Source organism: Lonchura striata, chromosome Z (assembly GCF_050655825.1).
Source record: "Lonchura striata isolate lonStrDom1 chromosome Z, ASM5065582v1, whole genome shotgun sequence".
Taxonomy (NCBI): Eukaryota; Metazoa; Chordata; class Aves; order Passeriformes; family Estrildidae; genus Lonchura; species Lonchura striata.
This window is the reverse complement of record NC_140740.1, coordinates 24,899,297-25,021,192: the sequence shown is the minus strand read 5'-3', so window position 1 is coordinate 25,021,192 and position 121,896 is coordinate 24,899,297. Positions and strand designations below refer to the sequence as shown.

The window sequence follows — 121,896 nt, the reverse complement described above, 5'->3', positions numbered from 1 at the left end:
ATGCTTTTAAAAGTGTTGGTGAACAACCTTTCTGTACTTGCTGTTGTTTCTTAATGGAAAGTTTCTGAAGCTGTTCCAAAGTCCTCTTTGGTTTGCCTGCCAGTGAAAGCCTCAACCGATCTTTGCTCTCTATTCCATTTTGTTTTGTTAAATTTAGTTCTGTTTCTTGATTAGGTGCAAGTGCTGAACAAGTTTTTCCTGGACAATGTGTGTTCACAAACATGTGCTTGTTGCAAGTTGAAACAAGCTACTGGATGTTTATTATCCCCTTTGTGGGCAAAGAAAATTAATAAATCAATGAAATAGGTGAAAACAATTTCAAAGGCAATATATACTGTGAAATCCTTCTCTGAGGCCTGATATAGTAATGAACAAATATATAGTTTTTTAAAGATATACGAAGCCTGTGGCTGCAGGATAGTTTTAAAACAGATAGATAATCATTGTTCAAGAAAATCAGCACTCTAATTCTGTCGTGGACCCAGAAAAGCACTCAAGTTGATGCTCAGTTTTAAGCTGATGTTAGGACACTGAGAATGTGTTTATTTTAGTTTTAGGGAGGACAGCTGTGTTTATTTCTTTTTTGCCTTAATATTGGGCAAAAGTGCCTTGAGCACTGGGATAGATGTTTTTGTTAACCCCCTAAATAAATCTAAACAATAATATACATTAATTAATTAATATATATAAACAATTAATACATAATAATTACGTATTAATTTGGCCAAAACCTTTTTCTCTTTTATCTTAGTAATCTCAGGAGCCATTCTTTCCTGCTTGCCATTGTTCCATGTATACTGTGATGAAATGTGTATTTCTTAACTACTCAATGAAAGCAAAATGCTTTTATGAAGTCTCTGCTTAAATTTGTAATGCTTTGCCTATTAATTTCCTGGCCTCTCAGTGCTTGCTTTTGGTAACAGCTGGCATTGCATTGCATAAAAAGCATGGCTCTAGCTCTATCTGCACCCAGAAGCAGTGCCTAAAAAGGGAAGCAAGGATCCGCCCTCCTTCAGCCCACACAACAAAAGTTGCTCATGAAGACTGCTGATAGTTTCTGAAACCAAGGGCCTGCTTTTGCTTTTCTGTTCTCTGCTCTGCTGTGTGCTGTAGCCCAGTGGAACTCAGTTGTCCTGTTCAGCTTCCAGGCCCTATTACACCATCAGACTAAGACTTGTTATCATCCAAATATCTTCTAAGGGCTGCCCACTGCCCCCTGCTCTTCCTTGCAGTCAAAGAAATGTTCCTCTGTGGTCAGAGATTGTGCTGGGATACTCAGAGGTCTGGGCCAGGTCCCATTTACTGTTGGACTGGATGATTTGAAGGGTGTTTTCCTGCCTAAATAAATCTATGGTTCTGTGATCAGTACTGCCAACATACTCAACTGTTCTTGACTGTCACTTTGTCCTGAGATAGATGTTTCTCACCCATTTTTAAATTAGAAGCACTCAGGTCAGGTCAGTGATTAAAGAAGTATATTGCATACATGTCTATATTTTGATCAAACATTTCTTTTGTGACTAGCAGATAACTTTCAGGTTTTCTACATATGCATGTGTCAGAGCTATTAAAGTAAATAAAAATACCTAAACTAGTGTAACAATAAGAAGAATTGGGTTATAAGTTTGCTTTCTACTGGACAAAGAAGGAAAAGCCCTCCAGAGCTAAATTTTCTGAGACAAGAGTCTCTAAATGTGATTTAGCAGCAGTACATAACTAGATTACATGAATGTTGGAAAAAATGCAATGTACCAGTGCTTAAAGGGCTTATGGGAAAACCACTTTTGATGTCCATATTCACCATCAACAGGTCTTAAGGACAGATATCATCCCTTGCTAGTGCTGAATGCAGCCAGTTTATTCCAGCTAAAGAACTGGCCCCAAAGCACCATTGATTCACTCAACTTTAAGAGAGGTTTACTTGTATTCATCAGGATCAAGAAGAGCTGGAACAGGGTGAGAAACAAGCCAGATCCTACACCTACTGACAGATGTTCCAGCAACCTCCTCACCTCTCTGCCTACAGAAGCCTATGGAAGAGGATAATGTAGCTCCTAAGTCTTAATTCTAGCCATTTAACCATGTCATCAGCTCTTAGGGGAGCTACTTCAAGTGTAGTCATATGAGCCCCAGAAATACATCGTTACCATGGTTTAGTGGCCAACAAGAACAGTAAAGGTACAGGAATTTCAGTCAGGAAACCCTTAGAGTAAAGCTGCTGTTATATTCCTCCTGACATTAATGGTGACCTCAGTAATTCAAGCAAAATTAAGCAGTGGCAGATCAAAGTCCTGCTGCTGTCTCCACTCTCTGAGCTCACCATTCAGATGCAGAGCTATTCTCAAATAAAAGCCAGATGTTGAACTGGCTCAATTTCCTGAATATCTGAGATGTCACTTTGAGACTGGTCCCAGTCCTGAAATTGAACCACCCTTTACAGTGAGATATCAAGACAAATAAAATAAAAAGGCACAGAGCAGTACTGATGGTGATGAGGACAGGTTATCTCTTAGAAAGTAGTCCTCTCACAAAGAAGGGGTAAAATTTCTGCAGGGAAAGTTGTTGTTTGTTCCTGTGCTGCATTACATCATCCTCTTTTAAACCAAGCAATCTGCAGAGCAGACACAGACAATGCTTCTCATGGCAAATAACACTAAACACTTGCAGGGTAAAATATACTGCTCCTGGTTGGAGGCAAATGGGGCAAAGACAGCCTTGATCCTAATTCTGGCAAGGGTGAATTTCTTGTATATTCTTCTGAGAATTAAAACTTGAAAAAAGTTAATAAAACCTGGAAAAAATCAAACCACCAATAAAAAAGAGGGTTTTTTTAAACTTTCTTTTGAAAGTATATTTCTGAAAATACAGCTTCATTTCGATTTGTAAGTTTAGATTTTCTGAAGATTTTTCTCTTTGCAGTTTTTATCCAGAAAGACTGGACTTCATTTTTTCTTTTGAAGTTTGAACTTTCCAGTAAAAGAACCTATCCAGCTTTTAATTCTGGAAATTCTGTTGTGATTTTGGCAGAAGAAGCTTCCATTCCTTTACAGTTTAGTGTGTGAATATCATGGAAGTCAGCACTCCTGAGTTATAACTTTGTGTCTCTAGAGAAACCATTAAAAAAACCTGATAAAATATGATTAAATCCATTTTGTCAGCTAATCTTCTGATTCTGCATCACTGCTTTATACAGACAAAACCACTCCAGCCCATATGAAATCAGCTGGTTTAAGCTGCAGAAAAGATATGTTGCCAGATCAAACACTTGATTTTAACACTGTCCTGCTAACACTCCCTCCTTGCATTGTTTTGGTGAGAGCTCAGCTTGAGACATCCACAATAGTTTTTGTCTAATAAAGAGCTGCTATCAAAATTTTAAAAATCAAGATTTGTCTTATATTTTCCAAATATGCAAACATTGTTTGGGATATATAGCTTTAAGTGTGGGCAGCAATTTAAATTTACTAACTGCCCGTCTTGACTACCCCAGAAAATGGTTTTATGTGGTTAAGACCCAGCCATTGGATTTCACTGTTAATTTGTTTGGTTGCTTTGGAGTCAGCGGAATGAATGGATGTACTCCTTATGTGAGAAAATGTACCTTTCACAGTTTGTTTATTCCTTGTGTCTGGCTCTCCTTATGAGATTCTCCTGTGAAGCCTGAATTTGAATTTCTAGCTTCACATTCATTTCTCTGGAAACTGACTGAGCAATAGAGGAGACTTAAGAAGGGGTGGCAAAGCCTTGTACACAGCCCCATCCAGTTGCAGGATTAATAGCAGAGAAAATGACAATTGCTCTGTCAAGAAAGTGCTTGTTTATAAATATTCCTTCTTTCCAGCATGAAAGTACTTTCATGCATGAAAGTAATTTTAAAATTGCTTCTTTTCAAATTTAATTATGTTTAAATCTATGAGATCATTAAAAATTACTGCAGTTCTGTTGGTCTTCAATTCTTTAAAATTTAAATTCTTTATGAGATCTGGAAGAAACCCAGCTCCAAACTACAATAGTAAATATTAAAAGCTATCAAAACAGAAATCATATGTCATTGGTTTTCATTGTGCTAATGGCTTCTCATGGAGCCAGAATTTGCCCACACTCTATTTTAAAGACAGACAGATGCAAAAAGTATGGAAAGAAAACTCTGTGTCCTTTCCTGGAGGGGAGAATAATATGACAGTAGAAAAACCAGAATACCCTCATGCCTTTTTTGATACTCTCCTTTTCTAAAAAAGTCTATTTTTTCCCCATTTCACTGCATCACTATGCTCCCAGCCCCCACCTGTCTCCTAACAGGCAAGGATTGGCCATGCCCAGGTGAAGGTGACATCTCTTAGGGTTCCAGCCTGTGCCCTAGAAATTTTTGACTGGAAGAGTTTTTCCTGTAATGCTAAAGGCCAAATACTCCCTCCCATTCCTCATTTGCCCACAAAATCCTCAAGGGCCAAAGGACAAGGTAATTCCTTCAAGCTTTGGAATTGTGATTCAACCTACCTGCAAATGCACCAAGAGCAGGGAGGACTGGGGACCTGCCTTATTACTGGAGAAAGTGATTTCCTCACTTTCTTCAAATGAGGAATATATTTAACTTTAAAAAAAGGACTTATTTTTATAACTCATTTTTTCACATGTACACTTTTTCAAAGCAAGTAATATATTCCAGAATACAAAAGAAACTGTACAGTATTGCAGTTTTTCATTTAGAATTATTTTAACAGAAGGAGCATCTGAATATGATAATAATAAAATCTTGCTATACAGCCACATAATATGCCAAGTGTTGAACATACAGTTGACTCAAAGCAGTAGTAGAAACATTTAAGTTACTCCTCAAAACTTTTGAATTGTCAGGGAATTACATAGATAATTGTAATTTTGCTGTGCTTATGAGCTTTTGCCTCACTAATAACAAAAATGCATATTTTCATTGCTGTAATGACAACTGGGTTAATGAAGTGTTGTGAAAAATACTGGGAATGGTATCACTGTGCAACACCATTCAAAAGTGAAGTGTGGTATCAGTACAGAACCACCACAGTGATTCTGTCTCTGAAGTGCTTTTCCCTCAGAATAAAAAGGCAAACAAGGGTCCAATTTTAGTTTAATTTATTTAAATTTAATACTATTGAATTATTTTTCCTTTCTTTTTCTCCATATTTAATACTTTTCAGCACAGACTCATAAGAGAAAGAATGATGAACAAGAATCCTGATCTCCAAAGGCCTCGTGGCATTTTCCAGAACCAGTTTGGGCTAGGACAACTCAGCAAACTCCCACACTGATCCCAAGTCCGTTCTGCCTGGGAGGATCAGCACTGGTATATATAATGCCCCCAGCACAGCACAGCAATATGAGAGGAGGAAACTCTTGACCTGCAGATACTTTTAGCCTCTGCTAAGGATTGTGATGTCTGCAGCAGCAGCAGGAGTCACTTTGAGCTTCACTTGCATCATCACTTTTTCTGTGGCCTACTTCCTGATCCTTCAGGAAAAAAATGAAAATAATTAAAAAGAAATAAGAATTTCAATGGGCAACTCACCAAAGGCTGACCTCCAAAAGCCCTGTGGCACACAGTGGGAATTCCTACTTATGTCAATGCACAAAATTGAGAACATACCTGAATGCAGTACAGAACTCTCAGGGAGAATGTTTCTTCGGTATCTGTATGTTTCTCTGAAACCAAATTCAAATGCTTCAAAACAAGATAACAATCTTCTGCTAATAGAGGTATTGTAAAGTTAAAAATATCATCAGGGAACCTCACACAAAATCTAGCCCTTCTTCTTTCTTTTCCTGTGCTTCATGCTCTGTGAAGATATATGTATTACGAAGCATTTGGACTTGTTTGATTTCAGAGTATAAGTCAGAAATTAACTAGCATTGAGTCTTTGAAAAGGTCCTTGTTGAAAAGCAGCAGCATTAATTCAGAATAAGAAAGCCTCACAGTAAGTTTTGTAGCTTAAACCCAAACCGGCTTCCCATATCAAGAAATATACAGATAATGAACAAGGGAAACATTTGCCCTGACAATTCTGTGCTGCATTGAGGTATGTTATTGATTTTGTGCATTGACATAAGTAAGGATTCCCACTGTGTGAATACTTGGGCTTGTGACTTTAATCTGCAGCACACATGTGTGATGATTTAATGGGCCTCCTGTTTAGTTTATAGCCCATCTACTCACTCAGAAGCAGAAAGTAATGATCACAACCCAGGACAGTTGCAAAGCATATGTGGAAGATTTTTCAGCCCTAAGGCTCTAATCTCTGCTGTTAATCACCACTGCCATGTGGTAAGGCTGTTACCATCCCTGACTCTGAAGCATAATTCACAAACTCCTTACACATGGTTTATGAGGCAAACCTCTACAAAGCTGTGCTGCTTTGTTCTGCAGGCAAGAAGATGCATCAACCTTTACTTCCCCTCTTTTCTTGCTGTGCCCAAGAGAAAATTGTCAATGTTCATTTATGAAATAGTAATTGAATTCTTCTTCTGGTGATTAAAGAAATTAACAGATGTTGACAAGTACATCTTAAATGAAGACAAAATGCTGACCAAACCAGAGTCAGGTGGAGGGACCAGTGTTACCTCCTGATGCAAACTACAGACTCCAGATGAATCCCAGATACTTGCTGGAATATGCACAAAGTGCACTGTTTTTATTATCACTGTGTGGTTATCTCAGCGGTATGTCCAATAGAAAATGATGAAACTTGCTTTTAAGCTATTTATCAGATGAAGAAACAAACCAAAAAGCTTAGGAGTTTAGAAGGTGTCTTAACTGACAAATGAGAATTTTAATAGGAATTACATTGAAAATTCTATGAGTTTTAGAATAATTCTTTTTGAAGAGGCCCTTTGTTTATTTTATTTACTTTTTTTTTTGTTTCTGTTCATTCTCTGTCGTCTTTCTAACTAGGATCTAGCATCTCATTACAAGAAGAGTATGACAACTGTGAGGAGGAATCAAAGCTATTATTTCTGAGGTGCACTAAATTTTAATGTGAAATGGTCACTTTGAGGAAAATTCAATTCTATATCAGTTAAAAATAGTTGCTTCTCTAAGTTTGCCAGGAAACAAATGTGTTTAAATTTAAAATATTACTACGGTTGATGACTAATTTTTGTCCTGCTAAAATATGGCTTTTATGGAATTGCAGCCTACAGAACCTGGGCACATTCTTGTGAACAAGTCAAATTAATTGTGGGAGCTGTAAACAGGAAAACAGGAATTTTGACAATACAAAGCAATACAAGGTTCCTCCTTGTTATGACTGGAAGAGATCTGTTGATTTACTAGCAGGGAATGTGTTCTGTAAATTTCACAGTTATTTTTACTAATCAGAGAAAACAGACACATTTTTTTCATTTTTATTATTATTTTAATTTTTTTTAATTACTACTCTACACAGATCTCCACCCATATCTTGAAAATCTGCTGCAATACTTAAGCTGGAGCACACACTTAGGCACCAGGAATGTATTTTGGAGAGCAAAGCTTTTATAGAGGAAAGGCTGACATACTCCAAACTATTCAGAGCAAATGCAATGGAATAAGGAAAAGAGAAAACATGCAAAGAACAAAATGTATTCTTACAAGAAACTCCACATGAAACTGCATCCCAGTTAATACTGGGTAATACCAAGAAAAAGAAATATAGCTTATTATTTTCTTGCCCACTGATACTTTAAAGTTAAATGTCACTCCAATGTTTGGGGTTTTTGCACAGATACCCTTTAGCAGAATGATCATCTTAGGGTTTATTTTCCATGACCAGTATGCCTGGAATTTGATTCTTTCTTCCTGTTGTGCGATTTACAGTCAAGCTGCAGATTTTAGCCCAGTTCATCTTCCAAGATTTCTGGGGCAAACCTTACCAATGAGAAGACTGGAATACTTTCTGCTTATGTTTTATGTTATTTCATCTTCAGCTTCAAGGTGCTCACTCATCAGGTAGAAAACTACAAAACTGCAGCAGTGTCCATTTAGAGCTTGACTCAGATTTTTAAATAAAAAATTTATTAAGAAGTAAGTGTGCAAATGTTTGTTGGTAGCAAGAATTTAATAATACTCAGAATCAAGGATTCAACCAGAAAAATATTTAAAACTCCAGCCTTCTGTTCATTGGCTGGTTCAAGTCATCAAGACTGTATTAAAAAGAAGGACAAAAATTCAAATGTTTGTAGATTTATTTACTTCATCCTCTAGCATTCACATACTTAGCCTGAGGAAGACAGTAAGAGCTACAATTCTGTTAGAATTTTAAACCAGTATTTAGAAAATAATCATTCTCTATGTTTGCATCTTGTGTTTTGGGATATTTTAGTTAATTTCTACAGAGATAATCAATTAAATATTTAGTTTGAGGAATACATTTTGCATGTGCTAGTTCTCCCCAGGGGGATAGTGCTATTTATATTTCTACATTCTTTCACTTCTATGAAAGGAGTGAGCTAAATACAGCAAGGGAGAAGCATGTTCCAGGCATTGTGGGTCTTAGCAAATTCTCAGCTTCCAAATCACAGCAAACCCTTGGGAATGCAACTGCCCGAGTTAAAGTCAGCCTTACATGGATGATTTTGAAAGCAGATTATGGGTAAATAGCCAACTACAGCTGCGGGAGAAAGAAATCTCCAGGAGTTTATAGGACAACTGAGTCTTGGCTGGAGAAAAGTAACGTAAGAGTGTTCTGCCTCGCTGTGAGGATGGGACTAGGCCTGCTGGCAAAGTCACCACTTGCTGATCCCTTCTTCATGCCTGTGCTGTGTCCAGCTGGAGACCCACCTGTGCAGGATTTTGGTTTTCCGTCACTGGCAGGTAACCAAGCCCACAGGATGTGACACAAACAACCAAACTTGGACAATGCTGCCACGGCAGTGGGAAAGGAAGTCAGAAGATAATGGATTAGCAATTCCAAGGAGAGGTTACTCCCATTAGTCATGGAAACTATTTTCCATAGCATTCAGGGCCATTAATAACATTATTAATTACACGAATTAACAGCCTTCCATGGTAATATGAATTATAATTAGTATGAACATTTCGCTAATTAAAACTTGAGTTAACCCCAGTATCAGCTAATTAAATTAGAACCATAATCAGTTTACTTTAGAGACAAACATACAAAGCTATTTCTGCCCATCTGACCTTGCATCCCCTCCTCCCCAACTCCCCCCTGCCCCTGAGTCTGTCACTAACCATGACTCTCCATGGTGCCATTTCATAGCAGCCCTGTGCAAAGATTTCTTGCGTTTACAAGTTGTTCTCAGATGATTGGCCTGCTTAGCTGTGCAATCAGTTTCTTGCTGGGAATACAGGGTATGGCATGAGGTGATTTTTCTGGTAAAGAGGGATATCTTCAGAAGTAACAAGGTAAGCAAACAAGAAATGCCTTCTGTTGTCAGAGATACATTAACAATTCTGGTTTTGTGTTGAGTTACTTTTTGTCACTGTTGTTGTTTTTATAAATTGGAATAGTGGTGTTAGCCAAAGGTGTGTATTTACAGCCACAATCAAACCATGCTATTGGTGAACTTTGTAGAATTGTTTGGTACTGAGGCCTCCTTTTGTTCATCAAGCCAATGGGCACAGTTTCTTTTCTCTCAACACTTTTCCACCTTTGTGTTTTTCTTCCTTTCACTGCTATCCTCTAGGAGCAGTATTCAGAAGCATCAAGGGAAAATAATTCATGTTGTATTCCCATCCTGGTTCTGACACTTACAGGATTCTATCTCACTACTAATTTCATCATACTTGAATCAAGACAGTAGTGACAAACACATTGATAAAATGTATGAGTGTGCACAAAAGTGTTATTTTCAATTTCTCTTTTCTCAACACTTTAGAAATAACCACAGAATAATAATTGCCCTTTCTGTTGAATTATATTTTTTAAACATTAAAAAATTGCAGAATATTTGGATATGCTTATTACACAGAAGCAAAAGGAGCATTTTGAGACTCACATCATTAATATTATTTTTTAATAATCACAATCAGTCAGCTTTTACAGCTGTTGGTTCAGAGAATTAATAGCTGTTGGCTTAGGTGTCACTAATAAAACAATCAAATTGTCCCTTTTTATTTACTTGAGGTCAGTAAAAGAGTACAAGTGTAGTCTCTAAAACATTACAGCTATACTGCATTTCAGAAGAGTATTGGAAGTGGAAAAGCCTCATATTTTTCAAAGACAGATACTTTTTACTTATCCAAAAGAAAGTAATTTCTCCCATTTTTTAAAAGAAAAATCAATCTATGTTCTATTCTCTCATGATCTGACCTGTTCTACTGAGCTATAGTGCTTGAAATGAAGTGCACAGTGAGTAAAGGTATGAGGAAAAAGAACATGTTGTTCCAGGAGCTCTGAAGTGAGGAAGATTTTAATCTTAGAAGCCATTTAGATGCCACGGATATAGTTACCATAACACTGAGACAGTGTCAGGTGTAATAAGTGCTTCTCCTAGGTGATCAGGAAAACACTTATCTCTTTTCCATCATGCCAAGAAAGCACAATTAAATCATAGACATGCCTGGGCAGATCCCTGTGTGTACAGTCATGGTCTGTAAGCACAAACAACTGCCCAAGCACAAAGTTTTCTATTGAAACCAAAGCCTTGAAGAGGAGCAAGGACATGGGACTGCTGCAATATATTACTGGGGGAACTGCATGGAGGGCATGCTGTCCTTGAGGAACAGAGCACTTCTGTGTCTGAGCATTACTCCTTTGTGAGTTTCACCCAAGTTTTGATCATATTAATGTCACCATCAGTTTGTTTAAGGAGATTTTTCATGGGATGCATTGAAGTAAAAGCCTCATGTCACACTGGGTGTACCTGAGCAATAACTGGCCTGAAGGTGTGGTGCTCTAGGCTGTCTCTCCCCTACTGACTTTGAGAAAAAATATTTAGAGATCATTATCAATGTTTGTCAGTAAAATTGCTCTGATTTCACATTGTACCAACACATCATGACTTGAAAAAAAACAGCCTCGAAAGGATTTTTGTGTGCAGTTTCCTTTGCTTTCTGAGTTGGATAAACAGTTCAATGTATGTGCACCGGGTTATTAATATCCTCTTTGTCTCCCTTTGCCCATTTATGCTAAAAGCAGTGGAATTTAGACCTCTCACACAAAATGGAAATGTCTCTGGGTGGGAACTGACAGATCTGAGTATGACTGTTCTGCCATTTTGAGCATATCTCACACTGTTCACCCTGATGACAAACAAGGGTTTTCAAGCAATTACGCTTGCTTCTGTCCATTGCCCAATTTAACAGCCATAAATGTCAAGAAGAAGAACTCCTATTATTTCACTGATCTCAGCACCCCAACCCTTCTCTTGTAAACACCTACTCCCTCAAGTGTTTTTAATTCTGAGTTAAGAATTCCTTACAGAGTGTTAAATGCAAGGACTTAGGCAACCTTAACTTTGGACAGCATAAAATTTGGGTTATGATTGTGAAAATGGGCATGTAAGTCAGGAAATCAGATATATTTATCCTTTATAATGATGCTTTTCACTAGCTCTATAAAGCTGGCAGAACCTTCCCTTAAATGCTAAAAGGGAATTAGAAGTAAGTATTACTCAAAACAATGAACTGTTTCAAAGCAAAGCTGAATTCCTTGAGGTTAAGCAGAAGTAAAACTGGCAATAGGAACAGAGTTGAGAGGTTTAGATACACTTGTTGTTTTGGCTGGTGTCCAATTATTAAAAAACACTGTTCCTGAAACTTGGCAATTAGTGATGGTAGAAGTAATTCCACAAAGAGATGATGGGATTTAGACAAATAGCGAGGAAGTGGGGAGGAGTAGGGGAAAGTTTTGAGCTAAACAACCTGCAGACAGACTTCCTTCAGTATACAGGTATTTATTTTTTTGCAAGGATGAAGTAAAAAGTAAAGAACTCATTCACTTTGATTTTCTTCTAAGAGCATATCCAAAAGTTGTACAGCTGTTTTAAATGTTCATGATGGTGAAACACCCCATTTGAGACAGCCATAATTCTACCTCAAAGAAAAAAGTCATTTCACAAAATCTCATGTAGTGACCAGACTGAAGAGTTACAGCACAAGTCACGTTACTGTTTTAAGTTGCAGAAGAGGGGTTGAGTGTCATCCTTAGTTCAGTGCAATGTGTCCCCTCGTGGGCAGGGAAAGCTGGGAAGCAGAGGGAGGGTGGTCATCAGAGGAACAAATAACCTGCAGGGAAACTATTTGAGGATTCTTACAGTTTTCCAGCCCAGGAAACCTGTCAACACAGTATTGAAGTATGCAATCACTTTGCTGGCCACTCCAGCAGCACCACTCCTGGGTACCATATTGTAAGATATACTATTAAAAGGAAAAATGAGAACCTGCTTCTCTCTCAGGCATCAGTTTGGCTGTCACACATCTAAGTTGGCCTTTATGGAGCAAAAAAATGACTGCTGCAAAGACAGATGTCTGCAGGCATTAGCATAAAGGTAAGTTTCACACCAAAGTCAGCAATCTCTGTTCTCTTTTGCATCTCTTGTTCATATGTTCAGTAAAATTACAAAATGTGGAAAAGACCTTGGAGGACTAGGCCATCTGTCCTTTCTTAAGACACAGCCTCCCAGATTCAGCTGAATTTATACTGTTGGGTAGGTGAGACTGGAGGACTGCTTGGATCAACTTCTCTAAAAGCTGTCAAAACACACCTCTGTTCAGGCAATAGAAGGAACTAAATAGAAGCTCAATAGAACTCAGGAGGAAGTAAAGGGAAAATATGGACCTTTTCAGGTATTTCCATATTTCTTTTCCCATCATGGACTCCTTTGTTTCTCTAGGTATGAGTATTTGCCCAGTTTTTAGTTCAGTTGTACCTTATATTAATATATTTTTCTTCCTGCCTGAGGAAAATTGTTATTATAATTAGCATAATAATAACATTTAATAAATTTAATAATAATTTACTATTTTATTATCTTAATAATAAATTATTTAATAATAAATTATATAAATTATATAAAATATATATAATAAATTTTATATATATATATATATATATATATATTTTTTTTTTTTTTTTTTTTTAATGTGTAAGACACATCAAAGAGAATGACCTTGAGCAGGGTGTGCTGTCTTAGAAACCATAGTTTGCAACTGCTGGTCTGCTGGAACTCAGGGTCCTCCACAGGACCGGACTGTCTTTTTTACCTCTAAACGTATATATCTGGATACCAGCATATAGCTGAAGATATCCAGAGACAGCTAACTTTACTGGGCAAATGAAAAGCCACATGGATATTGAGTACTGGAAGCTGAAACAAATCAGTGAAGGAAAGAGGAACATTACATTTGTTCAGTTTTTAAAATATGTGTGCCTAGTTTAGGCTTGTCTCTTCTGTGATGTAATCTTATGTCTTTCCTACATCTCATCTACTCAGATTTTAAATTCCATGAGAGGCTGTAACACAGTAGTGCAGGAGAGCCTGGACTACATCAGACTGAGGGTCCATCTACTCTGCTGTCATTCAGTGGGGGACTAAGTGAGAGTGAAAATAAATACAGGAGCAAAGGTCATTTAGAGCAGCAGCCTCCCAGGCAACATCTACTTTCAGCTCAAGTCAAATGCAAACTCTCTGCTTGTGGTAAATCCTCTGCTTCCATGAACCATGAACAATCTGCCCTTAAAACCCCACCAGCTTTCAAAAGCCATGTTCTTCAAATTTCTGTGCACATCTCACAACTTCATATTTTGAGGGAAGCTCACAGATACCCTGGTGAGGCTTCTTTCATAGCAGAAGTGTGTGCCAAACATGACCTGTCTCCTCTGAGCCAGTCTGCCTGGGAAACATCCATTCATTAGTTATAGCCTGAAACTGTGCCTTCCAAAGATAAGGAAGCATCCTGACATTGTCACAAAGCATGAAAGGGGAGATACTTTGATGCTTTTAATTCCACCTAGGCCAGTGATGTGTCATGTCTTCTACTCCAAATGTGTCCCATGGAGAGAAAAGATGGGAAGAGCAAATTCCGCAGACTGTAACAGAATGGGTGTAAAAACCTCCTTGGTATCCTGGTCTTTGGACTTTAGGGACCTTTTTCATACAGGTGGAGGATCTGGACTCAACAAGCTTAGTAGCAAAATAGTGGAATCTACACAGGGAATTCTCTCCTATTGAATAACACTTTCAGAAAGAAAAAAAGCAAAACTGGATGCTCTGGATGGCTGTTGTCATGGTTGACACATGCAGACTCTTTTTGTAGAGAATCAAAATTTTTTCCCCAGGAGGGTACTAGTTTTCATAGCTAAGGGAGGAGGAAGGTGTTGTATATATGATGCAGCATATTCTGTTAAGGCTTTGGGGAGCAGGGAAAGGCTGGCTATGTGCTCAAGAAGGGTCTTACACCTAAAAAGGCACAGAAAATGGGAGAAAATATATAAATGTGACCCTATTCAAAGGCATAGCTACTGTTTGCCATGTGCTTCCAGAAAGGAAAGAGTGAAATTGCAGGAAGGAAGAGAAAGCAGGTCTCCAGTTACTTTTGTGGAAATTGTTTTAACTTTTTATGTTCTTGGCAGTAGCCTGTCACATGTCAGATCTCATCACTGAATTCCTTCAATGATGTTCTTCTCATGGTCTTAGACCAAACTACACCAGACTTCTGTGTTAATTTAGGCTGTAGGCTCCCAGTGCTGTCAGTGTAATGGCTTTCACTGGCACTGACTTAAATTTAAAATATCACACTTTTGATTTACACACAATTTTATATGTCTATATAGGTTGAAGAAGTCCTTATGTTAAATAGAATGCTGTATAAATTGTCTCTATTTGAGCTATTATGAAGCTAGTCCCATTTTATGACTTCAAATACTTTCCACATTATCACATATTTTGGACTGCAAACCCACAGGAAATTAGTAATTATTTTTAACAGTTGAAGTTTCCCTTTTATTTTTTTTTTTTTTTTGAGGGTTAGGGGGAAGTATGAGAGGGGAGGGGGGGAAAGATAAAATATATACATTCCCTCCCCCAACCCCTTGAATTATATATAGAAAGTTTTTACATTGTCCAGGAACATAGAGGCAAAAAAAGAGTTTAAAAGAGTTAAAACTGCTATTGTGAACTCAGCACTTATATACTAAATTATCTGACAGAAATATTAACATCTGGAAAGAAATATGTCTCTTTTTTGTTGTTAGTCCCTTTGAAAGAAGTCATTACATTATTTATCTTTCTAAAGATTTAATATAGTTCAAAAATGAATCAACACATGATGGAGAAATTACTTAGGTTCAACATCTTATGCTGCATGGAAATTTGGACTACATGATCATAAAAGCTCTTTCTGAAATTCAAAATTTATAAATAGCTACCTGCTTCTAGTGATTTCTTAGGATTGAAATTTGGCTTGTTGGATATGTGTGTCAGCATCAGAGTAGATGGCCTATTCAGGCAGACACATACATATCTGGCACTGGTTGAATGTTGGCTCAACATTTTTTAGGGTCAAAAAGAGCGTAAAATAATGGTTTTGGTCTGCTTGAGGTTCTGCACAAGTTAAATGCCAGTTACATAAATCTGTACTACTAGACATTAAATCTGTCATCCTGTGAAGTGTATTCTATAGTAATAGTTGTAAAATTACACACACTATAATCACAATATAGTATTGGGTATGGTGTGGCATGGCATGGCATGGCATGGCATGGCATGGCATGGCATGGCATGGCATGGCATGGCATGGCATGGTATGGTATGGTATGGTATGGTATGGCATGGCATGGCATGGCATGGCATGGTATGGTATGGTATGGTATGGTATGGTATGGTATGGTATGGTATGGTATGGTATGGTATGGTATGGGTAGAAAAGCATGACTAGAAAAATGCTGAGTATATACATATATTTTCTATTAAAGACATTATAACAGTCTTCTCTTCAAAGCCCAGCAGTTAATTATGGTTATAGTGTCTTAAGTATTCTGGGATTACACACCACTCTGGAGAGGAAGAGAGCTTTAGGTGACTTCGCTTGTTTTGCTTTCTCTTTTCTGGCGGTGGAGAAAGGATGAAGCTGATTTGTTTAAATGCTGTAGAGATAACCAAGCTATGACTAAATTTCAGAGCCATTTGCCAAGCTCTGCTTTTGAAACAATGCAAACAAGACTGACTGCAAATTAATTCTATTTATGTTTTATCACAGAGAAAAAACATTCTTAGTAAGAGAGGAATCAAGACTGAAATAATACTTCTGGTCTTTTAGAAAACAGCAAATATTTTATCTCTTCTCCATAGGAAAAATATAGTCATTTTGAAATGAAAGAAAACTTTAGAAAGAGATGTACAAATGTTTGTGGCTTTGCAAGTGAAGAAAAACCTTCAATTCTTTTCATATGTGTATTTTCCTGAAAGTGAAAGCCCACTTTCTGTAGGACTGATGTCACCTACACCTCTCATGACTCATACTTCTGCAAATACAGAGGTTAGTACAATTTTCCCGTTGATATGTAGATCCATATTGAAGTTCTGGCTTGAAAGTCCCTTCTTAGTAATAAACCACAACTGTTCTTAACACTTGTGGTTGAAACACACCTAAACTTAGAAGAGCTCAGATACCCAGAGCAGGAGATTATAAAGTTTGCAGTGCACCAGAGAGTGAAACTGACTATTAGAGACTTATGGTGGAGCATAGGAAAAATCAGAAGAAAAAGTTTTGCTTCCAGAAATTGCAGAGAGCTGGAAATTCACTGGCATTTAGGATTGCCTTAAACTTAATACCTCCACCACACTTTTCCTGTCTTTCTTTTAAGTTTCAGAGGATACAATATTCCTCAGGTTTGGAGACATTTTGCTCTCTGTGTTGATACTCAAGAAAAATTTAAAATCAATCCCAGAGGCCATTTGTAGCAGGTTCCCTGAATAAAGAGACAGAAGCAAAGATGAACTGGGCTAAAAATTGAAGTTTGTGCCTCCTCTTCCTTTTTATGCAAAACGGAAAAAAATAATAGCTGATTGCTGACAGCAATTTCACCTCTGAAATGCACTTGGATTTTATATCATTTTAGGAGTGGGATTGATGGTTAAAATTAATTACCTTGCTGATTGGAGAGGAGGAATTTCTCCAGAGCTCTGGATTAATGGGTCCCCTCTGTGCACAGTGACAGAGCCAAGCCTGAGTTTTCCCACTGAAGCTGGGCTGTGTTTGGTCTGATGGGAAGCACTTGTGTCTTGCAGGCTGCTAGACACACCAGAGGTACAGGGCTGGAGTAGTGGCAATTAGGAAAGACGGCTGCTCCTCTTGGGAAATGTTTCGCTGAATGAAAATGTACTGTTCAGCCTGCAGACATTTCTCTGATTTAGAGCTTCACCTATTATATTAGGATGGAGGTCCTGGCAGAGATCTCATGTCCTGGCTCTCTTTAGGTGCACATTTCCTGGCACAGACTAAGGATATGATGATTTCAACTCAATGTCTTCTCAGACTGTGATTTTTCTTACTCTTAGTGTCACAGATACTGCATTCCTTGGCCCTAATCAGTTATAAAACCTGTGACCCAAGATAACGGAGAAGGGAATTTATCTCCAAACTCTTCTGTTACATACCTATATTTTGCTACAGGTTGTTGTGAATGTTTTTAGTGGCTTTGGTTCTTGGGAAGTTATTTTTAAAATACATACCAAGCATGTAACGTGTTCTCAAATAAAACCTTCAAGCATATTCTATAGACCTGAAAATTACTCTGGAAAGCAACTGTGACCTGCTACATGGAAATTACTGCTTTTAGCTCTGCCTTGAAAATGGATTCATTGAGAAACAAGATAGAATGTCAGTGTCTGTGTGTGCAGGCACTCCAAGACTCCCCTGGTTTCTCTTTACCCCCAGGTTCTGAGATAAGTGCTTGTGTGAACACAGAACTGCTTTCCCATATTTCTGGCTTTTTAGGTAATGCAGCATCATGATCTGTGCATGCAGACCAGCAAGACACCATAAAGTTAAAGGAGCACCTTGCTCTGCACATTGATCAGACTTCTGGGTTGCAAGAGAGTTTCTCACATCAAGCCATTTCAAATACACTGAGAACAACTTCAGAGGAATCTTCTCTTTGGGTTCTCTCAAAATGCTCTACAATTAGGCCTGATCCTGACCCTCACTTTGATAAGGTGCCATGCAGGTCCAACTGTCAAGCTGTGATGGTAGTTTATCATCTAATGGTAAATTTCTAGACATTTATAGCAGCCATGGAGAAGGAAAAGTGAATATGTTGCCTAAATGAGACAACGATTAGTGTACTGACAGGCTTTCGAACCAGTCCCAAAATGCATTTGATCTTAAACAAAATAATCTCCTTTATAAATCAATACATACCTCATTAGAACAAAATGAACAATTGCACAAATGACTTGCATTTAATTGAAATAAGTGGGTGAAGGAAATTAACAGTGTGCTGAAGAACTATTGGATTACTTAATGTCATTAATCCCTTCTTTTAGAAAAGGAGCTTTGAAAACCAAATTTGGGGAAAAAATTTACAGTGTTAGGTTTACTCACTGTTCATACCAATATAAAATGTCAGGTTGATTTGCCATTATTGTTAAATAAGACAGGCCCAGAATTCCTGGCAGAAGTGATACATAGAGGGGTTATATGGAAAGATTTCTTTTTGTCTGTGGGAAGAGCAGGCATCATGACACATGCACAAAAAGGCAGATGCCAAGCAAACTGTGAGTTTAAATCTGCATTGTGGGCTATTCCCAGCCTTAGCAGTGGAATTGCCCACATTGCATCTATTTAAGATTTTACTTTTGCCTTGGTGGGTAATGGTAGTTCAAGTGTTATTGTTGACATAATACAGATGTCTGTACACTCACAGGACACTCGTGTTTTACTTCTGGAAGTATGAAATCCAGTTTTAAGCTGAACACTACTGGGAAATTCTGATGCAAGTGCACTTTAAAATATTTTAGCATCAGTGGACTGCAAAGTTACTAGTAAAAGAGTTAGTGGGACAATGTCAAGCAAGGAATTGCATTTTAAAAGCTTTTTCTTTAAGTTTTCCTTTATCCCACAGTAGATAATCCACCATAAAACAAATACTGATGTGTCTGACAAACAGTTATAAGTATATTAAATATATTTACTTAGAGAGCGTCTATCAATTTAATTATTATTTTTAGAAAACTTTTTCTCTAAATCAGCTCACAAAAATTGCTCATTTTCACTTCCTCTCAGTGGTACAGGTTATATAAGCTTTGTGAGCAGGAGGCTTTTGAGTTTTCTGTCTGATAACCTTAACTGAAATGTACCTCATAAAAACATGATCCTTCAGCAGATATGCCTCTCTTTTAATGGCTTGTTTTACATCCCAAACTCATGAATTGGCCTTGCAGTTGTGCAGTTGTTTACATCCACGTGGACATGTGCAATGTATTGATTAACAGGAATAGCTCATTCTGGCACTCTCCAACTCTCCGTGTTGATGCAGATACCATATTCTTGAAGTCTTAGCAAGGTTAAAATGGTGTATAATTAGAAAATTGAAATTAAAAGTGTATGTTTACAGTTGGAATCAATGATCTTAAAACTCTTTTGCAACCTAAATGATTCTATGGTTCTGTGAATCTATATTCCACAAACTGGGAAAGGGTTTGGTGCTGTATTCCCAGCCCAATCCCACTCTTTTACCTCACTTCCCACCCACACCATACTGCATATGCCAGAGGAGTTGACAGCACAAGCTGTTTGTGGCCATCCTGGTACAGATGCAGTGAAAGTTGAAGTCACTTCCCTGCTACTGATTCATAACCACAGAGCCACTTCCTGTCACTTGCCTATCACTCCCCACTCCATGTATCAGGGTGGACATTTAATCTTAGTTTCAGGGAATGATAACCCATCTTGCAATAGTTGTACTGGATATGTATCTAATATAAGGAGATGGAGTAAGAGCCACCTAGGAAAACAATTGAGAGCTTTCGTGGATGGAGCAGATTCAATGTGTGCTACCTGATTTCAGGCAAGCTACCTTGGTAAATGAGGTTGAAAATCAGGGAAGTCAGGGTTGTCCACACAGGTTACCACCCATGCACCCTCCTCTTCAACACTGCCATGTATACTCCTTAACAGATGTGGTTTGCAGACCCCTTTGAACTAGACAAGGGGTCATTAATCCCAAATAAAGACAGTAAATGGAAACTCTGGCTATGCAACTGGAAGGGGTTTACAGACACATGTGGAGTATACCTGACTTGAGGGAAAAATGCAAAGAAAGGTAAAGCAAATCATGGCAGGTGAAAGTACTACTCTTCCAGATTTAATATTAACATGGGACAGTGAGTTTCTTGAATTTATTTAACTTATTATCTCAAATTCACACCTTACCTGAATTGCATCTCTTACTATTATATTGCAAGATAAAAATTTTACTTTAGATATTAAGAGGTTGTTCTATTCTTTTAAATTATTTGTGTGTTGTGCTCATGAAATACCAAGAATTGCAGATTGATAGGTAGTTGAATCTTTTGCTTTTAAATATATAAATGTTTAATTCTATTAATTCTTTTAAAATTAAAACAGTAATATTTCAAAATATTTTTCTTTTAATTTGTATTTATTTTTAATTTTTAAAATAATTTGTAGACATTTTAAGAATTTGGAATTTGTGAAGTTTTTTGGAATTTGTGAGGTTTTAAGAGCCTTCATAATTAAAAAGTAAGATTTTTGATGCTTTCATTAAAAAAACTGAAACTGAAATAATTATTGTTTATAATACACAATGTCAATAACAACTGTATTTTTCCATAAGCATTCATCTTAATTAAAAAGGGTGTGATGTTATTCTGAAATTTGTTATTTAAAAGAAAAATATAACAGGTGTGATTATTACAATACCAGATCAAAGATTCAGAAGCCTAAAATATCACAGTATGGTCCTAGGAGATGCAACATTACAATATTGAATTAGTAAGCCAATTGTTAGACAAAGTCTTTGACTGCTGATAATTTCCTTCATATTGTATTACATTTAGGATATAATTTTTCATCATCTGAGGTATTAAAATGCAGGCTCTCAGCAGCAGAGTGAAAAAAATGTATATATTTTTCCTGAAGTAGATGAAGTCTAAATCAGGAAGTCTCTTCATGCAAATTAATATTTTACAAACTCTTGGGGTTTTTGCCCTCTATGTATCCAACACCATATCTCATGCACTCTAACAGGTGTAGACAAAATTTGCACAATTACAATCTGGTGAGTTTGCATTCTTGTTAAAAAGAATGCTTACTCAAAGCAGACTTCTTATTGGACTGCTGCTTCCTTGGAGAGTTCTAAAAGAAATATAAGTTTCCCAGGCCAGACTGAGTCAGGCATTGATTACACCAAGTAATTTGCAAAAAACACTGTAGTTGAAAGGCAGTCAGAATGTGAAGCAACCTTCACAAGAATGACGCTAATTTAAAATTGGAAAAAAAATTGAAAACTAAATTTTTTGATCAGTGACTAGCTCAAGAAGAACCTGAAACAGGTTCCATTGTGTCATGAAATTTGTATCACTAACAATGTAAGTATAAGAAGATCTTTAAGTAAAACTTATTTCTTGTTTGTCAGGCAAAAAGGTTCTTAGAGTATTGCTGTTATTTTTTCTGCCATTCACCACTTCCAAAATATCAGGAATCACAGCCCTGTTTTTATTTTACTAGAAGACTGATAGAAAAATGTGCTACGTATATTTATTCCTAGCACTGCATTTAAATAAGAAAGGACAGAGGGATTAATTTTTTTTTTTTTTTTTTTTTTTTTTTTTTTTTGGAGACTATCTGGTGAATAGGGAATGGCTTTTAATATATCCAGAAATCAATTAAGCAGATGAGCTAAAAGTGTCTTTCTCTCTTGAGTGTTTTAGACTCTGACTTCCAGTATTTCTCCCACTCCCCATTCAGCAGAAACGACACCCTTAGAGCCTTGAAAATTCTGCCTTCCACAGGAGGGTCAATGGTCAAAACATTTTACTAGTACAGCTATAGTGGTAAAGACTGAGTTTGTGTACTGATGTGATTTGGGTAGCAAACCCTATCTAGTAAGGCAGGATTATAGTGACACAGGACACTTCTGAGACCCAGAGAGTTCCATACTAACACACGGAGATTGACAGTGCTCTACCATACCTAAAACTGGTATCTTTTTGGGGCTAAGCTCAAACTTTATGCCACCGACAAAACACAAAGCCAATGCAGATGAAGTGGCCTCTTCCTAGAAGAGTTCCATCTAGCTGTAAGTCACTTTTTAGTCCAGAAATTCTAGCAGTGACTCACTTACAAGACATTAGATGAACTTTACCATACAGCAGGCATATAGGTTCAAACAGAATATTAGAAGATATTTAGGGCTATACCATGCAGAAATATCAAAATCAGAAGAAAATTCAGGGGGAACCAAAAGTTTGTATAGCTTAACCCATGTTTGCAGACAAAGGTCTAACTTACAACTTTGCCATCTCTGAAAATGTTCTTAATTCAGTGCATGCTGCTGTTAAGATTTTAAAGGCATTACAAAGTTACGCAGTCTAGCTAAATTTTCAACAAACTAAGTCAATCAACCTACAGGGTTTAATTTCTGTGTATTAATGAGCAAAATTACCAGAAACATTGAGAGACCCTTCTGTGAGTTTTTGAGTCATGACTGTGTGGTACTTTGACACGTCCCTGCAAAACTGGCCTGCATAACAAGGCTTTACCGGAAAAAAAGTAGGAAAAGTTTCCTACACCCTCCTACACACAAGAAGGCCCATATAGAAAGGGCTTCAAAGAGAAAAGGATGTAAGCAGAATTGGATGGCAGGGTACCAATTTGGGCAGCAATGGTCAGCCACTGTAAAGCTGCTCCAGATCTCTGTGTTCTGTTCTGTGCATTAGAAAAGGTGTAAAGAGGGAATATGCATGCCTTTTCACACACACATATATGCTTCTTCACCTCCAGAAATATTAGGTAGTGAATGCTTCTGCAATATTTAATTCTGAGGAAAAATTATCAGTTAAAAGATAACTTGTCAATGATTGACCTCCTCCCATGTGAGACTGGGAACCAGTCATGTTTCCTCATGCTTTTGGAAGATTTAGATATTGACTACCCTTGCTAGGCCAGCAAAGAGTACAGACCCTCAATCTTCAGCAATGTTATCTAGCCCAATACAACCTAAAGAACTTTTTCCACAACAACTGTGTATCTGCTTTTAACACACTTTCAGCCTCTGAAAAATACTGGATGAATAGTAACCATATGAAAATGAAAATAAGTGCCATGAGCAGCCAAAAAGAGAGGAAAAACTGTGAACGATGCAGATTCACTGGGTGTTCTGGAACAGTCAATGTATAACAAAACCAGCCTTGGCTGTCTCATCAATATCTCACTGCAAATTAAAAGCTTATTTTGCTGTACTTGCTGAAAAATTCTCTTCTCACTTTACCATGTGCAAGGCATTTGTACACAGTAAACATTTTTCTGAGGTAGTTCTCATTTGTCAGTAACAAATCTCTGTGCAAATATTTTTCCCTCTGGAAAGCAGGGCTGGAACTGTAGCTGTTTCCTTTTTTTCCAAGACACACACTCAAAAATATGCTAGAAATTCAATGCTGTGTCAGACGACTTTTAAGGTTTTACCAGCTCTTTCCATTTCCATGCAATAATACATTAAATAATTTCTTTCAAGATAGGATCAAATGTGGTTAAAAGCTAAAATTCTGTGTTTAAATCAACCCTGACCTCCTTCTCTTTTTGTCTTCTAATAGTCTACCAAATTCTTCTGACAGTCATACATTTAAAGAACCATTTGTCATCAGTATAAAGCAACATAGCCATGAATTTGTACCTCTTTCGTCTTCTCTCTTAAAGGAGACAAGGGAATATACTGATACTGACAAGAATATGTGTGCAATGTAAGACAAGGGGGGAAAGCTTGTTATCTGTATAAGACAATTAAGAAGAATTCTCTTCAACAGATTGAAAGTCCTTAAGTCATCTGAGGGTGCCAATGCTGTGTAGCATATTGTTTCCCTAACTTTTAAAAAATCAGTGTGTTTTCATTTTTCATAAGTCTATAAAAAGTTTTTTATTGCTTTTTAAGGGTTTCTCCTTATTATTTTTTTCTCAAACCATGCTAAGCAGGAAATATTTAAGCTTTTGTGGAAAAATTCCTAGAAATCTCAGACATATTTGTCAAAGAGATATTGCTTTTTATTGAAGAAAGTGGCAATTACAATATTTAACAATCTCCTTTTGCCCCATATTCTCTTGTTACACTGAAAGTAAATAGAGAGCAGCATCAAAAAAACCCAAAGAAAACTGTTAAAAATTGCAATTTAAACCCCTTATTCTTCATTGCTTAACTCTTGCCCTCATGCTTTCAATAAATTACCACTTAAATAAAGAAAGAACACAAACCCAGACCCTTCCTTGATCCTTTCTCATAGCTATGATAGAAAAAGGATGGAAGGTACAATTGGACATGTAGTTTTAAACTACATGTTTAAAATGCAGCAGGCATCCTGGAGAAAAGAGACCAAATGATACACATTCCAAGGGAACTGTTGAGTGTATCCAGCAGATAGCTGACTCTTAATGCAATGAGTGGTAGATACTTGAAATCAAAACTTTCAGTTTTAAGATAAAATCTTCATGTTATCAAGCTTTCTGGTAAAGAGTTGCATGTATTCATGACAGCAGAAGTGGCAAAGATTTCTACATAATGTAGAAATGTTTTGTTGGATTTAAGTAGGGTGTTCAGATCTTTCAGCTGAAAAATGAAAATGGAAAGTTTTATTGGGATAAAACCAGATGGTTTTAGACCTTGAGTGCATGAAATTTGAGGCCTAAAATAACCATTTTCCATTACACCTTCCTTACATGCAGGGCAGCTATTTCAGGCTCTAGAGCCTGATTGATAAACGAAATTAAATTCAGAGGTAACTGAGAGAAAAATAACTGACCTTCATTTCTGCTTCTACAGATAATTTAGTGACTGCTGTGAAAATAATGCCCCTGATAGGTGCAATAGTTTTGCTAGATGTAGTGTTGTTAAATCACATGTAAAATTCAGAAAAGCAAGTGTTCTTGAAGCAGTGTCTCTGCTCCTTGTTATTATCCATATGGCAAGCCAGAGGCTCATTTACAAAAGAATCAGAAATACAACATTTTTAAAAAGAATCAGAAATATACTTGAGAGTGTAGAATAATGTGCTATTAAAAGCTAATAGACAAAACCTTTATGTGGCAGAACTGGTCAAAACCAGCACTGATGCTGCAATTAGTTATTAAAATTATTTTGTCATGCCGTCTTATATCTACTTTAAACTCAAGAAGCCACTTCAAGGACCCACACATCTCCAAAGGAAAATATCCCAGTCCCGTCTCTCTTCTCTCTGCATGGAAAATGTGAGACTACTGAGAGGAAAAACCTCAAAAATGTATCCCAGTCATCATACAGATTCTCTCTGTAACTTACCCTGGCTACAAAAATATGCTTCTTGGGGACTGCAGTGGGAAAATCCCACAATTAATCTTCCCTCTCCCTTCTATAAATTTCTGTCCTCTGTCTCTGATGGGAGGAAGGCTGAGCCTTCATCTTGGTCAGGAGGAAAAAGTGGTTTCATCAAACTAAGGTAGACTCAACATTCCCTTCATGTTCTTCCACAGCTGAACAAGGCAGCTCCCACATAAACTGAGGCTAGCCTCCATTCTCAAAGTGCATGCTAGAAAGGGTTTGAGCTTTTGATTTTTAATTTTTTTTTCAGGGGAACAGCACTTTATCAACTTAAAAATATATTCTTCACCACTTGCATGTTTAACCATCAAAAGTACATCAAATATGCCTGTATACAAAGTCAAAGTTATTTCCTAGAGATAATTTTATTGTATTATTCAAAGTGATATTTATCATATTTAATAGGGAAGGAAAAAGAAAAAAGATAAAAAGGAGAAAAGGGAGTAAAGAGAGAGGATCAAAGCTGGGCAAATATCCCTTGGAATAACATTTAAGCAATACATAATAAAATTGCTCCTCTGGCCTCCTTTACAATATAAGCATTTAAATCTTGATATTTTCACTTGGGACAAGAAATCTTTCCAACCAGTTCTAGGTGGAAGATCTTGAAGAAGGACTGTAAGCCCTGGCGTAGAGCAAATCACAGTAAAGACTCTTTATAAAAACAGATAAGCATGACACCCTTCAGAATACTCAAAAATTATGGAAAGGTAGGCACACCTTTGAACACTCTGATGAGGAGAATAGAAAGATTATGCAGATGCAAAATGGGAACTAGAGACCTTGTGGAAGCTTTAAGGCAAAGCACTTCAGAGCTTATCTCAAAAAAAGAATAGTTCATGTACTCTTTCAAGCCCATGAGAGAATGAAGGCTGCATTCATCGTCAAATGCAGAGGTCTCCCCTGGAAGCACCATACACACATCCAGCTCCCTGCCTTACTCACCCTGGCCCAAGAGCAAAGCACAACTCCGAGCTCTGGAAAGACATTACCATATGCTATTACTCTTACAGCATTACCATTCGTGTCTGCCTGAGCACAGTTTTTTAGTCTCTTTCTCTTCTTGATGATACTTGGGAAGCACAAAAGTCCTTTTGCAGAAGAATTTGAGTCCTTTGAGATACATTACTGTCATGTCCTCTGTATGCCAAGACAGAAAGCCCATTAAATGAGGTATAAGTGAAGCAGTAATCATCAGGAAAAGGGAGGACTGAGTGAAAACAGAGAAACCATAATTTACGAAGTTAATTTATCCCAAAATACTTTCCATATGCTTATACTTAAGTAGAGATTTACAGCATTGTGTGCAGTCCGTTATTTAAGTGCTGACCCTGAAAACAAGTAACATAATTTCCTTAAAAACGACTCCTGCCTTATATTGGCCTATTTCTGTTCTTTCCCCGCCACTTTTAAGCCATTGAATTCCTCCCCCACCTTGGCCTTCCACTCCAGCTGCCTAATGATAGGGACAGTCTGGAAGAATAGCACAGCTGCAGTAGCTGCAGAGGCACATGTTCTGGGAAAAGGCCAGACAGGTATGCTGGGAGGCTGCAGCCCTGCTCCAGGGTGCTGTATGTTGGTAAACACAGGGCTGACACAGGAGAGAGGCTTATCTGGAGCAGTTAACTGAGAAGCAAACATTACTATATATCATCTCTCAAAGCAGTGATTGCTACCTCAGCTGGGTGCTCATACCAAGCTCTCACCTTATCTCACAAAAACTGCACCAAGTTTGCTTGGTGTGTGGGGTTTTTCTGGAGAAAAGAAATTCTTACACCAGCATGCAAAACCCCTAGAGATCTGTTGTGTAGCAAGGAGATGACACTGTTAATCCCACTGGAACACATGTGGTATATTAAATTTTTAGGGGTGATGTTAGTGTTTGGTGTGAAAACTAGAACTGATGGGTGAAAATAGATCATGCTACACCAGTGATGAAAAAAGTGGCTGGGGACACCAGGGTAACCTACTCCTCACATGCAAAGTTGTCTCCTGCTAGTCCAATGCCTTTGTCCCATGCCCTCTCTCACTTTGGATCACAGTTTCACAGCGTTTCTCCTTCATGAATTTTAGCAGGTTTAATCAGTCTCAGACAACACTCTAGCAGCTTTCAGGATCTTAGAACCTTGCAAAAGTCAGCTGTCCAGAATACTGGCAAATAGTAGATGCATTGAATGTCCCCTGATTACAATCACAGTAACTAAGATGTAGAATCAGTCTCCAGAGGCCAGAAAGGAGACAGAGCATTTATCAGATCTTCCTGGGCTTCATGAAACTTTCTAAAAAGGCTGCAGAACAAGAAGCACTTGAAGCATAGGTCAGGTTCAAGAACAGGGCTCTGCTTCATAATTCTGCTGTTGGCAACAGTTCTATGGACAAACAGCAGGTGTATAAGAAATATGGAATAAGCCCCTTGAGGGCTTGACTTCTAAAACAGAAGCTACCAAGACCATGGTTCTCCACAAGCCTGAGTATTTCTGTGGTGAATGTTAAGAGACGCTTACTGCTTCAGCTTTGCTAAACTCGTGGTCACAGTGACACCCAGTGGATATTATTTCCATAGCTAGATTGTATATGCTGTGCTATAGGCTTTTCTCTCTTCCATGTCCTGCTCTGCCTCACGTTTCCAGAGGCTGTCACAGCAGCCAGCAGCAGAAGGAGACCCCTCATCCCTCAAAATAAATGTTTCTCTGTAAGTTCACAAGTTGGAAATGTTGCACAACTCCTCCCATCTGTGTCAGAAAAAGCTATGTGGAGTGGAGTTCCCAGGCTTCTTCTTTTCTTTGAATTCTTCTTTTTTATTTCAACCTTCTTTCTGAAGGATGTGAGGACCGAATGTAAAGGGATGCCTCAGCACTGCTCCAAGCAGAAAGGGAGTGCTTTCTTTGAAACTGTAACAAAATTCCTGGCCCAGGCGTAGGATGTGGGTACCTACACCAGGCTCAAGCACTTCAGATCAGCAGCAGAAGCAGCCAGGGAGAAGGCACTGCACTGTGTGTGCACTGTGTGCAAGTGACTGCATGCAGGAATAGTGCCAGTGCAGCATCCTCCAGGAAGCTTTTAAGCTCTGTTCAGTATATCAGCCCTAAACTATGTAGCATATAACCTTTCACTTTTTGCAAGGATTTGTGTCTTGCTCATCTTTAGCCCTGTAAGCTGTGCTCTGTGTATGCTTTCATCAGCCTTCTGTGATGTGCATATCACCTGCTGCCTCTCCTAGTCAAGAAAGAGAGAGTAAAGGTCACAACTTTCCAGCCTATGACTGGGGAGAGAAGCTGATGTGGAGAAAAGAAAACCAGTGCTTTCAGGAGAGGTTTCTCACTCACCTCATTCATCCTTCAGGAATAAACTCTGAGGGCTGGGAGGGCTTACAGTTCACTGTAACTGAAGCTGGAGGGAGCATCAATCCACCTGTGGACTCTGCCCCCAGCCTTGGACTGTCTTTGATTCTCCTGCTCCTTCCTTTTGTCTTTGGGCACTCCAAAAGTATTGTTTGAGCAAGATGCTGCATTTCTTGTGGGATCCAAAATCATCTAATGGGATTTTCATCCCCATTTACTTGCTTTTCCTGCTCACCTCCCTCTATGACTGCAATACTGGAGTGTCAGCAGAGATGGAATTTGAGAGCAGTCCCTGTGCAGTCCCACCACATGAGGTGTGGTGGGAACATCCTGTCACAATGGAGGCGACATTCAGTATCCAACACTGAATTCTCTGGGGCCCAATGTGTGTAGGGCACCATAAGGAGCTTTGTTGACATTTGCAGCAGGGAAAAAAGTATTCCAGTAGCCTTTGCTGTCCAAAAGAGGCTTTGATCTGTCTGGGACAGGAGCTCACAGCATCCACCTGTGCTGCTAAGGCATTGTGGCTGGTAATGCAGTCAAGTAGTGTCCCTCTCAATAAGCCTGATGCAAGCATGTCATTAGCACTCTAAACTGCAATGAATAGACTGTAATGGTGTCTTCCAGGTCCTGTAATGTTTGAAATTTATTATTTTAATTTGGATTGTCACGGAAGCATAGCCTTATAGTAATGAACAAAAGTTCAAACAAAAGTTTAAACAAGATTTGAACAGAAATCAGGCCCACTGTTAATGAGTTCTACTATCAGAGTGGTCATGTATGGTATTCAGGGATTCATGCACTTACTTTAGTGCAAGCCAGTACATCCCTGAACCAAAAAGAAACTATACTAAAATATTCATGTGACTGAGAACCTCTCAATGCAGTGTTAAATACAGCTTTTCAAAGTATAAAGCCTGCAAGAGATTTTACAATGAACTACAGTATTAAGAATGATGCTGATTAACATTAATTAATATCTAGAGCCAATTTACAGAAAAATATTATTTAATCCTCATAATAACAGTCATTAGGTCAATGATTAACATTACTTCGTTGCAGTCCACATTTTCATAATTATTTTTGCAGTAATTCCCTGGAGAGAAATTGCAAGGCTGTTTCTCTGATTAAATGCTGCAAAACCTGTAAAATCACCTTTCTCATCCAGATGACTTGAGACAAACAAATTTGGGCCAGCTACACAGAGAGTCTGAATAACTCCAGCCAGACAGTCTTCCCAGACTAGCAGAAGTTGATGTGATGGACTGTCTCAACTCCTCAGTGTCCTCCTGACACTAACACCCACTACCTCCAGAGAGACACTTTCAGTGGTCCGCCCATGTCCCCTCCCAAGCCTCTTCCAAGATATTCTGGCAGAAAGACACTCCCTCACTGAGTCCTGTCTATGTGGGGAGCATGCAGAGCAAAAAGAGGTGCCCATATCTTTTGGTCTGGAGCACTTCACATCAGTTGACCATACTGTGCTTTCAGTAACTACCTTTATTTATACAGTGCTTTATAATATTTTATTTCCCCATTTTTGAATGAATGCCAATATAACTGATAGAAAGTTATACAGAAAAGTTAAAGATTCTAAATGTAAACAATTGCAGAACACAGCAAATAAGACAACCCTTCTAAAGGTGTTCAAACCTTGACATCCCAACTTCTCAGAGCTCATGGAAGGACACCAGAGCCATGGCACAAATGTGCTCAGTCAAAGCCTCGGGTGCTCTGTGTATCCTTCTGCTGAGTCATGATGAACTCTATTCTTACTTTTTCTTTGCCCTTTTCAAACTGCTTCAAAAAGTCTATTTTCGAACTACTATGCCACACATAAAAAACACAGTTTGTCTTTCAAACACAGTTTGAAGGATGACAGCCAGAAAGCTCATAAATGAAAGCTGTGATATAGGAACAGATATGTAAATGCATGTGTTTAAACATATATTGTTTACATATATATTCATCATGATCACAAAAGGACACATATATGTATATTTGCTTGTTTCTGTTCATTTAAATGATAACCAATACCTTATAATCTGTAATTCATTTACAGGAATTTCCCATAGTAGCTCTGTTTGTCTGTTTGGATAATGATTTATTCTACAGGCATGTCAAACAATCTTTGGCTGTTTCCCACACATTTAAAGGCTGATTTTAATGGATTACATACCTCCTAGGGTTTTGTGCTGCAAGATGTGCTGGGCTACTCTTTGGAAAGGTTAGAGGGGTGAGACAGGTGGCTGCCCAAGAATTTTGTGATGCTTTGACAGTTTGGTGTGGACAGTAATTACACCATCAAAGAAACCTTCTGAGTGCATCATAAAAGCTTAGAAGCAAGAACAACCCTTTGTGTCATTTCCAAATAAAATTGACTCCTATCTGAGTCTCTGATTGAACTGCTTTCATCTGAACACTCAGGAAGACCTTATATTGCAATATCAGTGTTTAAGCACAGACTTTCCTCAGGAAAGGGAGCAGCAGGATGGTCTCTTTGATGTTACCAAGTTATGGCTTGCAAGGAGGTTTAGCAGCAACATACAGTGCAGACAAGAAGGGGCTGGCAGCACTGGGAAGAACAGTGGGATGGATGGATGGATGGATGGATGGATGGATGGATGGATGGATGGATGGATGGATGGATGGATGGGTGGATCCTCCTGCTTTGCTGCAATCCTCTCTCCTCCTTGCTGTCCAAATTTTGTGTACATTTGCTCTCTTCCCTCCACACTGCACTGCCTGTTCCTACCATCTCTGCCTCTGAAAGGATCCATGGTGAGGCACCAGCAAGAGAATTGCTGTGGGAGCTGTGGAGAATTGGAATGCTCCTTACTGCTCTGTTGGTTGCATCCTTGCCAAAAGTGCCTGTTGTGACGCCACTGAAACAGGCTGTGGGAAGAGAGGGGTAGAAGCAGGGTGAGCAGAGGGTACAGCACAGCATGTGCCTAGAGGGGAGATGAGTGAACAGCCCCTAAATATTGGTAAGTGCAGTGATGGGGATTGTACGAAGGAGATTTCTGTGAGATTTCTTTTGAAAACCTGAATGCCCAGCTCCCTTACCTGTCCTTAACTACTGTGGCTACTGTAGCACCTGTGGCTACCAGGAAAAGAACTGAAGGTCAAAGGCTGCACTTTGTCCCTCCACTCTGCTTCACATCAGGCCTATGGTTTCCAGAAATTCAGACCAGTGCAGCTTGAGATGAAATGTGTAGAAAAGATTTTTTCAACTGGATGTAGAACTGAGGGAAGGCAGTTTATATCCCTTCTCTGATAGGAAAGGGGAAATAAAGGCTCAAGCATTGCTTCATAAGCAACATTATGGAAGATGATGCTAGACCTCTGCAAACTGCTCCATGTGTCTCATTCAGGACAAAAGGGAGAGTCTCAGGACACCACAAGTAATCTAGGACCTTTATAATTTGCATTTAAATCTATGTCCACCTTATGACAGACAAGGTATGGACATGGGCAGAGGGAAAAAGCAATGGCAAAATCTTGGAGTGGAAAACTTGGCATTTTCCATCTATTTTAGGAGGCTGCATTCTGAGATGGAGCCAAGGGTTTATAGACACAGACATTGTGCGTTTTCCCCACTGACATTATCAGGCCTTTAAGGAGATAGTTTCTAAAAGTTACCATAGAACCAAAATATTTTAGATTGAAATAGATTTTAGCAGTACTGGATACATCAATGAGAGGCATTAACACAACTTAGAGAAATAAGGTGCCTGTGATGGGTTGAGTATTACAAAAAACTGGTCCTTTGCTACTTTCCACAGAATTTTCCAGACTCTTCTGGCTCTGTTAGGCAGCTCCTCTGCACTGAGCATGACAGAAGTATGCTCAAAGACCCTCCAGCCCCATGCTTGTACAAAGTAAATTCTGACCATAATTTCAGTAATACAAAGTACATTCCATGTGTAAGTAATCACTCATATACAGGACATCTTCATGAAATTCTGTAGTGTTCCCAGATTATAATTCTCAGGTACAGTTTTCTTTAACACTTCTCTACCTCCACAACTGGTACAGTTCAGGAGAGTCATCCTCCTATGTCCTGTAGCATGGCATAAATCATACCAACACAGAGCTCCTCCTTCCACTTTTCCATCTGCAAAGCATTTGTGTCTGCATTACCGTCATCTGAAGACCTTTCTCAGCTACATACATATTAAGCAAATTACATGTTTATGGCATGTACATTACTTGTGATGGGTCTGTCCTTGTCTTAAAATGCATATTGGCTGTTCCAGCTGCCACAGCTCCTGTGCTTCTAACGCTGCCTCTTTGCAAAATACCAGAATAGACCATGTGATCTCAAAACTCAAATAAAACACAAAATCTCTGGCTGTGATCAGCAAAGCATGGATGCACAGGCTTGGATTTAAAAGGGAGTACATGCTTAAGAGTTTTCTTGAATAAAGATGAACTTTGACTGTGCAATTTACTATAATCTCTGAAATTCAGTGTCTGCCTAGAAATCAGTGAGGATAAATGTTAAGAAGCACTTTACATTCAAAGGCAGTTTTGTTTGTAGCAAACAATGCAGGCTGTATTTTCCCTGCCTCCTCTTTTTTATTTTATTTTTTTTAATGATAGTATGGTGTAAAATCTTCCTTAAAAAAAAAAAATTAAATTCAAATCTTAAGAAATATCTCCCAGTGAAACACTGGACATTTGACAACTGACTTTATTTCCAGGCACTGTTTTGGGGCACTGCTTAATCAACTGAGCACATTGTTGTGTGGATAGACTCATTGAAGTGACTTGGATGGCACCCTACAGTGAAGAGAGACGAGACTGAATGTTTAGTGAAGCACTGAGGTCCTGAAGCAGTTTTCAAGCAAAGAGACCTAAAGAAAAGAGGAAAACTGACCCAATAATGCACCATGAGAATGTGGGAAAAAATCAACAGTAACATTGTATTATTGCAAACAGAAATACTGTATCTTACTCTTAGTAAAATCTAGACACAGATCTTGCCTACATTTCACAAGAAAGAACTGTGTGCATTAACACAATTTGGAAAAGTCTAATCTTAGAACTGTATCTAGTTCTAGTTCTAATCTAGAACTTTATCTACAGAACTGCATCTAGTCCTGAGGAACAGTGGCTGCTTCCATTTGTTCAAATGATGGGAAGAATTTAACTTCTGCCCTCAACAGGGATCTGAAGGCATCTGTGTCATCCTGCTGTGAGAGAAATAAAGTGAATTTGATCCATTTCAGTTTTATATAAGTCAAAAAGCAATGGGCAGCTTGGTACCAGTGACTGAATGTGACTGGCTTTATTTGCTATGTCTTTAGGAATCTGTGGGAGGGGGTGGGTTCTGTCCTTCAGCTCCACACATACACAGATTGCTTATTACTTGACATATTTTGGTGCCTTTTATGAAGGAAAAGGGTGGAAAGTAGATCAGAATTGGATGCTTCAAACACATACCCATCCTTTCTAAGTAAATTGGAAATAATTTATTTTCTGTCTTGCAATGGATATGGATGCAGTGGGATACACAAGGCCTCATGCAAGACATTTCATGGTGACGATAAAAATGAATAAAAATAGATGCTGAAAAACATGTCCCTGGTTACCAACAGAAGCCCCTTCCTTGCTGGAAAGTTTGCTCAATCATGAGGTTTCCCAACAACATATAAATCTTTGGCACCCTCAAAAGATGTTTCTGTCAACTGACAGCAGAGCTGGGCTTTTCATTTGGAGTAGCTGAGCCTCAGCTGGTGCAGGAAAGACCAGGGACTGTCCTCTGCCTTTGGGCTGGTGGTGTCCAAGGTTCAGTGCTGGCCACACAGCAGCTCTGCTCCTGTTGGTGCTGACATGAGACACTAATGGCACAGCACCATTTTTTTCCCACCACCACCTTGTGATGTGGATTGCTTGATTGCTAGGAGTGACATCAGTAGTTCTATTGACTTCAGGGAGGCAACCATAGGATAAATCTCCTACAGCACACTATCATGAGGTACAAAACAAAGCTTTCTTCTTGATTGACATCAGCAAGCATGGGAAAGTGCTGAGCACTGGTGAAATGCTTGCAAGAAAGTAAGGATTTTCACCCAAATGGCTTTTAATCAGAGAGATTTATTCTCATTGAAACAGCTGACACAGAAAAAAGGGAATTGTTTTTCACATAAAATACCATTTCAACATTTTATCAAAAATATCAATAAAAGTTTTTTAAACTCTGTTTTTGTCAAACATAGGTTATGCTATGAGCAGATGAGCTCAGGAAGCTACAGAGAGACAAATGAGGGCAAATATCCTGGTATTATTTGCTGCTGCACATAAGACTAAACAGATTTCCATGCCTTGTGGTCAGAGCAAGTTTTTCCTCTCCAACAGTGGGACCAAGGGAGACAGAAGAAAAGAATGAAGTAAGAGGAGGAGAAATCTGCACACATGACAAATATTGCTCTCAGTGAATGCTGCAATATCATTCTTACTCAATGTATCTCTCAGTGCAAGTGGCAGAGTTAAAAAACAAGCTCTGTTGACACAATGGAACCAGTAGTGCTAAAAAAAAATAAGTGGTGGTCCCCAGCCAGGAAAGGAAATGGCTGTTAAAAACAGCCTGTGAAAATTAATAATTTTTTTACATCTGAAGAAGTTTCATCCTTTTGCTTCATTTTACTTTGCTTTTTGTCAAGTTCTTGCTTCTATTTACTTCTTCCCAAAGAAAAGGGGGACCGGAAAAATAAGAAGGGACTCTTGGAGGAAATTGCTGTTCCTGTGTTCTCTGATTTTGTTTCTTTGAAGTGCAAAAATGATAGAGAAATAGAAATTACATTAGTTTTGAAAAATCAAACCTAAAAATAGGGAAAATTAATTAAAAAATTTTAAAGAGCTAAAATGCAATGCAAATGTAGATGAAAACTAAATTTAAATGCCTTTTCTTTCTGGAATGTCTGGTAGAAAAATTTAAGACCATTTCAAAAAGGAACTTTTGTTGCAATACATTTTCTTGAGAAATGTGTTTGATTTTCAGTCTGCTGGAAGGGGCAAGTTTTCCCTACCTGAACTGCCAGGATAAGATTTAAGTAAATTCTTCAGAAGCAGTATAGTTGATGCAGAAATCATTACTGACTAAAAATGGGGGGCCATTTCTGTAGACACATTTTTGAAAAAAGAGGCTGGATACCTTTGCTCATGGTGCAGTAATGCCATTTCAACTTACTGCATAGTCTATTTAAGTACTACTTCTTCTGGATCTCCTTTCCATTTAAACACAGACTATTCAGTGACAGGCTCATACATTTTCATTCTTTGGTCTTGCCAAAGTGAGATGCCTGTCCACCAGCCCTGGCCTTCAAACTTTCACATGAGGATGTTTGCTACAGCTCATTGCCTCTCCACAACTCCTTGTTGAGCCTAACTAGTGCATGGCTGAACTTTGATGCTCCCACTAGAATGACAAAAACTGCAAGTCTCAAGCTTATCTCATTCAGAAACATGGTTTTAATTTCACCTTATACTTAGCTTTTTTGTCCCACATGATTATGAGACACTCTTACCACATGTATGCAGAAAGGAGACTTGAATGAATTAAAGTTCCGCTAATGTCAGCAGCCATGATTTGCACTGTGCAAAGACAAATGCCAAGACTGTTATTTTGCTTATGTCCATCCAATGAGTTAGTAAAAGACTGGAGGGAAAGGGCAAACTACCTGGCCTTCCTTGTTTCACTGCTTTTTCTGCAAGCTGTGCTACGGGGAGTCCGGCTGCTAACAGAGTCAGCATCTGTCTGAGTGCAGCCTTGGAGCTGGATTGCCACTGCCTATGCCTCTCATTAAGTCTAAATGTCTCCTAGCCCTGCTCTGCCTTACCCCTTGCTCTTCAGAGACTTTTAAATTGTGGCTGAACTTGCTTCCTCTTTGATCTCCATTATTGGCTTCTGACAGTAAGAATATCTGCAGAAAAAAAAAAAAATGCAGTGGATTAGGCTAGAATTTTCTGTATTGGTGTTTAAACTCTGCTTATAATGTTGCATTAACTTCTCTTTCCCAGGCCATCTACATGCATTGTCAATCACTGAATCAATAAAACATCTCTTATTTTGACTTCTCTTTTATAGCTTTCAGAATTCCTAAGAGGAGTTAAGTTGCTGCAGTCACTCATTAACCTCTTTCTGACCTACTTATCCTCTCTTCTGCATAAGTAGATTTGCTTCCCCAATTCTTTTCACTTACGTGTCTTCAAATCTCTCTTCTTTAAGCTTTTCTCTGATCTGTAGCCCATTTTGTGACATCCTACCACAACTGGCTGTAAGAACTGGACACAACATTTCAATGGAGAATCACCAGTATGTGAATAGAGAATATACAATCTCTCCCCTCTTGATTCTTCCGGCTACTGCCCAAACTTGTCAAAATCAGACAAGCCCCTGTGACCTCAATATTGCCTACACTTAGCTGACCACATCTCAAACTGTATCACACTGCTAATAAAGTTTCTTCAGTATGAGTAACTCTTGTTCTTTACATGCAGGTGTATAGGAGGAGGCAATAAATCTCTGTATTTTGGTGTCTTGTTGCTGTTATTTGTATGTGGAGGATTTCTTGGTTATCTTATCCATTCCTTGAGTTAGTTACAAAAAGTATCTTACATCACATAGTTTCTATTTTAATATTATGCTATAGCTTAAAAACTGTATTTACTATAGTACTTAAAAGAGATTAATACAGCATTGTTGCAGAGGATAGATAGATATGATTGTTATCTTAGCTAGCCAAATGTCACTTCTACCCTCAGATGAATCCTGGAGTGAAATGGACTGTTCCATCCCACCCCGCAAGAGATTGTGGTTCATCCCGCACCTCTGTACCTGCCCCTAAAACAGAGTCTGTAACCCCATTGGCCCATGCCTTGTCCCAGCCCACCTAGGAGCCCCTGATAAGGGGGCTCTGAGCGGCCATGCGGCCTCTTGGACTTCCTCCCGCTCTTGGATTTCCTCCCCTCTAGGACTCCCTCCCTGCCTGGGGCTTCCCCTCTCCTAAACCCTCCGTTTCTCTCTCCCCTCCCCTGTCCTCCTAAGCCCGGCCACATGCTACGCCTGAGAGCACGAGGCTTGGGCATCCCTGAATTCTCCAATAAACCTCTTCCCCCAAGAGCAAGCTTCAGAGATCTCTGCCTCCCTACACCCCCACCGTGCAGAGGAGGAATACTCATCCCACACAGCATAACTTTACAACACAACACATATAGTATTAATTTTAATGTTTGCAAAAAGCCAATCATATAATATGCATCTATAACAATCCCCCCTCTTATTCTTTATATGCAGGTGTATAGGAGGAGGCAATAAATCTCTGTATTTTGGTGTCTTGTTGCTATTATTTGTATGTGGAGGATTTCTTGGTTATCTTATCCATTCCTTGAGTTAGTTACAAAAAGTATCTTACATCACATAATTTCTATTTTAATATTATGCTATAGCTTAAAAACTGTATTTACTATAGTACTTAAAAGAGATTAATACAGCATAACTTTACAACACAACACATATAGTATTAATTTTAATGTTTGCAAAAAGCCAATCATATAATATGCATCTATAACAATCCCCCCTCTTATTCTTTATAATTCATTTGGCTCGAGCAATATTTCTTGTCTACTTGCATTCTCTGGACTCTGCTGATAATCAAATAAAACAGGGAATTAAACAAGAAAGAAATATCAAAACAGTTGTAATACATAAAAGGAAGAATCCTAATTTCTTCTACCATCTTATCCCCAATACATTACTTTACTAGCTAGTTTTTAACATTGTTTTCCAATTTTGGACTGGTACCTGGGTTATTTTTCTGATTTGCTTTTTCTAGGATGACATCCCTTTTGTAATTTATTTTTAACTATCTGCTATATTAAACTTTCCAAAAACACACCCTTCTTTAGCCAATAAATAGTCTAAAGCCAACCTGTTCTGATACACTACAGTATTTGTTTGGCTTTGCTGACTTGATATTAATTCTAATGCTCAGCTTTGTTTGTTACTATCTTTATATCTGCTTGAAATCTTATAATATGATTCAGTATATAATTTGGAGCTAATACAGAGTTAGATTGCTGTGCCGGTTTTACATTTTTGTTTACTAATTGCTTTTTTACCAAATCTTGGACTATATCTTTAAATGTAAAACAAATGTAAAACAAATCCATCTCTCTCTTTTTGGATATTCAATTCCTTGTTTATTACTACTTTTTCTTAAGTTTCTTGTAATCTAATATTTTCCCCCATTTTGTCTGCAGGTACTTAATTTGGATAGGTTATAACAGTGACTGTTGACATGGATGTGTATAATAAAAAAGGAACTTTGGTCTCTTTCCATGCAATGCTTTTGGTAGCATTTGTGACATGATCTTGCCAGTATCCCAAAAGGGAAAAGATAACAAATGAGTGGAAGAAAAAGGAATTTTAGAGATCTGGTTTGACTTATAGCCTCACTTTTCCTGCCTATGGGGTTGCAACCCATTGCAGGTGTATATGGTCTTCTTGGTGGTGAGTACAGTGGTCAGCCTAGGTTTGCACTGTTTTTCCCTTGTCACTTCTTTTTTACTAATTTATAGGTAAATAATTTTTAGCACTCTTTAACTGTGGTTTCTTACCATTCTTTAGGTATTGCTCATTCAGCAGACAATAATAATTTCCATCCATAAAAAAAATTATCACTTCAGGTGTTTTGAGTTACATCTGGATAGGGGATAGATTTAGTACTCAACACTTCTTGCAACGAAAGCACAGATTTTTGTGAACTACAATACTATTTACTCTCACAATTTAAACATTTACTTATAACTCAGCTAGCATGCCCAGTCCTGGGATGAATCAAACAGAATATACAGTATGGCACTGATGGAAATTGTAATTCCCGCTCTTCTCTGTACAAGTTACAGGCTAAGGCCAGAATATGAGAACTTTTTGACCAAAACAGTCCTGATCTTCTCGTTTGAAGTGGCAGTATTCCTCCCAAGGAGAGTATCAGAGGCATCTTAGAACTTGTCTAGGTGGTATTTGAAACAACTGATATAAACTTCGTACGTTTCTTAGATCATTTGGGCCTCCTTAGTTCATTACTACTCATTCCCTGTTTAAGAATTAATTTGGTATCACTCAGTTTAGATGTGATAGTCTATTCCTCAGTTTCTTTCACAAATTCTTTTATTTTGCTGTCATGAATTCACCCCTGGTTCGGATTGTTGTTTCAGTAGTACTTGAAAATGACGTCTTAATAGAACAGGGACACGAGAAATACAGTACTGTATCAGCATTCACTATCAGCATTCTCTAAAACTTTCTGGGTTTAGCAAAAAGCTTTTTTCTACAGTTGCTTCTTCTTGTATACAGCTGTGCTAACAGCTGTAGAAGCAAATGCTCTTTTTTGTGAGCTACGATTAGTTAAACAAGACAGGCCAGGCTGATTTTAACACGAGATGAATCACATCTATTGCTTTCTATCTTTTGGGCAACATTTAACGATTTTAGCATTACAGACTCATTCCTTAGAACAAAAGCCTCCTCTTCTTGACAGCAAGAAAACAGAAAGAAAAAAGAAATCTTATTCTTTTTAAAAACTAAACAACTTTGTGAGGTTTGGAGAGCCAGCGAGAGATTAAGGTTATCTCTCCCTTGATCTTATCTCTATCATTGGCCCCTCTCTCCCTCTTTTCACAGTAGTGCTCTTAACGCTATCTCTTGCCTTTCCCTTGCTGCTGTTCCACCCCCTCCCATTGGAAATAACCAATAGCAAAAATAACCAATCTCTTCATCCTCCTCTTTTTGGTTTTTATCTTCCATAGCCTTTCTCCTATGTTTTGAGGATACATCAGGAGAGGGCTGTCTTTTAACTGAATTTCTTGTGTTTCAGTAAGGTGGATCTTCTTCAGGAAGAGAGTTTTCTTCAACAGCACGAGCTGTCCTTATCAAGGGAGCAGGACCCAGGCAGGGACGAGAAGAAGGGAGTGAGGGGAGGGACTCCTGCCCAGCCTTGGTCCTCTAAGGCCGGGCGCAGGCGAGGTCTGCTGCCGAAGGAGGGGGATCTTTCACTGGAAACTAAACTGGATCGTGGATAGCCCGCACATAGCTATGGTCCTTCCCATACACTTCTAGCTCACAGTAAGTACCTCTGCCAAACTACTGCTGCCTCAGTGCCCATCAGCTGCACACCGGAAGAAATGAAAACAGAAACCACCGTGCTCAATTCTGAAACTGATTTCCCAAACAAATATCAAAGTCGGCTGGAGAGACAGTGAGTGAAGAATTTTCCAAGATAAAATGCAAAATAAAAGCGGTGAATACAATCTGAAGCATGGACAGACAACTCTTCAACAAATTAAAGTTGAAAAGTGGTATGTTTATTAGAGTACTGGGCAGAAACAGAGTAATTTACAAAGGCATGTGCACTCCCTGAGAGATTCCAGAACCCCCCTTTTCTCCTAAAAAATGAGAAATCACTACAGAATGATTCACACATCTGAAATGGGTCTTTTTATAAGATTTGTCAAATGAACAGTGCAGATACAGGGAAGTACACTCCAGATAGGCCTGCACTAACATTTCAGATTAGAAACTTTATACATTTTTTCTCTGCACCCAAGCATTTCTGTTGGCTATGTAGCAGAAGCCAGTACAAGATCTATGTGATGAGCATGCCCTTCTATCTTTGAGAAATCACAGTGAAAATATAAATGAGATCAATTACTCAGGACAGAACTTATTTCCACTGCACCATGTGTAGCCCATGAAAATGGGTGGCACAATCAGCTCTGTGAGGCAGACTATGTGATCATAAATGGCAAATTTTTAATCTCTGGAATTTAATAAGGTTAGGTTTTGGATTAAATTTTCTTCTGATCCTGCAGCATGGTGTCCTAGGTGATAGTTTAATTGCATGTTATTTGACTGATCTGATGCTGACAGAAAACTATTCCGTCAGCTATTAGAGGAGTTCGGGTCCACAGTAATATCTTGCTAGGCTCCAATGCAGTTAGGATTTCCTTTCTTCTCATTCCTGAGGAAACTGATAACTATAAGTTCATTTGAATTCATCTCTACAAAGTCACTGAAGTCTGCTATACATAGGAACTGGCTAAATAAACTCAGCTATCAGCACATATTGATGGCATGACACAAGACTAGCAATCCTTGGGCAGTTTTCCATCACACATACCAGAAGAAAAGTTTATGTTTGGTACATTGTCCAAGTGCAAAATGATGTAAAAGTTTAGGAAAATAAGTTTTTGATATAAAAATGGAAGCTCTGCTGATGTGTGGTATATGATATATTAGTGATGACATCAGGTGTCATATGTACAGAATCCTTATTTCAGACAGGAACAAAATGTACATTACAGCACTATGACAAAAAAGATCTTTTCTGACCTGAACAATTATTTGATATCCAAAAATATTTATCTAAAATCGCCATTAAAAGTTAAACCCCACAATTATTTTTTTAAATTATCTTAAAAATTATTTTAAGAAGTAAAATATAGATTTGCCCAAATAAAGAAAAACTAATTCTGAACATTTCCCTTCAAGTGAATATTTATTAGCTTTTGTTATAGATGTGTTTCATAGTATTGATAACATTTTTAAATGAAAAAAAAAGCATTTCACTTGAATGCTGAGGAAGACACTTCAACATCTTCAAATTCTGATTGCTATTCACAAACAGAAAGTGTAGTAAAATGAACTGTTTCTTATGAAATTTGTGGCTTCAATGAATTAAGTATGATTTCTGAATAGCTAAAATCAATGACAGAACCAAGGCCCTTGGGCTTTTTGGGAGCTGGACACCATTAGCACAGTGGACAAGGACAGCTCCTAGGCAAGAAGATATTCTGCTCTTTACATGTAGGAACTAAGTCCCACATCAAGGATAGGGATAACCACTGAATAACCACCATGAGAAGAAACACCTTTTGATAAAATTACTCTTCTTGTCACATACATTTTGTGACTACAGCCCTTGGAAACTGGCACAACTGGCAGAGGCACAGTGCTAAGCAGGGCCTGCAGGGCTTGCCCGGGTATTGCTAGTGCCATCAACTCTGGCACTGAAAACATTGAAATAGCAAAGGGAGATCCAGGGCTGCCCCAGTCCTGCCCTGCCAAGTGCTGCAGGAGGAGCTAAAAGTAGTGATGCTCCTTTCTGTGAATTTATTGCCTTCCCTTTTGCTCTGCTGTAAAGAGTCCTCCATGAATAGTAAAAAAATAGGTTAGAAACCATTGTAAAATAGCTGATAATTGTTAACCATGTATTGTTTGGTTATTGTAAAAGAGGTTGAAAGGATAGTTATAAGAAATATGGTACTCAATGTACCATAATACACCTAAGAAAAGTGCACAACCCTGCCCCAAGCGAAAGGAGCCAGCAGAGACAGAACTATGATGGGCCAATCAAGCGCCTTAAACCTTCATGCAAATAAATGATTCAAACAGAAACCAATCCAAAGGAACAAAAAACAGGATAAAAAGGGGGCATCTGACTCAGTGAAGCCGTGTCACAACGTCAGGGACATCTCTGCTCAAGAAGACCCAGTGCCGGTGCTGCAGCATCTTCAACAGTAACACTCCTGCTTGACCCACAGGCCCCCTTGCTTTAGGCCTTTCTTTTTTATAATAAATGCTGAAATCACTTTTAGTACCAGGAGTGTGGTCCCATTTTTAACATGGATGAAAAGTCATCTCCCTGTGTCTCCCTTACCACACCTCCAATCTGGGTGAATGCACCAGAGAAGTGGTGACCCACATGCACAAACTTGCCTGATTGATAATCTTGGGTTCTGGTGATTTGAGTTAGATATTTCTTCTTATGAATTGAGAATAGAAGGAGTAGGTAAGATCAAAACAGTTTGCACAATCTATCTGGTTACACATCTGTCTGAAATTAAGCTAGGAAGGTATGCTGAGTTCAGCTCCAGCCTCTAAAAATACCTTGCACTTTAATATATTTTGCCTTTGGTCTTTTTCCAACCCTGCAACATCCAGCCCAAGCCAGAGAGCAGATCACAGCAGGTAAAAAGAAATGGCTGGGGATTTTTCTTGCTTCTTGTCATTTTTGTACCTGGACAGTGATAAATACACATATTTGCAAGTGGGCACATGTTTCTTTTCTTAAGGTGACACATGTTTCTGCAGGAACTTTCTTTTTTTACCCCTTTCCTTCCCAGAATAAGAATTCAAAAACTCAGATCCCAGCTTTAAAATTAAAACAAGACATCTGTTTTTCCCTTCTATGCTTTCCCATGTGATTCCTTGAGGATTTTTTGTTCTCATGTAAGCTCAGTATCAGGGAAAGGTTCTTTACCCAGAATGTGGTTGGGCACTGAAAACAGACTGCCCAGGGAAGTGGTCGTGGCACCAAGCCTGACAGAGCTCAAGAAGTATTTGGACAATGCTCTCAAGCACATGATATAATTCTTGGGGTTGTCCTGTTCCCAGCCAGGAGTTGGGCTGTGATGATCACAGTGAGTTGCTTCCAAATCAGGAAGTTCTATGACTTTATGAGTCTGTGAAACAGAGTACTTTGGAAAATACAATGCAACCCTTCCTCCTCCTCTTTTGTGTGTGATTGGACCCAATTCTCATTCTTCAAATTCAGTCTTCAGGAAACAGGGACTGGTTGCCCTCTACTCCTGCTTCTGCATTCTCTGCATGTTTCACTCTAATTGATACATGACATTGGTAAGAGTTCTTTATTCTCACAGGCTGAAAAAAAGTAAGAATTTAGAAACATGAGATAAAAAAATACCTTTAAACTAGGAGTGGAAATGTTTGGAAGATTTCTTTTCTGAATGCAAAAATAAAAATTAATGTGAAAATAATGAATTCCCTTCCAAAAGAGGAAAATCATGAAAACTTTTCCATTTGTTCTCAAGAGTATTGCATTTGTGCATGAGTTACTTTCCTTTCTGTTTAAAGCAAATATTACTATTTTCTTCACCATAATCATCATGCATCTGGCCCTTCACATGACACAGGGGATCTACAACTTCCTACAGTTCTAGGCTAGGCTTTGAGTGATGTGTTTTTAATCTAAAGTTGGGATTGCATCAACCTGCTCCTGGTTGTTCATGTTGTTACACTCTTGTTTAAACCCAGAAGAGCAAAAACTGCTCTCAAAACAATAGAGCTACCATCAAAACAGACAGTAGTCCTGCTTACATTTCACTGAAAGTAAGACATTTCCTACAGCTCTGGGGAGTGTCACACCACAGTGGTTTTCCCAAATTAGCAACAAGACATGCTATTATGGAAAGAACACCTGACACTTTAAAAGGTAAACTTGAAAAACAAAAGAGAGGAATGTGTGATGAGACCTCACAGAGCATGGTAGCTAAAGCCATCTAGACACTAAATAATTTGAGAGTATTAGAAAAGTCCCAGAACCCAGTAATTTTAAATAACTTTCTATCACTACAATCATTTGGTGATGATCAGTTGCCCAAATCCAAATAATGGTGTGAGACCTTATCACCAATAGGTGGGGAGGCCCATGGAATCTCAGCTGGGGATGTGGGCTGTGTTTCCAAGGACACTGGAACACATTGGGTACCTGCCAGGTGTGTCTGTCCTGCCCTGTGTCCTGCCCAGGACCACAAGCAGCATCCCCTGATACCTCCTCAACAGATGTAGTGGAGCCATGCGTGGAATATGATTGAAACAATTTGTTCATCTACCTCATGGAAATCTGGGACTCTTGAAGTGACATTTCACATAAAGGCTTCATTTGTTTACAGTGTTTCATCTGTTAAGTTGGTATTTTCTCACTGTTCTAAAGTTGGATGTTTCAAGTATAATTTCAGTTTAGAGTTAAGATGTAACTTGTAACTGTTTACAAATAGATTTTCTAGTAGTTGGTGGGTTTTTTTCTAAGGCTTCTAAGGGTAAAGAGGTTTCTTGTTTACAGAGTTAAGTTGTAACTTGTAACTATAAGTAGTTAACCTGTACCAGGTTAGCCTGAAGGATTGTGATATCGCCTAACATCTCCTGGAAGTGAGTGCTAAAATTTCAAGTGGTACATGGAACCCATCTCTGGCTGGTGATGCTAGGTTTGTCAAATTAAGTAAAAGGCCTCATTCAAATAGACTCATGTTGTCTGTGTCATCTTGCCTGCAAAGGGCCCTTGCAGGTAGGATAATGGAGAACATCTCTGCATTTTTTAATAAAGGGAAGAAAGGTGAATTCTCACAGAACAGCTAGTCTGTAGCTGAACAAGATACATCTGGTCATAGCAAATCAAATTTGTCTGACCTGGCTCATTCCAGAAAAGAGGTAAAAAAGACCTCAGCCAATTCAGTGCAAGTTTAGATGCAGATAAACCACTAGCCAGAGAGCTGGGTGGAGAGGGGTCCAATCCAATCAGCTATCTAACCCAGGAGATTCAAATGCCCTATAAAAAGAGCAGCTATATTAAACTCATTGCTGTTTAGGGAGGACTCTCGGTTTTGTGTCATGTGTCTGTCTCCAAGCCACGACCCCACGTAACACCTAAATTCATTAGCATTTATACTGCTCAAAAAAAAAAAAAAAAAAAAAACTCAAAAATTCTTGAATATGATCTAAGAAACAAATGATTTTTCTATTTGCAGCTCTTTGAAGGTATTATCTTCATTTGCAAATGAAGCATACTATAAGTTAATTTCTCCAGTCCTATGTCATTACACATGCTACTGTCAGGGTAATCTAGTGTTTATTTCCATATATGAAGTTTCAGACATACAAGTAAAGATGATGTAGGTGCCTTGTGGAGTTTGTCAAAAAGCATAGACATCAAATCTCAGAACTTAGACATCTCCTGTCAAAACCTGGAGAATGGGAGCGGAGGGGCAGTGGGGGGAAGCGGTGCAGAGATACCGGGGAGATTTGGGCTGGGGAAAGGGGCTGGGCACAGATCCTAGCTCTCACTGTGTCGCCATCTGAAGGAAGAAAGGCTGTGATCACTGTGGGGAGAATTCACCACCACTGTAAGGCTCTGTCTCTTGCTGCCTTCTACTGAGGACAGACAGACCTGCAGCTTGGGAAAAGGAGTTTCGCTGCCACCACCATAACCTAGCAGTGAACCTTTCATCTGCTGCTGGACCCTGCACCCCACCTCCTCTGCCAGGACATCCCACAGGTTCCAGCTATTTGCTGTTGTTATAAATGGATAATGAGATGACTGGCTCTTGCAATTAAGGGATAACTGTTGTGTGAATATTAAGAAAAGCTTTAGTGATGTATAGTTATGCTATTGTAGTTTAGATGTCCTCTGTTCTCCCCATAGTTCCCTTTCCCCTCTCTGTATTGTTGCCATCAGACAGCCTGGGTTGTCTAGGACAGGTAAAAGGAAGGTGTGCACATGTGCCCCTTCCATGGGGCAGTTGGGAATGGAAAAGCTTGTTGCTTATGGGATTTGGCATGGCAACACCTGACCTCCACTGATAAACAGCAAAGAAGAGCTGACTGACAGACTTTGGGAGGGGTCAGGGTTGGCTGATGCCACCCCCAGGGGTATAAAAGACTGAACATCCATCTTGAATATGTGTAGGAATGTGCCCCCTGTTGACAGAGTCAGCAAGTTACCCTTTGTCCCCTTAAAAAGGAAAAAAGCCCAGAAGTTTCTTTCCTCAATTTGGTTAAAAGACACCTCATAGGACTTTAGAGACCTCACCTCAAATTTAAGAACAGCTTATTGGACAGGAGCCAAAAAGTCCTGCCTAAGCAATTCCCTAGAAAAAGAAGAGAACAAAAGAAGTAAATTGCTTTTGTGAAGTGGTTTAACAGAAGCAAGAACCTCTTGCCCTGATTCAGCTTTTCTCTGTGAAGAGCTTTTTTCTTTTTTGCCTTTTATTAAAACTTTTGGTTTCCAACACTGTTACAGGAGCCATCCTGCTTCTTTTATGCCACCTGAAGTAGTTGAGCTATCAAAGATATAATGCTTATCTCTGAGAGCTTATAAGACCAGGTTCAAAAAGAGAAAAAGCATTAAAGATGAATCCACCACGTGGTACCCACATGGGCAGTTCCCAGTGCTGTAAATTTTTCTTTATGTAGTCCTTTTGTTGTATTTTTGTTAAGGTTTAATAAACCTTTTAAATTTTCAAAGTGAATATACCATGGAGTTTCAAGATATTCTCATCCACTGTCCTGGGATTTCTACTCATCCCTGCCATTCCAGCCTGCTGCTTCCAAGAGTCCTGCTAGGGGTACCAGGATTGGCTGCCCCAGGGGTTTTTAAAGCCCAGAACTGCAGCAGAGGGGAAAGCACCGCAGCCAAAAAGGCTCTGACTGGGCTCCTGGTTCTGATTGTTTTTAATGCTGTAGTTGTTGTTGTTTGTTTGCTTTATTATATATACTAATAAAGAGCTATTACTCCTATTCCCTTACCTGTGCTTGAGAGCCCCTTAATTTCAAAATTCTAATAATTCAGAGGGAGGGGATTTTCATTCTCCATTCCAAGGGAGGCTTTTCTGCCTTCCGTAGAAGACACCTGTCTTGTAAACCAAGATAGTAATATATCAATAGTAGATGTTTTGGAAGTTTTATTCCCTGAACTGCACCTGAAAAAAGGTGCAGCTTCTGGGTAAAAATAACTTGCATGGCTTATTTTCCACCATTAAAAACCTGATCTACCATCTTTATGCATATCAAGAGACACTTATTCTAGAATCTTTTATTTGATCTCCACTGCTAAGAAAGGTTTTGTACTGAGAACTGAGGGGGGTAATTATTTCACAGAAGTCAGCTTTTCTTCAGATTCTGAAAAAGTGTTTGTGTCTGAAATGCTTAAATTAAAAGACCATTAACTATCAGCTAATGGTGTCTACAAACTTCAAATTCCCATTAGTATTTAGTTACTCTTTTTTATCTTTCTGTTACCTGTTTCTGCCTTGCTGATTAGCATAGCATGAGAAAAAGGTGTGGAAATCTTTAATGAAACATGTTAGTTACTAATTTGCTACACTGACAGGGTAGACAGTAATTCTGCCTCCAATAATATAATTGTATCAAATAAAATGAATAATCATATTTGAGGAAGATAGACTGTTTTCAGAATAAAGGTAAATTATAGATTAAATTGAAATGAGTACCCTGTAAACAGACCTGCATATATGAAGGAACACTCCATTGCCCACATGGATGCAGAGCAGCATGGATCTGGAGGTCACTGTAAACATGCAGCTCATGATGGGTCAGCTGGTCCAACCTTCCCGCTCAAGCAGGACCATCCCAGAGCTCATGGGTCTGGATTGTGTCTTGAATATCTCCAGTGAGGGAGACTCCACAACCTCTCTGGGCAATCTGCGCCAGTGCTTGGTCACAGGCACAGTAAAGTTCTTCCCCACACTCAGGTAGAACTTCCTGTGTTCCAGTTTCCTGTGTTCCAGGTCAAATAGGGGATACAAAAGCTTTCAGGGTTTCCTAAATAGATTCCAAATAGGTAAGTGTGTCTTTCAGCATAGTCAGAACATCATTTACATGTAACACAACACTCGTAACAATTTCTCCCTAACAGTCTTTGATGGGTACAGCTGTGGTAGACCACAGCTTATATATCTCCAGTTCATGTGACTTACCTGTGTCCAGACATAATTCTTCATTGTGTAGATCTACACATAGATATTTTAATTCTTATCTCTTGTTTCTACCACTGCATTCTTCTATGGGAGTTATTTCTGCAGCGATTCGAGAGGAAATCAATGAAGTGCACCTTTAGTTCCAGGAAGCAGGTCTCAAACTCCTGCATTCTTGAATTCTGCTTATATATATATGTGTGTGTGTGTCTACAAATATGTGTCTATATATAAGAGATATGTACACCTATAACTTTTTTCCCCCTTCAAATCATGTAAATGTCAAGCAGCTTGAAAAAAAGACAACTTTAAAACTTGGAATTATCCACAAAACAGCTATATAGATAGTCTAAACCTTACAGCATATTAAATATGAGCTAATGATTCCTAAACAATAAATTATGTAATCAATATAGGCTGTATTGTCCAAATCATCCATGAAATATTGTCTGATTATATAAAATGTAATTTATGGCTTGATTTGATTAGTTTACTTTCAGAATAATTTATGAAATAGTGAATGGTTGATGGATAATAAAATTCCCTGGAATGGTTTAATCTTCAAAATTCAAGTGGCTGTTGTTACTTTTAATTTAGAACAGACTGATGTGTTTCAAATCTTTATCTCAATACATGATGCCTAGAATCCATTACTCATGTATATATTTGCAATCCTAAATTGATTCCTTCATGTGATTCTGGATATTTTCCTTAAATTTACTCTTTCAAAAATACTTTGGTTCTTCAAAACGTAGTATACATGTTATTTAATAAAATATATTAATGTAGTGGCAGCTACAACAAGAGGTCAACTTTTTGGGTGAGTTCAGACAATGTCTTCAACTAATATTTTAAATTAAATTTTTCATTATTAAATAATGTGTTGAATTAACTTGAATAATTAGAGGTATTCTCCTAACAGAATCAATGGTTCTTCTGTAAAAATGCTTATCTTGCTGAAGGAGTAAGTACAAAATAGGTTTTAAAAAACAATAAATGACACTGCCTCCACCCTTCAAACCATGCTAAGTCAAGGACAGGAATACAGGGATAAATTACAGCTTTTCTCCTTTAAAAACAAAGAAACAAAAAAAAAAATTAAAAATCCCGCATATATATATATATATTTTCCTTCAGTGCATAAAGAAGGAACTTAATAATGTAGGACATCAATGTTTTGGCACAGAACAACTTTTGAACTGATTTCTCATAGGCAACAAAACTGCCATTTAACTGCAATATTGCTTTTCAGTCTTAGCCACAGTTACTGTCATAATATGTCAGACAAATTAGGAGAGTAAAATGGTTCAGAATTTAATGGAAGTCAAATTACTGTTATTTTTTTCTTTGAGAATATTTTATGAAAGGTCACTGACTTTTCACACTACCTTAAGTCTAATTTTCAACATATATTTTTCAAAATTAAAATAATCTTGACCTCTCCAGATAGCCACGTTAAAACCTCATCTGCACACGTCACAATACTGTCACCATTTGCTGAATAATTTTCAAATCATTGAGATTTGCAGCTTCATTAAAGATATGTTGATATTTTTACCCTAGTTCTTAGTGGCAGAAGAGAGAAGCTGTAGTGTGTAAATTTAATGCTTCATAGGAATTCCTGCACAAGAGGAAAATGGTAAATCTGGCTTGCTCTGAAAATTATTTTTCCATAAAAATCCCAAAAAAACAAGTAAATACATTTTAAAATCTGTCTTGATGTTTCATACAAGCAGAGTTTCATGAGTTTCAGGATTTTCAAGGCAAATAAAAACTGCACATGAATAGATAGGTAATTCCTACAGTCCACATTCTATAAATTTCATACATCTGCTAATTTTAAAGATTTGCATACCTCGACTGTACACTGTATGCAAACATATTTCTGTCTCAAAAACCATGTGTTGCTGTTCACTACCGACTCCAGGCGGGCGCCGGCAGGACACAGTGGGAGGGGGAGAGAGGCGGCGCCACTTTTTCCCCTTCGGCTCTGCGAGGCTCAGTTCTAGCACGGGAACAGACGAAATGGCGACACGGGGCTCGGGTGCAAACACGTGTTTATTGTGGGAGCGTGTTCCCGAGACCCCGGGACACCGACCAAGGGTCGGTTATGCCCCGTGCTGGGGGTGGGGGGAACCTGAGCTGCGGTCAATGGGACGGGAGGCAGGGGAGAGGGGCAGGGAAACACCGGGGACAGCGATGGAAAAGATGGGGGGGACAGGGACCGGACCACGTGGTGAGGGGGAAGGCAGGGGGATGCAGGAATGAGACAAGGTACTGTGGGAGGGAGGGGGAACGCACGGGAAGGGGCGAGGGGGAATGGGGGGAAGAAGGGAAAATTATAAACTCCCGCAACCATGGATAAATATATTGTAATCCCTCTCATGAACAATTTGGTTTCACCAGGAACCTTTCATTTATACGGGAGGAAATTTCACTTGTTGTATAAGTTAATACAATAGATTACTGATAACCCTATTGCAAGTATAGCAAAACCTAAACATAAAACTGGTTTACATTTTCTTCAAATGGTGGGTGACTTTCAATGCATATAAGAAAGTATAATTCAGAGTTTCATTATGCCATGATAAATTTTCATCAAACATTTGTAATCTAGACAGAAATTTCACTACTGACAGAAACTCCCATTTAAACATGTTCCACTAAAAACACTTAATACAAGTAATAGAAAGAATAGAAAGGATTACATAAATAGTGTTTGCAGTGCCCCAACACAAACCATCATTTCCACTACTTTATTGTATATATTGATTCTACTGCTCCACTTTATCACAGCCTCATAATTCTAAAACTGAGACCACTCAAGAAGCGAAAAATTATAACCAGTGTACATAATACTTTTCTTAATCACGCACATATATTGAGGCATAATATATAAAGCATTTAAAACTTCTAAAATAAGCTAAGAATACATATGATAAATAGCTGCATTTCAATAGAATTCTGAAAAATAATTAAAAAACTAATTAGACCATGATTATTACCCTTTGTGTCTAGCTGATTAAAAATGCTCTTTTAATTAAGAAACCTGAATTAAAAATACTTTTGAAGTGTTGTTACTGAAGGATTTTCTAGTAGACTGACAAGGACTTATTCAGAAAGTAGACTTGAATGAGAATTAATGCAATATTCAATATATGCATACAATACTAAGAGTTAGTACTTTATAAGCAAAAACACAAATTCAAGAATCTTCAAAAATATCTGTAGAACACTAATTTGGTCTTCATTTAATTCTCAGACCAGTGTTTTTGAGTTATAGGTCTCCTTCATGACTGATATAAAATATTACACAGAGGGGTTTTGATAACAGGTTTTTTGTCCTTTAATAGTTAACACAAACTAGTAGAAGCTTCTCATTGTAGAATCAAATACTTTAGAATATTAATGATCTCTTTTACATGGTCTTTATATGGTATTTTTTTTACTTCACATGTTTTCATTTGGCTTTGCAAAACTTCTTTGAAATAAAGGCTTTATATGCTTATTTTCAAATGACAATCTGAGACACAGAGATAAAGGTGAAAAGTGCTAAATTATTCAGCATATCCCTTCAGAGATGTAGGACTTGAAAAAAAAGCTGAAAGTAAAGTTATTGCTCATCAGTTTTTAAAATCTGGTTCAAGGTCTCATATCACACACTTAAAAAACTAGCACTATGTAACCACAGACAACCACAGAAAAAATTAATTCTCTTCACACAGCAGGTGCAAGAGGAAAACATATAGAATATGATCCTCAAAAGTATTTTTTATCTTTTTGAGATTTGTGAATAATAGATTATTTTTCAGAGCTCAATAAGAAAAATTTGAAAAATGTTTTTATTGATTAAACCAAAATTACTTTCCTATTTGGAAATAGGAAGAGAACTGATTTGCTGTAGTAAAGGCACCTTGGTATTTCAATACTTTTAAGTAAAAATAAATACTGCCAGTATGAAAATGAGTTAGAAAATATCTTGACAAAATGCCTTGGCAAAATGGTTGCTGTTCTCTCTCCTTCCAAAACCATTAATGCTTTTGCAGGTTTATTTTAAATAAACACTTGTTATTCCATAATGGGGAGATCATTCATTCTTATGTTAATCAGACATTCTCTGAACACCTTTTAAGTTTTTTCAATAATTAAAGAAAATGCATTATTCATCTCCTGAGCATCCAGTCTATGGAACAACTGAGACAAGGTCTTACAAAAAATAAATTCTTTAGTTCAAGGTTCTTTAATTCTCATGTATTGAAGTTGCAAGGCAAGATCCCCTTGTCATTTCCTGATTTTTGATACTTGGTCAAATTTTTATGTATGTATGCACAACTCATGCATGGGATTTTAAAATGGAAACTGATTTACAGTAATGATAGGAAACAAAGAAAATTAGGTGTAAATATTTTTGTTTCTTGTTTCAAGATTGTTGAAAAGGGGCAGCTTAGAACTGTCTCCTGGCCTGCTTAATTCTAGCTGTCCATTCATTCTCACAACCACATTCTATCTCAGCTTCTTTGCTTGGCCAGTTCTTCACTTAAAAATGTCCAACCTGCTTCTCTACTTCCTGTCTGTTTTATTCAGTTATAGTCCCAGTCACCATCAGCCTCACACAGCAAACCTATTTCAATAATTTTTCTTAACTAGTTGTACTCCAGTATTCTTCAATTACCAGTTCCCTGTTACATGTGCTTTTTAAGCTTCTTGTTCAACTGGTAAAGATTAATTATATTGAAATTTAACAGCCAAAGCCTAAGGTGCATCATAGTTTTTCTGTTCTCAAAGCCTTATTTCAAAAGCCTGTATTTCAAAGCCTTACAAATTTGACAGATTTACAGAAACTTCCACAAAAGTGTCAAAATGTGGCCGACACAAAGGACACACATTTCAAAGTAGAAAATTCCTTTTTTCTTTTTTTTTTTCCTTTTTCTTTTTTTCTTTTTTTCTTTTTTTCTTTTTTTCTTTTTTTCTTTTTTTCTTTTTTTCTTTTTTTCTTTTTTTTCCCTTTTTTATGGGAGGGGGGCAAACCTCTTGCTTATAATTTTGTTTTCAGAAATAACTTTATTAATAGGATTTAGTCTACATATTCAAGGCTGTAGTGACTACATTGATTGTACACATGTAATTTAAATTTACCATACTGCCTTTTCTTTAATACTCAGCATTTAACATTGAATTTATCCTCTTGTTAAGCTGTGTTTACATACACTGAATAAAAAAATTCTCACCTCTAATGATTAAAGTCTGGCAACATTTCATCAAGAGTAATCAGGGTTTTGTATTATGTCAGTTACATATATGATTAGCAATGCAAAGAATTCAATGTGCAATAAAGAAGATGTTAAAAGTTAAGGATATTCAAAGTAAATTCTAGATTCTAATGTACTTTCATCCTGCAGAATTCTAATTCATCTAGTGAAAACTGCAAATTCTCAGTATGCCCACTAATAATTAAAACTCAAGGAAGTAGAGCAGAAAATACATTATATGCAATAGAAGACATCAAAATCCCATGGGACTGAACCCCAGAGTTATAATACTGATATGAATCTAAGTGAAAAGTAAGAGTTTTGTTACAATAAAATATTTTTAGAAGTATTATAACTGCTAAAACAAAAAATATACCATTAAAATAAAATTCTCAAAATTCACGTCACTTCTCTAAAGTGAAGAACCTAGTATTTAGTAAAGAATTATTATCAAAAAAGGTGCAAATATAAGTGCTTCTAAGATTGTATAATGAAGTATATATGTGGTGAAAGTATGTGCATATAAAAATCAGTTACTTGAGTGAAAGTTATTTAGCAGTAAATGGAACAGGGAAGTCAGATTAAATTGAAGAATTTGACATCTGGTCTCCTAGGAAACAATAAAAGAGCAAGGAGCTCATAGCTACTTTTATTTACCTCTTTCCTCTTCTCCCACACTCCAAAAATCTTAAATCTTTGTGCATTTTTAAAAAATAGTAATAAATAAGAACGATTCAGTTATGTCTATCTGTAAAAGAGAAGAGACAGCATGGGGAGAAATTTGCCAAAGAAATTTCATTTCAGGGAGAAAGAAAAACATCTTGGTGAAAAATTCCACCCAAGTTCAGTGGAAAGAGAAGATGTGTTCATGGGTTGGCATAATCAATATATACTAATGAAATAATTTAAAAAGTAAAATTCATTAAGATTCTCAGAATGTGTCATCCAGCTGGGGTCTAGAGAGCCAATGCAACTCCTACAGAAGTCAACAGATGCCTTTGGGTTCACATAGATGAGGTATCTGAAGCCATGCAGCTATCAGGTATTAGGATTGGGAAATCCTAAAAGCTCAAGCATTTTAAAAATAAATGGATTATACATAAAATAGAATATCAAGTAATATCAAAGCTCAGTGGTAAGGACCTAGCTTCTAATTTTGAAAACAGTGTGAAAACTGTAAACTGAACACATGGAACAAATAAAACCACTTTTATAACTCCACTGCTGTGAGTTTGAAAAAAAAATTATTGTAATTATTTATTTATTGTAATATTATGTATTGTAACTCATAATTTAGTTTAACTCTCAATCTATGTGGAGAAAGAGAACTGTTAATAAGACAGAACCCTTATTTTTTTGTATTTCTATTAAACAGGAAAGGAGGACACAGAATAACAAGAGGTCATCAAGTAGATTGCATGTAGATTTGACAGGTTATTTTTGAGAATACCTAAATTGAAAATGGGGAGTAACTTTAAAACTAGTCTGTCTTTCTACCAATAGTTTTCTGTGCAGACTTGAAGTGTAACATAAACATATATTACAGGTGGCTTCTGCAAAATCATTGCCACAAATTATAAACCTTGCAACCCTTGATTTTCAGGGTGATATTCCAGAGGAATGAAGATTCTTTTTGAGCTCAAACATGAAACCCATAGTCTTGATTTGAGAAGCCTTCCACTAGAGGACTGTGCATGATGCACAATGTTACATACCAGAATGTAAAATTCCCCTCAGGGAGGTACCTGGTCATTAAACCTAAACCTTAACATACATTGACCCATTGGACTTTGTGTTTAATGGACTCTCCCTCACTCCTGCTGGATCAAGAATGTGACCATTGCTTTAACCAATGGACACCAAAATTGAAAAAAATCAAGTCTCGCTCCTGAATTCACAGATTCACAGGTGGTGACACATTTCTACCCTCATCCTTCCTTCCTTCCTTCCTTCCTTCCTTCCTTCCTTCCTTCCTTCCTTCCTTCCTTCCTTCCTTCCTTCCTTCCTTCCTTCCTTCCTTCCTTCCTTCCTTCCTTCCTTCCTTCCTTCCTTCCTTCCTTCCTTCCTTCCTTCCTTCCTTCCTTCCTTCCTTCCTTCCTTCCTTCCTTCCTTCCTTCCTTCCTTCCTTCCTTCCTTCCTTCCTCCCTCCCTCCCTCCCTCCCTCCCTCCCTCCCTCCCTCCCTCCCTCCCTCCCTCCCTCCCTCTTTCACTCTCACTCTTTCTCTCCCTCCTTCCCTCCCTCCCTCCCTGATCCCCCGCCTTGACTTGTCTACTGCTTTTCTCTTGGCCTTGCTGTGCATGGACTTTTCCTCTTAAGACACCCATTGTGTTGCCTATCCCTTCCTTACATTGCCTTGTCATTCCTACTCAACCTTCAGTTTCCTTTTGCTTTCCTGACCATTTGCTTTCTTGACCCACCCATGCTTTCCCTTTGCCCTTCCTGTCACTCCAGTTCCTTGCATTGACTTGCTCACCCATCCCCCACATGACTTCCCTTTCTATTTGTCCATGTCCAACCTTTAATTTCCTTCTCCTTCTAGAACTCTCATTGTCTTGCTTTGCCCCTGAACCCCTTCCTTGCCTTGCTTTATCCTGCTCACTCTTCCCCTACCTGGAATTCAGCACCACTCTTCTCCTAGAATTTCTTCAACTTGCCTTGCCCTCCCTGCTCCTCCTAGGGCTCTCAAGGCATTTACAAACCTCCAGTGTTTCAGGAGCATGTGAGAGGATGCCCGGAAGAGGTGACATCCAAGCACACCTATGTGTCCCAGAAGCTTTGTTCTGGCACCTATCCTTACTTGTCTTGAATTTTGCCTGCAAAATTGATGTTTCACCCTTGGGCTTCAGGACCAGAATGACAGTTCTGCATACAAAGGAAAGCAGGTAGCTGAAATGTTTTAGGTGTAGATTAAAGATGACCCATGCAAGAGCAAGGCTGGACAGAGCAGTCCTGGCCACTTTTTTGTATCAGCAGTCCTTGAATGTACCTGCCACTTGCCTTGCCTCGGCAACCCAACAGTTTCCTTGCCATGCTCTGCTGATCCTCAATTGCTCTGCATTCCCTTGCATGACCATGCCCCACCCTTGACCTGCTTACTTCTTTCCTCTAGGGCCTTGCCTTGCCAGGCCTACACCTTGTTTGCATTTCCTTGTTTTTCCTGTCCCTTCCTTTACTTAGCCTTACTTCTGCACACCTTGCATTGCCCTGCTGTCCAGTCTTGTAGCCTTCCTTCTTCCCTCCACTGCCTTGCAGTGACTTGCTTACCCATAGTGTGCCTGACTTCCCTTCCATTTGTCTGTGTCCAACTTTCATTTCTCCTTCTAGGACTCTCATTGCCTTGCCTACCTCTCCCTTTTCTTTCCTTACAAACCACCAGTTGTCTTGCTTTACCTTTAACCTCTCTCTTCCCTTGCATTACTTTGCCTCACCTCTCCCCCACCTAGAATTCAACACCCCTTTTCTCCTGGCATTTCCCAGCCTTGGATGGGAAGGCTCTCATGTGTCCCCAGTGCTTCAGCAGCAGGTGAGAAGGTGACCCTAATAGGTTCCATGCAGCTAGACCTGTCTTTCTGGACAGATTTTGACTGGGACCAGTGCTTGCATGTGTTAAATTTTGAACAGGTCTCAACACTTTGCCCTTTGGCTCTGCCACCAAAACTGCCTTGGACAACCCAACAGTTTCCTTTCCTTGCTCTGCTAGCCCTCTCTAACCTTGCATTCCCTTGAATAGCCATGCCCCATCCTTAATCTGCCTACTGGCTTTCCTCCAGGACCTTGCATTGCCTAGCTCTTCCTATTTCTGCCTGGCCTATCCATCACTGGGCTTACCTTCCTATGCCTAGCCTTGCCTTTAGCTTCTGGGCCTCCTCTCACCTAATACTCCATTTGCTTTTCCCTTATTGCTCTAATCTTGCCATCTTCTCCCTTGACTTGCCTAGCATTGCCTACACTTGCTTTGCATTGCCTTGTCTACATGGAAGGTCAGGTAGAGTGGTAGGCAAGGCAAAGCAAAGCAAGGAAGTTATGGGTAAAGTGAGGCAGAGGCAGGCCTAGGCAAGGAAAGCAACAAGGCTAGGATAGGAAAAACTACAGAAGGTACTGCAGGCAAGGCAAGGCCAAATGACTTGGAGTGCCTTTCCTTGGGAAACAAAGGGCATAGAGCCAGTGTTGGTAGGGGAGCTGATAAGGCACCGTGGGGGAGATAGAGTCAAGCAAGGCAACTCTGTCCTGGCTCCTTCTGTGTAGGAGCCATTGTTGGATGTATGCAGTACTGGTCATGGTATGCAACTTTTGTTTGGTAACTTACTAATGAGAACAGCAATGCTTTCTCATGGGAAGGAAAGCATGTAGCCCCAGTGTTTCATATGCAAAGAAGAAGCTGCCCCATGCAGCAACTTCCTGTCCTGGCATATTTGGTTTAGGAAGTACTGCCTCAATTCATACAGATATGGAGTCAGTATCTATCTTCAGAAATTGGTGTCCTGAAAGATTTAATTTGGCATATGGTTTCCACTTCTCAGTGGTTGCCTTCTTGACATTTTTGCAGCACAATTCTTTTGCCCAATGTAAGCAGCTACCCCAAATTTTGATGCGCAGTTTATCCAGTGCCCTATGCAGGTAGAGGCCAGTTACCAGTGTACTACAGGCACCTTTATATGGGACCAGGCCCTGGATATTTTGGATTTTTGAAGAAGGAATGCTATTTCTTTTGAGATGGGCTTCTTCTCTTTGGCAAAGAAAATTTGGATGCAGGCTCTTTTTGGGTCTTCTTAGTGAATTTGAAGGCTTTTCTCAACAGGCTGTTCTCTGGGTTTGAACTGCCAGTGGGAATGCAAATACCAAGCTCTTGAGCTTTTTTTCCTGGTAGCTGTAGTGTGTGAGCAGTTCCTGATGCTGTTCTGTTTGGACCCTGACTCAGTGAAACTGGAGGCTGACAATAAAAGTTCCAATAGTAGGATGTGTGCTGGGAGTCTACCTGGGCCGGACTCGGTTCCCACGGTCCCCCTTCTGGGTGGATGGGAGGGGCCTGGGGACAGAAGTCTCCAGGTTTCCAGGCCCATTCTATCGGCAGCCCCAGTCACTTATGTCCCCCAGGCTGAGGGTGGCGTTCGCCCTCAGTGGACTCCACCGCTTTACCAGGTCACCAAAGAATTGTGCAAGGCGCAGCGAGAGTTCACTCAGGAGAACAAGTGCTTTAGAGGCCTCCTTAGAGCCACCCTCTCCTCCAATCTTACCCCCGCAGACCTCCAGCAGCTTTTCTCTTGCCTTTTAACACCTAAAGAATTTCTTCTGTGGGAGCCTGACTGGAAGAAGGAGGTCCAGGACTCCCTTCTTACACTGTGGGAGAACCCGGCCACAGTGAATGATGTGGGGGGCAGAATGCTATCGGTAGATCACCTTTGTGGGCAGGCAGAATGGGAAGATGGGGCAAAGCATGCTTCAGAAATCCCCTGGGGGGCACTCCATGAATCAGTAAAAGCGGAGGAGAAAGCATTTTTTAACTTAAAACCAAAGGGCCACGTGCAAAACTATCTTAAGATTATCCAGTCTCCCTCAGAATCATTCATAGACTTTCTTGAGAGGCTTTTCAGGGTCGTGGAACTTCAGGTCAAGGAGGAGTGGGCCAGGCAAGAAGTGCCAAAGAAGACTGCTGCACTGAATGCAAATGCACAATGCAAGGCTGCCATCCTCAGCCTACCCATGAAGCTGCCACCAACTCTGTGCGACATCTTAGATGTGTGTGGAACAAAAGGTGACCACCGAGACTTCTGATGGACCTCCACCTACTGGACCACCGCTCAGGATGAGGACTGGCCGCCAGATATCCACAGCCAATGCCTTCCCCATTCTGCTCCCAACACCCACATCACCACCATCTTGCACCCCAAAGCCGTCCCGAAACCACACAACAGCAATGAAACCGTGTCATCTATGCAGGGAGCAGGGACATTGGGTCAGCAGATGCACCTGGAAACAGGAGTTCAGAAGACTTAAGAAGGGGCAAAGACATGGACCTTCAAAAAACTAATATATGAGTGCAGTCCCTCCCTGCTAAGTTTGGTGGGCACTGCAACATCACAGGAGGGAGGGAATCAACAGATGCCCACACAGACATTTCTACCAACTACCTGACGCAAACCTGCCAGACACGACACTCACCCACTATGAAACTGTACATCATAGACCCATTTTAACCACTTTCTTGAATTTCACTCCTTTAAGGCTCCAGCTAATGGAACCCCTACATCTGTGGGACTCAGATTATCACTTCATCACTGTCTCACCGGAGGGTTCATGTACCTGGATGCGGTTGTGATGTAAGTATGTTGTCATTGGGAATATGAAATACATACTACAGGAGATCATGATTGTTCCTGAGTTGCTAACATCTGACCTGGGGCGATTCGTGTTACCCCTGTATTGTGTTTGCCCACCCATCTTCCTCCTGAAAGGGCAAATCGTTGCTTAGGCCATCCCAGTCCCTGAACCACCTTGGGACCGGGAGCAGGCAAGTGCCCTGAAGAAGAAACTTTTACCATCAGTCTGCTGGGCACAAGTCCTGGGGGAAGACAAGCCCAAAATCACTTGTGGCCTTCATCTGGGCAGGAAATGAAAAACGATGCAGGGGTTCCTGGACACAGGGGCAGATGTGACAATCATTCCCTCTTGGGAGTGGCCATCACATTGGGAGCTGCAAAATGTGGCCGGACATGTTCAGGGCATAGGGGGCATTCAATTGGCCAAATAATCATGAAACGTTGTACAAATTGAGGGGCCGGATAGGCAATTGGCCTCCATACGCCAATTTGTATTAGATTACATGGAACCCCTGTGGGGAAGAGAGCTCATGGCACAGTACTGGTCCAAAACTGACATTCCTGAGGCCCCCCAGGTTTTTCGGGCAGTTATCACTGAAAAATGCCCTACCCAAAAATTGAATTGGCTAACTGATAAACCAGTTTGGGTAGAGCAGTGGCCACTAAACAAACAAAAATTAAAGGCACTTGAGGAGCTCGTGAAGGAGCAGCTTGAAAAAGGGAACATAGTGGAGACAACTTCCCCATGGAACTCCCCTGTCTTTGTTATCCAAAAGCCAAACAAAGACAAATGGTGGCTCTTTCACGACCTCTGCAAAATCAACAGTCATAGAAGATATGGGGTCTCTTCAACCAGCGATGCTGTCCCCTGCAATGCTCCCCCAAAACTGGAATCTGGTTGTGATTGATATCAAGGATTTCAAATTCCCTTACACCCTGATGATGCCCCATGTTTTTCCTTCTCAGTTCCAACCACCAACTGAGAAGTTCCAAGGAGGAGATACTCTTGGAGAGTCCTTCCACAGGGAATGAAGAACAGCACAGTCATTTGCCAATGGTATGTCTCCTCCTTGCTGTCCCCTGTCCGTGTTGCTGAGGGAAATGCCATCATCCTGCACTACATGGATGATATCTTGATGTGCACCCCAAATGACGATCTACTTGCCTACGCACTTGACTGCTGCAGGGTTTGAGCTCCAGACAGAAAAGATTCAATAGGTGTCCCGGAAGTACCTGGGCCTTGAAGTTACAAAGAGGACCATTGTTCCTCAGAAACTGGAGATCAAAACTTGTGTCCAGACTTTGGTGGATCTGCAACAACTGTGTGGGTCATTGAACTGGGTAAAACCATGGCTAGGCATCACCACAGAAGACCTAGCCCCCCTTTTCAATTTATTGGAAGGGGGAGAGGGGCCTAGTTCCCCCCGGACCCTTCCCCAGGAGGCAAGGGCTGCACTAGAGAAGGTGTAGGATCAGATGTCTGCCAGGCAGGCCCACTGCTACCAACCAGGCCTGCCCTTCAGATTAATTATTCTCAGAAAACTGCTATGCCTCCATGGGGTGATTTTTCAATGGGACAGTAATACCAAGGGGAAGGACCAGGGCCAGAGGGACCCTCTCTTAATCATAGAGTGGGTTTTCCTCAGCCAGCACAGGTCCAAGAGAATGACCAAGCCACAAGAACTGATGGCTGAGCTCATCCGCAAAGCACGAATGCACATCAGGGAGTTGGCAGGGTGTGACTTCAACATGATTCATGTACCACTGAAATTGAATTTGGGCCAAATTACAAAAGCAATGCTCAAACACCTGTTGCAAGAAAATGAAGCACTGCAGTTCGCATTGGACAGCTACGCTGGCCAAATTTCACTTCATCAGCTGGCCCACAAAATTTTCAATTCAGATGTCCAATTCTCATTATCACTAAAAAAGGTTCAGAGTGGGACGCCACTCGATGCTTTGACAGTTTTCACTGATGCGTCGAGAGCATCCCACAAGTCAGTAATGACTTGGAAAGATTCTCACACTCGGCGGTGGGAAGCAGATATTGTCAAGATGGAAAGATCGCCGCAAGTAGCTGAGTGGGCCACTGTCGTCAGGGTATTTGAGAGGTTCCCCGAACCATTAATTTAATCACTGATTCGGCTTATGTAGCTGGCATAGTGTCCAGAGCAGAGAATGCAGTCCTGCAGGAGGTTTCAAACATTGCATTGTATGAGTTGCTCTCAAGGTTAATCAACCTAGTCTCCCACTGAGAACAACTGTTTTACGTGATGCATGTCAGGTCACACACAGACCTGCCGGGGTTCATCACAGAGGGCAATTGAAGAGCTGCTCCAGCCCAGATGGCCCCACGCCCTGATATGTTCAGACAGGTGAGAATCAGCCATCAGAAATTCCATCAGAATGTGCCTGGCCTTGTGCAGCAATTCCAACTGACCTGCGAACAGGCTTGGGCCATTGTGGTGACATGTCCCCAGTGTCAGCAACATCAGATGCCCGCCCAGAGCGCTGGAGCTAACCAGCCAACCAAGTCTCCACATCTGTGAGGTGTGGCAGATGGGCGTCACCAAGGTACCATCATTTGGCAGACAGAAGGACGTCTATGTCTCAGTAGACACTTTCTGTGGCGCAGTCTACACCTTGGCCTATGCAGGGGAGAGGGCTATGGACATGAAGAAACACCTCATCCAGTCCTTCTCCACGTTGGAGGTCCTCAGAGTCATCAAAATGGACAATGCCCCAGTGTATGGCTCCAGGGAGCTCTGGAGCTTCCCGCAGCAATGGGGAGTGGAACACAAAACCAGCATCCCCCACTCCCTGACAGGCCAAGGTGTAGTTGAGAGGACCCACCAGAGTCTAAAAAAGATTCTGCTTCACAAAATGTCATGTGCCAGTGCCCCCATGAAAATGTAATCTCTCAATTGAATGCTGTGAAATGGAATCAAGAACAGAGCAAAGCAGGCCCAAGCTTAATAAAAGAAAAAAACTATGAGGTGGAGTCCCCTCATATCCAACTTTCCCAGGCATTGTTTACCTTGAACTTTTTGAACTGTGCCTTTGACAACCTGAACCCTCCAATAATAAGGCACTTCAGGGGCAATCTGCAGCTAGAGGTGAAAGAGAGGCTCCTGGTCTTTGTCAAGGACCCTGAGACCTGGAAGGTACAAGGACCATTTGAGCTCATCACCTGGGAGTGTGGGTACGTCTGTTTGGCTAACCCCTCAGGGTTAAAATGGGTCCCATCGAAGTGGGTAAGACCCTATATTCCAAAGATCAATCAAGAAAAGACTGTCCAGCAGGTGTGGGACGTATGTCGGAGGAGAAAGAGATGCAGAACAAACTCAATTTAAGTTACCCTTAGTAATCCTTTTTCTGTTTTTGTTTTCAGCCCAGACCTGAGAACCCCACACAACATCATGATTCCTCTTCTACTCATCATCACGCTATGCGTCACTGTCCCCAGTGGCTCCTGGATCGTCCCTCAGCCAAAGACCAATGTGAGGAGAGCGTTAGCACAGGCCCTCGGACAGGACAACATCTGCCTGTCCATAGATTCAGCTGCCAACCTGGTATCCACCTGCCTTGTGGGGATCCCTTTTAAATCAAATAAGTTTCTCCCTTCATTAGCCCCTGCTTCTTTTTTCCCTGCCTATAACCCCTTGGTTCCCTGGGACCAGTTTGTCAAAAGATTACCAGAGATCGAAGACAAACCCCATGAATTTGAGTTGCTCAGCTCAACCAAAGCCCCCTGTTGTGTTCATTTTATGGTTAAACCAAATGACCCCAGAATCAGGCATATGGAAATCAAACAATTTAAGGGCCAGTATATGGCCAAAAATTGGTGTGAAAAAATCTCCCATATCCATGACCCACTTGCCATTACTATGAAACCCCATTCAGTTCCCTGTGGTGCCTTTTTTGTTTGTGGAAACTGAGCTTTTGCAGGCCTCCCCTCTCACCTTGCTGGAGGCCCTTGAACCATTGGCTGGTTGAGCATGTTTTCCCCTAATATGACAAAAGTTTTGGATTGGTGCCATAAAAATTCTACTCAATTGGATTGCAAAAAGAGATCTAGAGCTTACTAATTGGGATTCAAATTGTGACTCTGAAGTTATTCATTGGTCTAAGCCAAAAGGGGTCGCGGTCATCACGCTATTGCTGCAGGTCACGATTGCTGAAACATTCGGGGAATTGGCTACCCTCGAATGTTGAGTGGCAAAACATGCCAAACTTACATCAACCACCCTCAGTGGACTCCTGCAGGATGAGGAAATAACAAGGCAGGCAACTCTACAGAACCGGGCAGTGATTGATTTCCTCCTTTTGCTGCACAACCACAAGTGTGAAGAATTTGAGTGTCTGTGCTGCATGAACCTAACATCAAAGGCTGGGGATGTCCGGAAAGCGATTGATCAGATGCAGGATATGATCAAAGACATAAAGTGAGAGACTGGGGACTGGCTGGAAAATATCTTCACCGGTTGGGGACTCTCAGGCTGGGTCACCCCTGTGATAAGAACTGGATTGTTGATTTTATTTGTTTTTATTTTAGATTTGATTGCTTTTGGCATTTTGAGACAGATAGTGTTGAACCTCATTTCCAAGCCCCTCAACATTCCTAGCATGAACCAGGCGGCAGTTCTGTTGGTCCGAGAGTCAACAGAAGAAGAAGAGAACTACACAGAGCTAGAACCCAAGAGTGGACCTTGGAAAGAGACTCCTCCCACCTGTCAGCCCTGGTATGTGGACACCTATTCAGACCTCAGCATACCTTCCCCAGGTGGAATTTAATTTGTTTTAAAGGACTTTATTTTCTTCAATTGTTTTGTTTAAAATAAAAAAGGGTTGTGTTTTAAATGTTGGGTTGTGTTTTTAGGTTTCCCTGAAATGGTCAGTTCCTGTTTCCCCCTATTTTGTTTAAATGGTTCTGCCCTCCTTTTCCTCCTCCCCTCTTGCCTGCCAATCCTCTCCTCCCTCCACCCCATTTGTCATGAACCTGCTGGAGTCATTCCCCTAACCCCACCCTGGGACCTGTCTGTCACTCAAAGGCCTCACCCCTGCATCTAGAAAATTCCACCAAGGGCCTTGAGTGATAGGCTGGTTTCCAAGGTTCCCTCCTACCTCCCCTTCTGATTGGATTCTACCCTTGTTTGTCACCCCGGTTTCCACACCCTGTTATCACCCCATTGGCTCTTTGTAAAGCCAACCCCTTGTAACCGCCCCACTTTATAATCCCTTGCATGAGGCTGTTCGGGGCTTTTCAGTGGGCATTTCCCTTTGGCTTTGGTGGCTCTGTGGTGTCACCTAATAAAGTTCTGAATACAAATCCCCATGAAAGGATGACTGACTCCTGGTCTTTTGTTATAACTGCTCAATGTCTCTTTGTGGCTGGGATGACCAGACCCACAAGCTGCCGTTCCGAACTCCTGAGGGCTGGGAAGGTGGCCACTTCTGCCTGTGGGGTCTATTGCAGGTGTGCTGGTGTGACGCTGCGACACCCACCTGAGCCCGATCCAAGGGAGTGACTTCCCAGGAAGGGGAAACCATGGCAGGGGTGACCCCCACAGCTCCTCGGCTGGGCAGAGCAGATCCAGAGACCCCCTCGGCAGAACCTGTCTGCACAACTTCATAACAAGACACTGCCGCATCTTGGTTGGAAAAGAAGCAGGGCACAGAAACAGCAGCCCCTGTTTTGCAAGGCTTCCCCAAACTCTCATCTCCTTGACCCATTTGACTCCCAGCCTCCCCAGAACATGACCCCTGACGCCCAGATTCTCAGAATACAACGAAAATCCCCGATGCTTTCCTGGGAGCTCCAAGGGTAGATGGGATGGGAGGACGCCCAGTTGCAGCATCAGTGTTGCAGGGAATCCAGGAAGAAACAGAGGACGCGACCGAAGCTAGAAGCTGATCTGATTCCCCCTTTCTGGGAATTGGGTTGCTGTTCTCACTGCCTGGGGAAACTTGGACATGCTAGAAGGGAAGGAACCCTGAACAAAACCCGAGATCCCCCCAGAGGAGGACAAAGACCCAGCACCACTTGAAATTAAAGTCTCAGAACAGGTGTTCTGTTGTGGTGTTCAAGAAAGTCTCCATTATGATTATTCAAACCTCTCCATTAAGGCTCTGGAAACAGGCATTAGTTTGACCAAAGTCTCTTCCTTTTTGAGAGAGATTAGATTGTAAATTTCCCAGTTTATCTGGTTCCAGAAATCAAATGTAAAAGCAGACTTCAAGTCTATATTTTGAGTATTCACTTTTACTCCAATTAATAAGTCTTTTAGATCATGTTTTGAGATGCCTGAATGACTTTTATCCTGTAAAATTGTCTCCGACTGGTAAAAGACGTCCCATTCTGGTTTAGATAAATGGTTTCCCATCTTATTGCTCAGAAGCCCCTAAAGCTGCTACTTATTACTTACAAGGATATCAGCTACAGACAACTAAGGGAATGATCCATTCCTCCTTTTATCAATCTGGGCCTCTGGAAATAGCAGCGTCCACAATTTTCTTTATTATTTTTATATTTCTCTAGGCTAGAAATCCTCCTCACTGAGTAGTAGCTTTCCCAAAACCCTCTGATTTTAAGGATTCCCACAATATACTACATAATATATATTTTAATATATATACTGTAATAAACAGAATATATAAAATATGTACTTGATCTTTTTCTAAACCAGCAGGCCTTTGCAGAGTTCTGAGCCAGCTCGTGGCTCTGCTGCCATCCCAAATCTGTGCTTCCCTTGCCCAGCCTGAGTGCAAGTGAGGCATGTGCTGGGCATGGCCAGAGATTTTCATGGCCAAAATCCTCCAGGATTTACATCTGCTCATGGCTTTAGGTAACACAGATTACAACACACCCGTCTCATATTACAAATGGCATTTATTACAAATTGCTACACCAGCACTGACAACATGTAACTATACAAAAGTGATTTATTGGATTGTTACACCACACCATTGGAAAATATACAAATGTCAACGTCCTTTAACAAAAACTAATTTATTGCCAGCCTCTACACACACTCACTATACACAAAGATCAATGGAACATTAACAACTTAATTTATTGCATATTATGAGAAGCATACAGCTATATATAAATAAAAAAATATCAGTATCTCTCACTAATACCAGTAACTCTATAAGTAGAATTATACAGAATCACAGAATAATGAGGTTGGAAGAGACCTCTAAGATCATCAAGTCCAACCTATAATTACAGCACTTTACAACTCCATACACATTTCAATAGAACTGAATACATATATAACCACCACATTATACAGATGTGAATATAGATTAAAAGTAATGTATTACATTCAAGAAACAGATACATAAAACAAATAGATACATGAAGCAAACCTATCTATAAATAGATAAACAGCAATACCACTGTAAATATCTGTACAACCACATCAATGTATAGAAAGAGATCAATATACATCTAAAAATATAAACCCAGACATATATATACCAATACAAATACCAATATACCTATTTAAAACTACATATACTGAAAAGTACATCAATACAAATAGATACCTACACAAGGGTATACAGTTGGAAATCTAAACACAGATTTACAACATACATAAAGAAGTAGATACAGATACACACAAATATGTAACTGCAAACCGGTATGTATTCAGGTATCTATATGTACATGTATATACATAGTACACTCATAAATATAATAGCAAATGTATAGAAATATCCATGTACAAATAGCAGGCTACATGTGTACATATCTATATAAAAACCCCTGTCTATATGCAACTCCAGACATCTTTAAACAGAATTCCAAGCAGAGGGATCCCAGCTGCCCCATCCCCAAAGCCTCTCCCTCGGTCTCTTCCTCCTGTGCAGAGCAGCTCTGCTGGACAGGGACGGCAGAAGGCACAGCTGGCAAGCAAAGAGAACACTGAGTCAGTACAGGGACCTTTCCCTTGGCAGCAGCTGCACTTCCATCGGGGAGGAGGAGATCTCAGAGCCTCCCCAGGAGGGCCAGAAGGAAAAAGCAGCCGAGCGGGCCAGGCCGCGGTGAGCGCAGCCGCGGCGGGCCTGTCCCGCAGCCCCGGCAGCCCGGCACAGCCGGCACAGCTCCCGGGCCCTGCCGGCACAGCTGCCTTGCCCCAGGACAGCCCCTGTGCCGGCCGGGGCAGCTGCGCTGAGCAGCCCCAGAGCGGGCAGGGCCCGCTCCTGCCCCGCCGGGCAGTGCCCGCGGCCTCAGCCCCGCCGCCCGCAGCCCCACCCTGCCTCCCCGGGCTGTGGCCTCACCCGGGCTCTCTCCAGGCTGGCAGCAGCAGCTCCCCGGTCCTGCTCCTGCTGCTGGCCGGCAGCTTCTCCCTGCTGGCTCCCGTCAGCCTCCGGCTGTCCTCGAGCTCTTCAGTGCGGCTGTGCCAAAAGCGGAGGCTCTGGAATTGCTTCCAAGCCCCGGCAGAGCTGCAGTCCCGGAGCCCTCTGTGCTCCCTGCCGGCCCCTCCATCCCCTCAGCCCCGCCATGCTCCGGGCAAAGCCCCAGCCCCCTTCAGTTTCTTCAGCCCTCACAGTCCTCTCGCCCCCTCAGGCCCTTCTGACCCTTCCCGTCCCCCTCGACCCGCCACGCCCTCGGCCTGTGCCACTTCCCTGTCCCCTCAGTGCCACCATGGCCCCCGGCTGCCCCACACCCTCAGCCCCAGCAGCACCTCAGGGTCACCGTCCCTTCAGCGCCACCGGCCCTCGGCCCCTCGCTCTCACCGTCCTTCAGCAGCTCCTCAGGGGACAGTGCCTGGGGCCAGCGGCAGCTCCCAGCGCTCCAGGGACACCCGGGCTGGAACTGCTGCTCCGCCCGGCCCGGCCCCAGCTCCGACCAGCACAGGGAGAGGGGACACGGGGGGCACAGGGGAAAAGCAAGAGGTTAGGGAGGAAGCAGAGCAGGGGAGGAAGTTACAAAGACGTCTATACCTATACAGATACCAATCTATGTAACTAAACTCCCATATATCAAAATAAAGTTGCCTTTCTATACATGTAATTATATTGCATCTATAAATGCGATTATACACATGTATAAATGCAACTATGGACATCTATAACTGCACATCAAAAAATATATACACCTAAAATTAAAAATAAATTAACTATACAGATCTCTATCTACCTAGATAAATATAACTACATAAACCTATACATACAACTACATACATAAATATAACTATACACATCTATTAATATAACGAGAGACAGAGGAATTCTACCTGCCCGATGGTCACAGGCTCTCCCTCTGTCTCTTCCAGCCACACAGGGCAAACCTCCTGGGGAAGTCAATCACACTGGATCTGGGAAGCAAAGGAAACACGGAGTCAATATTGGCCTTTGCACAAGTATCCCCTGAGCACCAATTGTCCGTCCATGAGGGACTTTAAAAGATGGCCTGAAAGACAGACTCTCACTTGGCAATTTGAAGCCTGCTCTTTAAAAAACAGGGATCCTTCCAAGTGTTCAAAACTGCACAGCATAAAGTATTTAAGTATCCCGATGAAGTCTCAGCACTCACAGTGCAAATGGCACCCACGAGAGCTTGAAACAGAGACAGTGCCAGTGACAGAGACACCACAGCCCTCACTGAAATGGCTGAAGGCTGCTGGGGGCTGAGTTATGAACCGAACTGGGACACCCAGCTTGGTGACACAACTCCCACAAGGTCAGGTTTATTCCTTGCTCCCCTGCCACAGCAGAGGACTCTGTCAGAGCCTCTGCAGAAGCGTGGAGGGCAGGGCTCAGGCACGTTGTGCCTGTGCAGGATTTGAACTAAAGGCACCGGGAAGCACCAACCCTGCAGACAAGAACTCAACTCTTCTCATCTCACCTTCCTGCCAGAGGCAGGCTCAGAGCAGCCGTCTCACACCTCTCTAAACCAATGGGGGCTCTGTCCTTACCAGGCTCCTCGGGCTCTGGAGAACTGTTCCCGCAGCTCTCGGTGCCAGATGGAGTTTCCTCTGCTGCAGCTCTGTCCACAGGCTCCCCTCCTGAAGACTCAGGAGCAACATTAATACTCCCCTTGAAAGAACAGTAGAAAAAAAGAAAATTAGAGATCATTCAGTATTTTGTTGGAATCACATCAAGGTACAATTATTCCACTTCTCCATGTAACAATATTCAAAATCTCTCAGCCCAGCGTCTTCCATTCCTCTCCAATGGGATTACCTGAGCAGAGGGAGACCTTTCAGACACGGACCTCCTGATCTCCCGAATCATTTGCTCTATGGCAATGCCCAGATCCACTGGTGGCAATTGTTCTTCCCCAGGTGCCTTCTGTGCTGAGCTGGAGGCTGTTGATGCTGCAGCACTGCCAGGTGGAGCACTGGGGGCTGAAGTGCCCGAGGCAGCTGCAAGAATCCAAACACATTGGTCAAGCTTCTCGATAGGCTTGACGATTTTGGGGCAAGAATGACAGAGCCTTGTGGAAAAATAGTTCAGTCACTTTTCATGACCTTTTGGGAAAGCAAAGAGCTACAGCTCTTTTCCTACCTCGTGGGACGGAGGCTGGGGGCTGCTGCTCCCTGTGGAGAGGCTGGAAGCTGCCCGGCTGCATCCTGAGCAGCTCCCGGTCGACCGGAGGCAGCTGCTCTCCGTACAGGTCCTGGAAGCGGCTGCGGGGCCGCGCCTCCCCGAGCGGCAGCAGCGGCTCCCCGCAGAAACCGAGCAAGTCGCAGGGCGCGATCCGGAGCACCTCCTGCTCGGCGGGCGGCGGCCGCTGCCCATAGAGCTCCTGGAAGCGGCTCGGCCCCTCCCGCCGGGCCGGCACCGGCCGGTCCCGGTGCAGCAGGTGGAAGCCGCAGGGCGGGCGCCGGGCGAGCAGCGGCCGCTCCCCGGGCGGCTGCTGGAAGCGGCCGGGCCGGGGGCTGCGCAGCTCCCGCCCGTCCGGCAGCGTCCGCTCCCGGTGCAGCAGGAGGAAGCCGCTGGGCGGGCGCCCGGGCGGCAGCGGCGGCCGCTCCGTGGGCAGCGGCTGGAAGCGAGCGCGCCCGCCCCGCCCGTCCGGCAGCGGCCGCGCCCCGGGGAGCTGCTGGGAGCCGCAGGGCGGGCGCCGGCGGCCCTCCCGCCCCGCCGCCGGCCGCTGCCTGGTGGCCGCGCTCCGGCGCCGGATGCGGAGCAGGAGGTCGGGGCGGTCGCGGCGGAAGCAGGGGTTGCTGTAGTGGAGCCAGGCGCCGGCATCGCCCGGCGCGGCTGAGCCAGCCCGGCCCGGCACGCTGCGGAAGCCGTAGCGGTGGAGCTGGCGCACGAAGCTGCGGAACCGCGTGGCTCTGAAGGTGCCCGGGGCCGGCCCCTGGGCGTCGCCCGGGCTGAGCAGCTCCCGCTCGAAGAGGGAGCGGTCGATGAGCAGCCCCTGGGCCCGGCTGTCCCAGCGCACGGAGCGGACGCGGGGGCTGTTCGCCAGGCGCCACAGCTTGGCGGGGAAGGTGCTGGCGCAGAGCCCGGCGGGCAGCGGCAGCTCCGCCATGGCACCGATCGCCGAGTGCCGCCGCAACGGCCGCAGCGCAACGGCCGCGGCTGCGCCGGCGGCGCGCGGCCTGAGGGGGGCGCTGCGCTCGGGCCCCCGGCGCGGGCCGGGCTCGGCGGGGACGAGCGCGGCAGAGCCGGGGCCGCGGGCACAGCGCGGGCGGGGCGGCTCCGGGGCTGGCCGGGCTCGGCTCGGCACGGCACGGCACGGCTGGGCAGGGCAGGGGAAGCCCCTGGCGAGGGCGCTGGGAGCGGCGGCGGGCTCTGTCCCCACGCTGCATCCCGCGCCTGGGTCACCATCGGCTACAAAGAGAGAGGACATTGCTCTGTCTTGGCTGGGGAAAGGATGAAAAGGGGGGATTGGAAAACATTCCTTTGGCGTCCTTTTCAGCAGACTAGCTGGTTTTGTCTCACCGCGTCTGCCTGTCTTTGGCAGAATTGGCATATCACTGGTGGAGTCAGCAACAGCAGCAAGAAGGGCCAGGAATTTTGTCTGCATTGTCTTCAAAGCTGTAGTGCTGCCCCATGGATGGATGTTGCTTTATGCAAGGGATTTTTGGCCTAGAGTTGTAGCAAACTCATGCTTGTATCTTCCCAAACCACATTGCAGTTTTATTTCCTCAGGAATCGCCTCTTCTTTTTCTTCCCCCCATCGGGGGAGAGTTCCAATGCAAATGCCTCCTGCAGCCAACTCTTGTCGCTGTAGACTGACAAAGGAGGTCTTGCAATGGAGAGAGACTCCCTAGAGCTGCTTGTGGAGAGCTGGAGGGGGAAGCTTTGTCCTTTAGTCAAGTCTTGTTGGGGAGCTGCTTGTGCTCTGGGGGACGCACACCAACGATGCCTATCCAAGCCTTGCAGGTTCATTCCCGAGCTTCCTGACACACCACAGAGACTTTATGGTTGTCATGTTGGGGCACAAATTTTAGTCTCTGTACTTTTTGAAATGCTTAATTTTAGTTTTTTTTTTAATTTTCTGCAAAAATATTGTCATAATTTGTTGCTTCCAGAGAATCTTTTTCTACTTTTTGGGGAACTTCCCTTTGCTGTCGTCCCAGATCAGGCCAATTCCTAGGGTTCCTTCCCAAACTGAGGAACAGCCCATGGCCTCCACTCTCCAGCTGGAACAGAAGGAAGCACAGAGAGTTTGCTGTTGTGGGAGAGGAGCTTCTCCTTCCTGCCTGCTTTCCCTTTGGGACAGTTTGGTGTGTGTTCATTTGATAAAGGGGGGTTTAAACTCCGAAAGAGGTGGGTTTCAAACTGCTCCATCCTCAAGCACTTCTGTGGCTGTCCTTGGACAAAGACCTCTTGGTGGGAGCTCCCAGTGGCAGGTTAAAGAAGGAGGTTGATGTTTCAGGGTTGTGACTGCTGAAAGCAGTTGATTTCTGGAGGTGTCCAGAGCTGGGAGTGGCTCCTTTTCTCACCTGCCTGCAGAAAAGAAAGTTGCACAGTGGGAATTTCATTTGTTGAGGTGGCCATCAGGGGCCATCCAGGTATTTTCCAAGAGATAGGCTGGCAGGGAGGCCAGTCTTGTGCTAAACTGGCTGTGTGTTTGTTTTGATGGTGGGGAGGATCAGAGATGCAGACACAGACACCAGCTGAAGGAATAGTGTCATTTACTGTAATGCAAAAGTGCAAAAAGGAATAAAAGGATAAGCTAAGCAATGCACCTCCGCATTATTACAAAGGGTTGCCTCTAGTGATTAAGAAAGATACATCACCAGATACCCCAATCCTTTCCCCTTCATCCAGAGCTGCACATCAGCTGGGGGAAGCTGTTCCAGCAAAGCCCTGGAAAGCTGTTGCTTCTCTTTCGACCGCCGCTTTGCTCTCGGGGGTTACTTGCCGCTGCCCCCTGTCCCTCCCTGGCCCCCCGGGACCCTCCGGCTAGCTGTCCCCTCTCGGGGCCGGGGTTTTCCGCGGTCCCACTGCCCTGGGCTCACCAGGCAGTGGCTGGGTTAGCACAGTCCGAGTGGCAGCGCTGCCTCGGTCGCCGCTAGGATTCGAGATAAAGAGACCAAGAGAGACCAGTGGTATGCTTGTCCAGAGAGGTTGTATTACCTGAACGGTTGCAGGGACCAAAGGCCCCGGGCTATTGCCCAGATACAGTTTTATACAGCAAAATAAAGAGATACGGTCTAAACAATAGAGACAGTGTCCAGCTAAGGCACATCAGAACCACCCCAAGGGCCAGGTCCAATAGGAACTGCTCAGGGGTGGGGAGAAGGGGATTTACAGAGGAATGCTGAAGCGGGACTTTCCCGAGACAGTGAAGCATACATAAATGTATCTTTTACCTCAGTTTACCATTCCCAAGGCCTTTCTAAAACAATGGGACATACATGAATGTATCCTTTTCCTCAGTTTACCATTCCCAAGGCCTTTCTAAAACCTTCCTCCACACTACCATGCCAGCATGATAACCGCAGAAAGCCACGGCTGGGAACTGGGAAATCCCACAGTGCCTCCACCTTTGCCGGCCACGAGGCTTCCGACTGCACTGTGAGAGTAGCCCAGCTTTGAACGTGCTGGACGAGGAGTGTGACAGAGCTCCTGCTGAGGGGACTGCCGCGCTCCCGCCCCAGATCCCTGTGCTCTCAGCCCCGGCTAGCTCTCCTCCTGGGGCGAGAGTGGGCAATTGAGGCACCCTCCGCTGCTCCCAGCTGGGGCTTGGAGAGTGCCTTCGTGGGTCCCGGGCAGCGCTGGCAAGCCTCGCGGCGATAAATGAAGAGCGGATCCTGTTGGGGGCTAAGTCCAAGTTTATTGTGGCCAACGGGGCCAAATATTCCGGAACGGTGCCAGCCAACAGGAACGAGCACAAGGTGCTCGCACCGGCTTATAAACTGTAAGGGAGGGGAAAACCGGTAACCAATAGGGATAGAGGTAGGGAGTGGCTCCTGGATGGGGTGATGCACATGTGGACTAATGGGAGAAGGATACGGGAGGGGCCCCAGGCCCTCGCCCAATCACTCGGTGCCCAAGGTGGAAGCTTCTGGATGGATGGGAAGGAGCACCGAGTGATAGACAAGGCACCTGGGAGGGGTAAAGGGAAAGACTGCGCCTCTTCCAGGGTGATGGATAGATACTGGAAAGGCGGGAAGGGAGGACAAGGCAGGAAAACTGGGAGCAAACCAAGTTGTACATGGGGGTACAAAGGAATAAACCAATACATAATATAGTGATAATAAAACATACAAATAACGCAACTCCGCAGGGGACATCTGATTTAATTCACTTTTAGTTTTCTCCCCAAGCCTGTCCAGGGCTCAAGGAGGAACCAAGGCCAGGTTGGCCTTATTTGGTTTCCTAATGCCAGAAGGTGAAGCCGTGTTTCACCAATGAATGGATGCATCGATCCTTTTGATAGCAACACTTGCTTAAGGAGCAGATACATAGAACGCTTGGCTGGAAAGATCATCTAGAGGGCAGCTTTGGCTCAGGTCCTGTTGTTGAGGCTTCAGTCAGGGCCTGTTGTTCAACCCTCAGTCCTTCAGTATTTTGTGGTGCAATTAGTGCTGTGCAGAGCTGGAAACAAACAAGTCTGTCTTTGGGACATTTGAGACAGGGAAGAGGATTAGCCCTGCAAGGCCGGGCTAGGGCCAAGAGCAGAAGGCCAGCACCCTGCACTTGCCCACAGGGAGCTGTCCAGAGCAAGAAGCCACTCCTGCCCAGGGGCTGAGGTGCCCGAAGCTGCCTCCCCGCTGTGCAGCTCTGCAGAGCCCACGGAGCGCAGGGCCCTGGGCAGCCAGGGCAGCCCGGCTGCCTTGGGGCACAAGGAGTGTCCCAGAGAGAAGCTGCTGCCCTTTGCTTTGGAAATGTTGCTCAGAGTCTTGTCATTAATCCACAGGGTCTGACATGTTTTCCTTTCCTCTCACAAATTCAACACAGCTTTTTGAGAAAATTGACTGATGTAGCTTCTGCTGGTGGTGGTGCTTTTGTCTGCCGGTGAGGGCTGGTGATTTGAACCAAGGACAGAGTCCACTGTTAACACCCCAGTATTGCCAAGTCAAGAAAACCATTCCCAATTGGGCTACTGGTGCTGAGCAGTTTTCCTCCCTTTTGGATAGCTACAACCTTAAGAAACCCAAGATTTTCCTCCATGAGGATACCAGCAGTAGCATGATGCCAAGTTTTTCCACTTCTTTTCTGTGTTTTGGGTGCTTTTAAGAGTTCCTCAGTGCCCAGCAGGAATGAAAGGACCTGTGATTGGAGAGCTCTGTGTTGTGCCTTGCCACATGAGTATTCATTACAAGCTGGACACCCCACTTGTGGGTCTGTCAAGTTAAATTCATCCCAATTCTGTGCAAACAGCAGCCCCGAGATACTGAGAAGAGCAAGGACAGTGGGTGGGTGTGCATGCACAGACTCAGGGCCGACTGCTGTGTGGGCAGAAGGCTTTGGACAGCAGAACATCTCCCAAGTTGGAGGAATATATCAGATCTATAGGAAATGAAAATGTAGAAATCTATATGAAATCAAAATAAATAAAAATGTATGAAATAATACATCGTAATTTATCATCTATGTAATTGAAATATATATGCTTTTGCCAGCCAGAGGTCTATGTACAAATCACAAACAGGATGGGACTGTTGTGGAACACACTTTGAGCTGTTTGTTTTCCAGCATCAGTCTCATTACATGGTTATGACAATAGGAAGATGCCAGCAGCTCACATCCCTGGCAGAAGACAAAGAACTTAATGTTACAGCTTACTTGAAAAGTTGGTATTTGTCCTTACTTTTCTACTTCTTATATAACTTTTCTGCTGACAAATCTTATGGTTCCTGCTTAGCTCTAGCTGCAGTACTGCTGCCTCTGAGGCCTGCCTTTTGCAGCTTTTCCAAAAACTCTTTAATTTTAAGGATTCCCACAGACACCACAGGAGTGAGGGCAATAGGTCCACCACAACCTCACTTGTCCATTCTTTGCACATTAAACGCTTTGAACTTAATGTGAACGTGATACATTCCTAACCTTCATATTGCAACATATTTTATAATTACATGATTATGTAAGCCCTTGTAGCACATAGGCAGTTTCTACAGGTCAGTCTCTGGTGGTTGTTTTGGATGAAGGCTCAGAAGGCTTCCTTGGGCTTCAGATTGTTTACCTGTTTCTGCACATGCTCTACAAGATTGTCTGCTCAAATAGGCACTGGTGAGTCTTTTGCAGTTAGCTTGTTCTGCTAAATTTGCTGATTTCTAGAAACTGCTTCATTCCCATCCCTGGGTACAAAGTAACTACTTCTTTCTGCACAGCTTTTAGCATAGCTCAAGCATTATCTCATTGCCTCGGCACCTAAAAGAAGGTAGGGAGGAGGGGGCAAACCAGTGAGAGTGATTGGTCACTATCTTGTTACCCAGGTATCAATTCTTAGATTAACTAAGGGCTATTCTTGTCCATAAAGTACCACAAGGACAGAGGAAACGCATGGATTTGGAGCGCTGGGGTTGGCACCAAAGTCCTGCTCTTGAGAGGGGTGCAGGGACACAGGGAATATCAGAGGACAATGAGAGATGGGGACATGAGGCCATAATGGGCCAGGCATGATCCTGCACAGGATGGCAGCAAAGACACTTCCTCACCATGGCTCTGGCACTCCAGGGCACCCCAGAAAGGGCTGAAGAGTCCTATGTGTAACCAGGAGGGAAGACTGACATCACTGTGGGTCCCAGCATTCCCCAGTCCCTTGCTGGCCATTCAGTGCACACTGGGGACGCTGGGCATGTGTGGGACATGGGGATGGGGTGCACAAAGTTTGGCTTCCACTCTTTCCAAAGTGTAAGGAGTGGACGCCAAAATCGCTGGGTGGAGATACCCAAAAATTAGGTGTCATATCCCAAAATGGAGGGAGGAACCCACAAAATTGGGGCGATGCCCCAAAAAAACACATGAAGCTGTTCCCTCCATCCATTATTCACCAGCAAGAACTATCTATCAACTCTGTATTCAGTAAATAATTTCAATTGTTTTAGCTGAAACTCATTCTGAGCAAACTTTGTAGAACTGATCACGGAACCACAGAATGTTCTGTGTTGGAAGGGATCCACCGAGTCCAGTTCTGAAGGGAATGGCTTGCTGGCAGGCTCAGCACCAAAGGCACCCCCTGCAACTTAAGGAAGAAGTGTAATTTACTGTAGGGCAAAGCAGCAAAAAAGTACAAAAGGATAAGTTAATGCACCTGATTATTACTACAAAATATACATCAGCAGTTACCCTAATGCTTGACCATTGTCCTGACACAGCTGGGGATGCTGTGTCACACCAAAGGATTGGAGAAACACTCCAAGTAACTGGGAATTCCTGTGTGGTTTTCCCAACCTCAGGAGAGGCCGCCAACTTTGCTGTGAGAGGGTCCAGATTTTATACTGTTGAATAAACAAGCTACCATAACTTCTAGTGCAGAAACATCTGGTTTCATCCTCCCCTTGGCCAGGGCTCAGGGAGGAACCAAGGGAGTTTGCTTTGACCCTGTACCTTCATAAAAAGCCAGAGAGAATTGTGAAAAATGAATATGATTTGTGCTAATGATTGTAACTTTATCAATATTTTAGAAAATATTTGTTAAAAAGTAATAGAAGTGATATGTAATTAGCATCAAAAAACAGATGTTCGCAGATGTTCATAAGATACGGGATAGAGTACTGAGATATTTTAACACAAATGACCTTGGGAAGGACAAAGCTGGGAAAAACTCCAAGAGCAGAGTCATCACTGAGACAAATTAAATTCCTGGCAACTTCTTAGTCAAGAACACCCTTGAAGACTAATAAGTTGATATAATTCCAAATAGAAAGCCCAAAAGTGGAAAATAATTCTTACGTTTATAACACCAAGCTCAACGTTCATGCGCAACCTGCCAGGTTATTCAGAGGACAGCGAGGAAGGCCATTGGCCTTCATCCAAGAAGACCCCTGAAGAGTCTTCCCTTTTACTTTGCCTTGGACTCCTTGCGTTGTGCCTCTGCTGTGTCACCCACATCACAGCAATCACCACCACCCTAGGCGGTCTCAGCAGAGATCCGGGGGTGGCCGCTCTTGTCAGTGCCCTCTGGCCACCAGGAGTGTGCTGGACAGCAAATCTCCACTCTGTGGCCCCAGTGTGCCACCACAGGGGAGGAGCTCAGGGTGGAAGGGGTAGGGATGGGGTCCAATGCAACCTATGATGTTGGTTATTTCTGCATGCTTATTGTTCTTATTGTCGATCGATTGGTCATTGCTAATGGTGCTTGAAGAATAATATCTATAGTAGGCATTGCAACTGAGTAACATTGCATCTGCTTTGAACTTTGGGGGCACCACCATTCCAAAGACCCTGGTCAGATCATTGCAGTGGTGCTGCAGGAGCTGCTGAAGCCACCGCCTTCCCAAGAGCATCCTCTAAGAGAAGGGAATAGCTCAGCGCACACCAGACACTCGCACCACACGTTGTTATCTGAGGGTCGATGAAGAAGCACAGAGGGGCTCTTTGTATGGTATTCCAGTGGCCTTTATTATCAGCACACTGAAATGGACCAGGGAAAAAGAGCAAAGAACAAAGGGTCCAGGATTAGGGATGAGGGAGGTGGAGCATTGAGTAAAGAGAATAGGGGCAGTACAGAGGCAGGGTTATAGGGTAGCAACCAACTGGGATTCAGGGGAGGAGCTGTGAGGAATGGGGATTGATAGGGAAGGCAGGAGCAGGGAACATTCTAGAATGGGGGAGGAGGAAAGGGATGACAAGGGATAACTTGGATTATTAACATATAACAGCAGGGAACTGTGGCAGAGCAACTCTTTGTGTCATCCTAACTTAAAGGGGTGTTTCTTCCCAAGGTGTCCCTGCCTCAGCATCCTCCTCTGTGTCTTGGAATGCAACAGATCATGACTGTGGTTCTGGGGTAGAGTGTGGCAGAGGCACCCACTATCCACACTCTTGGCATTGTCACCAGTGTTGTTGCCTTGCTGAGGTAAAAAGTCTTCTGGGTTGTGCTTGTACTGTCCTTTTATTGTGAACAAACAAGGTGACTTTGATGTGGTATGTTTTGTTTTCCCTCTCTCTTTGGGCTGTAGGATGAGAGACCTGGGAAGTCACAGTCTGACCCACTGGGACAAACACAAGAACCCTAGAGGATCAAGACATAAGGGGTGAGAAAGGATCAGACAAAAAATCCAGGTAAAGAGCATTGGTGGAGACATCCTCAAAGCAACACATGCCCATAGTTCTGCTGTATGAACATGATCTCTCCATCAATAAACATGGCAACCACCCACCATGATATGGGCACTGCCAATTGGATGGCACATGCCATGGACCCCTGTGTGATCCACTGTGACATAGGCACTGCCAATTGGATGTCATCATCATGGGCCTCTTTGTGACCCATCACCAGTGACATATGGACACTTTGTGACCCACCTCTGGCATCAAAGCATCCACCCACATAACCCCAGAGTGCACAAGAGGACAGGAAGGAACAGAGCGAGGCTGCAAGGAGGCCTTGCATAGCCACCTCATGTTTTGCTGAGCCCTGTCATCCTTTCCAAGGCATCTCCCATCCCTCTGGCTGAAGTCCTCAAAGCCCAAGCTCCAGCAGGATCAAAAGGCAAGAACTCCCAGTGAAGAGAACCCCAAGCATGCCCAGAATGACCTCTGTGAAGGGGAGGGAAGGGGAGAAGGGGGAGGAGGAGGAGGATGATGATAAAAGCCCTGGGACTGTCCTAGCACAGCAGCCTGAAGAAGTGGAGGGAGTCCAGCTGCTGCAGGCAGGTAAGTGGCTGAGCTGGGCCATTCCATTGCACTGTGGACATCCCCAGGGAAGAAGGGGAAATGGGAAGGCGCTGATTGTCGTAGTAGCTCTGCTCTATCCACCAGGCACCCTCAGCCCCAGGCTGCAGCCAGAGAGACAGGGATTGGTGGCCCCAAAAGCTGTTTTCTGAGAGCTGGTCCTTGCTGGGGAGTGCAGGGCTCATCTGTGTTCTCCAGCCTCTCCTGCACTCCCTCATCTCTGACTGTGCTTGCTTTTTGCCAAATCCAGTTGAGAAACTGCCACAAAAGAAGAAGCACTACCACTTCTACTTCCTGCCTGGGCTGGACATGCTGTTGCAGCTCAGCCAAGCACTGCTGCAGAGCACTAGATTTGACATCTATATTTGTCCTGCCTTAAGATACTTTTGAACTTCCATAAGCCTACTGATCCTGAAGACAAGAACAGCACGGCCCCTGAGGACATGGCAAATGCTGACTCCCATAAAGCAGAAGACTGTGCCATGCTGGATGCAATCATGGGAAGTGGCACCTCCAGAATGAAGAAAGTAAGTTGTCTACGGAAAGGATTGGCCAATGAGCAAATGTGTACATAATCAAGCTGAGTCTGCTGAGCACACAACGGATTTTTAGGCCAGCAAGTGTGCTAGAAAATGAAGTACTGCTTGGGAGTAAGCTGGGAAAATGGCTCTCTCTAGTGGCACACCAATTCCCTCACATATCTCGTCCAGGTGCCGACCATTGTGAGGGACATTTACCAAAGTCTCTCATTCAACAAGGATATATCTACTAACTACAGTCGGGATGAGAACCTGCAGGAGATGGCCCTTGCGCAGCCACATGATGTGGTGGTGACCCTCCTGCGATGTGCCCCATCATGTGACAGGTACAAGGCCCACTGGCCTGGAGGGCTCAAGGATTCATCAGCCTGAGACCCCATCAACATGTAGACACAGCCTCACATGTGGTGGCAGAAAGAGGGAAATTTTCAGAAGCTGCTCTGATACCATTATTTCCCAGTCATGGCATGTCAGCCCAAGAGCCTGCTGCCATGCTCCTTCCCTGTCCTGCAAGGCACCATCACTTGGCTGTCTGCTACTCACAGTGGCAGTGTGGCTGGGTGCAGCTGGAGAGGGGCAGAGGGCAGGGGCAGAGCTGCTGAGCAGCTGGGAACCCTGGAGCTGGCCAGGCTGCAGTGTTGTGGCCAAAACCCTAGTGACACAGGGTTCTGGTCCTGCAGAGTTGCTGTGACCATGTGGAGGGCAATTATCTCCTCACGTAGAACTGTGGAGAAGGTGCTGCCAGAGCTCCTCTGTGTGCTGGAGGACTGGCCGCTGCACAGCACATCCACCTCTGATAAGGACAACTCAGATGTCTTTCCTCTGGCCGTGAGTTTCTGGACTAGACCCAAGCACATCCTCAAGGAATGTCTCTATGGCATCTCTCCATCCTTAGTCCCCCATCCATCATTGCATCCCGTGCCTCACACGGTGTTCTAGAAACCTGGGTTCATGGCAGTTGCAGAGGCAGTCAGGGCAGATGCTGCTCCCCCTGCATCCCTGGCACAGAGCAAGGCCTGAGGTTCATTCTCGCATGCCTGGGCCCTGCCACAGAGATGTCTTGGTGTTGAGCATAGTTTCTGGCTATTTTGGTTTTTGCAGGCAACCAGAGCACTGTGGGAGATCATTCACCTGCCCGAGTGCCCAAAGATGTTGATTCTGTATTTTCCCCGCCTCTTTGTGGCCCTGCTCTTCCAAGTTTTCTCCAGCACAGAGCAGATGCCAGTGAAAGTCAATGCCTTCTGGAGGCAATGTCAGCACAAGCACTTTCTGCCCAAGAACCCCAACAGGTGCTCCACAGGTCCTCCCATCTCCACAGTGCCCTTGGAGCTGGGTCCAGGATTCCTGGCATCATCTGGGCTTTGCTCTGCACACAGATTTGCATTGATGACCATGAAAGCACTGCTCTGTGAGCTTGAGTATGAGGATGTGGTGTCTGAAGTTGAACGTGAGTGTGGATGGGACACACTCCTCAGCACTGATACCCACCACCATACAGTGGGTCTTCTGGCCAGGTGAGAGCCCCATTCTCCGTGCCCCAGCTGTCCACAGTGACCACAGCATCCCTGTGATCATGGGAGAGAGGGACTTGTCACTGAGGGATGGTGCAGCAGAGTGACAAAGCCTTGAAGGGCAGGGTGCACTGGAGGAGCCAGAACCCAAAATGCCAGCATCTCTTTCCGTGAGGAGTGCCAGGGTCTCAGTGCTGATGGCACAGGGCAGGAGCTCTGTCTGTGGGCAGCCTCACTGAGGACAGCCTGCTGGGAACAGGGCAGTCGCATTGAGGGCAACTGACAGCCTGGGGGACAGTACTGCCCTGTGGGCAGAAAGGGTGGTTTTCTAGCCTCTTCATTCCTGAAATGAGCCTGCTGGTGTTTAGCTCCACCTTCCTCCTTGCAAGAGCTAGTGGTGAAAGAAGAGGCTTCTGTGAGTCAGTCCCAGGAGAGTTCTGCCTACCCTCCGACCCTGCTCAGAGTCAACAGTGTCTTTTTTCCCCTGCCAGGGCAATGCTCAGGATCTCACAGCCTTTGTGTTGCCGCATTGCACGCTACCTGTTCAGGCTGCTCCACAGAGAGAAGGCACGCTGGGAGGTGGCTGCCATGGCCTTCCTTGTTGAGGTGAGCCTGATGGCAAGCACTGCCTTGCCAAGCTGTGTCCCACCACTCTGCCCTCTTAGAGATGCAGATGCAGGGGAGTCCAGTCAGTGAAGGAGGGGAAGAGGTGGGCTCTGCTCTGTACCCTTTGTCCCTTGCTGCTGGGGTGACACCTATGGTTTGTGCTATTCTAGTGACAGCTCCTCCTCCTTCATCATGCCTTGTCAAGTCCAACATATTGGGCCAAGGGCTGATGGAGAGAGTGGAGCGAGTGAGCAACCTGCGCAGGGCAGTGGAAGCACAGGGTGCTCTGCAGCCTTTACTTCCTTTGGGCTCTGGTGCCTTTGATATTGCGTATGTCCTTCTCTTGCCTATAGCTAGCCCTGTGCAGTGATAGGGTTGTATCAGCTGTGCATCCCTGTCACTGATTTGTGTTTCAGATCCTGCCTTGCCTTAACATAAAGCAATGTGGTGGATACATCCTTCAGCTTTTCCCAATCTACCTATTGAGGCAGTGCACAGTTATGCGTCTCCTGGTGCTTAGATGCCTCATGGTGCTCTGCAGGAGACCCTCTATGGTAAGAAGTAGGCAGACAGCCAGCCAGTGTGGGGTTGAGTAACACAGTAGCTTGCACTTGGAAGGGCTTCAGAAGATGTGCAGCTTCTTCCAGCTTTGCTGACTTGCCATTCATCTACCAGAGTCCATCAGACCAGGCCTTTGGCTTCTGGGCTCTGAGCCATCAGCAAGGCATTGAACTGCTGGAACGTTTGGCACTGCAGCCTTTCATGGCTTCACAGCATTATATTGTGTTCCACACAGGCCAACACAATGTGGGCCCTGACTGAAAGCCTCACAGAGGTGCTGAAGGATGAAGACGGGGAGGTGAGGGAGATGACTCTCTCTGTGCTCAGTGAAATGGTCCTGAACAGAGATGTGCCAATTGCCAGTTCCCTCGCTCTACAGCTGGTTGAGGCACTCCGGCCACTCATTGACAATGTAAGGCTCTGTGCCCCCCACCACAGGTGCTGGGTGCTGCCAGGAAACTGTCCCTTGTGGATTTTCAGTTCCATGCCCAGGTGGGTGTGGAGCAGTGAGTTCTGAGGTTCTTGCTCTCTTCCCTTTAATTAGGATATGAACCGTGTGCAGCTGCTCTCCGTTCACCTCTTTCAAGCACTGATGAAGTTGGTAGAGGAAATGGGGAAAGAGCCCCTAGAGGGAATGGCACACCAGAGCCTGTTCCCACTGTTCCTCCACTTGCATGACAGGAACCAGTTTGTGGCCGAGGTTTGAGCTTTTGAAATGCTGTGTCCAATTTGGATGTGACTTGGCTCTCTCTCTCTCTCTCTCTCTCTCTCTCTCTGTCTGTCTATTTATCTATCTATGTAACATTTGCATAATTTAATCTTCTTGGCTCTGGCCCAAAGCAGTTGGAGGTGCAAAATTCACATAAAGCATCCCTTTCAGGAGAGGATTAAAGACATTGACCGATTTTGAGCAGGCAGAGCTGTTTCCTCCTCCAGATGTGGTGTTTCTTTCCCCTCAGACATGGTTTCCTCCTCCAGCCTCTTCTTCCTGGAGCCCCCAGTTAATGCTTTAATGTTCAGCCTGTCCCAGAGAGGTGGAAGAATTCCATGTTTTAGGTGGTAAAAAGAACATGCACTCCAGAAGTGTTTCTCACAAGGTCTGAGCTCACCCAGGAAGCCACCTGCAGAGCCAGGATGGAGCTGTGGGACAGGGTGGGGTGTCAGTCACTACTAAAAGACAAACAGAGCATGGCAGAAGCAGAGGGAGGCTCTCAGCAGACCCTTGAGAAATGCCACACCTTCCCTGTCAGCTGCCTGAGAGGCTGTTGGAATTTCAGCCCCAAAGGGCCCCTGATTGCAGTGCCAGGGTCACTTTGGCATCTGTGCCTCCCCATGGGCAGAGAATGACCCAGGAGAGCAGGAGAGCTGCAGCACTGCAGTGCTTTGGGAACGTGTGAGCCCATCAGTCCTTGAGTCTTGGCCCACAAATGTCATATGGAAAGTTGAAACACATCTTCTCTTGCTTTCTGTGCAGGTCCTTCCAGAGAAAGAGCTGGAGCAGCTTGCTTTGTCAGAGATGCCACGGCAGACTCAGGGAGAGCTGTTCCCAGCCCAAGAGCAGGAAGAGCAGCTCAGGCAGCAGGTGGAAGAGTCACAGGAGAATGGCCAGGTAAGCCTGACTCGCCAGGTGTCAAAGGGAAGGGCAGGAAGAGGGGCATAAAATGGAGCTCTTGGGACTGAGGAGGCCAGGAGTCCCAGAGGCACTGAAAGCACAGAGCCTTGGAATCTGCCAAAGTCAGCACTGGGACAGGAGGGTTACGCTGGAAGCAGAGGTGGGTAGGGAAGCAGAAAGAAGTGGCTGAATAAAGGTGATTTTGAGGCTGCAAGAGGAAAAAGCTGAGCCTGAAGGCAGCTCCCAGTCACTTGCTCTGCATTTGTGTACAGAACATCAAGGCAGAGTCACAAGCAGAGCTGCCCAGGGCTCAGAGTACCATTGTGGAAGTGAAGAAGGGGAACAAGGAAGACATGAGAAGAATTCAAGAGGAGATCAATCTCCATCAGCAGAGGGCCGATCAACAAAACCAGGTGAGTGAAAGAGTGGCAGCCACTCCACTCATGAAAGATCCTCTCTCTTGTATTTTACAGAACTTGAAGGAACAGCTGGACATGGAGTTACAGAAAGTTCACACTAAGATGAAGGCAAAGGAGAAGAGGCAGGAGGAAGAAATTAAAATCATCAGAGAAAAACTTGATCCCCTCCCTCAGGCTCTACAAGAGCAAGTGAGTGAAAGAGGGATAGCCACTGCAGTCACCAAACTGGTGGTTTCTGCCCTTCTTGCCTTTCCAGTGCAGAGCTGCAGGAAGTGCGGTGATGCCTCTGAGTGCCATCCTGCTGTAGTGTGTATCACACTCACTCTGAAGGACATTTCCTGGTGTGCTGAATCTCAACTGCTGCCCTGGACAGTGGGACTTGTCATTTGGCCTTTTGGCCAGCAGTCATCCAAATTGATTCCTGCTGGCCTGTTCCTGCTCTCCTTGTTTCTTGAAGTGTTTTTACAGGGGAACATGGTGACCCAGAGGGAGGATTGAAACAAGCTGTCTGTACCCCTTGTAAATCTGTTCTTTCCCTTTCCTCACAGTCAATGACTCTTGACTGGCAGAGATAAGCCGTAGTCTCTGACTGCTTTGTTCTGTTTAACTTGAGGTGAAAGTGTTGACATCTCACCGGGCAGCCTACAAAGACTTCCAGAAAATGGGTGGCAATGAAGAGCCCCAGGTTTGGCGTGAGGTACAGGAACTGTCCCCACCAAAGGTGCTACAAGTTGAGCACAACCTGAAGATGGTGCAGGAAAAGAGGACACGGTGGGAGGAGGCAGAATATTTGAACAAGGAGCTGAAAGTGTGTCTGAAGCCCTTGGAGGGGGAAAGGAATCCTTGAGAGGAAGTAGAATGGTCATTGTGGAAGTGATCCTTTCGAAAATCCATGAAAATGGAACATGAATCTGGCCATGAACTTGAGTAGAACTAACCTTTGGTTTTGACCCATCCAGTTTGAGAAGTGGACATCAGAAAAAAACCCATTTAAGAGCCCTGCATGTGGCTGAGAGCACCTTCCTAAGGGCTTGCATTTGAAATGGGATCTCAGGCTAATCTCTGCCAGCCACCTTTCTGACATAAACTCATTTCTTGTCCCAGATCTACAAGGGCTTTGTCAAACCTGCTGTAGGAGCAACATTGTCGAAAGGAGCCTTTGCTCCCCAACCTGAGAAGTGGAACCGGGGCTGTTTGCTCATCTCCAGCACTGCTCAGCAACAGAACAAGGATGACTCCCTGGAGCAACTGAGTACGTCTGCTGTATTTCTTGTCTGAGGGACAGCATATTGTATGCATGTTTCAGCATAGCAGTACCATGTGTTTTCCCTGAGTTTGGTGTCCCAGGGACATTTAGAGACATTTCCCCACGGGAACTGCTGTAGAAAATCAGTCTCTGTCCTGGCCACCTGTGCTGCAGAGCTTTCTGCCTGGTTGTTGTTGTTACCCAGGTGACCACAAGAAGTTCAAACCTCCAGGCTCTGGAGCTGCCTTTTGCATCTCCTGGAACCTGGGATCTTTGCTTTAAAGTGAGCATCTTGCATTTTGTTTCCTTCAGGGAAAATAGTGAACATGGAAAATCCTGTGGGGAAATATTCTGAACTGGAATATATTGGCAGCGGGTGAGTCCAACCACAGTTACTTCTCCATAACCATGTGCCAGGTGTTTTTCTGGTGGAATATCTATGCAGTGTGAAGTCAGGCCAGCTGCAAACAGACATCTATGGCCATGTTCAGACACTGGGGATAGATTGTCCCATCTCTCAGTGCTGCTCAGAATTTGTGAGTGTGCCCTGAAGGTGTTGTCAGAGACATCTCCATGCTGCCGAGGTCTTGCCTGCAGCAAGGAACAGGACCTGGAAGATCTCCTTGTCTCTCAAGTGTGGGACAGCTCTGTATTAATTTCCTTAGTATTTATGTATCTCTCCAAATCATACAGTCACACTAATAAAAGGGGAAGAAACTTGCTTGCCTGAAAGAGCAACCTACTACCTCATAGCTGTCAGATAACAGTTCTCAGGAACATTTCTTTCCAAGAGTTTGCTGAAGGAAATTCTACATGGTCAGGGTGAAAACAGCACAGTTTAGAACCTGAAACCTGAGATGAAAGAAGGAGCTCTCTTTAGGAGCTGAGGCAGTAAATGGCAGCACTTCAGAGACAGGTCCAGTGCCCATGCACTTGAGAGGAAAATGCATCATCTGCCTTCTGGCAGAGCCCTCCTGCATCCTGCAGGTCTTAGGCATTTACAGCAGAGATGTCCTCTGTGGGCTGGCTTTCACTGCAAGATCTAAATGGCTTCTCCTTTCTTTGCTGCTTTTTTGTCTCTAGGACTTTTGGATTTGTGCTTAAAGCACTCAACAAAGCCACAAGAGTAGAGGTAAATGTCAACAGCCCTCACAAACTCTGCACTCAAGGGCTTTCCCCTCTGGTGTGAGCAGCTGTGGCCGGAGCTTTGGCTTGAGCTGTGCTGAAGAGGCACAAGAAACACAGACTGGTGCCAGCCAGCAAAATACATTGGAGACAGTCTTTGTCCTTCTCAGCTGCCAGAAGGAAGGCACGGAGGGCAACAGTCCTTTTCAGAGAAGGATGTGCTCACTCGCTCTCAATTGCTAAAACAAAGGTGGTGCCTTAGAGCATCTCACTGCTCTTTGGGGCTACAGCTTCAGAGTCTTGAATTCTCACTTCTGGTTGCCAGCAAATACATCTGAAAATTATTGGTAGTTCCTCAGCCACCTGCAGTGCTGCACTTGGGAACTGCACAAAGGGAGAGATCTGCAAGGCATCCCTAGAAACTCGAAGCCCTGCCCATAGCCCAAGATGTAGGCACAGAGTATTAAGGCATGGATTACTTCTTCTGAATCCCATACAAAGCAGCAGGGAGTGGGCTCAGAGGTTTGTGGGTGATAGTTGAGACACCACTGTCACCAAGTGGACATGGCAAAACCTCAGTGGCCACGTGTCCTGTAACTGGCCCCCAAGGGAGCGGAGAAATGGGCTATTGCAATGTCACTTCCTAATTACTGCAATGCCTAATCACAAGGCAGTTTGGCACAGCTCGGCTGTGTTCTCGTGCCACCAACTTCTCAAGTTACTGGTTTTCAATGTCATTTTAGGTGGCCATAAAGAAAATAAATCTCCAAGGACCGAGGAAGAAGGAACTAAAAGTCAATGAACTCATGGTTCTGAAGATAAATAAGAATCCCAACATCGTCAACTATTTAGACAGGTGAGTTGTTGCAAATGTTTGTTTACATATTGCAAACAGGCAAGGTTGTTCACTGGCAGAAAATAGAGCTGTAATTACTGGTTAATTATTACTGCTCTGTTCATCTCCAATGGATGGGAAGAGAGTGCATCTTGTCTGCAGAAGTATTCCCTGGCACATACAGTTTGGAAATTATTCAAAAACCTGCATCAGTCATATCTTACTAAATTAATAGGCTGTAAGTTCACAGCCACCCCATTATTTTGGGGCTTGATTTTTTTCAACAGTCCTCCTACATCCGGGTAAACTAACATGGATTTTCCTTGGATTGTGTCCCCTTCTTCTCCATTGCTTTGAATGCCAGGAAGACTAGGTGGTTATTTCCAGAAACACACAATATGACAAGTTTTTTATCTGTTCCTAAACTGCAGTTTTTACTTGCTGGCTATTTAAGACATCTCCTTTTTCAAAGCTGTGCCTTTCTTCTTGAGACAGATTGCAAACAATGCACAGCCTAGAGGGAATGTCTATTCCTTTTATTCTGTCCTTTTCACAAAGGGACTTGGAAATAAGAATCAAGAAAACAAACTAACCATGCATGTTTACCTTCATGCTCTTGTTTCCTTCTTTCAGCTACCTTGTGGATAATCAGTTCTGGCTGGTTATGGAGTTCATGGATGGAGGCACTCTGAGTGATGTCATCAGCAAGACCTACCTGTCTGAAGAGGAGATAGCAGCCATCAGTCGGGAGGTCAGGGATCCCACCTATGCTTCAGAGGGCTTGGGAAGGATTGTCTGGGAAACAGGGGCTCAGAACAGGAGAGGTTTCATGTGTAAAGCTTTGTTTCCCTCGTGCTGGTATGGTATGGGCAAGTAAAAGCATCTCAGGGGAACTGCCTGCCAGTGCCCCTGCACTCACTGTACTCAGTTCTTGTACTCTTCTCTCCTGCTGTTGTATTCTTGCTCTGCCTCCTGTATTTGTATTTGCTTTTCTCCACCTTGCCTCCCTAAACTTTTATCTCAATCCTGTCTGTACTGCATTCCTTGCCTGTAAAAGCAAGGTGCTTGTAGCAGGAATTGAAATGATCAGCTGAGAAAAAACAGAGACTCATTTCTCATAGTCCTCAACTGAAAAGGACAGTGGTGAAGCTAAAATGCCCTTTGCTTCAGGAAGGTGACTGGTGTGATACTTCAAGTCTGTGCTGAGGCCAGCAATAAAACTTTCATCACGCAGCCTCCCACCCAAAAGTGATCCGCTTCACACCAAAGAGAGGGACATTTTCTTTCTTGGCCTAAACCCTCCTTTGCCCTCTGCATGGAGAAAGCACATCCACTGCAGCAGCAGTCATCCTGGCTGGTTTGCAGGGGACAGTCTACAACAGCAGGTGCTGTTGCTCTTTCAAAAGCTGACATGCCTTTCCTTAGAAAGGTCTTGCTCTGCAAGTGTTGGAGCAGCAACTCTTCCTCTCAATGGCACTGTGTTCTGCCATTACTCGCCATTCCCCTAGGGAATGGGAATCTTTTAGAGTCTCTGTTTCCTTTCTTGTGTGATGAAGTCACTAATTTTTGCCCTCCTGTTTCTGTTTTCTCTCTCAGTGCCTGCAAGGACTGGATTTTCTTCACTTGAACCACGTGATCTACCGAGATGTGAAGAGCAACAACATCCTTCTCAGAACTGACGGCTCTGTCAAGCTGGGTCAGTATATTCCTGGTCAGGTGCAGCATTCAGGGATGTGGGGTGAGGGACTGCTTTGAGTGGCTGCCAGCTCCCCAGGAATGGTGCTGGTGGCAGTGCAGGGACCCCCCACTCTGAGCTGAGGGCACGGTTGCAATGTGCACAGAGGTATAAGAAACCACAAGAAGTCAAGGGTGGCGTTGGTGTGTTTGTGTCTCTTCCAGAGGGAGGGAGCCACAAACTAAAGCTTCAGGGGAATAAAGGCCACTGCTGTGAGCAGCATTAAAAAACCTGGGATATTTTGGATGTGGCCAATTCCATACTTGGCTAAAGCCCCATGGAAACCGAGCATGGACAGTTCTCGAAGAGATTCAACACCACATTCTTAGACTGAGAGTAGGAAATCCTTTTGCTTGGTTTCCTAACTTGAGCTGGTTTTCATGGTATGTATTTCTCCACAGCTGACTTTGGTCTCTTTGCTCAGCTCACCCCTGAGCAGAGTAGACGGAGCTCAGTGGCCAGCACTTCTGGCTGGATGGCGCCTGAAGTGTTGACAGGTCAACCATACGGTCCCAAAGTGGACATATGGTCTTTTGGAATCGTGGGCATCGAAATGGTGGAGCGAGAAGTTCCTCACAGGAATGAAACTCCTGTTTCGGTAAGGTGCAAATACTTCCTGATCCCACCTGTCTTTCTCACCTGTCCCATGTCCTGTGTGCCATTGGACAAATTCCATTGCCATCTGCTGGCACCACTTCCACCAAGGTCCTCTTCTAAACATATCACTGCAGCACATCAGCATCTGCTGTAAATTTGGTTGCATCAGTGGCAGTTCAGAAACCTAACCAATTGAGAAACCTGCCATTTGGCTTCCAACCATGCCTGACATTTCTCATTTGCTTTCTGAACTCTGTTGGTGCTCTGTCTCTGAAGGACAAGAATTTTTCAGTGGAGGGTTAGACATGTGATAAATATCCTAAGAAATTGAGGTTAGACCTTCCCAGTTTCAATTTTATTGGAAATGAAAAAAAATTAAAAAGAATAAAAGAAACAACCATCAAAGCAATGCCCAAGTAATTTTGTGTAGGAGTGACAGTGGGTAGGATGGTCGGGATGGAGGGAGACGAGAGATCTTTGAAGCCAGGTCTTGGAACTTTCAGTTTATTGCAAAGGGCGTGGGTGCAGGGCCCTGCTTGGAGCTGCCAGCCACAGCTTGGAGCAGGCCCAAAAGAGGAGCCCAAAAGAGAGACCTGAAAGAGTGAGGAAGTTGCTGTTACAATACAAGAAATCTTCTGTGCTGAATATTCAAATTTTCACTAACCAATCTAGTACAAGATACAAATACTAGAGCATTTACCTACAGCCTATAAGAATCATTACATTACCATACTGTGTTACATTTTAAACCCTAAAAACTACTCTTTGGAACCCTTCTGCCAAGCTAGTACGGTCTGCTCTGACCCTTGGACCTGTCTGCCAGCAGAGGGTATTGTTTAATCAAAAGGGGATTACCTTCTGCTGGCCATACCATTGTTTTCCAGTTGTTCAGTAACTAAGGCTAGTAACTATCTCAAAGCTTACTTTTATTTCAATCTCACTTACAGTTTCCATATTCTCAAAATCTTTTGCCAGGCATACATATTTGTAAGGTTTTCCCATTTCATCTTTCCCAAGAGTTTTGCTTTCTTTTTATTTTTTTAACCACAGCACATCAAGTTTTCTCCATTCTGTAGCGTCTTTTCCAAAGTCCTGTGGGTCTTCAAAACTTTCAGGCTTCAAATAATCTGTACATTGTTCAGTCATGTGTGTGGGTGGCCTGTATAAGTTGAGGATGTTTTTTTCTCCGACTGCAGTAACACTAAACCCTTGGCTGTTTCTGGATACTTTAACAAGTTGATGAGCTTGCAGCCCGGTGCCTGGGGCTGGGACCCAACGTGGGCGGTTGATGCTGGTGCTGTGATCCTTTACCACAGGAGCAGGGCCATCCCTGGCTTGCACAGTTCTAAGGACAGTGAGGACTCCAGCTCCCCACCATGTCCAGTGGCTGAGCTCAGTTGCAAAGACACAGGATAAAACCCTCTTTGTGACCTCTGGGGGTGTGGGAAAAGGAAAGAAAGCTGCCATAATTATTTATACTCCAGGGGAGTGTGCTTGCTGTTTTAGGCTTGGAAATTTTCCTCTAGGTTGAAGAGGATAATGACAAAGTTTTTTGGGTCACCATCTATTTCAGTGCCACCAGCACACAGCTGTAAGTATTGTGATGGACATTTTTATGGAGAACAGGCCGCAGCCTGGTGTCATGGAGAGCCTGTCAAAACCTCCCACTTCTTACCGACACTTTTTGCAATGGGGACGCCATTAATGAATTGACTTGAGTATCTAAATGAGCAGAGGGTGACCATAGGGATGGTGCTTCTTCTTCTGATTTGACCTTGAAAAGGTTTCCTTTTGCCACGTAAAGAAGCTGAAACTTGCAGCTGAGAGACAGAGATGCAGGTGGCTCCTGTGTGCCCAAGCAGGCATTTTCAACCCAATACATTTGTGCAGGCATCTTAAAGGGTCTGTGTTGAATATGAGATTCCAAATGTTTGTTTCCTTACCTTGAGGAATACCTGGTGGATTTCCTTTCTTGCCTCCCATGTACCACTGTTTTCTAGAAGAGGACAAGAAGCTCGATGAGTTTTGGTTTATGACCACTGTGCTTAAGGGACCCACAAGCACTGCAGAGATGCCTTTCACGTACTAATCCTTGGAAATAGCAGAGTTAGTTAGTGTAGCAGAGTCTGTCTTCCGAAAAGCTGGTGTGAATCCTCCAATAAGGAAACATGCTTTGCTGATGTAGTTTCCACTAACTAGGTCAGTCAATGAAATCAGCTGCCAAGGCAAGATCTACTGAATGTTGGAAAAGCTGTGGCTGCATCAGGGTTTGGGTTTTTGGTTAGTAACGAAAGTCATCTCTGGGTCTCTGCCAGGGCAAAAACTGCCACTGCAGAATGGAGCTTAAACAATGGGATTCTGAGAGAGCAGTTACAGATGGGAAAGAAGCAGGTGGAGCCTCATGTTTCCTTTTCCTGCAGGCTGAACTCCTAATAGCCAGAGGAGAGCGACCACAGCTGCGCCAGGCCAACCGATTCTCACCTTCCCTGCGTGACTTCCTGAGCTGCTGCCTGCAGACAGACAAAGAGCAGCGCTGGTCTGCCAAGAGGCTCTTGCAGGTAAAATGCCAAGGGGCTGAGGTGAAACAGTGTCTGAGGGATGGGCTCCTCCTCCACTGAGGTCCGAGGCATCAGATGAACCCCCTTCCTCCTCACCTCCACTCTTGGTGATGTCCAAATGAAAACAGTGAGGAATCCTAGACTGCGCTGGGCTGGCAAGGCTCTGTAAAGTCCTCTGATCCAAGTGTTCTGCAATGAGCAGGGACATCTTTAAAGAGATCAGGTTGCTCAGAGCCCTGTCCCACCTGACCTGGAATGATTCCAGGGATGGGGCACCTACAAGGTCTTGGGACAGCCTGTGCCAGGGTGTCACCCTGCTGTGAGTAAACAAGTTCTTCCTTAGACCTACTCTGATTAGATCCCCTTTGTGTTTGAAACTATTTGCCCGCACTCTATTGTAACTGGCCCTGTTAAAAAAGGTGTCCCCCACTTTCTTCAAAGCCACTCTGAAATCTTGGAAAGCAGCAATAAAGTCTCCTTGGGGCCTGTTCTTCACAAAACCGAATAATTCCACTTCTCTCTGCATTTCCTGAGAGGACAGGTGCTCTGTTTTCTGGCTGTTTCTCTTGCCCTGATTTGGTGGGGTGTTCAGTTTCATCTAACAGCAAAAGAACTGAAGTACAGCAATGCAGCGTAGAGAGACATGAAATAGTGGTGGAGAAACCCAAGGCTGCCAGTCCTGGCATTGGCTGTGGGCAGGAGGGGCTGTGAGGGGCTCACTCTGAGCCTCTGAGGGGCCCTGGTTTGTGCCCCCCACCCCACCCTTAAAGGTTTCTGGCACACAAACAGGGACAGCTGAGAGGAACTTGTCCCAGCCCCATCTGCTGCCTGGCACGTTCAGGCAGAGGGGAACTGGCCCAGGCTGACTGCCAGGTTGTGTGGCAGAGAGGGAACTGCAGGACCCAGCGCCACTCGGCTGGCCCTGCTGGGAAGGAAGGTGCCATGCAGCACAGGAGGGGCAGGGCATGGAAAGGCAGACACTGCTCTGTGTGCCTGTGGAAATTAGCACAAGACAGGGACCTATGGGAGTCATTGGAGCTTCTTGAAAGGAAGAAACCCCAGGGACAGAAAGCACCATTTCTAGAGCACTGGCAGGGCAAAAATCCTGGCAAGATGGAGAAACCAGAATAAATGGAGGAGTGGGATTCAGGGCCAGGTTTGCCTGTGATGGCAAGGTCCTGCACATGACAATTGAGGAGCAGATGGTCCCACTGTTTTCCTTTCTGGGTCTTTCTAGGAGCTAGAGGAATCATGATTGAGTCTGTGAAGCACTGAGCTTGGAAACTCATGGTTCACTGTTCTTTGTTGTTTTTTTTTCCCTTTGGACAGCATCCATTTGTAACATCAGCCAAGCCAGCGTCCACCCTGGCACCACTCATCAACTCAGAGAAGAAGAAGAAGACAAAGAAGACAAGAATCTAACAATCAAGATATTATCTCTGTTACCAAGTTAGAGTACGATTGTAGAGTAGGACTCTAGAATAGGATTGTTAAGTAGTTTTTTAGTATAGGTTTATAGATATTGTTATAAAAAGAAGGGTTATAAAAGTTATGCTAACCTAGTTACAATGCTGTTATTGCTGCTTATCACTTACCTGTGTTCATTCCTGGTTAGAAATCCTCCTGTGTTAGGTGCTGTTTCACTGTGCTGCCAGCTGCTGCTTCCTGGAAGATGGTGCCCGGGCCTGTGAGGAGGAAATGACATCAAAGACAGTATGCAAATACAGGAACTCCTCAGAAACCACGCTAAAATCCCCTAGAACTACGAGCCTTCACAAAATTATGGACCGGGATGCTTGCAGAAGGGTGAGTAACTAACTCTAGTACCCATAGGGATGCTTTTAATCTGTCGCTCTACCCTGCAGAGACCTTGAATAGCATGAGGACCCTAGACCATAACAGACTGCGAGAAGAAGGGGAAGAATCCTGCTGCTCTTGTGAGGACGGATCCCCCAGCTCTGCCTGCACGTGAAGCGGACAAAGCTGAATTTCCTCCTCCTTGGTGTCCCTCCAGGAAGCAGCGGCAGCGTGTGCACAGCCTGTCGGGCCCCCACCCAAGCTGCTCTCATTTAATAAAGGCATTTTTAAGGAGAATCATCTCCTGCCCATTTATTACAGATAGGATTATAATTAAATAAAATTTTTGAAACATCAAGTCATTTGGAAGATTCCCCTCCTTCGGACCCCTTCAGAAAACATTTCCTTCTGAATCGCCAGTTGTCTTTTGTTGGAAATCAAAATGTCTCTCAGACATTTTTAGAGGTTCCAGGCCTTGGTCAGAAGCATTCTAGACCCCAGCAGGCAGCTGGAAACAGCTGTGATTTTGAGTTTGAGCCATGGAATGAATTACCAACTTTGAAGGTGGAACAAGCAGTCACAGAGGGCTAGATAGTATAGTAAAAGTAGTGACAAAACAGAGGGGAAATTTTTTTAGTATTGTACAGGGGGGTTTTAGCACATGTACAGGGGGGTTTTTACTTTGTACATGGGGGTCAGAAGTTCTAAGATGGAGGAAAGTGGGCTGATCCTATTCTTCCTCCTTCTTCCTTACCCCCATGTTCTTGGTGATGTTGGCATTCACAGATTGGTTTAGAGTAGAAAAGCACTTGGTAATATAGGTAGTAGGTATTGGGGAAAAACTGTAAACATGTAATACATAATATATAATCTAAAAGATAGCAGCAGCCCTGGGCGGGGGGAGAGAAGAAGAAGACACTAGACAGTGAGGGTGTCAGGAGTGTGTGTGTCTCTGCCGGGGCCGCTGATCAAACAGCCGCAGCCCGCGAACACAATCTGTTAGATAACTCGCAATAAACTGCCTTGAGACCAAACAACAAGAGCCTGCAGAGTTTTTCTTTGGAAGCATGGGTTGGAGGAGAGAATTTACCACCACACGAGACCCCAGACCAATCCTGGGGTTCTCACACAATATAAGTTAGTAAGATACATAGATTCAGACCAAGGGACACTCTTCACCTCTAAAATCATTAGGCAAATAGCCAACGCTCTAGGGATCCAGTGGGAGTACGACATCCCATAACATCCTCAGAGCTCCAGACAAGCTGAAAGAATGAATCAAACATTAAAAGCCCAATTACCAAAATTAATTTTGGAAACAAAAATGTCCTGGGTAAAATGCCTCCTTTTGGCCCTAATAAATATCCAAACCATGCCTCATTCTGAGACTGGGCTATCGCCCTTTGAAGTGCTGTACTAAAATAAGAGATTTTCCAGAGATCATTTGAGCTAACAAAATGAATGTATCAAAAATGAATGTATCAAAAAAAATGAATGTATCATGTTTGTAGAATCATGTGTTGAATTTTAAGAAACCTCTGCCATGGCGCAAAAGGCATAGGAAAGAGAGAGAAAAAAAAAAAAATCTTTAAAGCTTCTTGCAAAAAGACAAATACCAGAGAAGACCAGGAATGCAAAGAACTCAGATAAGGAGGCCCCTCTGTCAAGGATGATGGACTTATCCAGATAAGATAGCAGAAGGCCAAAAGCGCATGCACAGAGAAGAGTTCAAAAGTTCAATGCAGAGGAAGACTATGGTTTCAGCCTTAAAAGACCATCAGAGACTCCCGTAAAGACCACCACAAAAAACCACGCATGCCCAGAAGGACGTGGACCTATTTAGCATGAGAGGCGAAGACAGGCGGGGCCAGGGGTTGAATATGCATAGAAAAGTTGTGTAATGTATTGCATATGGAACACCTTTGTGAATAAAATTGTGGGACAAACTCCAGCTCGGGGCACAAGATTTTGGAGAGCTATCTCACTTGTGCCAGGCGCTGTCATACATACCCACTTCATAACTACATCGAGTTGTGGAGTCTATTTATTTATTCCCCGTATTGCTTCAGCACCTGCTCTCAGCAGGGGTTCCTGAACTTGTTTATAAATCTCTTTCTGCTGTATAGTCAGCATAACACCCATCGCTAGCTTCACAGCAAATCTCAACCAATTACTGCAGCAAACCCCAAAGTTCTAAAGCTACGACGGAAACTCTCGTCACGCCTGTGCGCTGGCGTGTCGCCCCTCAGGCACACGAAAGCCAATGTCTCCTGGCCGGGCCCCTGCCCCCCAGTACCGAGACTCACCCACTGCCATCCTTTAGACACCACTGCAGCAACGGTTCCCGAATCCGCGGGGGGTTTCCCGGGTGTTGGGAGGTGCTGTCCGCACCTGTGGAGACCTCGCCAGACAGAAATCGGCGTCTGTCTCCACGGCAACAGTCCCGCTGGGCTGTGTGGAGAGGCAAATGCCTCACCACCAGCGTGATCCCAGAGCTTCTCCCCGCACAACTGACAGCTTGCGTGGCGGCTTATTCGCACCGCTCGCCGCTCTGTTGCTCGCGGTGACACTGCAAAGTGTCTGGAAAAGCTCCTAGCTGGTGCACTGTCCATGGCAGCTGGGGCCTCGCTCGCTCAGACCAATGCAAAGCCCAACGTTGGTGCGCCACTTGTTGCTTCTCTTTCGACCGCTACTTGTTGCTTGCAGGGGTTCCTCGCCACTGTCCCCCGCCCCTCCCTGGCCCCGGGACCCTCCGGCTAGCTGTCCCCTCTCGGGGCCGGGGTTTTCCGCGGTCCCACTGCCCTGGGCTTACCAGGCAGTGGCTGGGTTAGCACAGTCCGAGCGGCAGCATTACCTCAATCGCCGCTAGGATTCGAGATAAAGAGACCAAGAGAGACCAATGGTATGCTTGTCCAGAGAGATTGTATTGCCTGAACTGTTGCAGGGACCAAAGGCCCCGGGCTATTGCCCAGATACAGTTTTATACAGCAAAATTAAGAGATAAAGTCTAAACAATAGAGACAGTGTCCAGCTAAGGCACATCAGAACCACCCCAGGGGCCACGTCCAATGGGAACTGCTCAGGGGTGGGGAGAAGGGGGTTTACAGAGGAATGCTGAAGCGGGACTTTCCTGAAACAGTGGAGCATACATAAATGTATCTTTTACCTCAGTTTACCATTCCCAAGGCCTTTCTAAAACCTTCCTCCATGCTACCATGCCAGCATGATAGCTACAACTCTTCTCCCAGAAGCCTTCATCTCCAGCCATTTCTGTGAGGACTGAGGTCTCTGTGTCAGCACAGAAAAAGAACAATGCTGGGCTTCTTTGTGGCAGCTGGGACTGTCTGTGTTTCAAGCTCTCCTGGGTGCCCTTTGCACTGCAAATACTTTGAGTTTATTGGGATACTTCAAAACTTCTGAAGTTTTGAACATTTGGAAGGATTCTGGCTCTTTGAAGAGCAGGCTTCCAACTGCCAAGTGAGATATATCACAATAGATGGGACAGAATTATATTTATATGGATGTAGTTACATTTATAGATTTTGAGATTTACATTTATATCTTTCAAGAGTAACTTTTACATAGCTACATTGACATGCATACATTTACATGCTTGGATATAGATTTAGAAATGTGCATAGTTATTCAGTTGGAGGTATGTGGAAGTTTAGATGCATAGATTGAGCTGTGTAGGCCTAGGCTGCATTTTGACCTCTTTCCCCCCTCAGCTGCCTTTTTCACCTCTTGCTTTTCCCCCTGTGCCCCCTGTGTCCCCTCTCCCTGTGCTGGGTTGGAGATGGGGCCGAGCCGGGCGGAGCAGCAGTTCCAGCCCGGGTGTCCCTGGAGCGCTGGGAGCTGCCGCTGGCCCCAGGCACTGTCCCCTGAGGAGCTGCTGAAGGACGGTGACACTGAGGGGCCGAGGGGCCGATGGGCCGGTGACGCTGAAGGGATGGCGACCCTGAGGTGCTACTGTGGTTGATGGGTATGGGGCAGCCGAGGGCGATGGTGGCACTGAGGTGACAGGGAAGTGGCTCAGGCCGAGGGCGTGGTGGGTTTAAGAGATCTAGGAGACAGAGATCACTCAGCCCCGAGGTTCGTGTGGCACAGACAGCATTCATTTCCCAGGCCTTCCCCTATACAGAGCATTTGAAATTGGGATATTCTCATTGGTCTGAACTCCACGGCCCTTGGGATCTGGCCAGTGAAATGCTTGAAGCTTCACAAGAGATCTGAGAGGGAGAAGCCCCGGTCAGTCAATCCCGGGGCTTGGCAGCAAGCTCATCTATGATATTCGCTAACACCAGCCATTGGGTGCCTTCTTTCTGTTCAGTTTTGTTAGGTCTTGGTTTGGTTTCAGTGATGTCAGGTTGAGATTAAAGGCATAGAAAGGGTGCAATTTTTACAATAAAGTGATCTCCTTTGGATGATGGAAGGGGTCCGTATTGCTTTGTTCCCCACTGCTGAATCCAAATCTACCTTTGGGGAATGCTAATTCAATAAATAGTTGCTATACATAAACAAAGCACGGGCTATCATTCTCAAAAATCTTAGAACCTTGTCTCAAGGTGTTTTGCTTTGCTTGGCAGAATACCTCATGTGTGGGGTAGAGAGTTATATCTTACTGACCGCCTTAAGATAAGAGATACTGCAACCCTACAAAATCAGATCAACCAAAGCACTCCGAATCTATCAGTAATAATTAACAAAGTCTGACCTTGTATTTTCTATCTCAAGGCTTTGTACATCCATCCATCCATCCACACAATGCCACTGTGATTAACTACACTGACACACAGGTTTGCATAACTATTATTTTCCCAAATACACTGGAGTATGGTAGAGCAAAAGCAAACATAGATTGCAGCGTCTAAAGACACTGCATGTGCTTAAATGTTCCCTTTGTGTTCACAGCTTTCAATTATAAATTACCTTTATAAAGAAAGGTACTAAGGTGTCTTGGTTCGACAAGACAGGAGTCTGTGAAAGAGGGCAAAGCCTCCTGTGCAATGGAGAACGGCAAACCCCCCTCCCTCTGAATTACCAGGATCTTTAAATTAAAAGGCTCTCAGGCAAAGATATGGGAATGGGAGTAACAATTCTTTACTAGGAGAAAACTAGACAACAATTTAAAAAGGCAAATGCAATCGGTACAAACAAAACCAGTGAAAAAGTCCAGAACCTGAGGATTCGGGGTGCCAGTAGCAGTCCTGCTGGGACGATTTCTCCCCTTGCAGTGGTTGATGAATTGCAGCTGCAGTGGTGATCTTTAGAAGGGTATAGTTTTCCTCTGAAGATCTGGTGGCAGTGGGGCCAGTCTTCCTCTGCGCCGGGGTTGCCTCCGAGCTCCGCCGCCGTCGCCTCAGTGCGCTCCGGCTGCTTCGCTGCGAGTGCCGCCGAAGAGAGCTGCTTCTCTGGGAATCCTGCGAAGAGAGAGAGCGAGCTGCCTGCCTCCCCGAAAGCTACCCCTTTATACCCAATAAAAGAGTGCTTGGCTTCCCCCTCTGGGTGGAACATCTCACAATAGCATGGTGTTATGTTACCAGCCCTGCATTGAATCAGTCAATGGCCCACTAACAAACCATTACCTCTTAGGAGCAAAACCGGTTCTTGGAAAAGATAACAAAACCTGTCCAACAGGTTTGCCTTCAACAGATGGCAAATAGAATACAAGCTTATCTTACAACCCAGGACATAAGGCTACTATAAATAAAGGTGTTAGAGGTTCCCATGAACTCCACAGATCTGAGAGAGGTCTTTGAAGGCTAGGTCTGTAAAAGGAGAGGTGTTTCATTTGGAGGTTTTCGTTGCAGAGTTTCCTGACTCTGAGTATTTGCTACCTGTCACTTCCCTTTACAATGTCTATAAAAACATTTTCATGCTGAAAATCACTGACAACTACGTTCCAGATTTATTAATGGTTAAGCACCCATGCCAACTCCTGTTGAAGCCAATAGCAGGTTTCTGAATATAGCAGGAATTGGATTAAAGCTAAAAGGTCTGCCACTGCTATGACTGAAATACTAATTTGCGTGTTTTCTTATTTTAGAACCAAATTATGACCATGGCTTTTAATATTATCACAGAACTGAGGTTATTTGAGACTACAGAAAGGTAAAATCTATGTATGGGAAGGTAATAACAGGAATATCTATGTTTGTGCTCACCTTGTTTGAGACAATGAGCGCAGTGTCACCTGTGCATCCCTGGATATGCCTTAAGGGTGCAATGCTTAATTTGTAATCAAAGGAGAAATGTATCTAAATTTATGAGGATAAATAGTTACTTTGCAAATAGACTGATAGAGAAACTTAGCAATATTTAAGGAGTAAAATCCCAAGGCTATCAGGAAAGTGTACATATGCTTTTCATTGCTTTATAGAATTTTCTTTGATGCAATCTGACTTCCTTTCTCAGTTAAAAAGATTTTTAAAAGAGAAATTACTGGGCTTTAGCTGTGTGTCCGGATATGAAGCCACATGAGGTTTTTGAAGGGCCCCACACAAGTGTTTCAAGTTTTCTCTAAGCCTCCAGGTTCCCCAGCCCCAGGAGCACCAGTGGCCGGTTTTGTTGGTTTTGCATGGGTCAGTTTTTGGAGAGGAGGAAAGAAGGCAGCCGGGAAAGTGAGGCATTTCTGTGAGGAGCTGCCATAAGCTTTCCCTGTGCCAGGCAAAAGCAATCACGGAGTGGCTCTGAGAGCAGGCGCACTGCTAAGCCAATTAGAAAAGCTGGTGCCGCCCGTAGCACAGCATTTTGAAGAGAGAAAAAAGAGAGGGAAAGAAGCCGGCTTTGTGTGTGCCCCCGAGGGGTGCTGCGGGGCAGCGGGGCCCCTTCCCGGCGGGCTCGGGGCTCTTTCCCAGCAGGGCCGCCGGGCCGTGCTGCCGGGGCTCATCCCAGCACCGCCGGCAGCTGCGGCCGAGGCCAGGAGCGGCCCCGGGGCCAGGAGCGGGAACGCTCCCGCTGCCCGTGCCGGGAGCAGCCCCGGGACGGCGCCAGGGGAGGCCGGCACGGCCCCAACTGAGCGCGGCAGGGCCAGAAGGGCCCACGCAGCCACCGCCACCTCGGCACGGCCAGCGAGAGACTTTGCCTGCCCGGCCAGCGGCAGCTGCCGCCGCAAAGCAAAGCACAGAACCTGCGCAGGGGAGCGCTCTCTTCACTGGCAGGGCCGGGAGAGCCATTTGCAGGCATTAATCACTGCACGGGGGAACAGAGGGCGCAACACCGCCTGCTACAGCTAAAGGAATGCAGGATTTGTTAGGATTAGACTTGCCCTTGTTATGATTGAGCACAAGAGGCCATCTGATCCAATTAACAGAATTTATTTAATTCATTTAATAGAGTATATGAGAGCAAAGCAAAAAGCAGCGCTGCGGCGACAGAGGGGAGCAACCGCTCCGCCAAACTGCCGCCCTGTGATCCCCTAGTTCGCTCTTTTTATCTTCTTCCTTAGTTCACTCGTTTCTTCTGCGCAGTCGCATTCTGTTGCTAGGTGGTCATTTTCTGCCTCCTGGTGATCGTGGGATGAAGGCTGGTTGTCTTCCTCACAGGTGTCCTTTGATCTGGGGATTCTCACAGTCTCAAGTATACGTGTTATCTTAGAAATGCGTGTTATCAGTTAAGCACTGCAAAGCCTATTGCCTACTACCACTGTAAAAGGTTAGGAATGCGTATTATCAGCAATTCACAGCCTGTTGCCTATTACCGCTGTAAAAACAAACTTCTTTGAAACAAATTACTATCTGCAGCTGCATCGAACAAAAAGGTCACCCTTCTCTTACAATTTCTCCCCTTTTCTTTTATCCTTCTTTTTGTTCGTTGAACCGTATTAATTCTTTTCTACTAAGCTCTAGATAGTTTTCGGCCTCTACCTGAGTGAGTGATTCATATTTTGATCTTACTATCATTAAATGAGCGGCCTCTAACTTACTCTTTACTATAGCAATAAGCTTATTAAAGATGCAGGGTCCGAAAGTTAGCACTAAGATGAGCAGAATTGCCGGTCCTGCAATGGTAGACAAAAGAGTTGTTAACCAAGGGGAATGAGTAAACCATGATTCATACCAGTTTTGCTGAGCTTCTTGCTCTTTTTTTCTTTGCTCTATTTTTTTGTGTAATTCTGCCATAGTATCAACCACAATTCCTGTGTGGTCTGCATAAGTGCAACATTCTTCTCGTAAGGCAACACAGAGCCCCCCTTGTTGTAAAAATAATAGATCAAGTCCCCGTCTATTTTGTAACACAACCTCAGAGAGGGATCTGACTGATTTTACTAACCCATCTATGGCCTTTTCGATTCTGCTTAAGTCTTCATCTACGGATACTCGTAAATTTTTCATACCTTGTTGTTGATTTACTAGGGAGGCTACCCCCGTTCCCACTCCAACTCCACTTACACTAAGCAAGATTGCTACTGTTAATGCTGTGAGTGGTTCTCTTTTGACTAGATGGTGTTCGGGAGTTATTTGATGCTCTAGTACATACTCCTTTGGGTGATATGATATGCGAGGGACAATTAACACCTGTACACAATAATCTGAACTTTCATTGAAAAGCCTTATGGATAAGCAAGGGGTGGTTCCGAGTTTATTACATACCCATTTGGTGTTGGGCGCTGGCAGGAGCCATTCTGCCAGTTTATTTTTCTCTTGATGCTGATTGTCGTCTCACACAAGTGTTGCATTATTGCGGGTACCTTTCCCACACATTTCCCTTTCCCTCTTACTTGTGCTAGGGTTATTCCTGGGGTGCTATCTTTTCCCTGTTTCCACAGACATTCTCTTGGGTTTGTCCCATTAATTCTTCTGGTTTTGGCAGAGGATCCTATCGCCTCATAAAAGGGTGGATTCATCATGTAACAGAGCCAGCAACCTTCTGTCAGATTCGGGTATGTATAGTTTAAAACGCCAAATGTGGCTTGCATTATTTTCCACAAGGTGGCATGCTCGGGTTTAGGAACACCTGGCTCATCTATGTTAATATGGCTGGTAATAACCTCTGTCTCTGTGTAGTTAATTGTTTTAGTTTTAATATCACTTATTACTTTGTTGGGTCCAATTGGTGCAGGGTCATAGGGAATAGGTTCTTTCTTAATAAGTATTAGGTTTCCCAAATCGTGTCCCTCTATCCAATGCCTAATTCCCCATGTCTTTCCCAACAGCCACCCTGGGTCATTTGGATGAGTAACATTGAGGTATATGAAAGTACAGTTCCCCAGTAAATCTTTCCCTGTCCATGGCCATTCTTGTGGCTTTACACATCCAGCTGGTCCATATCCCACCCTTAGGTATTTATCTGACCCTCCTCCCGGGGCCCATGCTGATGCTATTGTCTCACAACCCCAATAACCACAGTAGTAATGCCCGGGGAGGTTACAATATGACCTCCCTAAATTTGAAGCAGGGCACATATAGAAACTTGTCAAATTTAACAGCTGCCCACAGCTTGGATTCTTGGTCATGTTACATACTCCAGCTTTAAAGCTTGGTGCCCCAGAGGTTATCACAGTCTGCAGGTTATAACGAGTATCATGATTTTCCCACCTACTTAATGTCCATTTAAAGGGTTCATGGGTTTCAGTAGCAACACTTTGGAGAGGAAAGCATATCATCACAAATGTAAGAATCTTTAGGGCTGAGTAGTATGCACTGCAGGGGATGCTGCTTATCATGCCCAATTTCACATTCCTACTTTTTTTCATTCCATTGTCACCATTCCCGTGCCTATGGTGGTCAGTGTTTTTTCTTACGATTTGGAAGGGTCCCTCATCCCCACTAGCTACCTCTCTGTCTCGCCTGTCAACTTGGTTGCTACAAGCTACAGGGTAGGCCATCTTCTTGACAGCAGAGATATTCTTCAGGGGCGGGATTATTTCCTCTCTCCCACTTTGACCTCCGGGAGTTCCAATTTTTCTCATTTAATTGTGGGGTGTCGCACCTAAGTCCTTTGACCAGCCTGCGACACTTGACCTGGACTATGTCCGTAAGAAATGGACTTGAAAGCTCGTTGGAGTGGTAGCAATGGAATTCAGGGTTTATTCCCTTCACAAAAATTTCCCACCACTCGGGAGATTCTTTAGTCAATTCCCGAGTGGCGACCTTATAATTCAATATTTCAGAGGTCAACTTGCGTTGTTCTAGCCAGCAGCGCTGACACACACTTTTTGGAGCCCTCCCCTTTCTACAGTGAGCCCACCACAGCCCTTTACAAATTTTACAAAAGCAAGCAAAAGGGAAACAATCACAATCTAACCAGCTACATTTTACTCTAATATCTTCATGCTCGGCATGACCCTCCCCTTCCCAAGGTCTCTGCTCCCTTTCGAGTCAGATGGGCCGATAATAGGGCTGCTGAGCTAAGTCTTCTAAATGCTTACAGTATCCTGGGGGTTTTGTTTCTCCTATCAGTTGTGTTTGCAATCCCCAGTCATTCCCGACCCAAATGTCCCCGGAACTGGCAGTGTCCATTAAGATTACTTGAGGGTTCTCTTTACTGTTAGCTTCAAATCTCCCGGCTTCCCATCAATCTTCCAGCTCGTCTCTCTGGAAGTTGCATGAAATCGAGTCGGGTCCACTGGCCCCTTTATTCTGCTAGCATGGGTCCATCCCTTTTCTGCCGTACGAACTGCGGAATCAGTGGTGATTAAAACCAGATACGGTCCGTCCCACCTTGGGTGATTGAATCTTCCTTCCAGCTTCGGATGAGAACCCAGTCGCCGGGTTGTACCTGGTGTAATACAAGATCTAATGGTGGTCTTTGGGCCCACATCCCCTTTTCCCATAACTGTTTCTTGTATTTCATTAAAACAGTTAAATATTTGTTAATACTTTGGTCAGTGATATTAGGATTAGATTGAACTTTCTCTAGGGAGTAGGGCATCCCATATAACATTTCAAATGGGGAAAGCCCTATGTCTGATCGTGGTTGAGTCCGAATATTTAATAATGCTAGTGGCAGACATTTTATCCAAGATAACTTAGTTTCTAGTACCAATTTAGTGAGTTGTTTCTTAATTTCTCCATTCATTCTTTCCACCCTCCCGGAACTCTGGGGGTGCCAGGGAGTATGTTGTTCCCATTTTATGCCCAGGGCTTCTGCCAGCAGCTGTGTTATTTTTGAAGTGAAGTGGGGGCCTTTATCGGAGTCTATTGTTTCTGGGACTCCATACCTGGGTATTATTTCTTCTAGCAGGGCCTTTGTCACCGTTCGGGCTGTCTCCCTAGCGGTGGGGATTGCTTCCACATAATGTGTTAGATGATCTATTATAACTAAAAGATATTTTATCCTCCCCACTTTGGGAAGCTCTGTAAAGTCTACCTGTAAATTTGTAAAAGGCCTCTTTGCCACGGGTCTCCCTCCCAAGGGTGGCTTCCTTAAATTCTTCCTATTTACACGTAAACAGGTTGGGCAACCCTTAGTAATACTTTTTGTTAGATCATGGAGACCCACAGTCATATAATGGGTGGCAAAGTGGTCTACCAGCCCTTGAGCGCCCCAGTGTGTTTTCTGGTGTAATTTATTAAGCATTTGCTGGGCTACGGCCCTAGGCAGAACCTCCCTCCCATCCGTTAACAGCCACTTCCCCGATTCTTCTTTTATCCCCAATTTTGCAAGTTTCTCCCGCTCTTCTACAGTAAATACAAATTTATCCTGGGTGGTTAACCCAGGATTCTCTGGGGTATTTGTAGGATCCCTCCTGGCTCTCTCGCTCAAGGTCAGTGCCTCGATAATTGCAGCCTTCTTCGCTTCATGGTCTGCCGCGTTGTTACCCCTACTCCGGTAATCCATTCCCCGCTGATGCCCTTTTAAATGAACTACAGCTATCTTTGCAGGGCCTCTCAAGGCCTTCAGGAGGGCTACTATTAATCTCTGATGCACTAGGTTCTTTCCTTGTGAATTCACAAGGCCCCTTTCCTCCCATAATTTTCCAAATGTATGTACTACCCCGTACCCATATTTAGAGTCTGTATAAATGGTTCCCTCTTTTCCCTTTAATAATTCCAAGGCTCTTAGGATGGCGTATATTTCACAGGCTTGGGCTGACCATGTTTTGTCTAGGGCTCCGGACTCAATTACTTCTAGGTCAGGTCCCCCTACTATGGCATACTTTGATTTTCTTTGGCCCTCTACTATTCTGGATGATCCATCTACAAACAGCTTTTCTCCAGTCTCTAACTCCTCTTCTTCCAAGTCAGGTCTAATTTTAGTTTGCTCCTCTATAGTGATCACACAGTCGTGAGTCAGTGGGTCAGTCTCTGGCTCTCCGAAGAGGAAGGAGGCTGGATTTTGTAATGAGGTGGTTTCTAAAGTGAAATTAGGGTTTCTAATAGAATCCCCTCATACTTTAGGAGCCTGGCATCAGATATCCATTTGTCTGCTTTTTGCTGCATCACACTCCGTATGTTATGTGGAGTTAACACCTTCAGAGTGGCATTAAAGGTGATTTTCCTTGTTTCTTCTACTAACTCTGCACAGCCTGCAATTATTTGTAAACAGCCCGGCCATGCCCTACTTACAGGGTCTAGAATTTTAGATAGATATGCAATAGGTTTCTTTTTCCCCGCCCAGTCCTGGGTAAGTACTCCATAAGTTACCCCATCTGTAATATTGACAAATAAAAAGAAGGGCCTCTTTAAATCTGGGAGGCTTAGGACTGGAGCATGAACCAGAGTTTCTTTTAATTCTTGGAATTTAGATTTTTCCTCTTCTGTCCACTTAAGGTGCCCATCTTGCGTAAGTTTTTGATACAGAAATCTTGCCTTCCCGCTATAGTTTTCGATCCACCGCCTACAATACCCTGTAAGTCCTAATATCTGACGAATTTGTCGTTTATTTTGCGGTAAAGGCAGGGATAGGATTGCTTCTACTCTATCTGGATCAATTTTCTTTTCTCCCTTTTTCAAATAATGTCCCAGGTATCTAACTTCCTCTTCTACAAATTGTAGTTTTGCTTTAGAAACTTTTAATCCTTTCAGTCCCAGGAAATTTAATAGTTTGATACTTTCTTTCCGGACTTTGTCTTCTTCTTTACCTGCTATTAACAAATCATCCACATACTGAACTAGCTTTACCTCTGGGTCTGTTTTAAAATCTTGCAAAATTTGTTCTAGGGCTTGCCCAAATAAATTGGGAGATTCCGTAAATCCTTGAGGTAATACCGCCCACCTGAGTTGCTGTCGCCTCCCCGTGTCAGGGTCTTCCCATTCAAAGGCAAAATAATCTCGACTGGATTTGTCCAGAGGGCAGGCCCAAAAGGCATCTTTCAGGTCTATTACACTATACCACTCGTTTTCAGGTCCTAATTTACTCAAAAGGGTATAGGGGTTTGCCACTACTGGGAACCGAGCCACGGTTCGCTTATTAATTTCCCTGAGATCATGCACCAGCCGATAGGATCCGTCTGCCTTTTTAACTGGGAGTATGGGGGTGTTAAAAGGCGACATACATGGTTCCAATAATCCTTTATTTAGTAATCTTTCAATTTCGGGTTTCAATCCTTTCCTTCCCTCTAGTGAAATAGGGTACTGTTTTATTCTCACCGGGACCTCAGGGTTTCTGATCTTTACCGTGAATGGAGTCATATTCAATTTGTCCACGGTTCCCGGATTGTACCATACTTCAGGATTTATTTTCTCTTCATCTTCCAATCGAAGAGGGCAAAGCCTGATTTTCAATTCCTTTTCTACCACTTCGATTTGAATTCCCAGTTCAACAATTAAATCTCTCCCCAATAGGTTGTAATCTGTTTCAGGGACTAATAAGAAGTCACCCACCCCCATTTTAGTTTCTGATTCTACCATTACCTCTTTAATAATTTGTACTTCAAATGGTTCCCCTTTTGCCCCTACTACCATAGCTGTATGTTTTGACAGGGTACAGCCTTGGGGCAGGAATTGAATGGTAGATCTTTCCACCCCTGTATCGACCAAGAATTCTATTTCCTGGCTTTGGGGACCCACCTTTAATTTTATCAAGGGCTCTTTTTGATGTCTCCGGGTCCCCATAAAGTAGAGCCCCTGACCCCCCTAGTCGGCCTTGAATTCTTTCTCATCTCTAAGCCGCACTCTGCACTCTCTCTTGAAATGTCCCTTTTTGCCACAATAATAACAAGTCTTTTCTTCTGTTCCCCCCCCCCTTTTCTTTATTACCCACTTTGTCTCGAGTAAACTTCTTCTGTCCTGTCTCTATGCTCCTACTTTCCCTTACCGCAGCAACTATCATTTTAACTTGCCTCTTCTGACTCTCTTCCTCTCTCCGGACGTACACTTTCTGCGCCTCCCGCAGCAGCTCTGCCAAATCCCTATCCTGCCAATCCTCCATCTTTTGTATCTTCTTTCTAATATCGTCCCAAGACTTGGATACAAAATGCACTTTTAATATTGCCTGCCCCATTGGATCATTCGGTCTTAATCCTGAATATAATTGGAAGTTCTTTCGCAGCCTCTCCAGCCACTCAGTGGGTGTTTCATCTTTCCTCTGTCTGTCATTGAATGCCTTATTGATATTTTGACCCCTGGGGACCGATTCCCGAATACCATCAATTAATATGGTTCGGAAGTCCCGCATATTGGCCCTATGATCCTGATCTTGGTTATTCCAATTAGGATTTTGAAGAGGCCACTTAGTGTCAGCTGGGTGTTGAGCATGTGCCGGCTGGGCATCCCAGACCCGCATTCCAGCTGCCCTAATCATGTTCTTTTCTTCAACCGTAAATAGGATATTCAGTATGGACTGCAGTTCTTCCCAAGTGTATATATTGGGGCCCAAAAATTGATCCACTCTTTCTGCCACACCTAAAGGATCCTCTAATAAGCTTCCCATCTCCTTCTTGAAATCTCTCACATCTCCCGAGCTCAAGGGAACAGAAATGAATCCTATTCCTGGTTGTGGCCCTCCCATGGGCATTTCCCTCAGGGGAAACAGTTTGCCTTTTGCCCTGCTCCGGGTGACTGGGCCAGGCTGTTCAGAATCTGAGTCAGACTCATCATCCGATGAGGTGAGAGGGGGTGCTCGTGGTACAGGAGGAACATAAGGAGGTGGTCGTCCCTTTCTTTTCCCCTTAGGTTTTTCGGAAAGTTTGAACACAAACACCTCTGGTCGACTCACCCAGATCTTAGCATAGTCACTCTCCTCTGGGTTAGGGGGTTGTTTAGTGCTCACCCAGATGTTTAGAGCTTGTCTAACCCATTCCTCTGAGGACCCGAATATGGGCCAGAATGCATTTTTGGAAACTTCCTTCCCTCCCCACACTTCTATACAGTAATGTATCATTTTTGCTTTATCCTTTCCCCTCGTTCCTGGGAAGTGTTCCCAATTGGTCAACATGAATCCCAGGGGACTGTCCTTAGGAACCGAAGGGAGTTTTACCCCCACTGGGGAGGGGGATTTACTCTTCCCCTGCCCCATTCCTCCAGAGTGCCTTCTAACACACACAAATAATCAAAGAATCACAATCACTTCCCCTGGTTCGTGGCCCAGGCCCTTGCGGGCTCTGGGAACCGCACTACTGAGGGTCCGCGTTCACTTGGGGAGTCCGGCTGCCGGCTCCCCTCTCATGCAACTCACACACTCGCCACACTCCGGGATCCCGACCCCGCCCGAACGGAACTCTTACACTTATGCGTCCTGCTTCGTCGTCCGGACTTTGTGCACAAAATTTAAGGGGTATCTTGGGCCCGCTTCCCTTTCTTTGCTTTCCTCTCAAGGCTTTTGGGTTCGTCGGTCGGGATGAGGACAAGACCCCCAGTCTGAGTCCGCTCAAAAGAGCGGAGTTGTGGCGCCTCTCCCAGAGAGGGGTCCTCCAAATCCGCGATCCGAGTCACGGCACCAAATTGTTATGATTGAGCACAAGAGGCCATCTGATCCAATTAACAGAATTTATTTAATTCATTTAATAGAGTATATGAGAGCAAAGCAAAAAGCAGCGCTGTGGCGACAGAGGGGAGCAACCGCTCCGCCAAACTGCCGCGCCTGTGATCCCCTAGTTCGCTCTTTTATCTTCCTCCTTAGTTCACTCGTTTCTTCTGCGCAGTCGCATTCTGTTGCTAGGTGGTCGTTTTCTGCCTCCTGGTGATCGTGGGATGAAGGCTGGTTGTCTTCCTCACAGGTGTCCTTTGATCTGGGGATTCTCACAGTCTCAAGTATACGTGTTATCTTAGAAATGCGTGTTATCAGTTAAGCAATGCAAAGCCTATTGCCTACTACCGCTGTAAAAGGTTAGGAATGCGTATTATCTGCAATTCACAGCCTGTTGCCTATTACCGCTGTAAAAACAAACTTCTTTGAAACAAATTACTATCTGCAGCTGCATCGAACAAAAAGGTCACCCTTCTCTTACACCCTCAACACGTTCCTTTTCTGGGAATTGTTCACAAGCATTTCCTCAATGCAACTGGCAAATGCTTTTGCTGACTGAAGCCACACTGCGTCTTTCCTTCAGAAATGAATAAAGGAAACACAAATTGCCTGCTGAAACCCTTCTGCTCTCTTCCAAATCAGATCACTAGTCAAGCACAAAGCTCAGGCTCATCCCCGATTCCCCCTGAGAGATAGGAGGTAATATTTTGCTGCAGCCAAAAGGTCATTACAAAAAAAGAATGAAAGTTGTTGGTGCTAGGTGTTGTTAGTTATGGTATGCATTTGTTCCAGTTCATTTGTTGGTTGTTGCTGTGAGATGGAAAAGGCACAGGTAGGGGTGCTTTGAACACCAGACCAAAAGGGAATTACACCCAGCTCAGCTGAATCCTTGCTAAGAAGAAGGTTCTCTTTTGCTTTAATGACTTTGTCTCCATTTAATTGTACCTGAGAGTTTATCTCTGACACCTCTCTCCCAGAAGCTCCAAGCTGCAGTGTGGCACAGCGCTTGCTGTGTGCCAGAGAGCACAAAGCAGGCTGACCTGCCGGCCCTGAATATTTCTGCAGAGCACTCTGCAGCTCCCAGCTTTGCTGTGGCTCAGTGCAGAGCTGCAGGATCGCAGGCGCTGCCTCCCAGAGCTGTGTGAGGCACTGGCTCCTGCAGCCGTGAGCTGACAAGCTGTCCCTGCCTCCCGCTGGCCTCGGCTCCCCTGGCACAAGTGCCGTGCCCGAAGGACGCTGCCCTGTGCTCCAGCCTGCCGAGCAGCCCGGCTCCCTGCCCCGGTGCCCAGGGTGCTGCACACACTGCTGACCTTTGCCAGGAGTCGCAGGGCAGCGGCACAAGAGTGGGAATGCTGAGCCAGGCCAGCGGGCCTCGGCTGCCCTTGGCCTTTCTCTCCTCGGGCAGACTCCAGAGGGCCAATGCCTCCAGGCTGGGCTGTGCCCAGCAGGGCTCCGCTTGCCCTCGGGAGCAGCCGGCTGCGCTTGGGCTCTGAGAGCGGAGGATGCGCCCGCTGCCAGCAAGAGGCACGCAGGGCCGGGCTGTGCCTCCTGCAGCTACCAGGGCCTCCTTGCAGCCTGGCCCTGCCGAGGCTCAGGCTGCTCCGGGCTCTGCCAGGGCTCTGCTGCGGCTCCACGCCGGGCAGGGCCGGGCCCGCTCTCAGCTCACACTCGCTGACAGCTCTGCACCGCCGGAGACCTTTCAGAGCACCTCTCTGATCTTTCTGCTTTCTCCGCTGAGCGAGGCTCTCCTCCAGCCAAAGACATTGCCCTTCACGATACAAATCCAAGTGGCAGGCACAAAAATGCTCTCGAGTCACAGCTGAAGGCCTGCATCTGCACAGGATATTTTGGCTGCACCACTTGCCCTTTGCTTTTTCCTGCAAATGCCATTGCCCTTTCTGCCTCAACTAGAAATACTACAGTTGGCCAAAAGCTGCCTAGTTGGCCATATTCCCAAGACAGTGTGGTCTGGAAAGGATGAATGAAGAAGAGCCTTCCCCTACTTAAAAACCATACAAAAGAAGCCATAAGTGTGACTTAACATCCATAAAAAACAACTGGTAATTCAGAAGGAAATGTTGAGTTTTCTGAAGGGGTCAGAAAGAGGGCAGTCTTCCAAGTGAGTTTATTTTTCAGAAACTTTATTTAATAAAAATCCTTGTTTACAATCTTATTCTACAAAATTCTTCAACAATCCTACTATACAATCCTACGCCACAATCCTACTCTACAGTCCTATTCCACAAAACTCTTCAGCAATCCTATTCCACAATGCTCCTCTACAATCCTATTCAACAAAACTCTTCAACAATCCTACTCTACAGTCCTATTCCACAAAACTCTTCAACAATCCTACTCTACAATGCTCCTCTACAATCCTATTCTATAAAACCTTATCAACAATCCTCCTCCTATAATCATCCAATCCTCAAAATTCGTTGTGTTGATGACATCTTGACTTGGTTGTTACACTCTTCTCTGCTGCATCCTCTTCAGGACGGTGATGAGTGGTGCCAGGATGGACACTGGCTTGGCTGATGTTACAAATGGATGCTGTCCAAAGGGAAAAAAAAACAACAAAGAACAGTGAACCATGACCTTCCAAGCTCAGTGCCTCACATACTCCATCAGGATTCCTCTAGTTCCTAGAAAGACCCAGAAAGGAAAACAATGCGACCATCTGCTCCTCAATTGTCATGTGCAGGACCTTGCCATCACAGGCAAACCTGGCCCAGAATCCCACTCATCATTTATTCTGGTTTCTCCATCTTGCTGGGATTTTTGCCCTGCCAGTGCTCTAGAAATGGTGCTTTCTGTCCCTGGGGTTTCTTCCTTTCAAGAAGCTCCAATGACTCCCATAGGTCCCTGTCTTGTGCTAATTTCCACAGGCACACAGAGCAGTGTCTGCCTTTCCATGCCCTGCCCCTCCTGTGCTGCATGGCACCTTCCTTCCCAGCAAGGGCCAGCCGAGTGGTGCTGGGTCCTGCAGTTCCCTCTCTGCCACACAACCTGGCAGTCAGCCTGGGCCAGTTCCCCTCTGCCTGAGCGTGCCAGGCAGCAGATGGGGCTGGGACAAATCCCTCTCAGCTGTCCCTGTTTGTGTGCCAGAAACCTCTAAGGGTGGAGTGGGGGGCACAAGCCAGGGCCCCTCAGAGGCTCACAGTGAGTCCCTCACAGCCCCTCCTGCCCACAGCCAAATCTCTCCAGAGTGCTCTGCCAGGACTGGCAGCCCTGGCTTCCTCCACCACCATTTCATGTCTCTGTACAATGCTCTACGTCAATTCTTTTGCTGTTAGGTAAAACAGAATACACCACCAAATTAAAAAACAGGGCAACAGAAAGAGTCAGAAAATAGAACACCTGTCCTATCTTCTGCAGAGAGAGGTGGAAGTATTCAGTTTTGTGAAGAACGGGCCTCAGGGAGACTTTATTGCCACTTTGCAAGACTTCAGAGTGGCTTTGAAGAAAGTGGGAGACACCGTTTTTAACAGGGCTAGTTACAATAGAATGTGGGCAAATAGTTTCAAACACAAAGGGGATCTAATCAGAGTAGGTCTAAGGAAGACCTTGTTTACTCAGAGCAGGGTGCCACCCTGGCACAGGCTGTCCCAAGAGCTCGCAGGTGCCCCATCCCTGGAACCATTCCAGGTCAGGTGGGACAGGGCTCTGAGCAACGTGATCTCTCTAAAGATGTCCCTGCTCATTGCAGGACACTTGGACCAAAGGACATTACAGAGCCCTGCCAGCCCAGCCCAGTCTAGCACTCCTCAGCATTTTCATTTGAAGACCACCAAGAGTGGAGGTGAGGAGGAAGGGGGCTCATCTGATGCCTCGGACCTTGGTGGAGGAGGAGCCCATCCCTTGCACACTGTTTCACCTCAGCCCTTTGGCATTTTACCTGCAGCAGCTCGTTGGCAGACCAGCGCCGCTCCTCGTCTCTCTGCAGGCAGCAGCTCAGGAAGTCACGCAGCCAAGCCGAGAGGAGCTTGGGCTGCCGCAGCTGTGGCGTCCCTGCTGTGGCTATCAGGAATTTAGTCTGGAGAAACAGGAAACACAAGGCTCCACCTGCTTCTTTCCCATCTCTAACTGCCCTCCCAGGACCCATTGTTTAACCGCTCTTCTTCAGTGGCAGTTTCTGCCCTGGCAGAGACCCAGAGATGACTTTCCTTTACCAACAAAAAAACAAACTCTGATGCAGCCACAGCTTTTCCACCGTCTCGCAGATCTTGCCTTGGCAGCCAATTTCATTGACTGACCTAGTTAGTTGGGAACTACATCAGCAAAAGCACATTTCCTTCTCTGAGGATTCACACCAGCTTGGCAGCCTTTTTGGAAGGGGGACTTTGCTATGTTAACTGTTTCCAAGGATTAGGACATGAAAGGCATCTCTGCAGTGCTTGTGGGTCCCTTCAGCCCAGTTGCCATACAACAAGACTCATCAAGTTTTTTGCCCTGTTCTTGAAAACAATGGTAATTGGAAGAAGAGGAAGGAAATCCATCAGTTAATCCCCAGGTAAGGAAACAAACATTTATAATCTCATATTCAACATAGACACATTAAGGTGCATGCACAAATGTATGGGGATGAAAATGCCTGCTTGGGCACACAGGAGCCACCTGCAGCTCTGTCTCTCAGCAGCCTGAAAATTTCAGCTTCCCTTATGCAGCAACAGAAAAACTTTTCCTGCTCCGAAGATGGAGAGGTGCCATCCCTGCAGACACCCTCTGCTCATTTAGCTACACAAGTCAATGCATGAATGGAAGGCCCATCCCAGAAAATGCCAGGAAACAAACAGGAGGTTTTGGCAGGCTCTCCCTCTCACCAGGCTCCGGCTTGGTGATGTGGAGAAGATGGCTTGGGCTATGAGAGAAACACAGTCACTAAGTGTTTCAGCAACACTGCACAAAAAGCAGAAGAGACTCTGTGGCCTTTGCAGCCTCGTGTCCAGGTTCCAGGCATGTTTCTCAGTGGGCAGAAACTGCACAGGGGATGCAGTTCCTCACTAAAACCACTCTTTTAGAAACTCTGTTAGGTTTGGCTTTCTTTCCTTCATTTCTGGAAGGATAGCAGCAATTCTGAGATGCTTGTTTCCTGTTATTGTGGCCATCTACACAGACCAAAGAACTGGAACCACTTACAACCCAAAGGAAAGTGTTGCCTGAGCACGGGGTTTATTTGCATGTGGTAAGGCTTGAGTTCCACACTGATGCAACCAAAACTACAGCAGATGCTGATGTGTTGCAGGGACATTTTAAGGAGGGGACCTTGGTGGCAGTAGTTCCAGCAGATGGCAATGGGATTTTGTCCAATGGCATGCAGAACACAGGGCAGGTGAGAAAGACAAGCGGGATCAGTGAGTATTTGCTCCTTACCGTGGCAGGACTTCGGCTCCAGTAGGGAACTTTCCGTTCTATCATTTCGATCCCCACAATTCCAAAAGACCATATGTCCACTTTGGGGCCATATGGTTGATGCATCACCACTTCAGGCGCCATCCACCAAGGAGTCCCGGCCACTGAGGACGGTCTATTCTTCCCAGGGCTGAGCTCAACAGAGATGCCAAAATCAGCTGAGGGGAAAGCAAAATACTGCTTTTATTTGAATTCTGTGCAATTAGGAAACCAAGCAAAAGAATTCCCCTGTAGAACTTTGAGAAGGTGCTGTTGAATCTCCTGGACAACTGTCCCTGCTCTGTTTCCTCAGGATTTTAGCCAAATCCCCACATTTTGTATACTGCCTTCAGCAGTGGCTTTTGTTCTATGGAAGCTTTAGACTTGTTGCTCCCTCCCTCTGCAATGGACACACACAGAGCAACACCACTCTTGACTGCTTGTTCCTTGTCATACCTCTGTGCACCTTGCAACCGTGTCATCAGCTCAGAGCGGGGGGTCCCTGCACTGCCACCAGCACCATTCCTGGGGAGCTGGCAGCCACTCAAAGCAGTCCCTCACCCCAGTTCCCTGAACGCTGCACCTGACCAGGAATATACTGACCCAGCTTGACAGAGCCGTCGGTTCTGAGAAGGATGTTGTCACTCTTCACATCTCTGTGGATCACTTGGTTTGAGTGAAGAAAAGCCAATCCTTGCAGGCACTGAGAGAGTCAACAGAACCAGGAGGGCAAAACCCAGTGATTTCATCACACCAGAAAGGAAACAGAGACTCTAAAAGGTTCCCATTCCCCAGGGGAATGGCGAGTAATGGCAGAACACAGTGCCATTGAGAGGAAGAGTTGCTGCTCCAACACTTGCAGAGCAGGACCTTTCTAAGGAAAGGCATGTCAGCTTTTGAAAGAGCAACAGCACCTGCTGTTGTAGACTGTCCCCTGCAAACCAGCCAGGATGACTGCTGCTGCAGTGGATGTGCTCAGAAGCAAAGAGCATTTTGGCTGCACTAGTATCCTTTTTAGCTGAGGACTGAGAGAAATGAGTCTCTTTTTTTTCCTTTGCTGTTCATTTCAAATCCTGCTACCAGCACCTTGCTTCTACAAGTGAGGAATGCAGTGAAGACAGGCAAAAGTTTAGGGAGGCAAGATGGAGAACAGCAGATACAAGAGGCAGAGTGAGAATACAACAGCAGGAGATAAGAGTACAAGAACTGAGTAGAGTGAGTGCAGGGGCACTCCAGGCATTTCACTGGAGATGCTTTTACGTGCCCATAGCATACCAGCAACGCAGAAGCAAAGTTTGGCACATGAAACCTCTCCTGTTCTGAGCCCCTGTTTCCCAGATAATCCTGCCCAAACCCTTGGAAGCACAGGTGGGCTTGCTGACCTCCCGACTGATGACTGCTATCTCGATTTCAGTCAGGAAGGTCTTCCTGATGACATCGCTCAGAGCGCCTCCATCCATGTACTCCATGACCAGCCAGAGTTCCTCACCCAGAAGGTGGCTGAAGGAAAGAAACAAGGGCGTGAAGATAAACATGTATGGCTAGGTTGATTTTTTGCTTCCGGGCTTCTTGTTTCCAAAGCCCTTTGTGACAAGGACAGAATAAAAGGAATAGACATTCCCTCCTGGCTGTGCTTTGTTTGCAATCTGTGCAGTCTCAGGGAGAAAGGCACAGCTGTGAAAAAGGAGATGTCTTAGATGGCCAGCAAGTGAAAAGTGTGGTTTAGTAAGAGCCCAGATAAAAAGTCTGTCACGCGTGGTGTTTCTGGAAATAAGCACCTAGTCTTCCTGGCATGCATAGCAAAGAAAAAGAGGGGCAACAATCCAAGGGAAATCCACTTTAGGATGGTTCATCATTCAGCATTGAAGAAACTTTAAAAAATCAATCCCAAAAGAATGTGGAGGCAGTGAACTTAGAAAGTATTAACTTTGTATGATACAGCTGATCCCGGTTTTGAATAATTTTGGAATAATTTTCAAACTACGTGTGCCAGGGAAGACTCATGCAGACAAGATGCACTCTCTTCTCATCCATTGCAGATGAGTAGAGAAATATTAATACATTATAATTAACAGCTCTACTTTCTAGAAGTGACCAAAGTGGATTTTTAACCTCTCATGTTTGCAGTATGTACATGCATATTCACAGGATAAGACCATGACCACTCACCTGTCTAAATAATTCACAACACTGGGACTCCTATGCTTCTTCATGATTGTGATTTCATTAACGGTTAGTTGCTTCCTCTGCCGCCCCTTAAGACTTATTTTCTTTATGGCCACCTAAAATGACACTGAAAATCAGTAACTTGAGAAGCTGGTGGCACAGGGCCACAAGGCACATGGAGCAAGTGATTTTGCAATGACACAGTCGAGCTGTGCCAAACTGCCTTGTGATTAGGTATTGCAGTAATTAGGAAGTGACATTGCAATAGCCCATTTCTCCACTCCCTTGGGGGCCAGTTACAGGGCACGTGGCCACTGAGGTTTTGCCGTGAACACTTGGTGACACTGGTGTCTCAACTATCACCCACAAACCTCTGAGCCCACTCCCTGCTGCTTTGTATGGGATTCAGAAGAAGTAAACCATGCCTTAATACTCTGTGCCTACATCTTGGGCTATGGGCAGGGCTTCGAGTTTCTAGGGACGCCTCTTAGATCTCTCCCTATGTGCAGTTCCCAAGTGCAGCACAGCAGGTGGCTAAAGAACTACCAGTAACTTTCAGATGTATTTGCTGGCAACCAGAAGTGAGAATTCAGGACTCTGAAGCTGTAGCCCCAAAGAGCAGTGAGATGCTCTAAGGCACCACCTTTGTTTTAGCAATTGAGAGCGAGTGAGCACATCCTTCTCTGAAATGAACTGCTGCCCTGCGTGACTTCCTTCTGGCAGCTGAGAAGGACAAAGACTGTCTCCAATGTATTTTGCAGGCTGGTACCAGTCTGTGTTTCTTGTGCCTCTTCAGCACAGCTCGACCCAAACCTCCGGCCACCGCTGCTCCCACCAGAGGGGAAAGGCCTTGAGTGCAGCAGAGTCTGCAGGGGATGTTGACATTTACCTCTCCTCCTGTGGCTTGGTTGAGTGCTCTAACCACAGATCCAAAATGCCTAGAAACAAAACAGAAGCAGGGAAAGGAGAAGCTGTTTATTTCTTAGAGTGAAAGCTGGCCCACACAGGAGATCTCTGCTGTAAATGCCTAAAACCTGCAGGATGCAGGAGGGCTCTGCCAGAAGGCAGATGATGCATTTTCCTCTCAAGTGCATGGGCAGTGCCTGGGCTGGTTGCAGAAGCGCTGGGGTTTACTGCCTCAGCTCCTAAAGGGAATTTATTCTTTCATCTTAGGTTTGAGTTTCTAAACTCTGTGGTTCCTATTCTGAGCATGGAGCATTTCCTTCCAAGAAGCATGGATTGAATGAAATGCTCCTGGGAACTGTTATCTCACAGCTTTGAGAGGGGCTAGGTTGCCCTTTCAGGCAAGCAAGATTCTTCTTTATTCATTAGTGTGGCAGTGTGGTTTTGAGACATACAAAAATACTGAAGAAATTAACACAGAGCTGTCCCACACTTGAGAGACAAGGAGATCTTCCAGGTCCTGCTCCTTGATGTAGGCAGACTTTGGCAGCATGGAGATGTCTCTGACAATGCCTTCTGAGCACCCTCACAAGTTCTGAGCAGCACTGAAGAGATAGGACAATCTATCTCCAGTGTCTGAACATGTTTGCAGCTGACCTGACTTCACACTGGATAGATATTCCATTGGAACTCCTGATATACCAGTGATATACCAGAAGAACCCCTGGCCCATGGTTGTGTAGAAGTAAGTGTGGCTGGACTCACCCCTTGCCAATATATTCCATTTCAGTGTATTTCATCTTGGGATTTTCCACGTTCACCATTTTCCCTGAGGGAAACAAAATGCAAGATGCTCACTTTAAAGCAGAGATCCCAGCTTCCAGGAGATACAAAAGGCAGCCCCAGTGTCTGGAGGCAGTCAGCTAGTTGCAACAACAGCAACAACATCAACAGGACAGGCAGCCCTGCAGTGCAGATGGCTGGCACAGAGACTGATTGTGTAGAGCCCTTGGAAGAGTTCTCTTGACAGGAAACAAAGCACAGGGAGATGCATTCCCAGGAGAGGAGCACATCTTCTCCAGCTTTCAGCCAAAACATTGCCCAAACAATGCCTTTCCAACTGTAATCCAGAGCAGCTCATGCTATAACCAATGTCGACAGTGCTTTCAGCATCGGGACCCTCACCCTTCATGAGCAGGCTGAGCTCACAGA

The 121,896-nt window shown here is 43.8% G+C and overlaps 3 protein-coding genes and 1 long non-coding RNA gene across 4 annotated transcripts; 2 read left to right on the top strand and 2 right to left on the bottom strand.

Moving 5' to 3' along the window:
• Nucleotides 1–7,995: 7,995 nt before the first annotated feature.
• LOC146763737 (uncharacterized) lies at nt 7,996–66,321 on the top strand. The gene is made up of 5 exons (XM_085567801.1): nt 7,996–9,376; nt 60,887–60,981; nt 61,948–62,038; nt 64,373–64,553; nt 65,537–66,321. Exons 2-5 carry the CDS (start codon nt 60,959–60,961, stop codon nt 65,773–65,775), a joined length of 534 nt encoding a protein of 177 aa, XP_085423927.1. The 5' UTR covers nt 7,996–9,376; nt 60,887–60,958; the 3' UTR covers nt 65,776–66,321.
• Nucleotides 66,322–67,971: 1,650 nt separating this feature from the next.
• On the bottom strand, nt 67,972–69,383 carry LOC146763736 (uncharacterized). The gene is made up of 2 exons (XR_014951611.1): nt 69,268–69,383; nt 67,972–68,892 (listed from the first exon to the last, which is right to left on the bottom strand). It is a non-coding gene; the product is annotated as an uncharacterized LOC146763736 (long non-coding RNA).
• Nucleotides 69,384–69,588: 205 nt separating this feature from the next.
• LOC146763735 (uncharacterized) lies at nt 69,589–72,469 on the bottom strand. The gene is made up of 4 exons (XM_085566541.1): nt 71,500–72,469; nt 71,176–71,357; nt 70,908–71,028; nt 69,589–70,307 (listed from the first exon to the last, which is right to left on the bottom strand). The coding sequence occupies exons 1-4, from the start codon at nt 72,467–72,469 to the stop codon at nt 70,297–70,299; spliced, it is 1,284 nt and encodes a 427-aa protein (XP_085422667.1). The 3' UTR covers nt 69,589–70,296.
• Nucleotides 72,470–78,264: 5,795 nt separating this feature from the next.
• On the top strand, nt 78,265–97,991 carry LOC146763734 (serine/threonine-protein kinase PAK 3-like). The gene is made up of 15 exons (XM_085566204.1): nt 78,265–84,444; nt 84,687–84,863; nt 84,996–85,151; nt 85,926–86,060; nt 86,336–86,671; nt 87,096–87,179; nt 87,587–87,734; nt 88,041–88,104; nt 88,812–88,860; nt 89,597–89,709; nt 90,322–90,439; nt 91,285–91,384; nt 91,825–92,021; nt 94,441–94,578; nt 95,908–97,991. The coding sequence occupies exons 1-15, from the start codon at nt 84,391–84,393 to the stop codon at nt 95,998–96,000; spliced, it is 1,962 nt and encodes a 653-aa protein (XP_085422330.1). The 5' UTR covers nt 78,265–84,390; the 3' UTR covers nt 96,001–97,991.
• Nucleotides 97,992–121,896: the final 23,905 nt, after the last annotated feature.

What these genes read in the sequence shown, in the direction of transcription:
- LOC146763737 (XM_085567801.1), top strand. Translation starts at nt 60,959, where the DNA reads ATGTACCTGGATGCGGTTGTGAT. An exon ending in TACCTGGATGCGGTTGTGAT is followed by an intron (nt 60,982 to 61,947) that starts GTAAGTATGTTG and finishes TTTCCTTCTCAG; the next exon opens with TTCCAACCACCAACTGAGAA. An exon ending in TAGATTCAGCTGCCAACCTG is followed by an intron (nt 64,554 to 65,536) that starts GTATCCACCTGC and finishes TTTTTATTTTAG; the next exon opens with ATTTGATTGCTTTTGGCATT.
- LOC146763734 (XM_085566204.1), top strand. Translation starts at nt 84,391, where the DNA reads ATGCGTCTCCTGGTGCTTAGATGCCTCATGGTGCTCTGCAGGAGACCC. An exon ending in TCCGGCCACTCATTGACAAT is followed by an intron (nt 84,864 to 84,995) that starts GTAAGGCTCTGT and finishes CCCTTTAATTAG; the next exon opens with GATATGAACCGTGTGCAGCT. An exon ending in AGTCACAGGAGAATGGCCAG is followed by an intron (nt 86,061 to 86,335) that starts GTAAGCCTGACT and finishes ATTTGTGTACAG; the next exon opens with AACATCAAGGCAGAGTCACA.
- LOC146763735 (XM_085566541.1), bottom strand. Translation starts at nt 72,469, where the DNA reads ATGGCGGAGCTGCCGCTGCCCGCCGGGCTCTGCGCCAGCACCTTCCCC. An exon ending in CCCAGCCTCCGTCCCACGAG is followed by an intron (nt 71,358 to 71,499) that starts GTAGGAAAAGAG and finishes GGATTCTTGCAG; the next exon opens with CTGCCTCGGGCACTTCAGCC. An exon ending in AAAGGTCTCCCTCTGCTCAG is followed by an intron (nt 71,029 to 71,175) that starts GTAATCCCATTG and finishes TGTTCTTTCAAG; the next exon opens with GGGAGTATTAATGTTGCTCC.